This window comes from Triticum urartu, chromosome 6A, assembly GCF_056163025.1.
Source record: "Triticum urartu cultivar PI428250 chromosome 6A, HENAU_Tu73, whole genome shotgun sequence".
Lineage (NCBI taxonomy): Eukaryota > Viridiplantae > Streptophyta > Magnoliopsida > Poales > Poaceae > Triticum > Triticum urartu.
In genome coordinates, this window is record NC_141878.1 from 221,822,806 (window position 1) to 221,966,984 (window position 144,179).

General features: G+C 45.8%; 1 protein-coding gene across 1 annotated transcript; it reads left to right on the forward strand.

Annotated features, from left to right (window-relative positions):
* The first annotated feature begins 85,885 nt into the window (after positions 1-85,885).
* LOC147964836 (dehydration-responsive element-binding protein 1H-like) lies at positions 85,886-87,214 on the forward strand. The gene has a single exon (XM_087527629.1). The coding sequence runs from the start codon at positions 85,953-85,955 to the stop codon at positions 86,685-86,687; it is 735 nt and encodes a 244-aa protein (XP_087383755.1). The 5' UTR covers positions 85,886-85,952; the 3' UTR covers positions 86,688-87,214.
* Positions 87,215-144,179: the final 56,965 nt, after the last annotated feature.

Here is a 144,179-nt window from a genome sequence, read left to right on the forward strand (position 1 = left end):
TCAACTTTGCATCTTTTGGCATCAATATTATGAATATGTGTATCACTACGATCGAGATTCAATAAACCATTTGAAGGAAATATGCCATAGAGGCAATAATAAAGTTATTATTTATTTCCTTATTTCCTGATAAATGTTTATTATTCATGCTAGAATTGTATTAACCGAAAACTTAGTACATGTGTGGATACATAGACAAACAGAGTGTCACTAGTATGCCTCTACTTGACTAGCCTGTTGAATCAAAGATGGTTAAGTTTCCTAGCCATAGACATGATTTGTCATTTGATTAATGGGATCACATCATTAGAGAATGATGTGATTGACTTGACCCATTCCGTTAGCTTAGCACTTGATCGTTTAATATATTGCTATTGCTTTCTTCATGACTTATACATGTTCCTATGACTATGAGATTATGCAACTCTCGGATACCGGAGGAACACTTTGTGTGCTATCAAATGTCACAACGTAACTAGGTTATTATAAAGGTGCTCTACAGGTGTCTCCGATGGTACTTGTTGAGTTGGCATAGATCGAGATTAGGATTTGTCACTCTGATTGTCGGAGAGGTATCTCTGGGCCCTCTCGCTAATGCACATCACTATAAGCCTTGCAAGCAATGTGACAAATGAGTTAGTTGCAGGATGATGCATTAGGGAACGAGTAAAGAGACTTGCTGGCAACGAGATTGAACTAGGTATTGAGATACCGACGATCGAATCTCGGGCAAGTAACATACTGATGACAAAGGGAACAACGTATGTTCTTATGCGGTTTGACCGATAAAGATCTTCGTAGAATATGCGGGAGTCATGTCTCGGTCATTGACCGGAGACATGTCTCGGTCATGTCTACATAGTTCTTGAACCAGTAGGGTCCGCATGCTTAACGTTTAGTGATGATCGGTATTATGAGTTTATGTGTTTTGATATACCGAAGGTAGTTCGGAGTCCCGTATTTCATCATGGACATGACGAGGAGTTTCGAAATGGTCGAGACGTAAAGATCAATATATTGGAAGCCTATGTTTGGACATCGGAATGGTTCCGGATGAGTTCTGGCATTTTTCGGAGTACTGGGAGGTTAACGGAACCCCCCGGGGAGTATGTGGGCCTTATTGGGCTTTAGGGAAAAGAGAGAGGGGCTGCCTAGGGCAAGCCGCGTGCCCCCAAGGCCTAGTCCGAATTGGACTAAGGGGGAGGGGCGGCACCCCCTCCTTCCTTCTCTTCTCTCTTTCCCTTCCTTCTCTCCTACTCCTACTTGGAAAGGGGGGAATCCTACTCCCGGTGGGAGTAGGACTCCCTAGGGCGTGCCATAGTAGAGGGCCGGCCCTCCCCCTCCTCCACTCCTTTATATACGGGGGAGGGGGGACCCCATAGACACACAAGTTGATCATTGATCTCTTAGCTGTGTGCGATGCCCCCTCCACCATAATCTACCTCGGTCATCTCGTAGCGGTGCTTAGGCGAACCCTGTTCCGGTAGCATCATCATCACTGTCATCACGCCATCGTGATGATGAAGCTCTCCCTCGACACTCTACCGGATCGTGAGTTCGTGGGACGTCACCAAGCCGAACGTGTGCAGATCGCGGAGGTGCCGTACTTTCGGTACTAGGATCGGTTGATCGTGAAGACGTACGACTACATAAACCGCGTTGTCATAACGCTTCCACTTACGGTCTACGAGGGTACGTAGACAACACTCTCCCCTCTCATTTCTATGCATCACCATGATCTTGCGTGTGCGTAGGAATTTTTTTAAATTACTGCATTCTCCAATAGTGGCATCCGAGCCAGGTCTATGCGTAGATGTTATATGCACGAGTAGAACACAAAGGAGTTGTGGGTGTGGGTATATACATATTGCTTGCCGTCACTAGTTGATTCTTGATTCGGCGGTATTGTTGGATGAAGCGGCCCAGACCGACATTACGCGTACGCTTACGCGAGACTGGTTCTACCGACGTGCTTCGCACACAGGTGGCTGGTGGGTGTCAGTTTCTCCAACTTTAGTTGAATTGGATTCAATGAACAGGGTTCTTTCTGATGATCAAAAAGCAATCACTATACCGCGTTGTGGTTTTTGATGCGTAGGTAAGAACGGTTCTTGCTCAGCCCGTAGCAGCCACGTAAAACTTGTAACAACAAAGTAGAGGACGCCTAACTTGTTTTTGTAGGGCATGTTGTGATGTGATATGGTCAAAACATGATGAGATATAAATTGTTGTATGAGATGATCATGTTTTGTTAAAGTTATCGGCAACTGGCAGGAGCCTTATGGTTGTCTCTTCATTGCATAAGATGCAAGCGCCATATAATTGCTTTACTTTATCGCTATGCGATAGCAATAGTTGAAAAAGCAATAGTTGGTGAGACGACCATGTGACGACACATTGGTAGAGATCAAGATGATGGAGATCATGGTGTCATGCTGGTGACGATAGAGATCATGACAGTGTTTTGTAGATGGAGATCAAAGGCACAGGATGATGATGGCCATATCATGTCACATATTTTGATTGCATGTGATGTTTATCCTTTATGTATCTTATTTTGCTTAGTTTGGCAGTAGCATTATAAGATAATCTCTTACTAAATTTCAAGGTATGAGTGTTCTCCCTGAGTATGCACCATTACGACAGTTCGTCATGCCGAGACACCACGTGATGATCGGGTGCAAGCCAGTTTTGCACACGCGGAATACTCGAGTTAAACTTGACGAGCCTAGCATATGCATATATGGCCTCGGAACACTGGAGACCAAAAGGTCGAGCGTGAATCATATAGTAGATATGATCAACATAGTGATGTTCACCATTGAAAACTAATCCATCTCACGTGATGATCAGACATGGTTTAGTTGATTTGGATCACGTGATCATTTAGATGACTAGAGGGATGTCTATCTAAGTGGGAGTTCTTAAGTAATATGATTAATTGAACTTTAATTTATCATGAACTTAGTCTTGATAGTATTCGCATAACTATGTTGTAGATCAATAGCTCGCGATGTAGCTCCCCGTTTATTTTGATATGTTCCTAAAGAAAAACTATTTTGAAAGATGATAGTAGCAATGATGCGCACTAGGTCCGTGATCTGAGGATTATCCTCATTGTTGCACAGAAGAATTATGTCCTTAATGCACCGCTAGGTGACAGACCTATTGCAGGAGCAGATGCAGACGTTATGAATGTTTGACAAGCTCGGTATGATGACTACTCGATACTTTAGTGCACCATGCTTTACGGCTTAGAACCGGGACTTAAAAAATGTTTTGAATGCCACGGAGCATATAAGATGTTCCAAGAGTTAAAATTGGTATCTCATACTCATGCCCGTGTCAAGAGGTATGAGACCTCTGACAGTACTTTGCCTACAAGATGGAGGAGAATAGCTCAATGAGTGAGCATGTGCTCAGAATTAACGTCTGAGTACTACAATCACTTGAAACAACTGGGAGTTAATCTTCCCAATAAGATAGTGATTGACAGAGTTCTCTAGTCACTATCACCAAGTTACTAGAACTTCGTGATGAACTATAATATGCAAGGGATAACGAAAACTATTCCCAAAGCTCTTCGCGATGCTGAAATCGGCGAATGTTGAAATCAAGAAAAAAGCATCAAGTGTTGATGGTTGACAAGACCACTAGTTTCAAGTAAAAGGGCAAGGGAAAGAAAGGGAACTTCAAGAAGAACGACAAGCAAGTTGCTACTCAAGTGAAAAAGCCCAAGTCTGGTCCTAAGCCTGAGACTAAGTGCTTCTACTGCAAAGGGACTGGTCGCTAGAAGTGGAACTGCCCTAGATATCTGGCGGATAAGAAGGATGGCAAAGTGAAAAAAGGTATATTTGATATACATGTTATTGATGTGTACTTCACTAGTGTTTATAGCAAACCCCTCGGTATTTTATACTAGTTTAGTTGCTAAGAGTAGTAACTCGAAACGGGAGTTGCAAAATAAACAAAGACTAGTTGAGGACGAGGTGACGATGTGTGTTGGAAATGATTCCAAGGTTGATAAGATCACCATCGCACACTCCCTTTACCTTCGGGATTAGTGTTGAACCTGAAATAAATGTTATTTGGTGTTTGCGTTGAGAATAATATGATTGGATCATGTTTATTGCAATACGGTTATTCATTTAAGTCAAAGAATAATTGTTATTCTGTTTACATGAATAAAACCTTCTGTGGTCATACACCCAAGGTGAATGGTTGATTGAATCTTGATCGTAGTGATACACATATTCATAATATTGAAACCAAAAGATGCAAAGTTAATAATGATAGTGCAACCTATTTGTGGCACTACCGTTTAGGTCATATTGGTGTAAAGCGCATGAAGAAACTCCATCCTGATGGACTTTTGGAATCACTTGATTATGAATCACTTGATGCTTGCGAACGATGCCTCATGGGAAAGATGACTAAGACTTCGTTCTCCAGAACAATGGAGCAAGCAACTGACTTATTGGAAATAATACATATTGTTGTATGTGATCCGATAAGTGTTGAGGCTTGCGGTGGGTATCGTTATTTTCTGACCTTCACAGATGATTTGAGCAGATATGGGTATATCTACTTAATGAAACATAAGTCTGAAACATTTGCAAAGTTCAAAGAATTTCAGAGTGAAGTGGAAAATCATCGTAACAAGAAAATAAAGTTTCTACAATCTGATCACGGAGGCGAATATTTGAGTTACGAGTTTGGTCTTCATTTGAAACAATGTGGAATAGTTTTGCAACTCACGCCACCTGGAACACCACATCATAATGGTGTGTCCGAACATTGTAATCGTACTTTATTGGATATGGTGCGATCTATGATGTCTCTTACTAATTTACCACTATCGTTTTGGGGTTATGCATTAGAGACAGTTGCATTCATGTTAAATAGGGCACCATCTAAATCCGTTGAGATGACACCGTATGAACTATGTTTTGGCAAGAAACCAAAGTTGTCATTTCTTAAAGTTTGGGGTTGCGATGCTTATGTAAAAAAGTTTCATCCTGATAAGCTCAAACTCAAATCAGAGAAATGTGTCTTCATAGGATACCCAAAGGAGACAGTTGGGTACACCTTCTATCACAGATCCGGAGGCAAGACATTCGTTGTTAAGAATGGATCCTTTCTAGAGAAGGAGTTTCTCTCGAAAGAAGTGAGTGGGAGGAAAGTAGAACTTGATGAGGTAACTATACCTGCTCCCTTATTGGAAAGTAGTTCATCACAGAAATCTGTTCCTATGACTCCTACACCAATTAGTGAGGAAGCTAATGATGATGATCATGTAACTTCAGATCAGTACAAAAAAAGACACATCCGTGACATTTTGGGCCGAACGAAAAAAATTTCTGTCATACATATGACACTTCTATGACGATAATTGTGACAAAACCCGGTATCATCATAGATGTGGTGGGCTCCTACTTCTATGACAAAAAATCATGACAGAAAATGGGCTTTTCGTCCTGGGCGGGTCGGAGACACAGCTGCATGACATTCTTTGGGCCGTCCATGACGGAAAAAACCATGGTAGAAGCGAGGGGGAGGAAAATTTCAGGGAGTTCCCGGTTACGGTGGGAGGTCGGGGGCCGAGCGATGCGCGTTTCTCTCGTACACGTACGCGTGTGTGTGCGAGGCGTTGGCTCTAACTGAACCCGAGCGAGGCGTTGGGCTCTAACTGAACCCGAGCGATTGCACTGCAGGCTACGCGTTACTGAACCCGAGCGATCGATCGATGGCTGTTAACTGAACCCGATCGAGCGATTCCTTCGCTACTGCTGCTAACTGAAGCCAATCGATGTGATGAACAGTGAGCGTTGCGGGGGGGGGGGGGGTTGGATGAACAGTGAGCGGTGGCGTTGCCTCTGGATGAACAGGACCCCGTGGTGTGGTGGAGGGCTGGATGAACAGTAGACGGTGGAGGGGTGGATGAACAGGACCCCATGGTGTGGAGGGCTGGATGAACAGTAGACGGTGGAGGGGTGGTTGAACAGGACCCCGTGGTGTGGAGGGCTGGATGAATAGTAGACGGTGGAGGGGTGCCCGTGGAGGGGTGGTTGAACAGGACCCCGTGGTGTGGAGGGCTTGATGAACAGTAGACGGTGGAGGGGTGGTTGAACACTAGCCGGTGGAGTAGCGCGCGGTGGAGGCTGGATGAACAGGAGCCCGTGGAAGCTGGATGAACAGGAGCCCGTGGAGGCTGGAGGAGGTCGACGGTGGAGATGAACAGTATCCCCTGGAGTCCCGTTTTGCGGTATGCCACACCCCTCTCGATGAACAGGACCCCCGTTTCGACTGTAGCGCTCCAACACAAGTCCGTTTCCTCCGTTTTGCGGTACGCCAGACCCCTCCCGATGAACAAGATCCCGTTTCGAACGTGGCTGGTCGAACACAAGGCTGTTTCCTCCATTCTGTGGCACGCCAGGCCTCGTTTCCATCGCCTGTTCCGTCCAAGCCCTCCCTATGAACACGACGCATTCCGTTGCCTCCCCATGAACACGACGCATTCCGTTGCCTCCCCATGAACACGACGGCGACAATGTTTCTCCGTTCCGACCCAGCCATGTACACGAGCCCTCGCCGTACGTATGTGCAAGTAGGCGTTCGAGACCCCGCCCGTATGTACACATACATGGCCGTATTTTCTTTCTTGCACCCTGGCCGCCGTGTGCTATGTGCGCGCCTCTACTATGACACGTGCACGCCTCTACTACGACACGTGCGCGCCTCTACATCGACCAGTATGTACGTACACGTTCGCGACCAGAATGACAACGCTACGTACGCTTCGACCAGGTGGGTCCTGACTGTCAGGCACTTCCTTGCCTGCGAAGATGTAGCTGGTGGGTCCCAGCAGTCATGGGATGAATTGTTTCTTTTTCCCGGACGCACTTCCTTGCGTGCGAAGATGTAGCTGGTGGGTCCCAGCAGTCAGGGGGAAACATTTTTTTCGCGAAATACAGTGGCCTGTCTGGTGGGTCCTGCTATCAGGTGGAGGAATAATTATTTTGCACGTAATAAGGAGGCACCTCCTTGCTGCGGCCGTGGACCCAGCTGTCGGTGTCAAAACCGGCAGATCTCGGGTAGGGGGTCCCGAACTGTGCATCTAGGCGGATGGTAACAGGAGGCAGGGGACACGATGTTTTACCCAGGTCCGGGTCCTCTTGATGGAGGTAAAACCCTACGTCCTGCTTGATTAATATTGATGATACGAGTAGTACAAGAGTAGATCTACCACGAGATCAGAGAGGCTAAACCCTAGAAGCCAGCCTATGGTATGATTGGTGTTCGTCCTACGGACTAAAACCCTCCGGTTTATATAGACACCGTAGAGGGCTAGGGTTACACAGAGTCGGTTACAATGGTAGGAGATCTACATATCCGTATCGCCAAGCTTGCCTTCCACGCCAAGGAAAGTCCCTTCCGGACACGGGACGAAGTCTTCGATCTTGTATCTTCATAGTCCAGGAGTCCGGTCGAAGGTATAGTCCAGCTATCCGGACACCCCCTAGCGCTCCTTGGCTTCTACGCCCAATAATGGCCGTCTTCCACGTGTCAAACGAATATGAAAAGTCAGGGTGTTTTTTTAGATTTACACCCCTAGTCGCGTGAATGAGCCGCCTATTTAATGGGACGAGGATTTAGATCCAAACCACACCTTCTCCCCTCCGCGAGTATTCATCAGAGCGTATCCGACAGAGGTCCATTCTATCATGGTCGGCCGCCGCAGCTCCTCCTCTCGCCCTTCTAGCCCTCAGCCTGGAGATTGGAAGAGGTTCTCCATCCCGCACAGCGAGCTAGCGACGCTCCAGACCAAGGGATTTCTCCCCCCGGCCTATATGGTCCCGGTTCGAGCCGGACTTGCCACCTATAATGGCGGAGAGCAAGCAGAGAGCGCCCCCAATCCCTCCAAAGGAGAGCGGGTATGCCTTGTCCCTTACTTAATAAGAGGGCTCGGATTTCTGATTCATCCGTTTCTCCGGGGGCTCCTGGAGTTCTATGGCCTCCAGCTGCACAACCTCACGCCTGCCTCCATATTGCATATCGCGGGTTTCGTAGCCCTTTGCGAGCTGTTTTTGGGCTGCGAGGTTCATTCCGCGCTGTGGAAAAGGCTATTCTGCCTTGTGCCCCGTTCTAAGAAGGGGTTAATATATCAAGTGGGCAGAGCCGAAGTGTGGCGCATCGCCGGGACCGGATATCTATCCGGAACCCCAAAGAAGGCGTCCGAAGACTGGCCTTCGGAATGGTTTTATATAGAGGACGTCCCGCTGCCGGATCCTGTCTGGATCGGCCTCCCTGAGTTCTATAGTGCTCCCCTAAAGAAGCGCCTCAGCTGGCGTCCACGGAGCCCTCAGAGGGAAAGCGACAAGGACGTTCTTTACCTGATGGGCCGAATAAGATTGTTAGCTCATTCCGGACTTACCATGATTGGGGTCTTGGCCGCATGCATCATGCGAGGGGTGCAGCCGGTTCAGTATAGAGGCCGCCCCATGTGGGACTTTAATGGGGAGGACGATGCCACCCGCCACGGCCGTAAGGGGCTGGATTCGGCTGCCGCTCAAATAAAGATCTTGTCCACTTTGTACAAGGGAGAAGAGGAGGAATTTCTCCGCGTCAACCCTCAGGGTCGATTTTCTATGTACAATCCCCCAAGTTGGGTAAGTGGACACTTTTACTTGCCCATCCGTTTTATATTCCCATTGTTAAATATTCAGTCTAATGACTTCAACGCAGGAACTACGCCAGGCTGTTAAAGAAATAAACAGCCCTCCTCCACAACCCGAGGATCCGGGACGGTTCCTCGACCCGGCCTCTCAAGAGGATCCGGACTTGTCTGTGGAGCTGATTGATGGGTTGTTTCATCAATTGAGCAAGGACAACACCTTGGTGGCCATTACGGCCGATTACCCAGGGCTACTCCCAGCCTCACAGGTAACTGAGACCGAAGTCCCAGCACTTTGAAAAGAGATCTATCCTCGTGTGTTTTCGATTACCGTATGACAACCGTGTTTTGCAGGGGAGGTCCTTGAGATGGGAGGCCGAGCCTGCGGCGACTAGCCAACGAGGGGCGGCAAGGCCCCGCGGGCTGAAAAGAAGCGCGGTCCGGACTGAGACACCGGCGCAAAGGTATAGCGCGCCATCTTATTCCCAGGTGTTATTCCTTCAAGGCATACTAACGCTCGTGCTCTCTTCAGGACGAAGAGGCCTCGACGGACTATATCCGGAGAGGTTGCCAATCGCGCCTCCACCAGCCAGGCTCCAAAGCCTGGTCCGGACGCGGAGGCGAACACGAGGCGCGCACCGGACGCTCCTCCAACAGAGGATGTGGACAGGCTGTCTGCCACCAATTCCGAGGTGGAGAGTGCCATGAACCACAGGTGTCGCCGGATAGTTCTTCGCGACGCTTGTTTCTCCCAAGAGGCATTGGATGCCTTCAATTCGGGAGATGCGTACCTCCGTGCCGCTCAAAATGGTCTAGCCAGAGCCATGGAGCAATATGTAAAAGACATACGGGTAAGAAAATTTTGGTAATTATATATATACCAGTAGCCCCCGAGACTTGAAATAGTTAGAATAACTGATTTAAGGATCATTTGTTATGCAGGTTCTTACAGAAAAGAATACCCTACTGTCCCAGGAGCTGGAAGAGTGCAAAGCCCAACTTGAGGCCGCACTAGCCGCGGCAGGGGAGCCCAAGGAGACCCCCTCTAGTAATATACGCTTCGAAAGATAAGTATTTTGCGAAGTGCGGCATGGGTGCAAATCTGACAAATGAAATTGCAGATGGCGCCGGATTAAATCCGGAAGAGCAACAACTCTGATGCCAGCTAAAGGCTGGTGAAAGCGTGCTGACAAAGGTGAGGCGGGAGAAGAATGATCTCCAAGATGCCAACACCAAGCTGGGCGTTGAACTGAAGGATGTTCGTGCCTAGCTGTTGGACTCCGTGAAGGAGAATCAACGGCTTCGACGCGGCATATATAGTAAGTGCTTAAACGAACTTTGAAAAAAGAGTTCGGCGAGGAAGTCGACTAACAGAGTAATGTCTGTAGGTATGCTAACAGGTCGTCCTGCGGAGGTAATGCCCGGTTCTACGGGTGACCTTCTTCCCGAGCTCTCACAATTGCACGAGCGAGTTCGGCAGGTGATGCAAAGCGTCGCCCAGGCCTTGTGGCCATCCGTCTCCATGCCCGAAGGCCTTGGAGAGCTTGTAGAGAAGCTGAAGGGAGCGCGGCAGCGCTCCTGATTGTGGAACATGTCTGCCTGCCGTCAAGGCGCCAGGGAGGCCTGGGCCATGGTGAAGACGCGGTACACGAAGGCTGACCCAAACCACATGGCCGAGGTTGGACCCGTGGGGCCCGATGGGAAGGAGATCCCTGTGAGCTTAGTATACGGCCAACTAGAATTGGCCGCAAAGTATTCCCAACAGGACTGTAAACTAGACAGCCTGTTAGATGGTATTGAAGAGGAATACAATCAGTCAGATTGACTATGTAATTATAATTGACATGTGTAATGCCTTCTAGCCGGATTGTAGATCGTTTGTCATGGCCGACCTTTTCGCTTCAACCTCGGGACCTGACGGTCCGGAGTGTGTCCGAATACCCTCGCGGTTATATAAGAACCAGGGTATGCATGGAGACTAGGCGTAGGGGTCATTAGTGCTTGAACAGACAAGTGCCCAACTAGTTATGTTATATTACATGGTTAGTAAGAAACATCTTCCAGGGAGAATAGTTCTGTTAGGGGTTCCTTTCCCTGGGAGTCATGCCCTAAAGTGCATGTCCATTCTGCGGAAAGAGACGCAGGAAAAACATCTGGGGGCGTATAGATAAATAAGTGAAAAAAGGATCATCTTTTAGTTCACCGACCGAATATTCCCTTAAGAATGCTAGCTTTCGGCTTCACCCAGCCTGAGGTACACATCCGGCTGACCCGGCAGTAACAATCGCAGAGGTGCTCCCTTTACCACCTAGCCGAACAATCGGGAACGTAGGGGTAAGCACAGGAGCCAGGCAACCCAGCTTGGCCAAAACTTAAGTCATATCGATGCATATAATGGTGAATAAAAGGTACATGCGGAAGTGTGACACATGTGTTGGGCATGAAGCCCGTATAAATAAGCTTCTGTTTAAGGAAGCCCCCAGGTTTAATGAGCGCGGATAGCGCATCACTGTATGAGCCTTTAAAGGCTATAAGAGAGAGAGATGAGAAGGAGAGAAATGTAAGACAGAAAGTATACAAAAAATGGACAGAGGAAGGAGACGAACACAGAGTCCGGCGCTAGGCGTAGAATCTTCGGAGACGGGCTGCGTTCCATGGGTTCGGCTCGAGTCGGTTATCCGATGCATCTCACAGGTGGTACGCTCCACCAGTCAGGACTTGGTCAATTATGAAGGGACCTTCCCACTTGGGCTTGAGTTTGTCCTTTTTCTTATCCGGCAGGCGTAGAACTAATTCGCCAACGTTGTAATTTTTGGCCCGTACTTCTCTGCTTTGGTATCTTCAAGCCTGCTGTTGATAAAATGCGGAACGGGCTTTTGCCACGTCACACTCTTCCTCCAAGGCGTCCAAACTGTCCTGCCGATCGAGCTCGGCTTCTCTTTCTTCGTACATGCGCACTCGAGGTGAGTCATGAATTATGTCGCAGGGCAAAACTGCCTCTGCGCCGTACACCATAAAGAATGGTGTGTATCCGGTGGTGCGATTCGGCGTGGTCCGCAGCCCCCAGAGTACGGAGTCGAGCTCCTCTACCCAGTGCATATTAGATTCCTTAAGGGACCGTACTAATCTGGGTTTGATGCCGCTCATGATAAGACCATTTGCACGTTCGACCTGACCGTTAGTTTGTGGGTGATAGACGGAAGCATAATCGAGCTTGATGCCCATGTTTTTGCACCAGAGTTTTACCTCGTCGACCGTAAAGTTCGTGACGTTATCAGTGATGATGCTGTGGGGGACGCCATAACGGTGTACAACCCCGGATATAAAGTCTATCACCGGTCCGGATTCGGCCGTCTTAACAGGCTTGGCTTCTATCCATTTGGTGAACTTATCCACCATGATCAGTAAGTATTTTTTCTTGTGGGTTCCGCCTTTAAGGGGTCCAACCATGTCAAGCCCCCAGACCACAAAGGGCCAAGTGATGGGGATAGTTTGGAGGGCGGTGGGTGGCATATGGCTTTGGTTTGCAAAAAGCTGGCAACCGACGCATCGTTGGACTAAGTCCTGGGCATCTGCCCGGGCCGTTGGCCAATAAAAGCCTGTACGAAAGGCCTTGCTTACAAGGGACCGAGCTGCAGCGTGATGACCATCGAGTCCGGCATGAATTTCAGCCAGGAGGTTCCGCCCTTCCTCTTCGGAGATGCACCTTTGAAGGACTCCGGTAGCGCTTTTCTTATAAAGCTCTCCCTCATGGACTTTATAGGCTTTAGATCGCCGCACTATGCAGCATGCCTCATTTTGGTCCTCGGGGAGTTCCTGCCTAGTAAGGTAGGCGAGGAATGGTTCTGTCCACGGGGCGATGACGGCCATTATTACGTGGGCTGAAGGTGTTATTTCATTGGCAGAGCCTCCAATTATGTCAGAGTGTTCGGTGTCGGGCAGTGCGGTTGGGTCCGGGCTGTTATTGCCGGATTCCCCTTCCCATACTACGGATGGCTTGAACAGCCTTTCCAAGAAGTTGTTTGGGGGGGACTACATCGCGTTTTGCGCCGATGCGTGCCAGGACGTCTGCCGCCTGATTATTTTCCCGGGCTATATGGTGAAATTCGAGCCCTTCAAACCGAGCTAACATTTTTAGGACGGCGTTGCGATAAGCTGCCATTTTTGGATCCTTGGCATCAAAGTCTCCATTTATTTGGGATATTGCGAGGTTCAAGTCCCTGCGCACCTCTAGGCGTTGAATGCCCATGGATGTTGCCATCCGGAGACCATGTAAAAGGGCCTCATATTCGGCTGCATTGTTGGAGTCTGTGTACATTATCTGCAGTATGTATTGAACTGTGTCTCCTGTGGGGGACGTCAAAACGATGCCAGCCCCTAGACCGGCCAACATTTTGGAGCCGTCGAAGTGCATGACCCAGTTTGAATATGTGCTGTACTCTTTAGGGAGTTCGGCCTCCGCCCATTCTGCTACGAAGTCGGCCAAAACTTGCGACTTGATAGCTCGCCGTGGCTTGTAAGTTATGTCGAACGGGAGGACCTCAATGGCCCATTTTATAATCCGGCCCGTCGCGTCGCGGTTGTTTATAATATCGTTAAGTGGCACTTCCGAGGCTATTGTTATTGAACACTCTTGAAAGTAGTGTCGCAGCTTCCGGGATGCCATAAATACCGCGTACGCAATCTTTTGATAATGCGGGTACCGTGACTTGCACGGAGTAAGGACAGTGGACACATAGTAGACCGGCTTTTGAAGGGGGAATTTGTATCCGTCCGTTTCTCGTTCAACGACGAGCACTGCGCTTACGACCTGATGGGTTGCTGCGATGTATAATAGCATTGGTTCGCCAATGTTTGGCGCGGCCAGGACTGGGTTAGTTGCCAAGATGGATTTTCTTTCGGCGAGTCCGTCCGTGGCTGCATCCGTCCACTCGAAGTGTTCGGTGCACCGAAGGAGGCGGAAAAGGGGTAGGGCCTTTTCTCCCAAGCGGGAGATAAAGCGGCTTATAGCCGCCACGCATCCGGTTAATTTTTGTATTTGTTTGAGGTCCTCCAGGATATCCAATTGTGACAGAGCTCGGATCTTGGCTGGATTTGCTTCAATTCCTCTATCGGATACAATGAAGCCCAAGAGCTTTCCGGCTGGAACGCCGAAAACGCATCTTTCCGGGTTGAGCTTGATGTCGTATGTTCGGAGGTTACCGAATGTTAGCCTCAAGTCGTTTACTAGAGATTTGACATGTCTTGTTTTAACGACCACATCATCTACGTATGCCTCCACTGTTTTGCCGATCTGGTTTGCCAGACATGTCTGAATCATGCGCTGATATGTTGCGCCGGCGTTTTTGAGCCCGAAGGGCATTGTGTTGAAGCAGAATGGGCCGTATGGTGTGATGAATGCCGTTGCGGCTTGGTCTGACTCTGTCATCTTTATTTGATGGTAGCCGGAGTATGCGTCGAGGAAACACAATGAATCGTGTCCTACGGTGGCGTCGATAATTTGATCGATGCGGGGGAGAGGGAAGGGATCCTTTGGGCAAGCCTTGTTAAGGTCTTTAAAATCAACGCACAGGCGCCAGGATTTGTCCTTCTTTGCTACCATCACCAGGTTTGCTAGCCAGTCCGGGTGTTTTATATCTTTGATGAATCCGGCCTCCAGTAGCTTGGCTAGTTCCTCTCCCATGGCCTGTCTCTTAGGTTCGGAAAAACGTCGAAGAGCCTGTTTGACTGGCTTGAATCCTTTTAGGATATTTAAGCTATGTTTGGCCAGCCTGCGTGGGATTCCTGGCATGTCTGAAGGGTGCTAGGCGAAAATGTCCCAGTTCTCTCGTAGGAACTCTCGCAGTGCGGCGTCTACATCAGGGTTTAACTGTGCTCCAATGGAAGCTATTTTATTGGGGTCCGTTGGATGGACCTGGAATTTGACTATTTCGTCCGCCGGTTTAAAGGAGGTGGACTTGGATCTTTTGTCGAGTATCACATCATCCCTATTCACCGTGGAGCGCAGCGCAGTCAGTTCCTCAGCCGCTAGGGCTTCGGATAGCGCCTCGAGGGCCAGTGCGGCTGTCTTGTTTTCGGCGCGGAGTGCTATGTCCGGATCACTAGCGAGAGTGATGATTCCATTAAGCCCGGGCATCTTGAGCTTCATTTACCCGTAATGGGGTATTGCTTGTAAGATTGTAAACGCTTCCCGCCCTAGCAGAGCGTGATATCCGCTACTGAACGGGGCACTTGGAACGTGACCTCTTCAAACCTATAATTATCCGGCATGCCGAACACCACATATAGTGTGATTTTTCCTGTACAGCGCGCTTCCCGACTGGGGATTATTCCTCTAAAGGTTGTGTTGCTTCGCTCAATGCGGTTCCAGTCTATTTCCATTTTTTTAAGGGTTTCCTCATAAATGAGGTTCAATCCGCTGCCGCCATCCATGAGTACCTTGGTAAGACGAAAGCCGTCCACTATTGGACTGAGGACCAATGCGGCTGGTGCTCGGGCAGTTTGGAATTTAGGTTCATCACTGGCGTTAATAGTGATAGCTGTGTCACTCCATGGGTTTATTGTTGCTACTTGGTAGACTTTGGCAAGGCTACGGAGTGTTCTTTTTCGCATATTATTTGATGCGAAAGTCTCGAAGACTGTTGATATCATACTGGTGTCTCTGGGGTGGCTTTCTGTGGCTTCTGGAATTAGAAGATCTTCGCCAATTTTTGCCACCTGCCGGAGTATCCAACATGCTCTAAGGCTATGAGTTGGTGTGGCGCCCTCTGCACTGTGAATTTTACAGGGTCCATTAAGCCATCCTTCCAGCACGGTTCCGTGCCCTGTAGAGGGCTTTTGCTTTTTGGTATTGAACCCGGGTGTCTGGCGATGATGCACCCTTTTATTTCGGACTAGGTTTGTATTCAAGGCCGGATTGTCCCAAAATTTTATTTCGGTTTTCCAGGCGCTTTCCATCGCACAGTACTTTCGTACTATGGAAGCCAAGTCAGCGAAGCGTGTAATATCACGGCGACTTATGGCGTTGAGGATTCCCTTGTCCGTGCAATTATTGCAGAAGAATGAAATTGCGTCTTCCTCGCGGCAATCCTTTATCCTGTTCATAACCAGGAGGAATCTAGCCCAGTAATGATGTACTGTTTCTTCGGGCTCTTGCCTAATTTGAGATAGATCACTTATGTATGGGTGGGTGGGTGGAATCAAATCCGAAACCTCACCCAATCTGAGACCCAGGGGCCAAGGAGTTTCCGAACTCGGAAGTTTGGATTCTTGGATGCTGTCCAATGAATCTAGCCCATCGCCCGACTTTAAGTTCAGGCCTTGAGTGATGTCCTCCCCTTCACAGGTATCCGGCTTGGAGGGATCGGGAATCCGGACATAGCTAGTCCTTAGGATAGATGAAGGGTCGCCACACCGTCCCTCTACCACGGCGACGTGATGGGTGACCTGGGGAGAGTTAATCTCTCTCAGATCAGGTTTAGGCCCAATCTGGTCATAATCCATAGCGACTCCCAGGGCGGCAAAGCAATCCAAGAGCTCGTTTAGGGAAGAGAGCTCCATTGGATCTAGCTGCTCGGCGAATTCCGAGCTGACCTAAAGATTGCTTTCGATGACCCAAGAGGTCATCGTCGGTGCAGCAGCCGAACAGGACGGTCATAAGGAAACCACCTAGCTTGAGAGTCTGGCCAACAGCCAAAGCTCCCTTAGCAATGGTGTCGTCTTTAAAGACGGGATGAGGCATCCTTCCTGATGGCGACAGCACAGAGGAACTCTCAAGGAAAGCACCAATGTCGGTGTCAAAACCGGCGGATCTCGGGTAGGGGGTCCCAAACTGTGCGTCTAGGCGGATGGTAACAGGAGGCAGGGGACACGATGTTTTACCCAGGTTCGGGCCCTCTTGATCGAGGTTAAACCCTACGTCCTGATTGATTAATATTGATGATATGGGTAGTACAAGAGTAGATCTACCACGAGATCAGAGAGGCTAAACCCTAGAAGCTAGCCTATGGTATGATTGTTGTTCGTCCTACGGACTAAAACCCTCTAGTTTATATAGACACCGGAGAGGGCTAGGGTTACACAGAGTCGGTTACAATGGTAGGAGATCTACATATCCGTATCGCCAAGCTTGCCTTCCACGCCAAGGAAAGTCCCTTCCGGACACGGGACGAAGTCTTCGATCTTGTATCTTCATAGTCCAGGAGTCCGGCCGAAGGTATAGTCTGGCTATCCGGACACCCCCTAATCCAGGACTCCCTCACTAGTTGTCAGCCTCTCCACATACAGTCCACGTTTGATGGAAGCCGTTCCTTGACCACGTTGACCATGCCGCGCCGAGAGCACCAGGGCGGTGGACGACGGCGAGGCCTAGGAAGGGGACGACACGGAGCCGGGGAACACGCGGCAGTGGATGCCCACACGTAGAGGAGTACGAGGGTTCACTGGTTCGCTGCGGTGTGAGGCTCCTGTCGCCGTAGAATAACAGGGGGTGTGGGTGAGTAGAGGGATTGCCTGGCCAGCGGTGGGAGTAGTAGGGGGCGGTGAGGCCTCCGGCGCATCGCAGCCGGCCACGGGAGGCAGGAGCACGAGGCACGACCGGCGCTGGTTTGGGCGGCTGGAGCAAGAAGACCAGAGGTTGAAGAAGCACTACGGCCGTTGGATGGACATCGTACGGTCACTGGAGCTAGAATCGTGCATATTGACTAAGTTGACAAAGCCCTCCGTCCCCGTCAACTTAGTAGGCCCACAAGTCAGCCTCCCACCAAGGTGGGTCCCAGCTAGCAGGGGGTATTCATTTTTTTAGCGTAATAAGGAGGCACTTTCTTGCGTGCGAAGATATAGCTGGTGGGTCCGAGCTGTCAGCGGTGGTAATGTTTTTTTTGTGAAATACAGAGGCCCTTTCGGTGGGTCCCTGATGTCAGGTGGAGGAATCATTATTTTGCGTGTAATGAGGAGGCATTTCCTTGCGTGCGGCCGTGGACCCAGCTGTCGGCCTCTCCACGTATAGTCCACTTCAGATGCATGTCGGTCGTTAACCATGTTGACCAGGCCACGCCGAGAGCACCACGGCGGTGGACGACGGCGAGGCCTAGGAAGGGAACGACACGGAGGCAGGGAAGACACGGTAGTTGTTTCCCACGGGGAGGGGAGTACGACTGTACGAGGGTTTACTGGTTCGTCTGCCATCGCCGGAGAATAACAATAGGTGTGGGTGAGTAGAGGGATGGCTAGGCCAGCGATGGGAGTACGGTGGGGCGGTGAGGCCTGCGCGGAAGCAGAGCCGGCTACGGGGAGGAGGGAGCAGGCAGTCCCGTCGGCGCCTGTTTGAGCGGCTGGAGCAGGAAGAGCAGAGATTGAAGAAGCACGACGGCCGTTGGATGCCATCCAACAGTCACTGCTTGTGCGTCAACCTTTTTTTAGGAAAGCCTCAAATTTTTGGAAAACAGCATACAGCCCATCTGCCATTATTTCTAATAATTTACAGCCCATTTGCTAATTGTTAAGGTTTTTTTGGAGCCCATATTCTTTTTGTTAGCATTACAGCCCATATTGTGGCCACGGTTAAAAAATTATACGAAATTTTGCATATTTCGGTGCGGTCCGAACTGTTTTTAATCCCGAAATTTCGACTCACATTCAAACTGATTTTAAAAATAAATGTATATCAATATAAAATCCAAAAAATTCTCCACGCATAAAAATTAATGTAATTTCAAATCTCGAAATGAAGAAAAGATATTTGAAACTAATTGCCGGTTTGATGTATTATTAAAATGTACATCCCATTTCTCATTACTGATGGGCCATTTTCTAGGCCAGCCGAACGAAAGCTCTCCTCGTCTTGAAAGATTTGCAGCCCAACAGGCCTGACAAAGCGACTTACTTGGCAAATCACAAAAAAACTGGGCTGTGGCCGTGGACCCAGCTGTCAGCCTCTCCATGTACAGTACTCTTCCGATGGAATGTCGTTGACCACGCCGCGCCGAGAGTACCAAGGCGATGGACGACGGCGAGGCCTAGGAAGGGGACGACGCGGAGCCGGGGAAGACGCAGCAGTGGATGCCCACGCGAAGAGGAGTATGAGGGTTCACTGGTTCGGCTGCGGTGTGAGGCTGCTATCGCCACAGAATAACAGGAGGTGTGGGTGAGTAGAGGGATGGCCATACCAGCGGTGGGAGCAGGAAGATCAGAGATTGAAGAAGCACGTCGGCCGTTGGATGGACATCCAACACTAACTGCTGCTAGAATCGTGTGTTCACTGACAAAGCCTTGCGTAAACAAGTCAGCCTCGAAATCTGTGGCGTGTACAGCCCATTTGCTATTATTTTTATAATTTTTACTCATTTTCTAATTCATATGGAATTTATTGCAGCCCGTTTTCCATTTTTAGAATTGCTGGCCATTTTCTGGTCAGTTCCAGGGTCAAAAAATTAACTAAATATGTGGGAAATTTTGAAAATTCGCAAATTTTTGCTGGGGAACGAAATATTCTTAATCCGAAAATTAATAGCCATACTAAAACAAATTTAAAAATAAATTAGTACTATGTCATGTTAAATCCAATGAAATATGTATAAGATATCAGTGAAGAACAAAAACAAAAAAAGAAACTTATATCCCAGTTGCTATAATTTTTTTTGGAATTTTCAACCCCTTTCGATATTACTTTTAACAGACATTGACCATACTCTTAAGCCAGGCCGGAATGCATCCCTCCTCATCTTGAAAGATTTGCAGCCCAGTAATTCGGAGAAAACAAATAGGCCTAGCTTGGGTATTCTTCAAAAAGAAATACTGGGCTACCTATTTTCCCAAAGAACTGGTGCATGAGCATTTAGCTTTATTTATTTATTTATTTATTTACTTATTTATGTTTAGGGGACCATGAGCATGTACCTGGGCCAGATTCATGTGAGAGCCTCCCTTCTAGTTAATTATGGGCTTCTCTATTATGCCTTCATCAGTGGGCTGCATGTTATCAACAAGTGGAAAATGTGTTCCGAGTTTCAAAAAAAATGTGTTCCGTACGATAAATAGTATGCGCTACGTACGGTACAGGGCACTAAAGGATCGAACCATGCAACGACTTCCAAAACATTGTGTTTGTCGTTCTAACAACACATTTATTCAACCAACAGACGAAATATACTACCGATTGTACATTGAAAACAGGAGCAGCAGCAACCAGGGCTGGGGGTGCAACAGAAGCAGTAAGCATCCCAGAAGAGTGAAGATGCAGCTCTCTCTTCCAAACCAAACATCAGCCATCATTACAAAAGGGCTACCAAAAAAGAACAAGTGTATGCATCAAACTAAATAAAGATCCTACTACACCAAGTGTACGCATCTAACTAACTGGCTCAGTTAGACGTTACTATTTATTAAGCTGTGGAGATTGGCTGACGGCTTGAACCAGATGGGTGCCTGACGGGGGAAACTCCAGCCAGCAGGTCAAAGTCTGATACTTGCGACCCTCTCTCCTACTTTGTGCTACAGAGCGTGGCGGCACATATCAGGGTATGGTGCATGCAGAGATGCATGGTACGCTGTGTACACACAGTTTTGCCTGATGAAGAAACTGCGCTGCCATCATGATCCTTGTCGTCGGTTATCTCCTGGTTAATCGGATAATTCAGTCCGACAAACAGAGAGCGTGTGCCAAGGCTACTTACCAGCCTCCAGTCAAAAATTCCTGAAGGCCCAGAGAAGCTAGGATCCTGCTCAAAGACCTTGCAGTGACTGTGATTGTATTCCGCGAAAAAACACGTCCGGTGCGTGCGAACGATCATCAATCTTTCGCCGTCGTCTGATTGAGCCAGGAACCACCTGCAACTGACATGCCGCTTTTCTTTGAAAGGTTCTGGGATTAGGAAGGGTAGGGACACTAGGCGGCCTACAACATCATATCAAGTTGGAGTCAAATAAAAAAGGGCTCTTCGTTTAGTCAATCTTAAGAACAGCATGTTATGAGCATGAATATTTTTTCAGCAAATGTTGACAGTAATATAAGCAAGCCATCATGATATCATAGGAAAGTAACATACTGCTGTAACAGCCGTTTGTAGCGATGACTAGAGTAGGCCAGCAATACGTCCAGCCATAGAAGGAGTCGACAGCGTAAATGAAGCCCTTGTGTTCAATGGCATCAAAGAACCATGGAGGATGTATGATCCTGCGATGGACGTGCAGATTTATCCACTTACCGTAGTGACCTGTCAGATAGGCGAGACCGCGGTTGAAGAACCCAATTAGCCTGAAGTCTTTATAATTCACAGATCTTGTGGGCACTTGGTAGATTACAACCTTGAGCAAATCAAACTTGGTATCATGTTCGCTACTGTAAGATTTCGAGTATTCTGGGCTGCGGTGCCAAAGCAGTGCAGTGTTAATCGAAGGAAGGGGATCAATCGCCGGGTGTAGACCTCCACGAGCATCCAGCTGCCGTGACCGTCAACGAGCACCATCCAAGACGTGTTCATGCCGACCCAGTACATACCGTTAATGTAGTTGAGGCTTACGGGGATCGGATCGCAGTCAAGGGGGTTGATGCTCGCCACCCTACGATCGTTATGCTACGTGACACGCCGTTTCTGAAGATCAGGCGGCATCAGCAAGCAAGGAGCTGGCTTAAAAAGCTCTAGCCTAAGGGCTTTGAGTAAAAGGTACAGCCCCGACGAGCACGCGGCGAGCGGCATGGTACTGAGATTGTCCACACGTGAAACAATGAGCTTGATTACCTCTGTGGGGAGCGAATTCCAGCCACTCTTTCGGAAGACGCTGCTCGGTTCTGCCATTGTTAGTGCTTGGGTTTTGGACGAGGGGGAGGCGCCTTAGCGGGGATGGAAGATTGGACAAGATTATGTGCGGACAAAGATGGAGAAGTGAATATGTGCTGCGGGAAGTGGACAGGTGATGATGACTACAACATGCCGCTTGACTTACGAGACACATACCAGCAGCGTAGGGTCATGTCGATGCCAGACAACTTGCTTGAGCGATCACAGTACTGGTACTCCCTACAATGCTATGCCCTAACTTGCTTGAGTAGAGTAGTAGAGTAGGACTCTGCTCTACTACTAGCACCGGAGGAGTAGTATATTCTAATCAAAAATAGTTACAAACTTCAATGCCCGAGCGTGGAACGACTATGAACCATGCTCAAAGACTGTGTCTACGTGGTGTTTGTACATGGGCGACAACCTCAAGGCCAACAGTGCAGCTCCCGTTGCACCGTATGTGTTTCTGTCCTTCCTGTTCGAAATCGTGGTAAAATTCATGTTTCTACTCTGTATCCTACTACTATGCTAGTCCACATGATTAGTTGCGAATGACGACTTCTTCCCCGACCTCGGCAACCTCATCCTCGACGACATGGGCGACAACGTCAACGCCGGCAACCAGTGAGATACAGGGTGTAGGAAGCGGTTTGGGAATTTGCATGCCTTTCCAACTAGTGAGATACTCCGTACAAAGTACGACAGAGAAATAACCACAGAGAAGGAAGCTAAAAGTAAACAATCAAACGAGCATTTTTGCATTTGTTTTGCATTGAATCGTTTCACAAGCTTGACTAGTGTTGTTTTTCTACTTTTACAAAAACCGCATCGTAATGTTAAAAGGTGCATTTGCACGTACATAAGTAATAGTAGTACTCCCTCCGTCTAGGTGTATAAGTCTTCCCTCCTTCTTGGTCACGGTGCACAACCGAAGATGACTTATTGACCTGGACGGAGGGAGTAGCACAGTCTGCAAGCATATATCGAGAGAGACGTGTAGTGCGATAGTGGAAAAAAATTACTCGTATATGAGACCAGGTCTCACGGTTAGCAGGGGAGACTCGTCCTGATGGATGACACGTGGCTTTTAAGTGGGGGTGGGGGATGCTTTGTGATTTGTGAATGCCACGTGTCATCCATCAGGATGGGTCTCGCATGAGACCTGGTCTCATAGAATTCTTTTCCTGCGATAGTATATAGTAAAGTTTGTGCTATATGCACGTACTTGCAAAATGCGTACGAATACACAAGGTTTCCAAACTTTCGCTTTCACATACTTAATTAAGGACGCTAAAAATTCCTGAATGTTCGGGATTTATCATTTGCGTCCCAAAACTAATGAGATCGCCTTACGAAACAAAAATTATACTCCTCCTAAAAGTCACGGCGCTCGCAGGAGCGCTTGCGGCGCGCCATGAGTGCCCTGGTGCGCGGCCGTTTCCCAATGCGCCGACACAACGCCTCTTCCTCAGCCTCACAATTCGCGAGGTGCTGATTGGCGGCTTGCTGGCGGGCAAGCGCGATCTCACCGGTGTGGTGATCCGGCGCCAACAGGTACTCCTCCTCGCTGGAAGCGTGCACCCGGTCCACGTACAGCCAAGCGTAGATGAGGCGCTTGGGCCCGACTGCACTCAGGGCGTCGGCACGGGCGTCCTCCGCCACCCTCACGGCCCTCGCACGAGCCTTCTACCAAAGAGCCAATTGCCTGACTCTCTCGGACGCGACATAGGCCTCCCAGGCAGCTTGTTCCGCGGTGCGCTTCTCTTCCTCGGCCTTCTTCTTTGGCGGGGAGCCGATGCGTCCTCTGGCGCGCGTGCTGGCGAGATTGGGAACACCGACGTGTCCACCTCGACGCGTCGCGGCGAGGAGCGGAACACCGACACGTCCTCCTCAACTAGTGGCAGCGAGGAACGGAACGGCTACGCGTCGCGTAGCGATGAGGAGCGGAACACCGACGCGTCCTCCTCGACTAGTGGCGGCGAGGAACGGAACGGCGATGCATGACCGTCCGCGCGATGCAGTGAGGGGCTCCTAGGGCTTGGGAGGGGCGATGCCATGGTGGTCGACGTGAGAGGGAGGGGGAGGAGATAGCGATGTCGTGGGAGGCGCAGTATTTATAGCGAGCAATGGCACACCTACGTAAGATATGGACTAAGCTGCACTGACTTAACTGCCGGTCCAGTTGCGTTACTGACATGTGGGCCAGACCCCTATTGGGCCCATATGTCAGTGACCGAATGCACCTGCAGTTAAGTAATAGCTACGTGGGCATATTTGTTGGAGTAAATTACGGGGGAGCGAAGGGGTGGAAATATTGCTGGTCACAACGGATTGGACGAGCGTGGGGGGAGGAGAGTCATGCATGCAGATTTTTTCACACGGGGTGGAGTGGTGGGACCGGCGGAGGGAGAAGGAGAGTTTGGCAGGCATATTGTTTCCACACATGGAGAGGAAAAAATTGGAGACGAACGGGCTTCCTGCAGGTATGGGGAACGGTGCATAATAAGTCATCTTGCATGCCGGGCTAGGTATAGTCTCAAGTCATTAAAAACAAACACGCCCCACGCATGTTCATATTTCAAGGTGCACTAAATTATTGCATGCGATGATTAAGGCTGGCCATAATGGTGGTATCTTAGCTGGTATCATGCACACGGGAATAGCAAACATGCTGATGTGGCAAAGAATTAAAGAAGAGAGGGGGTTAGAGTAACTAGAGTTCATGCATGCATTGGTAAACACATTTTTTTGTGGAGAACGACAGCACTAGTTGAGTACTTTTGCAGACTTCAAAAACTATTCCACAATGTGTCAACATTCACAATGTGAAATCAATATTTTTACACTCATTATAAAACGTAGTTCTTATACTAGTACTAGTTGAGTACTCATTATAATCAGTACTCCCTCCGTCTAGGTGAGCAAGTCATCTTAGATTGTGCACTGTGACCAAGGAGGAGGGGGAAATGAGAGATCTTAATGTTTATAATCAGTACTCCCTCCGTCTAGGTGAGCAAGTCGTCTTAGATTGTGCACTGTGACCAAGGAGGAGGGGAAAATGAGAGATATTAATGTTTATTTGCTAATTAAAAGCATTGCATGCAATGAACTAACCACTGCATGTCGTGTTTGGTAGTCTCATGTCATTAAAAGCATGCACACCCACATCTCCTATTGGTTGATATGTCAAGAAACAAGAAACGAGGTAGAAGTTAATGCATCGCACCTAAGGCTGCTTGTAATGGGTAGTATCATAAGTTAGTATCATACATATGATAGTAGTGTGTGATACTACCTCCCTAATGCATAGTATCATGTACTAGTATCATAGATGACTTTATTTATTGCCATGCATGACACATAGTAGCATTGCATTTATTATAATACGGTATCATGACATGATACTCAACCATCTCTTTTTTCATTTAATGATATGCCACATCATCAAAATTGCCTACTTGGCATGCATGCTACTAGTTATGATACTCCCATTATGACCAGCCTAAGTGTTTTGGGAGTATTGTAGATATTGATATTTTTAGTATAAATTTGGTCGTGGGATTTCATTGATGCATGTCAAAGTGTTGACAGGTATGCTATGCGTGACCTGAAGATGAAAGCATTGAGCATCTTGAAGTTGATCAACATTCTTCAATTGTCAAAGATTAGCCGTTCGGCCAATAAGGTGGCACACTTAATCGCTAAGTATAACTTTGACAATAGATTAGATGGTATTCTTATAAATAACGTACCTCCCTGTGTGGTGAATATTGTATCGAATGAGTGTACTGGTGTGGCTGGTTAATTAATATAAGGTGGTGTTCAAAAAAAAGTATAAATTTGGTCAAACACTTTGCAAACGGTTGACGGGAGTAAAAAAGGACCAGAGGGAGTATCATGCATGCGGAGTAGGCAAAAAAATTGCTTGTCTAAAAACAGGCAAAAAAATTGCTCATTTATAGCCGGTCGAAGTCTCAAAGGGCGCGACCACGCGAGGGAGGCGAAGGTCGTGGGAGGCACGACGTTTGACGGAATTAATTGAAGTTACATCCACACGCCGGCATGGCGTGCAAACAGGCAGAAGCTATACCGTCAGGCCTACGATATGGGTCTAGTACACATGACATCTAGTGGGTCCCGCATAGTTCTCGAGAACTCTTTGGGGGCTTGTAGCCGTTTATCCACCGGGCAAGCCAGCAACCCCACGCCGTTCGCACGCCCTACTCGTCCTCGTCTTCTACCTTACAACAGTTCGCTCCCAGTCGTCCCGTCCTTTCACATTAGTTCGCTCCTAGTTTTTTTTGCGGGGTACAACAGTTCAACTTCTCCTAACCCTCCTCCAAAATCCATGGCCTCCCAAATCTCCATTGTCGCCGCTGAGTACCAGGTTAGAGCCATCACCGGCGATCAGTTCATCGTCATCTACACACATGGATCCGAGACGGTGAAAGCATGGCTTGCTCGCTGCCTACGCATGTTCAACAGTTCAACGGATGAGTGGCTCGCTGGGCTAGATGTTGAGTACACCACAGTCGTGGGACAAGAGAAGGATCTAAAGGACGAAGAGAGGAAGAAGCCCGCCATGATCCAGGTTTGCGTACATAATGTTTGCTTGGTCTACCACATATGCCATGCCGACGTTGAGTGCCAGGATTTTAAGAACTTCCTCAAGGACAAAAGAGTGAAATTCGTTACTGTAGGCTTTAAGAACGACAGTGACGTCCTGCGTCAGATAGGTCTCGTTGTAGGCCAGCCCTTCGATCTCCAGAAGGCAAGCCTGGTGTCCTCCTCTCAACCTTCAATGCTGACCCTGGCAGCAGCCATGATTGATCCTTCGTACGCTAAACTGAAGAAACCTCATCACGAGTTTCATCATGCATGGGAGTCGAAGACATTAGTTGAAGATCACATCCTGTACGCAGCAATGGATGCCTACCTTTGTTTAAATATCTACAAGGGTTGGATGAAGAAGCAGAGTCCAGTGTCCGGTTCAAGCAAAGAAGCGTCGGCGAAGAGGAAGAGGAAGAGGGACGAGGACGAAGTCGAGGACGTGGACTCAGACTCCAAGTAGGTGGCAGTGTCGTCACTCATGCTGGTTCTACTGCAGTGTCGAGCGTACTAGTTGCTTATTAGTTTATTTTCAAGGGTGTGTTGTGTTGAGGCCCCAGCAGAACTATGGGGCTGTTTGGATTGTGACTATCTTTGCCATATGTTGCCACATGATTTTTGCCACATTTGTCACACTTGCCTTACTTGAGTTGCTCAAATTGTTAGCCATACTTTGGCTTGCCTAAGGGAATCTTGCCACACTTTTTGTGTGTATGACCTGTGGGGTTCACTTCTCATAAAAAATTCCTTGTCTCAAGTGTGGCTAGAACCAAACACCTACCTAACTTGGTCAAACTTGCCTAAGGTTAGGTGTGGCAAAGTGTGGCAATGTGTGGCTAGGAACCAAACAGCCCCTATGTTTATGTTCTTTCTCGTTATTTGAACTCTTTAGTACGTACAATAGTACTAGTACTATGTCTTACTACTGTTCTTCTTGCAGTTGGTACTACTGCTCGTATCTTCGTGTTCCTACTGTACTTAATACGTTCGTACTAGTAGTATAATTTGGGTCAGTTGATTTGTGAAAGAAGTTCGACGGAGCGAAGGAAGAAGACGACAGAAGAGGTGGAAGAAGCCCTTCTAGCCATCCATGTTGCATCAAACGGCTCACATGAGTCGACTGACCCAAATTGCTCCTTCAGATTGCAGGATCCACGTGGCATTCAAGGTCTTGAAGGTAGATTCCGCGTCCGCACCCGGTTTGCGGGCTCGACGCGCGCGCGACCGACTTCCGCCGTGACAGCCACCATGCGCGCCTCCTTCGTGCGGGCGGAGACCACAATGACACGCTAGTTCCTCCTCGCCGGCGTGCTGGAGCACGTGCTCGTCCTCCTCTTCGTATGCTGCGTGCATAGACGCGGCTCCACCAGCTTCTCGCGTGCTTGGCAGCGCGGCGGCATCGCGAGGAGGGACTGCAGACGACGTGAGCAGGCGAGCCTTCGGCTTCATGGCACAGGGATGGCGGCGACACGGCGGTGATGGGCGAGAAATTGTTGGCCGGAGCAGGCGGGCGCCGGCAATGCGCAACGGCGGCGGCATATTGATGAGTGCGCGTGTCGGAGCTTACTTTAGTTTTATATATAAGGTTGGTCAAACTTAAAAGAAAACCGTGCTAGTACACGTAAACATTAGACTTAGGCAGCGCTTTTATTAGTTACTAGCTTATGTTCTTGCCCATTGTGACCAGCCTTAGTACCACGGCCACGATATGGAATCCTGTGCAAGAGCGTGAACCGCGGCCGCGCGGTCGATCGAACGGTGCGTCACCGTGTCGCGCTCGAAGGACATCCACCGAACCTTTTTGTGTGTGTGAAAACAATCCTCGAATATTACTCAACTTTTTTTCCTGTGAAAGTTCTTGACACTGCAATATTTCCATATATTTGAATTTAGCTCCAGTTCGTGTTTATTTGGATTTGGACGTTTTAGGTGCGCCCTAGTTTTTTTAATACTGATTTTGTGTATGTGACTAAGAGAGAACGTGTGTATGTGTCCATATGTGTGTTGTGGCGGAAGGGCAATGTGGAGACGGTGTGCGTGTGATACAGACATAGAGAGGTGTGAATGTGCAAATGATCGTGCATGAGTGAGACATAGACAGATACCGATATGTTGTGTATACATGAGAGAACGGTCTTCTAGTTTACTTGTGTGTGTGTGTGTGTGAGAGAGAGAGAGAGAGAGAGGGAGAGAGAGACAGAGAGAGGAGCATCCGTAACACAACAACCATCTCTCTCGATTTGTCCGTCCCTCGCACGGTCGCATGCAACACATGCATCAACGTGCACATTTTGACACCCTCACCCGGCCCCTGCCCACCTCAAGGCCCGCACAATCTCTTCGTGAATACCCATTTCTCTCCTTAGGTTTGTTTTCTCTCAATATCTGACACACACACACACGCGCGCGCACACACACACACAGAGAGAGACACAACACAACACACACACACACACACACACACTTCCCCGAGCACACAATTCATCCCCATCCAAGGTTATACTGCAACCACTCTCGCTTGTGCTTCTTTGCACCCCAACATGCACAACACCTCAATCTTCAAAGAGGGCAACGAGCAGATCGAAGACGGCAACCACACCGCGCTAGAGAATGCGGGGTCATTTGGAAGCAGGGTGATGTGACGACGGCTGACTGACTCCTCCCCCACCCTCTCTCTCTCTCTTGCACAAAATTACCAATCCCTCTCTCCCCCGCACAAAATTGCCAATCCCTCAACCCACGAGATCCTTCCCCTCTCGTCCATGTTTTTCCTGCTCTCTCATCAAACATGTTGTCTCTTCTCCTTCCACATATACAGAATCCAGATGCACACGCATCTCATGTATATTACATGTATGCATCTTTCTCATAGACCTAACTTCTTCCTCTCTCTTTCTCTCTCTATCTCTCTCTCTCTGTCTCTTAGGTTTGTCTCCTACTCTCTCTTCCACATACATACAATCTTTCCCTCCCTATCTGCTCCATCTTCAAAAGCTCTCTCTGCACGTTTCATTCACACATTGGCATATGTCCAAATGTTGCTTCTATAATGGCTGATGTAGAGTTATGGTTGTTCTTGTTGCATCCTACAAAGTAATAACTATGAAATGCATTTAGATTCTCATTTGACTGGGATTATGTGAGTTTGAGCATGTTGTGAAGTACTATAGACCTTGTATACATCTTGGGATTCGACAATGATTGTAACTATTGAATTGTATAGACCATTACATTCGAAGTCAATAGCCTAATATATTTATTTCACAATTTCAACAAATGATTAGTTCACTACAAACTAAGAAAACAAATGTGTACTCCCTCCGTTTTTATTTAAGTCTGCGTATTAGCATTGGTCAAAGTCAAGTTTTGTAAACTCTCAGAAAGCTTATAACAAAAAATATTAACATATACAATAACAAATAAATACCATTAGATTCATTATTGAATGTACTTTCACATCATACATATTTGTTATGGTAAATTTTTATATTTTTCTATAAACTTGGTCAAACTTTAGGAAGTTTGACTTCGGTCAAACCTAATATGTAGAGTTTACTACTACTACTCACTAGTTGCTTAGCCGAATCACTCAACACGCCACACGGGGAGTCCAGTGTCACAAAATTTTGAGGTCGGCGGGAAAATCTCCCGCGACCCTGATTCGAGCAGTGGGAAGTTACCATCATAGCCTTCGGAACAGGCCTACGGATGACGCTTGGTAGGGGGCTGTTTTCGTAACTTTAGGTTCACCCTACCCAGCCAACTCCACCCCGGCACCCAGAGTAGTATACCTGAATACTCCCCAATTTCTATCCCCACCGCAAAATAGACTTCTCCACGGCACCGCAGCCTTCGTGCTCCTCCCTTTACATCGGCGCACTCATCCACCGCAGCACATCTGCCTAATCGACGACCTCGTACGCCGCACTGGAGCCGGTCCACCGTCGTCGTCGTACACGGAGCCTCTTCCCCGGCATCGTCTTCCACGGTCTCGTATCTGCTTCCCAGAAGCCGACGCCAAGCGTAGAAGTACCACCGTCGTGGACAATGAACTGACTCCTGTTGCCGACCATGACTCATAGAGGCCGCCACGACCATCGTTCTCCTCCTCGATTGGTAATGTGTGTATTGAATCACTTAGCAGTACATGTGCAGTTCCAATTTTGTTCATACCTACCCTTCAAATTTCCTGGGTGCTATTGTTCCCGTAAAAGTAATTGGTTATAGCCTCCATTGTCCAACAGAATATCAGCTTGTAATTGTGCGTCGCTCCTGTATCGCGCTCTGCTTGGGTAGTTTTTTCATTCGCAACCAGTAGTGTGGCAAATGATGGAAAGGTTTTTAGAACTAGCAAAATGCCCATGCGTTGCACGCATCAAGATGCATTTGTATGAGTAGTTTATCTTGTTGGAGATGCTCTAACATGGCAGACGAGTGCTTTAATGTTACCCACAAGATGCGCGAGTATTACTAGTAGTATATTTTTCTTGCCATGTTGAGATTTTAAAACCACGAGTGTGAACATGCAGAGGAGCAATGAAGATCAAACACGGGATATTCGGGACATCTTCAAGGAGCGTGGCAAGTTAAAGAGGAGCTGCACCGAACCTGTAAAACGAGCTTTGGTAAGTAACACCCTTTCAATTACTTCCATGTAGCCTCATGTTCTTCGATGTGTATATGTTGTAGTTTCTGTTTCTCTTAAGCGTGGTGTTCTTCGATGTGTAATAAGAAGAGTCTTAATCATCCTAATGCTTTTGTTTTTAGCTTGATGTAGGAAGTGGGTGTTCTCACCTTGTAGTCTGTTTTTATTTATTTATTCCTTTTGAATTCACTTCTCCGAGTTCTGTTTATCTGGCTTCTACTAAATGGATCTAGGTTGCTCTGAGAATTGATCTAAAAAAGAAGTAACTTCATGTCAGGATGTAGTTCCTGCGAGGAGGGAAGTATGGTCAACCTCGAGATCATGTTTCCAAATGAGGCTGGATTACACACAAGGTGCCAGTTCCCTAATGATGCTGGATTAGACACAAGGTGCAAATTCCCAGATGATGTTGGATTACACACAAGCCAGGTGGAGCCGTCAGTTGTTCGTGTCCTCGTGGCATTAGTAAAGGCTGAAAGAAAGCATGCAGCAGCCCTTGAGAATGTAGCTGAGTTCCTGAAGAAGCGAAAAGAGCAATCAGATGCTCTCTTCACCCAAGCCAAAGAAGAGATGGAAGAAGCCAGAAATAAGCTAGCAGAGGCAGAGCAGGCTAGGCGTCTCCTGCTATCTAAAACTGTTGTCAATACAAAATTTCCTTCATAATAGCTAGGTTCAAATGTTTATCCAGTCAGCATGCCTGTTGTGATGTCCATGCATCTAGTGATGTGGCACAAAATGTGTTTTTTCAGGTCATGTAATAACAGCAATTATTTTCCAAACAATAACAGACGAAGCATTGGACATGGTATAGTTCACGCGCAAGCCCGACATTCCAAGTTCAACTTCCACATCAAAATCATGTTCATAGATATCTGCACATTCATACATAATGTCCACAACAATGATTCACTTCAAAGCCAAAAAAATGTGAGGAGAATTATAAATAAAGAAAATCCTCTACTAGTTCCTGCTACCAGTGCGAGCACAACAAGTCAAGACCATGCGTAAATTAACTATATTGTAGTAATTTTTCGTGTTCTAAAATGCCCGCCGGCTCGTGGAAGGACGTGTTGCCGCCACACGCGCGGATTCAATGAAGGAAGGCGGGGCAGCCTTAAGCTGGTTGCACGCGGCGAGGAGGCGTGCTCAGCCGGGCCTGCAGCGAGTGCGGCTGTAGCGACCAGACCTCAAACGGTCCAATCTATGTGCTCAGGTGTCATCCATGGATCAGTAATGCTGACACCACACAGTACTTGAAGGATTTATAACAGAGTAGCAATCACACACTTATTACATTGAAAGTCTCAAGAGAGAACTTATTACAATAAATATGGCTTAAGGCCCTCTAATGACGATAACAGCGGAAGGCTTTGAAGATAAGTGAGTCCATCGACTCCAACGGCATCACTGAGTATAGAACCACGACCTAAAACTCCTTAATCATCGTCTGAAAAGTCTGCAACATTAACGTTGTAGCCGGAAACGGGTCAGCACATGGAATATGCTGGCAAAGTAACACATAGAGAGTAATGGAATGAAATAGGCTATTCTATATGCATATTTGGCTGGTGGAAAGCTCTATGGCTATAGTTCTGCGTAAAACCAATTTTTCCCTACTGCAAAGGAATAAATTTTGTTTAACTATCATGGTAGTTGTTAAACATTGAGAATGGTTGACAACATTCTCAATCCCAATCAAGCATCATCATTAAACGAAACCCATCAAAATTAATTTTAGAGTAACATGTTGAGATTCACATGATAATCCAGGTACTAGATACTCAAGATGTCCATAACCGGGGACATGGCTAATCATGATTAGTTTATACACTCTGCAGAGGTTTGTGCACTTTTCCCCACAAGACTCGATCGCCTCCGTTTGGTTTCTCGCACTGCATGGTGTTTGAGAAGACGGATGACCGTGACATAGTCTTTCAGAAGCGCTAGCACCTTACGATCAGGTAGACCGTTACACCTACTTTCCCCTATATCTGCTAGTCTACCACTGTAAGAGTTCGCACAACTTAATCAACTATGCTAGAGCCCATAATAGCTTGTGGCTGCACACGGAAGTTTCTAGCATGAATAATCTCATGATCCCTTTGAGCCTGGGTGGCGGTCCATAAAAAAACAGGCAATCCTGGAATACGCAGGTGCCTCAATCCACCCAGATGTGTGTTTAAGTTGCCACCTTAAGTAAACCATTAATTATCAATCTCACATCTGTCATGGATACTCTCAACCCCAATCCACGTCTACGAGCATAGCATGGCAATAATAAGCACACGTAGAAGTAACTCCCAGGGGTTTGATAATAACAGGTAATAGGTGCTACCTCATCTACTTCCCAAACCCACAATTTAATTCGATCCTAATCATGCAATGTGTGAGGATTGATCTGATGCAATAAAACTGAGTAGAGGGAAAACATGATCAAAGTGCTACTTGCCTTGCTGATGATCCGGGAAACCTAGCGATTCGAAGTAGCAAGCGGCGCACTCCGGGTACTCTATCGCAAACAAAAAAGTATACAATAAGTACTCAACTAATGCACAGGTAAAACTCAAATAAGAGATCTAACCAGAAAGTTCAACTTAAGAACTCCGGTTGGCAAAAAGAATCAAATCGAACGAAGCAACGAAAGACAAACGGCAAAAGAAAAAGGCTTCGTTTACTATTCTGGATCTAGCGCAATTTTTATAGTGGCAAAAACTTATTTGAGTTGGTTAAACGGAAAGAGGGTTTCGAGACGAAACTCCACGCGCTTGAATCGCCTGATTCCGATAAACGAGCGAAAAGTTACACAAAAACGAAAATCGAATTAGAAATCGTGAGCTGAAAAATCGCGGATCTAATCCGAGAAAAAGAAAAACGACGAACGTTCATTAAAATGAACGAACGGACGAACGTTCACTAATTAAATAAACCGGAAAAACCGATCTATTTTAAAAAACCGAAACTAAAAAAAGAACAAAACCGTTGAAAAAACCAAACGGTTTTTCGGGAAAAACCGGCGGCGGCGAGGTCTACCTCCGGCGACGGATCCGGCGGGCGGCGGCGCTCCGGCGGCGGCGGCGGTCGGCGGCGCGGGCGGCGGGGTGGCGACGGCGGCTGCGGCGGGCTAGGCGGCTAGGGTTTGAAGGGGGGTCCGGCTGGGCCTCCCCGGCTTATAAAGCCGGACGGGCCTAGTGTCCGGGTCGGACACGGCCCGTTAGGTCGGTTGCGTTTTTTTATGTAAATAGTTACGCTCAGAAAAAAAAATCAAAAGGAATACTAAACGGACTCCAAAAATCCCGAAATAAATTTTCCCCAGTTCTTAAATCAAGCCGCACAGGATGAACATTTATTTGGGGCCTATATGCAATTTTGAAAAACATGCATTTTTCCTAAATTCAAATAAAATAGCAAATAAAACCAAAATAAAATCTTGTTTGATTTTACTATTAAATCCCCAATATTTCTTTATTTTGGGAAATTCATTTTATTCCCTCTCTCACATTTTTATAACGGAAAAAATTGAAGATAAAATAAATAAAATCAAATGATCCTATTTTCAAAATTTGAGAAAACTCAAATATGAAAATAACGAAATCTCCAACTCTCTCCGAGGGTCCTCGAGTTGCGTGAAATTTCTAGGATCAACGAAAATGCAATAAATATTTTATGCGATGATGATCTAATGTATAACATTCCAAATTGAAAATTTAGGATGTTACAAACCTACCCCCCTTAAGATGAATCTTGCCCTCGAGATTCGGGTTGGCTAGAAAATAGGTGAGGGTGGTCCTTCAGCAAATCTTCCTCTCGTTCTAGGTGGCTTCATCCTCCGTGTGATGGCTCCACTGAACCTTGCAAAACTTGATAACCTTACTGTGGGTGACTCGACTGGCATACTCTAGAATCTTAACTGGTTTCTCCTCATAGGTCAAATCACTGTCCAACTGAATAGCTTCGAGCGGTACCGTATCTCCCAGCGGTATATCAGCCATCTCTGCGTGGCACTTCTTCAACTGGGATACATGGAACACGTCGTGAACTCCTGACAATCCTTTGGGCAATTCCAACTTATAGGCAACTTCTCCCATACGCTCCAAAACCTTGTATGGGCCTACAAAACGTGGCACTAACTTTCCCTTAACTCCAAAGCACTTAACTCCTCGAAGTGGAGATACTCGAAGATAAACTCGGTCTCCGACTTCGTAAACTGTCTCCTTGCGTTTAGAATCTGCATAGCTCTTCTGCCTGGATTGAGCTACCTTAAGCCTATCGCGAATCAATTTCACTTTCTGTTCAGAGTCCTTTATCAGATCCGGTCCAAACAACTGGCGGTCTCCAACTTCGTCCCAAGACAATGGGGTCCTGCACCTCCTTCCGTACAAGGCTTCGAAAGGTGCCATCTTCAAACTGGATTGATAGATGTTGTTGTAAGAGAACTCTGCATATGGCAAATTCTCATCCCAGCTAGATCCGTAATCTAGTGCACAAGATCTTAGCATATCCTCCAAAATCCGATTGACTCTCTCAGTCTGTCCATCTGTCTGCGGGTGGAAAGTTGTGCTAAACTCCAGTCTGGTACCCAAAGTCTCATGCAACTGATTCCAGAACTTTGAGGTAAATTGGGTTCCTCTATCTGATACTATACTCCTTGGAACTCCATGCAGACAAACGATTCTAGTCATGTATATCTTTGCCAACTTTGCACTGGTATAGGTAGTCTTCACTGGAATGAAATGAGCTACCTTTGTCAAACGATCGACTACAACCCATATCGAGTCATAGCCTAAACGTGTTCTGGGCAATCCTGTAATAAAATCCATGCCTAGCTTATCCCACTTCCATTCGGGTATCGGCAATGGCTGTAGCAATCCGGCTGGCTTCTGATGCTCTGCCTTTACTCTCTGATATACATCACAAACTGCTACATATTCCGCAATATCCTTCTTCATTCCGGCCCACCAGAAAATATCTTTCAAATCCAAATACATCTTGGTATTTCCTGGGTGAATCGAATACGGTGAATCATGGGCCTCTTGTAAAATTAGCTTTCTAATCTCCGAATCATTTGGTACATAGACACGGTCTTCAAACCATAAGGTATCGTGCTCATCCTCACGAAATCCCTTAGCCTTTCCCTTGCTCATTTTCTCCTTTATGGAGGCAATCTCCTTGTCAGTCTTCTGGGCTTCTCTGATCTTATCCATCAAAGTAGACTGAATCTCCAATGCTGCTACATAGCCTCTTGGAACTATTTCCAAACATAGCTCTCGAAGATTTTCAGCTAACTCCCTTGGTAAATCTCCCGTCATTAGGGTGTTGACATGGCTGTTACGGCTCAACGCGTCAGCTACTACGTTAGCCTTTCCGGGGTGATAATGCAATTTCATATCATAATCCTTGATGAGCTCCAACCATCTTCTTTGTCTGAGGTTCAACTCCTTCTATGTGAAAATATACTTCAAACTCTTGTGATCCGTGTACACCTCGCAATGGTTTCCAATCAGAAAATGTCTCCAAGTCTTCAACGCATGCACTACGGCTGCTAACTCCAAATCATGCGTAGCATAATTCAACTCATGGGGCTTAACCTGTCATGAGGCATATGAAACAACTCTTCCTTCCTGCATAAGCACTGCTCCAAGTCCTCGACGTGAAGCGTCGCAATACACCTCATAATCCTTGGTCTCGTCTGGCAAAATCAACACTGGTGATGTAACCAAACGTTTCTTCAACTCCTGGAAACTAGCCTCACATTCCTCAGTCCATATGAACTTGGTATCCTTCTTCAACAACTCTGTCATAGGCTTCGCAATTTTTGAGAAATTCTCAATAAACCTCCGGTAGTATCCTGCGAGTCCAAGAAAACTCCGGATCTCTCCAACTGTTGTTGGCACTTCCCACTTGGTCACGGTATCAACTTTAGTGGGATCTACTGCTATACCTTCTCCGGATATAACGTGTCCGAGAAATCCAACTTCCTTCAACCAAAACTCACATTTGCTGAACTTGGCATATAGTTGATGTTCTCTGAGCTTTCCAAGAACCAAACGCAAATGCTCCTTATGCTCCTCTTCATTCTTCGAGTAAACCAGGATATCATCAATGAACACTACGACGAACTTATCCAAGAACTCCATAAACACTTTGTTCATCATATTCATAAAATATGCAGGTGCGTTAGTCAGACCAAATGACATAACGGTATACTCATACAGCCCATACCTGGTGGTAAAAGCTGTCTTAGGTATATCCTGTTCTCGAATCTTCAACTGGTGATATCCTGATCGCAGATCGATCTTGGAAAATACCTTAGCTCCTTGCAATCGATCAAACAGATCATTGATCATCGGTAGTGGGTACTTGTTCTTGATGGTTACTTCATTCAAACCTCGATAATCAACAACCATCCTTAACGATCCATCCTTCTTCTCCACCAGAAGTACTGGCGATCCCCAAGGCGATGAACTTGGGCGAATGTATCCTTTATCCAGCAACTCCTTAATTTGCTTCTTAATCTCCACCAAATCCTTTGCAGACATCCTATATGGTCTCTTTGATATTGGCCCTGTGCCTGGCAAAAGCTCAATCAAAAACTCAATATCTCTATCCGGTGGCATGCCTGGCAACTCTTTCGGAAATACATCGGGGAAATCCTTTACTACTGGTACTTCCTCCTGCACAACTCCTGTTAAACAATTTACTTGAGTCCTCTTCGGCACATGCCGGGATACATACTTGATCCTTCTTCCTTCTCGGGTGGTAAGCAAGATCGACTTACTAGCGCAATCGATGTTTCCTCCATACATCGACAACCAATCCATACCCGGAATTACATCCAAACCTTGTGATTCCAATATTATCAAATCTGAGGGGAACACATGCCTACCTATACTTAATGGCACTTGAAAACATCCTTGGCTAGCCATATACTCCGCTCCTGGTGAGCTTACTAACATAGGTGTTCTAAGTACTTTGGTGGGCAGGTTATACTTATCCACAAATCCCCTTGATATGTATGAATGCGATGCACCAGTATCAAAAAGAACGAGTGCAGTAAATGACTTAACCAAAAACTTACCGATTACTGCATCCGGATGCTCTTCAACCTCCTCCACGTTAACGTGGTTCACTTGTCCCCTGTTGAAAGGGTTTGGCTTCTTCCCAGAGCTTCCATTGCCATTTCCATTCTGTGATTCAGGACATTCATTGGCATAATGTCCGGTCTTCTGGCACTTAAAAGAAGTGACTTGGCTCAGGTCTCTCTTGGCTGGGGTCGATGGGTTGGTGCGGTTCTGGCCGTTGCTTCCTCCATTCCCATTACCATTCTTGGTGCCATTGTGATTGTGCGAGCTACCTCCTCCATGGGTATGCTGAAAATGTCCTCCCGGTCTAGGGGTAAAACGTGGCTTCTGCTGAGCTCCTGAAGTGTGCTTCCCTTGTCCATACTTCCTCTTGTGATTCTCAATCTGCTGCTGCTTCCCTTCAATCATGAGAGCACGATCTACCAACTCCTGGTAGCTGTTGAAGGTGGCTACCATCAACTGCATGCTTAACTCATCATTCAGTCCTTCCAGAAACTTCTCCTGCTTAGCTGCATCCGTAGCAACGTCATCTGGGGCATAACGTGCTAGTTTACTAAAGTCCTCCACATACTGGCCAACTATCCGTCCTCCTTGGCGCAAGTTGCGAAACTCTCGCTTCTTCATGGCCATAGCTCCTGCTGAAACATGGGCAGTCCGAAACGCCTACTGAAACTGGTCCCACGTAACAGTGTCGACAGGAAAAGTGGCTGTGAAATTCTCCCACCATGATGTTGCGGGTCCTTCAAGCTGATGTGCGGCAAACTTCACCTTTTCTGCATTCGTGCATCCTGTTGTGGTCAACTCTCTAGCTGTCTTGCGGAGCCAATCATCTGCCACTATCGGCTTAGTGCTACTGGAAAACACCGGCGGATTCAGCCTAAGAAAACGGGCTAAGTGATCAACAGGTGGTGGTGGTGGTGGTGGGTTGTTGTTGTTGTTGTTCCCCTGATTCTGATTCTGGACTAGCAACTGCATCAATGTGTTCTACTGTTGGATCAACCGGGTGAGCTCCGGTGGAAAGGTAAATCCGGGGTAACGTCTCGGAGGCATCTGAGGGTTTAGAAAAGATGAGATTTAAGAATAGAGGGGGTCTAAAGAGAAAACACTACCCATATGCACATGAGGCAAAAGCAAACAATTCACTTCATTCAATCAATCAAACAAGGGCATACAAACGATCTAACTATCGCAAAAGTGACCGGACTACTATATTTACATGGTGGACTACTACTACTACTGATGAGGTGGTCTACTAGAAATATTCTTCGGTTGCAGACTCCATTATATCTGCTCCAGCTTCATCAACATAGTCATCATCGCTATCATCTGGATCCGAGTCGGTGTCGTCGATGATGATGTAGTCTTTCGGGCGAATCTCCTTGGGTTCTTCGTCTTCTTCTACTGGAGTAGGATCTCCCATAAATATTCCGATCTTCTTGATCAGATCATCATTCTTCTCCACTAATACTTTGATTTCCTCTTTGTAATCTTCACGTGTAGCCTTGAGTTCTTCCTCCAGTTCCTTGATTGTTGTCTTTGCCTTCTTCAGATCTATCATGTCGGCGCACATCTGGTTCTCCTGATGTCGAATGTGCTGGTTTAACTCTTGGATAAAAGCTGCGACTGATCTATCCTTCCTGGTGCAGATCATCTCCCAGTGCTCATCTCGGCGCCCACAAATCTGGTAGATAGTATCCTTGAGATCATTGCGGTAGACTTCTCCAATACGTCCCATGGCGATGTGAGCTGCCATGCTCTTTCGTAGACTCCAAGTTGGTGCATCAAAAGAAAACTCTATGGGCTCGGTGACTCGCATGAATGTCCTTCCTGGAACTTTAACTTGAATCATCCAGCGCTCTTCTTCAGGTAGAGTGGCGTTCTAGGTTCCGGTGAAGCTTGGTACTCCTATGTTCAGATATCTAGTGACTTCCTTCAAGTGACGTCCAAAGGGTGTATCTTCATCCGGTTGCGTGAACTTCTTCCTTGCACCCACCATCCTAAAAGAGTACAAAAGATGAGAAGTCAAAAAGAGAAGAGAGAGTGAGTAGTGATCTAGGTCTTTAGCTTAGTGGTCGTGTCCTACAGTCAACCTGGCTCTGATACCATCTTGTAGCGACCAGACCTCAAAGGGTCCAATCTCTATGCTCAGGTGTCATCCCTGGATCAGTAATACTGACACCACACAGTACTTGAAGGATTTATAACAGAGTAGCAATCACACACTTATTACATCGAAAGTCTCAAGAGAGAAATTATTACAATAAGTATGGCTTAAGGTCATCTAATAACGATAACAGTGGAAGGCTTGGAAGATAAGTGAGTCCATCAACTCCAACGGCATCACTGAGTATAGAACCATGACCTAAAACTCCTTAATCGTCATCTGAAAAGTCTGCAACATTAACGTTGCAGCCCGAAACGGGTCAGCACATGGAATATGCTCGCAAAGTAACACATAGAGAGTAATGGAATGAAATAGGCTATTCTATATGCATATTTGGCTGGTGGAAAGCTCTATGGTTACAGTTTTGCGTAAAGCCAATTTTTCCCTACTACAAAGGAATAAATTTTGTTTAACTATCATGGTAGTTGTTAAACATTGAGAATGGTTGACAGCATTCTCAATTCCAATTAAGCATCATCATTAAACAAAACCCATCAATATTAATTTTAGAGTAACATGTTGAGATTCACATGATAATCCAGGTACTAGATACTCAAGATGTCCATAACCGGGGACAGGCTAATCATGATTAGTTTATACACTCTGCAGAGGTTTGCGCACTTTTCCCCACAAGACTCGATCGCCTCCATTTGGTTTCTCGCACTGCATGGTGTTTGATGAAACGGATGACTGAGACATAGTCTTTCAGAAGCGCTAGCACCTTACGATCGGGTAGACCATTACACCTACTTTCCCCTACATCTGCTAGTCTACCACTGTAAGAGTTCGCACAACTTAATCAACTATGCTAGAGCCCATAATAGCTTGTGGCTGCACATGGAAGTTTCTAGCATGAATAATCTCATGATCCCTTTGAGCCTGGGTGGCGGTCCATAAAAAAACAGGCAATCCTGGAATACGCAGGTGCCTCAATCCACCCAGATGTGTGTTTAAGTTGCCACCTTAAGTAAACCATTAATTATCAATCTCACATCTGTCATGGATACTCCCAAACCCAATCCACGTCTACGAGCATAGCATGGCAATAATAAGCACACGTAGAAGTAACTCCCAGGGGTTTGATAATAACAGGTAATAGGTTCTACCTCATCTAATTCCCAAACCCACAATTTAATTAGATCCTAATCATGCAATGTGTGAGGATTGATCTAATGCAATAAAACTAGGTAGAGGGAAAACATGATCAAAGTGTTACTTGCCTTGCTGATGATCCGAGAAACCTAGCGATTCGAAGTAGCAAGCGGCGCACTCCGGGTACTCTATCGCAAACAAACAAGCATACAATAAGTACTCAACTAATTCACAGGTAAAACTCAAATAAGAGATCTAACCAGAAAGTTCAACTTAAGAACTCTGGTTGGCAAAAAGAATCAAATCGAACGAAGCAACGAAAGACAAACAGCAAAAGAAAAAGGCTTCGTTTACTATTCTGGATCTAGGGCAATTTTTACAGTGGCAAAAACTTATTTGAGTTGGTTAAACGGAAAGAGGGTTTCGAGACGAAACTCCAGGTGCTTGAATCGCCTGATTCCGATAAACGAGCGAAAAGTTAGACTAAACCTAAAATCGGATCAGAAACCGCGATCTGAAAAATCGCGGATTTAATCCGAGAAAAAGAAAAACGACGAACGTTCGTTAAAACGAATGTACGGACGAACATTCGCTAATTAAATAAACCAGAAAAACCAATCTATTTTAAAAAAAACCAAAACTAAAAAAACGAACAAAACCATCGGAAAAACTGAACGGTTTTTTGGGAAAAACCGGCGGCGGCGAGGTCTACCTCCGGCAACGGATCCGGCGGGCGGCGGCGGCGAAGGCAGCGGCGGCGGGCTAGGCGGCTAGGGTTTGAGGGGGGTCCGGCTGGGCCTCCCCGGCTTATAAAGCCGGACGGGCCTAGTGTCCGGGTCGGACACGGCCCGTTAGGTCGGTTCCATTTTTTATATATAAATAGTTACACTCAGATAAAAAATCAAAAGGAATACTAAACGGACTCCAAAAATCCCGAAATAAATTTTCCCCGGTTCTTAAATCAAGCCGCACAGGATGAACATTTATTTGGGGCCTAAATGCAATTTTGAAAAACGCGCATTTTTCCTAAATTCAAATAAAACCAAAATAAAATCTTGTTTGATTTTACTATTAAATCCCCAATGTTTCTTTATTTTGGGAAAGTCATTTTATTCCCTCTCTCACATTTTTATAACAGAAATAATTGAAGATAAAATAAATAAAATCAAATGATCCTATTTTCAAAATTTGAGAAAACTCAAATATGAAAATAACGAAATCCCCAACTCTCTCCGAGGGTCTTGCGTGAAATTTCTAGGATCAACCAAAATGCAATAAATATGATATGCAATGATGATCTAGTGTATAACATTCCAAATTGAAAATTTGGGATGTTACAGCGGCCCTCTTGGCCGGCGCGCCAGTTCAATGCCTGCGCTATGAGAGGTCGCGTCCGTGTCAGAGCAATCACTCCCTCCAGTCCTTTTTGTTTGGCTATAACAAAATCTCGTTTTCCATTCACATTTTAGTGGTAGGAGTTGTGCGTGTGTGTCTGTGAGAGAGAGAGAGAGAGGAGACGGTAGTCGGGGTTTTCTGATCGGTAAACAAATGAATAATGTCAGTCTGGGATGGAGACGAAAAGGAGACCGCAACAAATGTTGTGTCTACAGGAGAGATAGAGAGAGTAATATTAGTGGTATGATTCATATGTAGAGACATATAGGGTGTGTGAGAGAATCCCATAGAGAGAAAGACAAAGTGAAAGACGAGTGGAGACTGTGTGTTTAGCGGTGAAAAAGAAAGCTTAGGTACCGAGCGATACCAGAGAACAGTAGAGACGTGAGAGATAATGAAAACCGTGTAATTTATAATGATAGGGAGAGTGTGACACTTCTCAAGGGAGACGTCGAGAGACCATGTTTGCGAGGATAGGAGCAACATGAAGTGAGCGTGCGGGTGAGCTGGAGAAAAGAGAGTGATAGCTACCTGAAGGAGCATGCATGCGAGAGAGATGGGCGTGAAAGGAGTGAACAAAAAAGGGATTCAAATATTTGAATTCGAGATGATGATACATGTAATCCATACTCGAACCAAAATTGATCTATCAAACATGCATACTCATATGAATTCACGCACATCTATGTTATTTAATATGTAGATATTACTGATCCATACATTTTAGTAGAACAAAATTTAGTTAAATTTTTTGGAATTCAACCTTAAGATTTCGAGATCGTTGTATTTTTAGATTATATTATACATATAAAGGAGAAGAATTCTTTGTTGTGCTTTTGAAAGTATATATATAAAAAAATGATGTATATAGAATGTAATTCCAATTGAAAATGGGTCCCGCCCGAAAAAAATTAGAATACAAACGGGATTCGAATTGAGTTGGCACGGTAAATGTGCACTCTGCAAAATTTGAACGAAGCAGGGAAAGTTGAAGTAACCGCCCGAAACCAAAATCCGTGAGATGGAAATCACTACTGCCTATCCCTGCCACGCAAAGCCTATAGGCTGGATTTCTATAGGTTTCGATAGGGGTAGGTTTGTAATTTCACCCAAACGTGACGTAACCGCCTCTCACCCGGATTCATACACGGTGGGCGCCAAAACACAGTGTGTCCTCGGCCGAAATCGACTCCCTCCCCGATTCATATTCATACACGGTGGGCGCCAAAAACAAACTCTCGTCGGCAAATATTCGGTGTATGCGAGATTACCGTCCTATCCCCAACCGACTAGTGTTGCTGTGATGTAGTAGAAGTTTGTAAATTTCCTCGCATTTGAGACAAGCGCGCCCTGAATACATGGTTCCCCCCTTCCTCTCTACCTCCCTTTTCCCCATTCGTACTCCGTGGGCGCCAAAACACCCTCTCCACCCCACCCTCCTCCATCCGCCGCCGTCCGCCACCCCATCCACCGCCGTCCTCCTCCACCATGCCGGAGCTGATACCCCGACGCCGCCGTCCATTACAAGAGATCGACCTCTCTCATCCACGGCTTCGGACCGGGATCCTTGCATCCCGTCCTCTCGCTTCATCCCCGCCGTCGTCCACCTTGCCGGCGCCGCTCCTACGACCGTCTCATCCACCGCGCCCCGCCGCCACCGTCTACCCTCCTAGATCTGCTTCCACGCCGCCGACAGCCATCGCTACCGCAGCACCGTCAAATTCTCAGCAGATGCGTACACTGCGCCGCACCAAAGGCGGTACTCTTTCGTATCTGCTCAACTTATTTATCGCAGCAAGAAAATAGATCGCCACTGCTTTACTCTGATTTCTTGTCTTGGTTGCGAAGTTGCCTTTGTCTGGTTTGCACCTTCAGATCCGCCATGGCACGCTCAACACCATACTCGCAATGCTTATGGTTTTCCCCGTTTATATTCCACACTAGTTAAATCACAGTAGACTAAATTTCCAAATTGGGTCACTCGACTTTTCAGAGCTCGCCGGAGTTCACCGGTGCGATCAAAGGGGCTCGGGTGGTTGTGGGGCCTCGCCGAACGAAGAAAAATCGACGCGGGTGGGGGTGGGGGTGGGGGTGGCGGAGGAACACAGGTGGTGGGGGCCAGTGGTCCTGCCGGCGGCCCGTGCGGTGTTTTGTATGGGAAGAATCGGAGACGAGGAAGAAGAAGGGTTAGGAGATGTAGGATCTTCATCCAACCGCCTGAAATGGTTGAGAGACAGCTAGGAGTTGCATTCTTAATGCGCTCTGGTTCATCATGTGTGGGCACTGCGCAACCAACATTTTATTATCCAAAATCTGCTTGCTCTTCTTTACCATGTTCCTCTTCCGTTCTTCTTTAATATGTACTCTCTCCGTTCCTAAATACAAGTCTTTGTATAGATTCCACCATGGACTACATATGGAGCAAAATGAGTGAATCTACACTCTAAAATGTACCTGGATACATCTGTATGTGATCCATAGTGGAAATCTCTACCAAGACTTATATTGTGGAACAGAGGGAGTATGATAGTAGTACAGTATGTTCCTTGTACTAAAGATGAGCAGGGACATTTGCAGTGTAGAGGTCTATACGGTCGGTTGTGATGGACACTTTGAGCATCTTTGATTCGTAGGATCTTGTAAACATAGGAATAGGATTTTTAGTGGCCTGCCCACTTGAATCCTATAAGAATAGCAAGGAAATGCGGGGAGCTGTGTCGCCTTTGAGAGTTACATTGATATTAACAGTACCGCACCTTCACTTGAAGAGAGCTGGTATCCGAAGCCTTTCTAGCCGTACCGGCAATACTAGCACATATATTCCAGCAAGTTCCACTTTGCTGATTTTACTCTGATGCTTAAGGTTTTCCCGTTATATCTACACTATGATCTGTGTAGCTGCTTTGTGTCGCACTAGCAGCAGTCCACTCTTGAAGCTAAACACTGCAATGACTTACAAAATTGGCGCCAAGGCATTGAGTGCCATTCTGGATGCAATGAAACTCATACGCTCCCCACCTGTTGATTCTTGTTCAGAATATCATCCTAATGACTATTCTAACCTTGGGGAGTCAAAGGCAGATGGCCTGTCTTGTTCACCCATCAAGGTGCATGTTCTAATTTGGCAATGTTTTATTGATTGCGGGTATCTTGCATATGTTGTCTTGCATTTCTTCTACTTTGTTGCACCACCATCTGCTTAGTTTACTCATCATATATGTCGAGATGCCATGCCCATCCATTATCAATACATATTCCATCTGTCATCATACCATGTTTTTTCACTCAAATGATGTTCTTGTGCATCAGACATCAAAAAGGAAGAGGGTGCTTGCCGAACCTGAAGGAGCACCAACAAAGTCCTTAAAAAACATGGTGGTGCCGGAGAAATCAGACAGCACCCCACTTATATTGGCTGTACAACCAGTGACACAAAACGTAGGACCAACACCAGCAGTCTGTACCCATACTTCACTGGCCACACCACTAGCCCCACCACACAGGACCTGCACTCCAGCAAAAGGTATACCGATTTCATTTGCCATAGCACCAGCTGTACCACAGAAAAATCCCACTCCAGCAAAAAGTACAGCAAGTCCACCGGCCGAAGACCTATCCCAACTGTAGAGACGGCCAATTCCTGTAGATTGGAACCCCATTCCATTTATTCCCAGTTTAAAAGACAATGCTTTCAATGTTGTTAGGGACTACGTGCATATATTCCCATCATGGGAAGATTATTGTGAAGACAAACACCATTTTCACATCTTCCTGTCCAACTTACGTGTAAGTGATATTATTCATGGCTATTATTTTCCTGTTTTCTGCTGATTGAACACATCAATGATTTACATTACATTGTTGTAACTAGGCGAGGGTCAATCTGGATAGTCATGACGAGCAAAGCTTGCTTGTGCTTTTCAAGGAAGCATTGCAGCAGTATCGGTGTTACCTGAGGAAATCACACTTTGATGGACAGTCTATAAACGAATTTCTGGTGAAGTCTCCTGTGCTAAATTTAGAAGACATTGAATGGAAAAACCTTGTTATGCACTGGTCTCGTTCCCAGGATGAGGTACTGTCTATGAAATCACATGACAATTTGAACTTCTACTTTTCTGCATGTGCCTTACGGATCTTTTTGCAGGAAATCTGCTCGAAGAAGAATTCCGGTTTGACAAGAATGACAGGATATCTCAAATATGTTGTCTGCTGCTTTGCTCTTGTTAGTACATGTTGTCATGTATCATTGTACTTGCATACATACCTGGTTCATTATGTGACAGCAGTATGCATGATAGCTTGCTTATCAATTGTTTGCTCCAAATTATCTGATCTGTATGAATGGTTACATTAGTGTAGAATATATCCAATGCCAATGTTTTTTTAGCTCTGCATTGTTCTTGTAAGTACATGCTATCCTTTATCAGTGTACTTATAATGACAGGTAGTTGTTCACGTACCATCACTCTGCAGCTTATTTTCCTTTGCCCTCCATTTTCTACACATCAGATCTATATTTACTCTTACCATAAGGTTGGTACTGAAGAAGTTTAGCTGTGCATTGCTCTTGGCTGTACCTTTTGCCTGTATCGCCGCACTTACATTTATAGCTACTTGGTTATGTAGCATCACTCTTCATCCTATCTTAAATATTCTCCATTTTTTTGTATATTATCACATCTATATTTACTCTTAACAAAATGTAGAATAAAGGCAATGCTTTTGAAGAAGATTATGTGGTAAACTTCCTGAATTGCCCCCCCCCCATCAGCATGGACAAGGCCTTTATAGAGCCCGCCTTCACCAATAATGTAAGTTGGTCCATCTCAAGCCTTCAAACTTTGTTGTATATATTTGGTTAGGCATGACTGCAACAGCTGTTTATTTTTGGTGTTTGCATCAAATTGCTTGTCTAAAGTTTATTATATGTAGTTCATAAACAAAAGTTCGTCCTTTCTCAATTTAAGTTTTCAGTTGTACAACCAAGTTCCTTCTTCATACCATGTAAATTAAACTATACAGAGCAAGTGATCTTCTTTTGCACTACATGTATGCTTCTGTTCTTCATCTATAATCAAGTGGTGTGGTGAACCTACCCACTACAGCACAATGTCATATTCTGCAATGTCTTAACTATGAAAAATGTCATATCATTCTACTATTATTTAAACCGTCTATTTATTTGCCAATCTGAAATGGTATAAATTGACAGCACACTAACCATTGATACTTATGAGTTCTTGATCTATAGTCCAGTGGTGTCATGAAGCTACCAACTCCTTCACAATGTCATTTCCTGCCATGTCTTGACCTGAACAATACCATATTGTGTTAATGCAAATTTAAACGGTATCACTTTATTCGTAAGTAAGAAATGTGATGAATTGTCAGCACTGATACTTTTATGTGCAAAACTTGTCATATGTCTGCTTGTTTATCTTTCAGAGTGAGGAAGATATAAGTGTTGAACAAGCGCAGTCTCATCATCTTGCTCAGCTGCTTGCGCTGCAGCTCCCCAGTAGGGCTAACCTTTCTTGAACTCTATTGAAGTGCTATCGGTTTTGTATATTATTTTGTCGGCGTGTTTATTTGCACTGGTGGCGATCTTTAATGCCCAGTGTATGTAATCTGCTGTCTGCTTGTGCTTTATTATCATGGCAAACTTTGATGCCCAGTGGATGTAATATGTCGTAATTTCTTTATTGTATAGTATAGGTTTTTTCTTATTCACGATGCTGCAGTTATTTTATTATATATATATATCCTGTCTTCGCAGTAAACCGGCCAAACCGTAAAATTGCGGTACATAATCGGGCCGTCATGCAATCACGATGTAGGTTGGGCCTGAAACGTGCCGATCAGCTCACGGGCCGGCAGCAGCCCGAAATGAATCCCGGCCCATGATTGTGCGAATCAAATCACAGGCTTTTAACAGGCCGAAAAATTTTCTCGGCCCTTGTTTGGCCCAATTAGATATCGGCTATGAGCAGGACGGATGCAAACCGGGTCGTAGTTAGGCCCAACTATATGACGGGCTTTTAACAGGCTGAAATTAATATAGGGCCGAAATGTTAAAAGGGCCCTTAACAGGCCAAAAGTAATATTAGGCCGAATTACTAAGTGGGCCTTTAGCAAGTGGGTCCAAAAGCATAGTGTCCAGTTGACGGGCCGAATCTGATATGGGCCATAATTAGGCCCAAAACCTCTTAAAGGGTCGGACCTGGTCAGGGACGTAATTTGGCCCAGAATGTGGTAGGCTTTTAACGGGCCGGATCTCATATGGGCCACTATTAGGCCCGGAGTGTGGCAGGCCATTAATAGACCGTATCAAATATGGGCCGGCATTTGGCCCAAAACATGGCAGCCAGTTAACGGGCCAGCCTACTAGGGTCCTCAAAATCTTGTGGGCCTACAGCTGGGCCGGCACATTAATGTTGGCGAAATCTCGTGGGCCTTTAGCTGGGCCAGCCCATTATGACCCGCAAGAATTTTGTGGGCCTTTACCTGGGCCGGCCTATTATGGCACACAAAAATCTTGTGGGCCTGTACCTGGGCCGGCCCATTATGGCCCGTGAAATCTTGTGGGCCTTTAGCCGGACCAGCCCATTATGGTCCGCAAAATCTCATGGGCCTTTAGCTGGGCCGGCCCATTATGGTCCGCAAAATCTTGTGGGCCTTTAGTTGGGCCGGCCCATTTAAACTTGTTGGGTCATGTCACATATCGACGTATATAGGCGCCTTCTGTCCAGTGAGTGGATGACATCTGTCCCGACGATGAGCCGACACGTGTTTCCTCTAGCCAATGATGATTTTACACGTGGAAAATCCCCATTGGTTGGGGCTGTTAATGGGTTATCGAATCCAAAACCCGACCCGATAGCTTAACGGCGTTCCGTTACGGTGGATGCCACGTGTCGGTCACCCTTGACGAAAGCTGTGACGCGCGATTTATCGTCATGGAAGTGGACACTTCCATGATGATAATTTTGGTAATGTCATGGAACACTTCTACGACAACACAGGTATGACTATCTTGATTCTGTCATAAATTTGTCATGGATGTACATGCATGACAAAAAAAGCGACCTACTGTGAGAAACACGTATCATCACGGAAGTGTTTTTTTTGTAGTGGATCAAGTTACTACCGAACCTCGTAGATCAACCAGAGTGAGATCCGCACCAAAGTGGTATGGTAATCCTGTTCTGGAGGTCATGTTACTTGACCATGACGAACCTACGAACTATGAGGAAGCGATGATGAGCCCAGATTCCGCAAAATGGCTTGAGGCCATGAAATCTGAGATGGGATCCATGTATGAGAACAAAGTGTGGACTTTGGTTGACTTGCCCGATGATCGGCAAGCCATAGAAAATAAATGGATCTTCAAGAGGAAGACGGACGCTGATAGTAGTGTTACTATATACAAAGCTCGAATTGTCAGCAAAAATGTTTTTGACAAGTTCAAGGTGTTGACTACGATGAGATTTTCTCACTCGTATTGATGCTTAAAAGACTGTCTGAATCATGTTAGTAGTTGCCGCATTTTATAAAATCTGGCAAATGGATGTAAAACTGCATTCCTTAATGGATTTCTTAAAGAAGAGTTGTATATGATGCAACCAGAAGGTTTTCTCGATCCTAAAGGTGCTAACAAAGTGAGCAAGCTCCAGCGATCCATCTATGGACTAGTGCAAGCATCTCGGAGTTGGAATATATGCTTTGATAAAGTGATCAAAGCATATGGTTTTATACAGACTTGCGGTGAAGCCTGTATTTACAAGAAAGTGAGTGGGAGAACTACATCATTTCTGATAAGTATATGTGAATGGCATATTGTTGATCGGAAATAATGTAGAATTTTCTAGAAAGCATAAATGAGTGTTTGAAAGGAGTTTTCCAAGAAAAGACCTCGGCGAAGCTGCTTACACATTGAGCATCAAGAACTATAGAGATAGATCAAGACGCTTGATAAGATTTTTCAATGAGTACATACCTTGACAAGATTTTGAAGTAGTTCAAAATGGAACAGTCAAAGAAGGAGTTCTTGCCTGTGTTGCAAGGTGTGAAGTTGAGTAAAGACTCAAAACCCGACCACAGCAGAAAATAGAAAGAGAATTTAAAGTCATTACCTATGCCTCAGTCATAGGTTCTATAAAGTATGCTATGTTGTGTATTAGTCCTATTGTATACCTTAGCATGATTCTGGCAAGGGAGTACAATAATGATCTAGGAGTAGATCACTGGACAACGGTCAAAATTATCCTTAGAGGACAAAGGAAATATTTCTCGGTTATGGAGGTGATAAAAGAGTTCGTCATAAAGAGTTATGTTGATGCAAGCTTTTTACATCGATCTAGATGACTCTAAGTCTCAATCTGGATACATATTGAAAGTGTGAGCAATTAGCTAGAGTAGCTCCATGCAGAGTATTGTAGACATAGAAATTTGCGAAATACATACGGATCTGAATGTTGCAGACGCGTAGACTAAACTTCTCTCATAAGCAAAACATGATCACTCTTTGGGTATTAATCACATAGTGTTCTGAACTAGATTATTGACTCTAGTAAACCCTTTGGGTATTAGTCACATGAAGATGTGAACTAATCACATAAAGATGTGAACTATTGGTGTGAAATCACATGACGATGTGAACTAGATTATTGACTCTAGTGCAAGTGGGATACTAAAGGAAATATGCCCTAGAGGCAATAATAAAGTTATTATTTATTTCCTTATTTCATGATAAATGTTTATTATTCATGCTAGAATTGTATTAACTGGAAATTTAGTACATGTGTGGATATATAGACAAACAGAGTGTCACTAGTATGCCTCTACTTGACTAGCTCGTTGAATCAAAGATGGTTAAGTTTCCTAGCCATAGACATGAGTTGTCATTTGATTAACGGGATCAAATCATTAGAGAATGATGTGATTGACTTGACCCATTCCGTTAGCTTAGCACTTGATCGTTTAGTATATTGCTATTGCTTTCTTCATGACTTATACATGTTCCTATGACTATGAGATTATGCAACTCCCGGATACCGGGGGAACACTTTGTGTGCTACCAAACGTCACAACGTAACTTGGTGATTATAAAGGTGCTGTACAGGTGTCTCCGATGGTACTTGTTGAGTTGGCATAGATCGAGATTAGGATTTGTCACTCCGATTGTCGGAGAGGTATCTCCGGGCCCTCTCGGTAATGCACATCACTATTAGCCTTGCAAGCAATGTGACTAATGAGTTAGTTGCGGGATGATGCATTATGCAACGAGTAAAGAGACTTGTCGGCAACGAGATTAAACTAGGTATTGAGATACCGACGATCGAATCTCAGGCAAGTAATATACCGATGACAAAGGGAACAACGTATATCATTATGCGGTTTGACCGATAAAGATCTTCATAGAATATGTGGGAGCCAATATGAACATCTAGGTTCTGCTATTGGTTATTGACCAAAGACATGTCTCGGTCATGTCTACATAGTTCTCGAACCCGTAGGGTCCGCATGCTTAACGTTCGGTGATGATCGGTATTATGAGTTTATGTGTTTTGATGTACCTAAAGTAGTTTGGAGTCCCGGATTTGATCACGGACATGATGAGGAGTCTCAAAATGGTCGAGACGTAAAGATTAATATATTGGAAGCCTATGTTTGGACATGGGAATGGTTTCGGATGAGTTCTGGCATTTTCCGGAGTACCAGGAGGTTACCGGAACCCCCCAGGGAGTATATGGGCCTTATTGGGATTTAGGGAAAAGAGAGAGGAGCTGCCTAGGGTAGGCGATGCCCCCCCCCCCCAGGCCTAGTCCGAATTGGACTAAGTGGGAGGGGCGATACCCCCTCCTTCCTTCTCTTCTCTCTTTCCCTTCCTTTTCTCCTACTCCTACTTGGAAAGGGGGGAATCCTACTCCCGGTGGGAGTAGGACTCCCTAGGGAGCGCCATAGTAGAGGGCCGGCCCTCCCCCTCCTCCACTCCTTTATATATGGGGGAGGAGGGCACCCCATAGACACACAAGTTGATCATTGATCTCTTAGCCATGTGCGGTGCCCCCCTCCACCATAATCCACCTCGGTCATATCGTAGCGGTGCTTAGGCGAAGCCCTGTTCCGGTAGCATCATCATCACCGTCATCACGCCATCGTGCTGACGAAGATCTCCCTCGACACTGATGACCCACAAGTATAGGGGATCTATCGTAGTCCTTTCGATAAGTAAGAGTGTCGAACCCAACGAGGAGCAGAAGGAAATGATAAACGGTTTTCAGCAAGGTATTCTCTGCAAGCACTGAAATAATAGGTAACAGATAGTTTTGCGATAGGATAATTTAAAACGAGTAACAAGTAACAAAAGTAAATAAAGTGCAGCAAGGTGGCCCAATCCTTTTTGTAGCAAAGTACAAGCCTGGACAGACTCTTATATGATTAAAGCGCTCCCGAGGACACATGGGAATTATCGTCAAGCTATTTTTCATCACGTTCATATGATTCACGTTCGGTACCTTGATAATTTGGTATGTGGGTCGACCAGTGCTTGGGTGCTGCCCTTACTTGGACAAGCATCCCACTTATGATTAACCTCTATTGCAAGCACCCGCAACTACAACAAAGTATTAAGGTAATCCTAACCATAGCATGAAACATATGGATCCAAATCAGCCCCTTACGAAGCAACGCATAAACTGGGGTTTAAGCTTCTGTCACTCTAGCAAACCATCATCTACTTATTACTTCCCAATGCCCTCCTCTAGGCCCAAATAATGGTGAAGTGTCATGTAGTCGATGTTCACATAACACCACTAGAGGAGAGACAACATACACCTCATCAAAATATCGAACGAATACCAAATTCACATGACTACTAATAGCAAGACTTCTCCCATGTCCTCGGGAACAATCGTAACTACTCACAAAGCATATTCATGTTCATAATCAGAGGGGTATTAATATGCATAAAGGATCTGAACATATGATCTTCCACCAAATAAACCAACTAGCATCAACTACAAGGAGTAACTAACACTACTAGCAACCCACAGGTACCAATCCCGGACTTAGAGACAAGAATTAGATACAAGAGATGAACTAGGGTTTTTGAGAGGAGATGGTGCTGGTGAAGATGTTAATGGAGATTGCCCACTCCCGATGAGAGGTGCGTTGGTGATGATGGTGGCGATGATTTCCCCCTCCCGGAGGGAAGTTTCCCCGGCAGAACAGCTCCGCCAGAGCCCTAGATTGGTTCCGCCAAGGTTCCGCCTCGTGGCGGCGGAGTCTCGTCCGAAAAGATGGCTTATGATTATTTCCTCATCGAAAGACTCCATATAGCAGAAGATGGCCATCGGAGGGCCACCAGGGGGCCCATGAGGTAGGGGGCGCGCCCCCCACCCTCGTGGGCAGGGTGTGGCCCCCTTGGTGAACTTCTTGCGCTCAGTATTTTTTATATATTCTGAAAACGTCTTCCGTGAAGTTTCAGGACTTTTGGAGCTGTGCAGAATAGGTCTCTAATATTTGCTCCTTTTCCAGCCCTGAATCCCAGCTGCCGGCATTCTCCCTCTTTATGTAAACCTTGTAAAATAAGAGAGAATAGGCATAAGTATTGTGACATAATGTGTAATAACAGCCCATAATGCAATAAATATCGATATAAAAGCGTGATGAAAAATGGACGTATCAACTCCCCCAAGCTTAGACCTCGCTTGTCCTCAAGCAAAAGCCGAAATCGAAAAATATGTCCACATGTTTAGAGATAGAGGTGTCGATAAAAATAAAATACAGACATGAGGGCATCATGATCATTCTTAGAACAACAACTTATATAATTCTTGTCATATGATCTCTTATGCTAGAGTAATAATTCAATCACAATTTCAAGTATGAATCATAAACTTCATTGAAAACTAACAAACTATAATCTCAGTCATTGGAGCAACTGCAATTTATCATAATATAGGAAAGAGTCAATATAAGAGCTTTTCAGCAAGTCCACATACTCAACTATCATTTAGTCTTTCACAATTGCTAACACTCACGCAATACTTATGGGTATGGAGTTTCAATCGGACACAGAGAAAGATAGGGGCTTATAGTTTTGCCTCCCAACGTTTTACCTCAAGGGTAATGTCAACAATAATAGTTCATGAAAACTTACATCCAATTAGCCATATATACCAGGATCTTTCCAACATGTTGTGCTTGCCAAAAGATAAAATGTAAAAAGGAAGGGTGAAGATCACCATGACTCTTATGTAAGGTAGGAGATAAAGGTAAAAGATAGGCCCTTCGCAGAGGGAAGCAGAGGTTGTCATGTGCTTTTATGGTTGGATGCACAAAATCTCAATGTGAAAGAACGTCACTTTATATTGCCACATGTGATATGGACCTTTATTATGCAGTTTGTCGCTTTTACTTCTTCCATATCACACGATCGTATAAAGCTTATTTCCTCCACACCAATCAATCATACATATTTAGAGAGCAATTTTTATTGCTTTCACCGATGACAACTTACTTGAAGGATCTTACTCAATCCATAAGTAGATATGGTGGACTCTCATGGCAAAACTGGTTTAAGGGTGTTTGGAAGCACAAGTAGTATCTCTACTTGGTGCAAAGGATTTGGCTAGCATGAGGGGGAAAGGCAAGCTCAATCATGTTGGATGATCCAAGACAATATAATTTATCTCAGATGTAAGAAAACATAACCCATCACGTTGTCTTCCTTGTCCAACGTCAACTCTTTTAGCATGTCATATTTTAATGAGTGCTCACAATCATAAAAGATGTCCAAGATAGTATATTTATATGTGAAGACCTCTCTTTTTTTATTACTTCCTATTAATTTCAACGATGACCAAAACTATGTTTGTCAACTCTCAGCAACTTTTATTCATCATACTCTTTCTATGTGAGTTCATTACTCTCCAGAAGATCCATATGATCTCTTTGTTTCTTTTTATTTCTTTCTCTTTTCTTTTATTCACTTAAGATCATGGAAAAATAATCAAGCCCTTGACTCAACACTAATCTTTATTATATATAGCTCACGGACTCGATTACATAGAAGGATCATAAAGCAAAACTCACAAGTAGATCATACTAAAACTTTTATTCTACTAGATCAAGATATTATCAAAAGGATCGAACTAAGAAAAGCGGTAAGGATAAAAGTGATGGTGATACGATATCGGGGCACTCCCCCAAGCTTGGCAGTTGCCAAGGGGAGTGCCCATACCCATGTGATTACACTAGTAGAAAACGGAGCTTTAGCGCCGGTTCGTAAGGGCCTTTAGTGCCGGTTCCATAACTGGCACTAAAGGGTGGGCACTAAAGCCCCCCCCTTTAGTACCGGTTCGGCACGAACCGGCGCTAAAGTTGCACCACGTGTTACCAACCGGTACTAAAGGTTTTTTTTGAAAATTTTGGAAAAAAATTGATTTTTTGATTTTTAATTTTTCTGAATTATTTGATGATTTAGTCTCTAATCACCTCTCTTAACTGCTCAAGTGTGGATCACTCATTCCAAATCGCCTGACTTCCCGGCCGGTCACCCATCCTCTCACTCCCCCAGCCTGAGCACGCTTAACTTCGGAGTTCTATTCCCCCTACATTCCAAGTCTGCACTTGTTGTTTTCCTGACAAATGTAAGCTGTCAATCCTATTAACCCTCAGCAGTTTAGCTTGAGCATTACGTCACACATTTCACCGTTTGAGTTTGAAACTATTATTCTAAAAAATAGTAATTATTTAGTAACACTAATATTTCTTGAATAAGTTTGACCATAGTTTGACCATAGTTTGACCACAGTTTGACCATAGTTTGACCAGATTTGACCAAAATTTAAAAAATTGAAACAATTATTTAGTAACATAATATTCTTGAATAATTATGTAGTAACATTAATACTTCTTTAATAAGTAGTTTGACCAGATTTAACCAATTTTTTTAAAAAAACTGAAATTTGACCATATCTTTTTTTCATTTTGGAATTTGAGGATTCTAAAAAATTGCAAACAGGTCGTAGTGCAAAAGTTATATTATACGTTTTTTCCGACATCGTATGCAAAATTTATAGCCGTTTTACATTTTCCCTACACTTTTTGCAAAACATGTCCAAATTTAAGTTTTCAAATTTTCCTAACTAGTAGATGTAGTAATATAACTACCTCTCGAAGGATTTTATTTTTTGAAGTTTTTATCATTTTCTTTTGATTTTTTCAGAACTGAAATGGCGACACACGGGGGGGGGGGGGGTAGAGTTTGAAAATTGGCCTATAGTGCCGGTTTGTGTCACAAACCGGTACTATAGGTCAGACCCCTTTAGTACCGGCTCGTGGCACAAACCGGTACTAAAGGTTAGCCCTTTAGTACCGGTTTGTGACACGAACCGGTACTAAAGGTGATCGTGGGGCCCCGGCCTGACGCCAGCCTGCCATCACCCCTTCAGTACCGGTTCGTGGCACGAACCGGTACTAAAGGTTCAACACGAACCGGCATTAATGCATAGCCGTTCGAACCGGCACTAATGGTACCATTAGTACCGGGCTAAAATCAAACCGGCACTAATGTGTCTCACATTAGTTCCTTTTTCTACTAGTGTTGTCTCCTTTATTGGTGAAGAAGGTGGAGTTGTTGGTGATGGATAGTCGCACATCGAGCGTAGGAGGTCTTCTAACTTGCGGATAATGCCTTTGAGTGCGATGATACGCTCCTTCAACAAAATATTTTCACGTGTGAGATACTTATTTTGTATACGAGCTAACTCGATCATCTTGAAAGCTTCGATCTCAGTTGGGGTAAGAAGGTTTTGATCAAGTTGAAGGATGTCTTCTGTCGCCGGAACTTGGTCCTCCGTGGTCTTCTTGATCCCTTCATCCTTGTTGATCTCCATGGGTTCTTCTCTCTTCAGCTCTATCTTCATTGGCCAAGCATCGTTGCCCTCATGGTCGGAGGAGGAGGGAGACGACATAATGCCTCGCCTTGATAACCCTGACAGAAAACAGCTCAAAACAAAGACAAGAGATATTTGCGTGATACGGGGGTTAAAACCTTCGGGAGAATATATATAATGAATTTTTACCGACCAAAATACGTGTCATGTACGAAAACGGAGTCCAGAGAGCACACGAGGTGCCCACGAGGTAGGGGGCGCGCCCAGGGGGTGGGGCGCGCCCTCCACCCTCGTGGAGGCCTCGTGTCCTTCCCGGACTGCTTCTTATTTTTCTATTTTTCTAAATATTCCAAAACGGAAGAAAATTGCCATTAGAACAGTTTTGGAGTCGTTTTACTAACCGTACCACATACCTATTCGTTTTCGGAGTCCGAAATGTTCCAGAAAGTGTCCCTTATGTATTCCTCCGGGGTTACAGTTTCAATAACGTTGGTTTCAAAATTTATAGGATTACCTAAGGTATAATGTTTAATTCTTTGACTGTTCACCACCTTCGTATTTGTGCCTTCGAAGTTGTTGATTTTTATGGCACCAAAATGATAGACCTCCTCGATAATGTAAGGACCTTCCCATTTAGAGAGAAGTTTTCCTGCAAAAAATCTTAAACGAGAGTTCTATAGCAATACATAATCACCTATATTAAACTCACGCTTTTGTATCCTTTTGTCATGCCATCTTTTAACTTTTTCTTTAAATAATTTGGCATTCTCATAGGCTTGGGTTCTCCATTCATCAAGTGAGCTAATTTCAAATAGCCTCTTCTCACCGGCAAGTTTGAAATCATAATTGAGTTCTTTAATAGCCCAATAAGCCTTATGTTCTAGTTCGAGAGGTAAGTGACATGCATTTCCATAAACCATTTTATACGGAGACATACCCATAGGATTTTTATATGCAGTTCTATAGGCCCATAATGCATCATCAAGTTTCTTGGACCAATTCTTTCTAGATCTATTAACAGTCTTTTGCAAAATTAATTTGAGTTCTCTATTACTCAATTCTACTTGACCACTAGACTGCGGGTGATAAGGAGATGCAATTCTATGATTAACATCATACTTAGCAAGCTTTTTACGGAAAGCACCATGAATAAAATGTGAACCACCATCAGTCATTAAATATCTAGGACTCCAAACCTTGGAAAAATAACTTCTTTAAGCATCTTAATAGAGGTGTTATGATCAGCACTACTAGTTGGAATAGCTTCTACCCACTTAGTAACGTAATCAATAGCAACTAAAATATGTGTATATCCATTAGAGGAAGGAAAAGGTCCCATATAATCAAAGCCCCAAACATCAAATGGTTCAATAACAAGTGAATAATTCATAGGCATTTCTTGACGTCTACTAATATTATCAATTCTTTGACATTCATCACAAGACAAGACAAACTTACGGGCATCCTTGAAGAGAGTAGGCCAATAAAAACCAGATTGTAATACCTTATGTGCAGTTCTATCTCCAGCGTGGTGTCCTCCATAAGCCTCGGAGTGACACTTGCATAGGATATGTTCCTGTTCATGCTCAGGTACATAACGTCTAATAATACCATCTACTCCTTCTTTATAAAGGTGTGGGTCATCCCAAAAGTAATGTCTCAAATCATAGAAGAACTTTTTCTTTTGCTGGTATGTGAAACTAGGTGGTATAAATTTAGCAGCAATGTAATTAGCATAATCAGCATACCATGGAGCAGTATGAGAAGCATTTATGCCATTTAATTGTTCATCAGGAAAGCTATCACCAATAGGTAGTGGGTCATCAAGAACATTTTCTAACCTAGACAAGTTGTCTGCAATGGGGTTCTCAGCTCCCTTTCTATCAATGATATGCAAATCAAATTCTTGTAGCAAGAGAACCCATCTGATAAGTCTAGGTTTAGCATCTTTCTTTTCCATAAGATATTTAATAGCAGCATGATCAGTGTGAATAGTTACTTTAGAATCAACAATATAAGGTCTAAACTTATCACAAGAAAATACAACTGCTAGGAATTCCTTTTTAGTAGTAGCATAATTTATCTGGGCATTGTCTAGAGTTTTACTAGCATATTGAATAACATTTAATTTCTTATCAACTCTTTGCTCTAGAATAGCACCTACAGCATAATCACTAGCATCACACATAATTTGAAAGGGTAAATTCCAATCAGGTGGCTAAACAATCGGTGCAGAGATCAATGCTTTCTTAAGTATTTCAAATGCTTCTACGCAATCATCATCAAAAACAAATGGTATATCTTTTCGTAATAAATTAGTTAGAGGGCGAGAAATTTTTGAGAAGTCCTTAATGAACCTCCTATAAAAACCGGCATGACCAAGGAAACTTCTTATACCTTTGATGTCCTTGGGACATGGCATCTTTTCAATAGCATCAACTTTAGCTTTATCAACTTCAATACCTCTTTCAGAAACTTTATGCCCCAAGACAATACCTTCATTAACCATGAAGTGGTACTTCTCCCAATTCAAGACAAGGTTAGTTTCTTCACATCTCTACAAAACTCGATCAAGGTTTCTTAAGCAATCATCAAAAGAGGATCCATAGACGGAGAAATCGTCCATGAAAACCTCACAAATCTTTTCACAAAAGTCAGAGAATATAGCCATCATGCATCTTTGAACGGTAGCAGGTGCATTACATAAACCAAAAGGCATACTTCTATAAGCAAAAGTACCAAAAGGGAAAGTATAAGTAGTCTTTGATTGATCATTGGCTGACACAGGTATTTGAGAGAAACCAGAATAACCATCAAGAAAGCAAAACTGTGTATGTTTGGATAATCTTTCTAGCATTTGATCGATAAAAGGTAAGGGGTAATGATCTTTTTAGTAGCTTTATTTAATTTGCAAAAATCAATTACCATCCTATAACCTGTAATAATTCTTTGCAGGATCAACTCATCTTTATCATTAGGAACGACAGTAACAACTCCCTTCTTAGGGACACAATGGACAGGACTTACCCACTGACTATCATCATTGGGATAAATTATACCTGCCTCAAGAAGCTTTAGTATTTCATTTCTTACCACTTCCTTCATCTTAGGATTTAGCCGTCGTTGATGATCACAATCTGGTTTGGCATCTTCCTCTAAATTTATTTTGTGTTGACACAGAGTGGGACTAATGCCCTTAAGGTCATCAAGAGTATATCCAATAGCAGCACGGTTCTTCTTCAGAGTTTTCAATAATGTCTCTTCTTCATGCTTGTAACACCCCGGTTGTAACTTTCCCAATTTGTACTCCAACTCTTGCCGTTTCCGGCGTTAAGTTATTTTATTTTCTCGGGTTCGGGTTTTTGTCTCCGTGTGTTGTATCATTGTCATGCATCTCATATCTTGTCATCATGTGCATTGCATTTGCATACGGGTTCGTCTCATGCATTCGAGCTTTTTCCCCGTTGTCCTTTTGCATTCTGGCGCTTCGTTCTCCTCCGGTGGTCATTTCTACCTTTCTTTCGTGTGTGAGGATTAAACATTTCCGGATTGGACCGAGACTTGTCAAGCGGCCTTGGTTTACTACCGGTAGACCACCTGTCAAGTTTCGTATCATTTGGACTTCGTTTGATACTCCAACGGTTAACCGAGGGACCGAAAAGGCCTCGTGTGTGTTGCAGCCCAACACCCCTCCAATTTGGCCCAAAACCCACCTAAGCCTTCTCCATCATCTAGAGCGTTCGATCACGATCGCGTGGCCGAAAACCGCACCTCATTTGAACTCTCCTAGCTCCCTCTATGCCTATATATAGATCCCCCTCCGAAATTCGCGGGCAAAACCCTAACTCTCTTCCTCTCCTCGCGACCGGACAAAATCCCACCGATGGACATTGTCCGCTTCCCCCGCCAGCCACTCCGGGCGTGCCACGTGGCGTCCCGGCGCCCCACTTCACCGCCTCCTCCGCCGACCCGCCGCGGCCCGTCGTGGGCCCCCACGGGCACAGTCACCGCCACTCGCACCCGGCTCGCCGCGCCGCCCCACGCGTCGCCCCGCCGCCGTCTTCCTCGAGCCCAGCCGCGTCGCCGTCCACCGGCCGCCGCGCCACCGCGGGTCCCCGTCGTGCAAGCCGCCGCAGCGCGCCGCCCCCGCCGGCGCCTCCCTCCTCCGGCCAGATCCGGTCGAGGAGCGACCAGATCCGGCGACTACGACCTCGCCGGCCGCCGTCTTCGTCATCTTCGGCGAGCAGCGCCACCGCCTCGTTTTGCGTGCCGGGTCAAACCCTAGATCCGGAGATCGAAATTCTACAAAGTCCCCGTGTTTTTTTTAGTTTCAAGTGCCCATGTTCATCGTGCCGTAACTTTGCATCCGTAACTCCATTTTTGGCATGTAGCATATCAAAATGTTCATCTCAGAGAATACATCATTTCATTCCATTGCATCATTTTCATTTGAGTTCATCTTGATGCCCGAAATGCTGTTAGAAGAGGGCTACTTGATTTAATTGTCAGATCTGCTGCTCCATTTAGATATTTGTCATTTTTGCCATGATTAATGTGTGCATGATATGCCCATGAGCTCTACACGTGTTTTGTTAAGGGTTTTGTCATCTTTCCAGAGGTGCAACCCATGTATTTTTGTGATGTGTGTGGTGACTAGCACAAGCTTGCAAAGTGAGGCACTTGGTAATTCTGATTTCAGGGACTTAGCATTTCCACTAAGTCCTTGAGCTGTTTATCTCATATGGCCATATGTTCATGTTGTTTCCTAGTGATCCGTGCCTCTTTTGAGGATGATCAGTAAGGATGTTTTGTTAATCTTGTAGTGATCTATCCATCCATGTCTTTTTTTCAATTATGGAACACCCTAGCTTGAGTCAATCGAGCTCTACTTTTGCTACTTTGTGAATCTGGGCAGATTGTCAACTTGTTTGCAATTTTGCCGATGATGTTGTAGTTGATCCGTGCATGCTATGCTATTGTTCTTGCCATGTCTAGCTTGCATTTTGTGTATTCTTGATGGATGTATGCTTAGACTTTCATGACTTGCTCTGTATTGAGTGCATCGAGCTCGTAAACATGCCTACTTGAGTTATGTTTCATCATGTGCCAGTTTTCACTAAGTCTGAAAACTTATTATGTTTTTGCTATGTTCACATGCTTGCAATTGTATTTTCCGATCCCTTTTGGCTCAAGCTCACTAAGGGACTTTTGTTAAGCTCTTTGAGTAGCTCCATGCCATGCTTTACTTTGCCATGTTCAGGTCCTGTAGCATGTAGCTTTGTTGCTCCGAAGAGTGCTATCTGATCTGAAATTCTAGACAAGTGTTAATTTCACTAAGTCTGAAATCTGTTTGCCATATGCATTTTTGCCATGCTTGTTTGAACCTGTTAATGGATGAATTGGCCGTAGCTCAGTGCTAGACTTTTGTTAAGCATCATGAATGCATCCCTTCCATGTATTTTTATGCCATGTTTGGGTGCTGTAGCATGTTCATCTCATTGCATTTAGATGGCTACTTGCTGTAAATCGCAGACCGGTGTCATATTTGAATCGCTTGCCATTTCCAAACCGTAACTCCGATTCCGGCGTTCTTTATATCGTTTTCAAGTGATTTCATCTCATATTTCCAGTGGCACACTTGGATTCCCAAGTTGAGTCCAGGTTCATGCATTCCTTGTCAAATCTTGCATATGCATCCCGCATCGCATCCCGCATAGCATACCATCTTTGCATCATGTTGTTTGAGTTGCACGTGGTTGATTGTGTCCTTGTTGCTTGTTTGTCTTGTTTGGGTAGAGCCGGGAGACGAGTTCGCTAACGAGGAGCCCGTTGAGTTTGCTTTCGAGGATCCAGTCAACTCTGACAACTTTGCAGGCAAGATGATCATACCCTCGAAATCACTACTATCTTTGCTATGCTAGATTGCTCGCTCTTTTGCTATGCCAATGCTACGATGCCTACCACTTGCTTTCAAGCCTCCCAAATTGCCATGTAAAAACCTCTAACCCACCATTTCCTAGCAAACCGTTGATTGGCTATGTTACGGCTTTGCTCAGCCCCTCTTATAGCGTGGCTAGTTGCAGGTGAAGATTGAAGGCTGTTCCTTGTTGGAACATTTATTTACTTGTTGGGATATCATTATATTATCTTGTTATCTTAATGCATCTATATACTTGGTAAAGGGTGGAAGGCTTGGCCTCTCGCCTAGTGTTTTGTTCCACTTTTGCCGCCCTAGTTTCCGTCATATCGGTGTTATGTTCCCGGATTTTTGCGTTCCTTACGCGGTTGGGTTATAATGGGAACCCCTTGATAGTTCGCCTTGATTAAAGCTTTTCCAGCAATGCCCAACCTTGGTTTTACCATTTGCCACCTAGCCTCTTTTCCCTTGGGTTTCCGGAGCCCGAGGGTCATCTTATTTTAACCCCCCCGGGCCAGTGCTCCTCTGAGTGTTGGTCCGACCGAGTAGACTGCGGGGCCACCTCGGGGCAACTTGAGGGTTGGTTTTACTCGTAGGATGTCTCATCTGAGTGTGCCCTGAGAACGAGATATGTGCAGCTCCTATCGGGATTTGTCGGCACATTCGGGCGGTGTTGCTGGTCTTGTTTTAACCTGTCGAAGTGTCTTGAAGAACCGAGATACTGAGTCTGATCGGAACGTCTTGGGAGGAGGTCTATTCCTTCGTTGACCGTGAGAGCTTGTCATGGGCTAAGTTGGGACTCCCCTGCAGGGATTTGAACTTTCGAAAGCCGTGCCCGCGGTTATGGGCAGATGGCAATTTGTTAATGTCCGGTTGTAGATAACTTGAACCTTAACTTAACTAAAATGAATCAACTGAGTGTGTTACCATGATGGCCTCTTCTCGGCGGAGTCCGGGAAGCGGACACGGTGTTGGAGTAATGCTTGCGCAGGTTGTCCTCTAGTTTCTCGCTCGCGCTTTGCCTCCTCTTCTCGCTCTCTTTTGCGAATAAGTTAGCCACCATATTTTGCTAGTCGCTTGCTGCAGCTCCACATATATTTGTACCTTGCCTTACCTATAAGCTTAAATAGTCTTGATCGCGAGGGTGCGAGATTGCTGAGTTCTTGTGGCTCACAGATTACTATTACATCAGATGCAGGGCCTGATGATTCCGCTCCAGGAGACGCGTTTGAGCTCAAGTGGGAGTTCGACGAAGACTCTCAACGTTACTATGTTTCCTTTCCTGATGATCAGTAGTGGTGCCCAGTTGGGGGTGATCGGGACCGTGTCGCATGTTGGGTTATCTTTTATTTCGGCGCCGTAGTCGGGCCTTGAGTGTTTGGATGATGTAATGTTATTTATGTACTTGATTGACGTGGCGAGTGTAAGCCAACTATGTTATCTCCCTTTTTATTATCTATATTACATGGGATGTTGTGAAGATTGCCTAACTTGCGACATATGCCTTCAATGCGATTATGCCTCTAAGTCGTGCCTCGACACGTGGGAGATATAGTCGCATCGAGGGTGTTACAATGCTCTGAAAGGTTAGCACTAATAATAACATGATATATCTTTTTCTCATCAAGATAACCATATTTAAGAGTATCGGGTAACGGTTTAAGCTCAAACACGGGATCACCCTTGGGTGGAGGAGGATCCCCTAGGATTTCAACAAGCAAATTGTGTTTCAGGATGGGTTCCCGTTTAAAGAATACTTCATCTATTTCCCTTCTTTCATTCATAAACATATCATTTCCGTGGTCTAGCAAATATTGTTCTAAAGGATCACTAGGAGGTACGGCAATAGAAGCAAGACCAATAATTTCATCTTTACTAGGTAATTCCTCTTCACGATGTTGTCTACAAAATTTAGAGAAATTAAATTCATAAGACATATCACCTAAACCAATAGTAACAACATCCTTTTGCAAACTATCTTAGCATTAACAGTGTTCAAGAAGGGTCTACCAAATATAATGGGACAAAAGCTATCTTGTGGGGAACCAAGAATAAGAAAATCAGAAGGATATTTAGTTTTCCCACACAAGACTTCAACATCTCTAACAATTCCCATTGGTGAAATAGTATCCCTATTGGCAAGTTTAATTGTGACATCAATATCTTCTATCTCAGCAGGTGCAATATCATGCATAATTTCTTTGTATAAGTCAAAAGAAATTGCACTAGCACTAGCACCCATATCACATAAGCCATGATAGCAATTATCTCCTATTTTAACAGAAATAACAGGCATGCCTACCAAAGATCTAGGTTTATCTTTAGCACAAGGTTTAGCAATTCTAGCAGTCTCATCACGGAAATGAATAACATGCCCATCAATATTATCAGACAAGAGATCTTTAACAATAGCAATATTAGGTTCAACTTTAATTTGCTCAGCAGGTGTATAAGTTCTAATATTGCTTTTCTGAACCACAGTTGAAGCTTTAGCATGATCCTTTATCCTAACAGGAAAAGGTGGTTTCTCAACATAAGAAGTAGGAACAATAGGATCATTATAAGTGATAGTCTTTTCTTCAACTTTAATAGGTGCAGCTACTTTTACTTCTATGGGAGGACGATATTTAAACCACTTCTCCTTAGGGAGATCAACATAAGTAGCAAAAGATTCACAGAAAGAAGCTACTATCTCAGAGTCAAGGCCATATTTAGTGCTAAACTTACGGAAAATATCGATGTCCATAAAATATTTAACACAATCAAACTTAGGTGTCATACCTGACTCCTTACCTTCGTCGAGGTCCCAATCTTCAGAGTTGCGTTTAATTCTTTCCAATAAATCCCATTTGAATTCAATAGTCTCCGTCATAAAATAGCCAGCACAAGAAGTATCGAGCATGGTGCGATTGTTATCAGAAAGTCGAGCATATAAATTTTGAATAATCATTTCTCTTGAGAGCTCATGATTGGGGCATGAATATAAGATTGATTTAAGCCTCCCCCCAAGCTTGAGCGATGCTTTATCCTTCGCGAGGCCAGAAATTATATATATAATTGCGATCACGATGAACAAGATGCATAGGATAAAACTTCTGATGAAATTCCAATTTCAATCGTTTGTAGTTCCATGACCCCGTATCATCACATAGCCTATACCATGTCAATGCATCTTCCTTCAAAGATAAAGGGAAGACCTTCTTCTTAATAACATCTCCGGGTACACCTGCAAGCTTAAATAATCCACAAACTTCATCCACATATATTAGGTGCTCATCAGGATGCACTATTCTGTCTCTTGCAAAAGGATTAGCTAGCAGTTTTTCTATCATACCCGGAGGAATTTCAAAGTAGACATTTTCATTTTCAGTAGGTTCAGTAGGTTGAGGAGCAACTCTTTGCTCTACTGGTCGGGGTGAAGATACCCCGAACAAGCTGCACAGAGGATTACTTTCCATAGTAACAAGTGACAGTAAATTTCAACACACTATATAAATTTTTCCTTACCAAATTCCACCTACCAAAGGCGCTTCACTCCCCAGCAACGGCGCCAGAAAAGAGTCTTGATGACCCACAAGTATAGGGGATCTATCGTAGTCCTTTCGATAAGTAAGAGTGTTGAACCCAACGAGGAGCAGAAGGAAATGATAAGCGGTTTTCAGCAAGGTATTCTCTGCAAACACTGAAATAATAGGTAACAGATAGTTTTGTGATAGGATAATTTGTAACGAGTAACAAGTAACAAAAGTAAATAAAGTGCAGCAAGGTGACCCAATCCTTTTTGTAGCAAAGGACAAGCCTGGACAAACTCCTATATGATGTAAAGCGCTCCCGAGGACGCATGGGAATTATCGTCAAGCTAGTTTTCATCACGTTCATATGATTCACGTTCGGTACCTTGATAATTTGGTATGTGGGTGGACCGGTGCTTGGGTGCTGCCCTTACTTGGACAAGCATCCCACTTATGATTAACCTCTATTGCAAGCACCGCAACTACAACAAAAGTATTAAGGTAAACCTAACCATAGCATGAAACATATGGATCCAAATCAGCCCCTTACGAAGCAACGCATAAACTAGGGTTTATGCTTCTGTCACTCTAGCAACCCATCATCTACTTATTACTTCCCAATGCCTTCCTCTAGGCCCAAATAATGGTGAAGTGTCCTGTAGTCGACGTTCACATAACACCACTAGAGGAGAGACAACATACATCTCATCAAAATATCGAACGAATACCAAATTCACATGACTACTAATAGCAAGACTTCTCCCATGTCCTCAGGAACAAACGTAACTACTCACAAAGCATATTCATGTTCATAATCAGAGCGGTATTAATATGCATAAAGGATCTGAACATATGATCTTCCACCAAATAAACCAACTAGCATCAACTACAAGGAGTAATTAACACTACTAGCAACCCACAGGTACCAATCCCAGACTTAGAGACAAGAATTGGATACAAGAGATGAACTAGGGTTTTGAGAGGAGATGGTGCTGGTGAAGATGTTAATGGAGATTGCCCTCTCCCGATGAGAGGAGCGTTGGTGATGACGATGGCGATGATTTCCCCCTCCCGGAGGGAAGTTTCCCCGACAAAACAGCTCCGCCAGAGCCCTAGATTGGTTCTGCCAAGGTTCCGCCTCGTGGCGGTGGAGTCTCGTCCGGAAAGATGGCTTATGATTATTTCCTCATCGACAGACTCCATATAGCAGAAGATGGCCATCGGAGGGCCACCAGGGGGCCCACGAGGTAGGGGTGCGCCCCCCACCCTCGTGGGCAGGGTGTGGCCCCCTTGGTGAACTTCTTACGCTCAGTATTTTTTATATATTCTGAAAACGTCTTCCGTGAAGTTTCAGGACTTTTGGAGCTGTGCAGAATAGGTCTCTAATATTTGCTCCTTTTCCAGCCCTGAATCCCAGCTGCCGACATTCTCCCTCTTTATGTAAACCTTGTAAAATAAGAGAGAATAGGCATAAGTATTGTGACATAATGTGTAATAACAGCCCATAATGCAATAAATATCGATATAAAAGCATGATGCAAAATGGACGTATCAGACACTGTGCTGGATCGTGAGTTCGTGGGACGTCACCGAGCCGAATGTGTGAAGATCGCGGAGGTATCGTACTTTCACTTACGGTTGATCGTCAAGACGTATGACTACATCAATTGCGTTGTCATAATGTTTTCGCTTACGGTCTACGAGGGTACGTAGACAACACTCTCCCCTCTCGTTGCTATGCATCAGCATGATCTTGCGTGTGCGTAGGAAAATTTCTGAAATTACTGCGTTCCCCAACACCATTTATATTAAGTGTATGACCATAGAAGGTTTTATTCACGTAAACAGAACAACAATTATTCTTTGACTTAAATGAATAACCGTATTGCAATAAACATGATCCAATCATATTCATGCTCAACGCAAACACCAAATAACATTTATTTTAGGTTCAACACTAATCCCGAAGGTAAAAGGAGTGTGCGATGGTGATCTTATCAACCTTGGAATCATTTCCAACACACATCGTCACCTTGCGCTTAACTAGTCTGTGTTCATTTTGTAACTCTTGTTTCGAGTTAATAATCTTAGCAACTTAACTGGTATGAAATACCCTGGGGTTACTATGAACACTAGTAAAGTACACATCGATAACATGTATATCAAATATACTTTTGTTCACTTTTCCATCCTTCTTATCCGCCAAGTATTTGGGGTAGTTCCGCTTTCAGTGACCATTTCCTTTGCAGTAGAAGCACTCAGTTTCTGGCTTAGGTCTAGCTTTGGGCTTCTTCAGGAAGTGGCAACTTTCTTGCCATTCTTCTTGAAGTTCCCTTTCTTTCCCTTGTCCTTTTACTAGAAACTAGTGGTCTTTTCAACCATCAACACTTGATGCTTTTTCTTGATTTCTACCTTCACCAATTTAAGCATCGCGAAGAGCTTGGGAATCGTTTCCGTTATCCCTTGCATATTATAGTTCATCATGAAGTTCTAGTAACTTGGTGATAGTGACTAGAGAACTCTGTCAATCACTATATTATCTGGAAGAATAACTCCCACTTGATTCAACTGATTGTAGTACTCAGACATTCTGAGCACATGCTCACTAGCTGAGCTATTCTCCTCCATCTTGTAGGCAAAGTAGAGGTCTCATACCTCTTGACTCGGGCATGAGTCTGAAATACCAATTTCAGCTCTTGGAACATCTTATATGCTCCGCGGCGTTCGAAACGTTTTTGAAGTGCCAGTCCTAAGCCGTAAAGCATGGCGCACTAAACTATCAAGTAGTCATCATACCGAGCTTTGCCAAACATTCATAACGTTTGCATCTGCTCCTGCAATAAGTCTGTCACCTAGCAGTGCATCAAGGACATAATTCTTTTGTGCAGCAATGAGGATAATCCTTAGATCATGGAGCCAGTCTGCATCATTGCCACTAACATCTTTCAACATAGTTTTCTCTAGGAACATATCAAAAATAAAACAAGGGAGCTATACGCGAGCTATTGATCTACAACATAGATATGCAAAAACTATCAGGACTAAGTTCATGATAAATTAAAGTTCAATTAATCATATTACTTAAAAACTCCCACTTAGATAGACATCCCTCTAATCATCTAAGTGATCACGTGATCCATATCAACTAAACCATGTCCGATCATCACGTGAGATGGAGTAGTTTTCAATGGTGAACATCACTATGTTGATCATATCTACTATATGATTCATGCTCAACCTTTCGGTCTCAGTGTTCCGAGGCCATATCTGCATATGCTAGGCTTCGACAAGTTTAACCCGAGTATTCTACGTGTGCAAAACTGGCTTGCACCCGTTGTATGTGAACGTAGAGCTTATCACACCCGATCATCACGTGGTGTCTCGGCACGACGAACTATAGCAACGGTGCATACTCAGGGAGAACACTTATACCTTGAAATTTAGTGAGAGATCATCTTATAATGCTACCGCCGTACTAACCAAAATAAGATGCATAAAGGATAAACATCACATGCAATCAATATAAGTGATATGATATGGCCATCATCATCTTGTGCCTTTGATCTCTAACTCCAAAGCACCGTCATGATCACCATCGTCACCGGCTTGACACCTTGATCTCCATCAAAGCATCGTTGTCATCTCGCCAATTGCTTCTACGACTATCGCTACCGCTTAGTGATAAAGTAAAGCAATTACACATTTCATACAATAAAGCGATAACCATATGGCTCCTGCTTGTTGCCGCTAATTGTGTTAGAAAATATGATCATCTCATACAACAATTTATATAATCACGTCTTGACCATATCACATCATAATATGCCCTGCAAAAACAAGTTAGACGTCCTCTACTTTGTTGTTGCAAGTTTTACGTGGCTTCTACGGGCTTCTAGCAAGAATCGTTCTTACCTACGCATCAAAACCACAACGTAGTATAGCGATTGCTTTTTGTTCTTAAAAAAGAACCATGTTCATTGAAACCGATTCAACTAAAGTTGGAGAAACAGACACCCACTAGCCACCTGTGTGCGAAGCACGTCGGTAGAACCAGTCTTGCGTAAGCGTACGCGTAATGTCGGTCTAAGCCGCTTCATCCAACAATACCGCCGAATCCTGAATCAACTAGTGATGGCAAGCAATATGTATATACCCACGCCCACGAATCCTTTGTGTTCTACTCGTGCATATAACATCTACGCATAGACCTGGCTCGGATGCCACTGTTGGGGAACGCAGTATTTCAAAAAAATTCCTACGATCATGCAAGATCTATCTAGGAGATGCATAGCAACGAGAGGGGAGAGTGTGTCTACGTACCCTCGTAGACCGAAAGCGGAAGCGTTGAGTAACGCGGTTGATGTAGTCGAACGTCTTCACGATCCAACCGATCAAGTACCGAACGCACGGCACCTCTGTGATCTGCACACGTTCAGCTCGGTGACGTCCCTCGTACTCTTGATCCTGCTAAGGCCGAGGGAGAGTTTCATCAGCACGACGGCATGGTGACGGTGATGATGAAGTTACCAACGCAGGGCTTCGCCTAAGCACTACAACGATATGACCGAGGTGGAAATCTATGGAGGAGGGCACCGCACACGGCTAAGACAACTGTCAACTTGTGTGTCTATGGGGTTCCCCCTCCCCCGTATATAAAGGAGTGGAGGAGGGGAGGGCCGGCCCTTTCTATGGCGCGCCCCAAGGGGGATTCCTACTCCTAGTAGGAGTAGGTTTCCCCCCTTCCCTAGTTGGAGTAGGAGAAGAAGAAAGAGGGAGAAGGAGAGCAGGAAAGGGGGGCAGGCCCCCTCTCCAATTCGTATTGGGCTGGGGGGAGGGCGCCCCCCACTTGGTCGCCTCCTTCTCTTTCCCACCATGGCCCATTAAGGCCCATTGACTCCCCGGGGGGTTCCGGTAACCCCCGGTACTCCGGTAATTGCCCGAACTTATACGAAACCATTCCGGTGTCCAAACATAGCCTTCAAATATATCAATCTTTATGTCTCGACCATTTCGAGACTCCTCGTCATGTCCGTGATCACATCCGGGACTCCAAACAACCTGTTTGTCTATGCAAGGGACACTCTGTTTGTCTATGTATACACACATGTACTAAGTTTTCGGTTAATACTGTTCTAGCATGAATAATAAACATTTATCATGATACAAGGAAATATAAATAACAACTTTATTATTGCCTCTAGGACATATTTCCTTCACGAGGCACATCGCCCGACCTGCATTGCAGCTGGCTAACCTTCGAGCTCTCCGAGCCGAGCTCAAAGGAGGAGGAGACAGGTAGGGATGAACAAAGCAGGGGGAGGAGATGGAGGTTGACCGCGCCGTTGGGTTTTTGGTGGCGGACGCTATGGTGGACAGGGGCGATGACATCCACCTCCTTCACTAACTTGCCAAAGCCGAGGAGGCGGAGCACCTCACAGTGGATAAGCGAACCGAGTCTGAGCGTGCGATCCCTCCCACATTTGCCGAGCTCGTCACGGACTCCACCATTGTGGCCAAGAACCGTGCCATCCTTGAGTAGCTCAAGTCCGAGGGGGTGGTGGTGGGGAACTACCGCAAAATCCACCTCTGCGATGTGAAGCGGGAGTGTATCTTCGCCGACGAGGAGGAGGACGAGGCACCCTTGATTCACCCCGCTACCAACGACCGTGAGACCGGCGAAAGGGGCCATCAAGCTTTCCTTTGGCGAGGAGTAGGAGTAAGGTAGTATCTACTTTGCAATTTCTATTCAAATGTAGCTTGTTTTTATCTATCTATCTATATACAAACTACGTATGAAAGCATTGTTGCATGGATTTGTATGGATTGACAAATGCGAGCCGGCCAGTTCTTATCCACGTCTTCACGCGTTCGTGGACATATGAAGGCACCTACACCGGGCGTTAGGCGTGAATGTTAGGATTAATATCCTGCTTGATTGGCAGTTAGACTAACAAATCCTAGCGTCTACCTGTGCCAAACATGGAGGCAGACGCTTCGCTTCTCTTTTGCCTACAGTACTTAGAGCTGTGCATGTAGTGAATCAGTTTTTTTTTACTGATTTTACGATTAATTAGCAGCCATTGTTAGTGGTAAAGAAAGTATTTCAACAAAAACACTAAAGTTGATTTTTTTAATATATTTTATGATACCCCTTCCGACCTATACTAATTGTCACTGATTTAGTACAGTTGTATTAAATCAACACAATCAATATTGATCGCTTGTAAATCGATGATAATTAATATGAAGCGGAGGGAGTTTTTTTTCTTGGTAAGCGTTTGTGCAAGCGCCCTGCAATGAAGATCCTCTAAAGAATCACATTAAGGTATATCTAGCAGGATGCCGCAAAAAAAAGGTATATCTGGCAGGAGATGCTCTTATATTCCATTTCTACCATTGGCACTGAGATATCAATCTGCGAAGCCTTTGCCATCACTGTGCGAGTCGCTAGCCTCACGAGTCAGGCGTAGCACGTGACCTGACCTTCTCACTCACTTAGCGAACAAGCAAACGCCAGGCAGGAAAGCGCCGCCTTCCCACTTGGCAGCATAACGCGGTGCAGAAAAGAGCCACCAAGCCGCGTAGCGTCAACTCAGCTGGCGCCTTATCCACACGTGATCTCAGCTAGCGGCTAGGAGCATGAAAGCTACCCCAAGCCGCGTCTTATCCGCTCGAGCGGCACACAAAGCTCCGTAAGATGCGTTTCCAAAGCGCGTCTTCGCGCCTGACGAGTAGACGCGACGCAGGAAAGCGCCGGACCGTAGGACGCGGCTAAGAAAACGGCTGTCATCTTATGTTGCCAGAGCTGCCGCACCCGGTTTGTAGCACGTGTGCCATGTGTGTGTGTGTGTGTGTGTGATCCGTTATCAGTTACAGTAGTACTTTGAAACTGAATTACGTTGGTTTGTTTGGAAAAGTTGTGGATTCAATAGAGCACAATGTTTACGAAAATTGCTAGGCGTGGACGAGCTCGCGCGATCCCGGCATCGTCACGCGTTTGTTCGCCTAGAGATGCGGGACTGCCGTGGTATTTCAGATGGTAGACAAGGTGTCAATTAATGCGTGTACGCAACAGCAAGGGACACAGTGAGAGCTGATGTTGGCGACAGACGTCAAAGGGCGGTGACGGTGTTTTCTGCCGTCTCGTTAGTTCCCTGGTTTCGCCCCACTGGATCCCTCGCATGCAGCACGGAGGCGTGCATTGACTATTCCAATGCTCAGAGCCACCACTCGAACGGCTAATGTCGTGCTTAATGTGCTTCCGGTCTGACAACATCTTTCCGTAATTTGTTTTTATTTTATATCAGCACAGGTGGCCTCGCGAGGGAGTGTTTGGGTGAAGTGCAAATACTGGGCTGAACTACTGCTGGTGAATTAGCTGCCATGTTTTATCATTTACCCCAGCAAAATTGTTTTTAGCAACTTCAGTATGCCTTCACACCCAAAAATAAATAAATTAGGAGGCTTGCAATTGTTTTTGTAGTAGTGAAAAATTCACGGTATTATGCACCGTGCGAACATTTTAATTACAGTCTTTTTGGCACCAAGGGCGGAAAGGCAAGCCTAAATAGTGGGAAAATGTAGCATATACAAAAAAAACACGTCACTTGTTGTAAATGCTAGTGTTAGTGGAAAGAGCGTACATGAAATTTTCAAAGAGAAATGGAGCAGGCGTATATTGCTGGTGAAAAAACAAATTAGGAGATATTTTTTCCTGGTAACAGTTGGTGTTTGAATTCATTTTACTTTTTCGCATGTGGAAATGTCACATATTTTTTCGTCCTGAATGTTTGTATGTAGCAGTTGGATGTGCCAAACAACGCAAAGCTTTTTTTTTTTTGCCATTATTTTCAACACTGAAAAAAACACCAAGGAAAAATCAGCAAATGTACATACAGGGATGGTTTATTATGTGCGTGTTTGATGTGTTTATGGGACTTGTTAGTGTTGTTATGACAAAAAATACAAGGTTGTCCAGGCAAACAAGGTCCATAATTTAATGAACAGCCATATGCTTTTATCATGAACAATTCAACTTAAAATCCGAGCAAGGCGGAACCTAAATTTATTTTCCATACAAACCTACCAGTATACCACTCTTAGCACAAGCATTTCTATCCTAATGCACGTAAAACGGAACCTGTTTTTATTATTATTTCAAACAAACCTACTAGCGCACTTATCTTCAGCTTATCAACTCTAATCACCGACCATAGATTTTTTATGCATGAAGCCTTGCCTGCTTAGCTGGGTTGGTGTGGATCCATGGGTGACTTTCGTGGTTGACTCGCAGCAGTTGCCCGTCCGAGTGCAGTCATCATCGTCGGCAAACCTATGATCTTCGGGATCATATGTAGCCCCCTCTTCCACAACTGAGAGACGGGATTGAACTTCAGGTTCTTCTTCGAGATCTCCATCCGCCATTGACACGCCATCAACCCTACTGTGAACTAAAGCTTGCATGCGGAGTCAACATTTTGAGATCTGCATTTTCACTACTAGAAGATGACAAGGGGGGAGAACACCAGTCCAAAGATGATATGTACGTACCGCGATCAAAGAACCTCTATGGGAGAAACTTTCATGCTCTGGATTACTGCTCGTGTGGTGCTCCTGCTGATTGGCGCCTCCAGGGGCATCCGAAGCAGAGCTGGAAGAGACATGCCTGGTAGACCGGTCGAAGGAGGTGCAGACATCTCTGAACTCGTACGCACACACACCTCTGCTCTCTCCTTTCATTGTGTCCTATGGTCGCGATCTCCATAGCCATGAGCTTCTCGCCTTAGACGGCGCCCCAAGAAAGACAATAGATTTGTTTTTACTTATCAGCGTCGGTCGGGTGACCATGGTCCCATAATCTGGTACACACGTATCCATTCCGCACACGGCGTCTGCCTTACAGATGCACAAGGCGGACGTTGTTACAGTGCCAACATATACCTGTACCAATGGAATATCATAATCCTAGTCCGGCATTACCCGTTATTTTACACAGTTCCGTCTTCGCACGTTACTACTGGACGTATGCAGTCGGCCTGTCTCCGTACGCTCGCATTGAATACAGTACGCGAGCGTTATTGATTCGTTCGTCCAGCTAGTAGGAGCGCGAGAGCCCGTCCATGCCATCGCCACTCTCACAGTGTTTAGGCATATCCTATATGATATACTAGGCGAAGTGGATAGTGCTCGGGGTGCAGATGCAGAGTCGATATGATAGTATAGGGAACGGCGTGGACATAAACTGGATACCGACATAAGTAGGTGCATCGGCAGTACATACAAAAATGTAGATTTATGCAAAATCAAAAGCGTGAACCCTGCAGTAAAGTGCACTACCCTCATTCCGAAACATGGTGTGCGTGTGTATGTTAAGTTCCCCGAATTTCCATCAAGTCTAACTATACATATCCCACGGCAAGAGGGATGAGCGATCCACAAATCTTGTTATATATGATTTCAGATGTGTAGCAGTCAAGTCAAGGATCATAAGGTCATAAAAGTACGCTATATGCCAAAAATACATAGGAGCTCTTAGGTGCTCCAGACCCCTATATGAATATTAAATATAAAAATTACTATTTTTCTTTAAAAAGTCTGAAATTTGAGGATATCAAATCTGGGTTTCCAATCCAGTGTAAAGTTTCGTGAAAAAAATACCAGAAAACGTATCTGTGGCGAAGAAAATACTGTCCGAACAAAAATCTATCCAAACAGTTTTTCTTCTTCCTCTATATTAGGATTTTTTTTGCCACGAATACGTTTACTGGTATTTTTTCACGAAATTTCGCAATGAAGTAGATCGAACACCTAAGTATGGTATCCCAAAATCCCAGTTTTTTTTCTTCAAATTTCTCGTAGTTTTTCAAACTTAATGTTCACATAGGAGGTGGAGCACCCAGGTGCTACAAATCCTCTTTCGCTATATGCTCGCTACTCTTTCCTATAAAAGAACACAAATAATAAGTGTCACACATTAGGTGCGTGACACTCCGGTCCTGACATTTTTTGATGGCAATTTCAGTCACGCAAGGATGGCAAATTCCAGTGGCACATGACAAGTTTCTATCAAAAACAAACTAAAATGCGAAAGTTGTCATCCTCGTGTAACTAAACTTGTCATCGAAAACGTTCAGAGTTGCTTCTTCAACACTTATCAGGGTTCAAATACTAAAGGTAAGAAAATAGAGAGTAACCATTACTAGTACAAGATAGTATTTTTCACAAATAAAACATAATTGTAGGTGGCTACACTCGCACATGCACACATAAGCATCTCATATACTCCCAAAAATAACAGTTCCATATTTACCAAGGAAGTAACATAAATTTGTTTGTTTGCAATGTATAATCTAGCTAGAAAAATTATAACCCCTCTGTTACTTTTATAAGATGTTTTTGGAGTCCATGATAGTGTAAAAAAACGTCTTATATTAAGTTACAGAGGAAGTATATTTGTAGATAACAACAATGTCACACCCTATGCCTGGGGTTCAAAATCATAATTGATACCGACGAAATAGAAAACACTCTTATCAAGAGTACAATTGAATTATCTACTCCATCCTATCCATATTAATAGTTCTACATATATTAAAAAAAGCTATGGCTTGATAATTGATAATTTCTCCTTTTCAGTTTATAAGGCATATGCATATTCTAGACTATCAAAATTTTAAGGTAATGCTCCTCATATAGTAAAGTATATACAAGCCACGTAGACGACTTTAGCCCAAAAGACACCCATCCAAGAAGAGTAATTAAAATCAAAACCGAAGAATCTCCTAAGCTTGATGCCAACAGTTGTCACCTGCCTTCAACACCACCGTAGCGGCCACCGCTAATCTCCAACTTTTCAAGCCTCCAAAGTAGCTTGCCAAGGTCAAACCTGTTTGCCGACAACGTAGATCATCATTGGCATCGGTCTTGGACAACCTCTCATGCTTCTTGCTAATCCAGAGCCAACATCAACGCAACGATGAAGCCCAAGGACACAAGTCCGCCGCAAGGAGGCCGCCGCCCACTAGTGCAGAACCGGGCAATAGCACCGGTTCGTAAAGCCCTTTAGTGCCGGTTCCATAACCGGCACTAAAGTGTGGTCACTAAAGGTCCCCCCCTTTAGTACCGGTTCAGCACGAACCGGTGCTAAAGGGCAACCACGTGGCACGAGCCAGCTCCGGGGGCCGGGAGCCCTTTAGTACCGGTTGGTAACACCAACCGGTACTAAAATGTTTGGGGGGTTTTGGTTTTATGATTTCTTTTTCATTTAATTTTGTGTTTTCCATTTTAATTTTTTTTCGTTTGCTGGTATTTTACGATACTACACATTGTACACGTTATGCATATATATATATAAATAGAATTTCTAGTAGAACCAATCATATATATATCATCAATGTCTCACAAACCACCATATTAATTCACACATACACACATGTATAGCTATATACAATTTCTCCTACATATGCATGTTGCCTTCGGAGCCAGTGGCATTAGCCTAATTGGTGCCTTCGGAGCACGATGACAATTGGAAATGGTTCATGACCTGGTCGATGGGGACGGTAGCGGGTAATAGTATTCTCCCTTCGGATTTATGACCTGGTCGAGCAAAAATCCCGCTATTTCCTCTTGAAGTGCTTCTACACGCTCCGTTTCTAGGAGCTTGTCCCGCACCTCTTTGAACTGTTAAGAAGGAGATCAATATGCATGTGTATTAGTTGTGTGACTAGATATCGATAATGGTGTAAAAATTATGAATAGTGTTTTGACAAGCGTACCCATTCCTGTCTTTGAGATCTGCTCCTTTCGGACGCCATCATGCGAATGTTCTCACAAACGCAGAATGCACACAGATCAATCCCCTGCGCCTGCTTCAGGGCCTTTATTACGAGAATGGAATTTAATTTGATCAGATAATAATTAATCAAGCATGATAATTAAAGATATGGCAGCTAGCTAGCTAGCTAGTACTACTTAATTACTTACCTTGGGTCAAAACCATTTCAGCTGTCGTTTCCATTCGCCTTCCGTGACGCTGATGAACCTTGCCCAAGCCCTGTCCGCCGACAAAGAAAATGAATAAAGGGGTTATTAAATAGTTCATATCATGAAATGACGAACTAAATAGGACGAGATATATAGTTAATAATGATTGAAATTACCTGTTGACTATCCCAAACAAGATGTTATAGTCACTATTTGCTTTGAGTAGTGAGTCCAGTATTTGAACTGTTCCGGCGTCAACTTTAATGATACACAAGATCCAGTGAAATCTGCATGCACACACGTTTGCATGTCTTAATTAAGCGGGCATATGTAAGCAAAAATATGTAGCTAGCTAGTAGGCAAAAACAGAGAATTTGTAGTACAAGAAAGTGTGACTCACTGGAAGTTGTAAGGAAGTAGTATATCTTCATTGTATTTGAGGCGCTTCAAGAACTCTAGCATACTGTCCTCTACCTGCTTTTCATAATGCTTGTTTATTTTCCATGTGTATTCATTAACGGTGTTTGGGTCAATGAACCCAATGCCATAGCGTCCACCTTTTCTCATTTCATACATCTTCATCTTGCATAATACCACAGAAAAGAATATAGTGAGGATAATTACAGGTAATGATTGATCAAAAGGATCACTACAGCTAGCTTGAGACTTAAATTACAGAAAGAAATCACTTACAGACAATAGCAACTGACAATAGATTTGTCGAGTGCGTCTTGATTGTATAACTGAAACAGTTCAGAATACTCAACGGTCACAGGATTCTCATGGTAGTAATGATCCTTCTTGACTTGCACCATGAGGGACTCTCGATCGGATCTCTTGGTAATGTCCATGTACCATTGATGCAATTCATACATTCTCATTGGGAGCTTCTTGACCTCTTCTGGCTTGACCAAAGGTTGGCCCCGGGCATATTTCCGTTTTATTTCCTCCTCTGTAAGCACATGCATGTCCTCGATCTTGAGGAGTTGTCCAACAGTGATGTTGAGAGTTTCAGCCTGCATTATATGCTCCTGGGTTATTACCACATCGCCCACCTCAGGAACGTAAACTGTTTACCCACAATAATATTGGGCGCGCGTACTGTCACGTGTTGTTCGCGGCACAACAAGCGAGGGGGGGGGGTCGATTGCGCCGCCTGTTCTCCCAGCTGGGCAACGGTTTTCCCGCATTTTTTGACAGCTGCTTGTTGTTTGCTCGAGCTCGAGCTCGCCTTCTTCTGTAGACGTTGTCGATGTAACTTCCTGATGTGGCGCTCATAGTCTGTGTCAATAGGCTTAGGAGCTGGTGGTTGAGCCATACGAATGAAGTGGTCAACTACTTCCACAGGCACTTTCTCCCTTGGCGACGGTAGCGGTTTTGGTCCAAAATGGGCGTCGACTTCTGCCCGCACTATGGCATTGGTTTGCTCCTCGGTCCTGTTGTAAGCCCTCTCAGGAAGAGGAGTAGTGAGGTTTGGACCATATTTATATCGCTTGCCTCCGCCTGTACTTCCTGTACTATGACCTCGACTCGTACCGCTACGCACCATAGCTGCGGGGTGTCTCTTCTGCGATTGCTGAGGCGGCGGAGACGGCTGATGGGGCTGAGTTGGACGAGGAGGAGTGGCCTGAAGCTGTGCCGGACTTGAAGTGGCCTGAGGTTGTGCCGGACTTGGAGGAGGAGTGGATGTCTGACGCTGTGTCGGACTTGAAGGAGGAGTGGCCTGACACTTTGCCGGACTTGGAGGAGGAGTGGCCTCACACGTTGGTGGACTTGGAGGAGCGGGAGTCTGCTGACTCGGTGGCAAACTTCGACGAGGAGTCGGGTGACGCGGTGTCGGTGGCCTTCGAAAGATGATGCAATCCTTTCTCCATAGGATGATACGATGTTTGGCATCTCCGAGTGTGTGCTCCTCGTCACCTCCAGGAATGTCAAGCTCTAGCCCCGAATATTGGTCCACCACCTCATCAACCACGACACGAGCATAGCCTGCTGGAATCGGGTTGCAATGAAAGGTTGCATCGGGGGAATTTGTATAAGCAACGCCGTCCGCCACCTTCAAGGATATGTTCTTAATTTTGAAGTGTAGCTCGCAGTTAGTGTTCTCCGCAATGACATCCACGGGGTATCTATCCAGCATTGCGTCAAACGGGACGGAACCCACGCTGCTTCTCGGCATGGATGGGGCGGTGGTATCCAATGCTGGATCATCCGCTAGCTGCTGCAGCTGCTGAGACCCCATTTGCTGGCTAAGTGAGTCGATCTGCTCCTGCTGCCGCTGGAATTTGATTGCCAAGTCCGCGTGCGCTGATTCTAGGCCTTGAAGGCGTTCATAGTCGAGCTTCCTCTGCTCCTCCTCCATCTTCCTCTCCTTCTCCTCCGCAATCTTCTTTCTCGCACGGGTTCTGTAGTCGGCGTTCCAGTCCGAAAACCCCTCATACCACGGAATGACGCACATGCCTCGTCTTCTTCCCGGGTGTTCAGGATTTTCTAGGGCACGCATAAGCTCGTCATTCTCTCTGTTGGGCTCGAACAACCCGGATCGAGCCTCTTCTATTGCAACAAGTAGCTTATCTTCGGCTCCGTCCAGACATGCCTTCTTGGAAACTTTGCCTGTCTCCGGGTCCAACTCCCCCCCATGCGCATAGAACCAAGTCCTGCACCAGGGGGGCCATCTCAATGTTTCTGGAGTGACACTTGCATCCAACATCTCTTTCTCAGACTTATCCCACTTAGGCATTCCCACCGCATAGCCACCTGGCACCAGCTTATGGAACTTATCCTTTTTTGCGGCATTGGCCTTATTTATTCTTGACCGTTCCTTACATAATTCTGAATCCTTAAATTTCACGAAATCATCCCAATGAACACTTTGATTCTCTAGTGTTCCCTCGAATACTGGAGTCTTCCTTCCTCCCTTGACGTACTTGTCCCATTCACGATTCTTGTGGTTCTTGAATGCAACCGCCATCTTCCTAAGAGCAGTGTCCTTGACTTTCTGCACATCTGCTTCTGTGAAATGATCTGGTAGGATGAAATGTTCCATGAGAGTATCCCAAAGCAGACTTTTTTGTCTGTCGTTGACAAAAGTGAGATCTGGACGTGGCTTTGCTGGCTCTCTCCATTCTTGAAGGGAGATCGGGAGTTGGTCCTTCACAAGAACTCCGCACTGACGAACGAACTTGTCCGCAATCTTCTTAGGCGCTAATGGTTCGCCATTAGGTTTGATTGCCTCGATATTATACTTTACGCCCTCCTTCAACTTTTTGTTCGGGCCTCGTTTCGTCCTGTTTCCTGAAGATTTGCTCGATCCGGATGGCTGAAAGAAGAAAGATCGATTCGTTAATATATCTTCAACTCATTTAAAACATGTGATGATCACCAGATGCCTGCTTATATAAATATATATACCTCTCCGGTGTTGTCATAATCGTAGTTCATGACTTCATCAATTCGGTCGTCGCGATCGAATGTCATATCACCCTCTCCGGTGTTGTTTAGAAATTCGGAGCCGTCATAATCTTCTTCATTTTGATCATCATCTGGCCCGCGTATTATATCGAATATGGTCTGTTCTCCCTCTCTGTCGGTATTGTCCGCCATAGCTTTTATTTAACTATGCCAAAAGAAATATAAAACAATTTAGTATTCAAATTACATCGTCTCGAATAATAGATATAATCTCGAATACATCGTCTTGAATAATAGATATAATCTCGAATACATCGTCTCGAATAATAGATATAATCTCGAATACATCGTCTCAAATAATAGATATAATCTCGAATACATCGTCTCGAATAATATATAATCTCGAATACATTGTCTTGAATATTATATATCGAGTACATCACTGGCTAGGTAGCTAATAAAGATCGAATACTATAGAAGAATCTAGGACTCATCGTATTCAGGGAACCCATGGCCAGGATAGCTGTCGTCGTCCTCTTCTTTTCATTGTCTTCCATCATAACCCTTCTTTCTCCGTGCTTGGTCCAAACATTATAGTGGGGCATGAAACCGGACTTAAACAGGTGGACGTGAATGGTTCTTGACGTAGAGTAATTGTGACCATTCTTACAGCGAGCACATGGACAAGGCATAAAACCATCCGCCCGCTTGTTTGCCTTAGCCGCAAGCAGAAAAGTATGCACGCCCTCAACGAACTGGGGAGAGCATCGGTCATCGTACATCCATTGCCGGCTCATCTTCATTACACAACACCGAATAGACCAAATTAATACAAGTTCATACATAAAGTTCATACAACACTTAAATGCAACAAACAAATAACTCTCTAGCTAAAGCATTTAAATGCAACAACAAATACGATCAAGATCGCAACTAAGGTAACAATGGATCCAACAGCATAATGATACCAAGCCTCACTATCGATGGCATATTTTCTAATCTTTCTAATCTTCAAGCGCATTTTCTCCATCTTGATCTTGTGATCATCGACGACATCGGCAACACGCAACTCCAATTCCATCTTCTCCCCCTCAATTCTTTTCAATTTTTCTTTCAAGTACTCGTTTTCTCTTTCAACTAAATTTAACCTCTCGACAATAGGGTCGGTTGGAATTTCCGGTTCACATACCTCCTAAAAAAATTTCTATGTCAACTTGATGGGTATAATTTGTCATAAACACGAAATGCAACTAGTTTTAGAAGAGAATATATATACCACATCTGAATCATAACAAGGACGAGGGCTGACGGGGACGGATATCAAAACCATGGCACTATATGTATAACAAACAACGTACGGGTAAGATAATTATACGAGTAACTATATATCCAAATCACACAAACATCAATTTTTATATAAAATTTCATGAACAAGAGGCTCACCACAAGGTGGTGCCGGCGACGGGACGGTGCGGGCAATCGACGGTGGTTACGGCGGAGATTTAGAAGGCACTAAGTAAACCACACCTACATATGCAAACTAAGTGTTATTTTTGACCTCAAATTGCATATAAATCAAATACTAGCACATATATATATATATATATCCTCCCAAATTACTAAACTCACAAATTAATCACTATATAAAGCATTGCAAAAGCTAATCTAGCAATGAGAGATGAAAGGACAAAGTTGCTAACCGTTGTGATCATTTGAATGGATGGGGGCTTCAAATCTTGACAAATTTTGGGCAAAATGTGTGATGAGTTCGAGAGAAAGAGGGGAAAAACAGAAAGGAGAGGGGAAAGGGGAAGAACAGAGCGAGCTCGGGTGGACGAAGGGTTTATGTAGGACGACCTTTAGTACCGGTTCATGCCAAGAACCGGTACTAAAGGGGCTGGAGGGGCCCCAGTCTGACAACATCCTGCCACCACTCTCATTAGTACCGGTTTGTGGCACGAACCGATGCTAAAGGTTCGCCACGAACCGGTACTAATGAAAGCGGCCCGGCTAGCCGTTGGAACCGGCACTAATGTATACATTAGTGCCGGCTCAAATACGAACCGGCACTAATATGCTTCACGTTTGACCCTTTTTCTACTAGTGGCCGCCACAACATCCCCGCTTGAACGAACTAGCACTTAGATCGATCACCAACCACATAGCATAACACCGCGCATCAGGGAAGCACTCGGAGCTCCCTTATTCACCGTTTTGTCGCCCTCGGACTAATGAAATACGAATTATATGCCAAGTATAGATTTAGAATTAAAAATGTCATTATTGTCGCAAGCATATGACTCATCACGAAATAAAGAAATAGAAAATTTGTGTGTTTGATCTTTTCAAACAATAGAACGAGTAACAATTCATATTTAATATATAAATAAAACATTAGTATAGAATACAAAATACAAATCAATCATCTAATTTCAGGTAGATATTACGTATAGAGGGTATTCATATACTATAATATGAATCAAATGAGGTATGGATAAAAAAGACTACTTCTTTTGGACCCTAAAAATAAAGAAGTGAATATTCAATTTTTTAATTTTTAAGTAAGGAATAAATCATGCATACATCTAAACAACCTTTTATTAAATCAAAGCAACCCTTTAGTAAGTCCAAGCAAACTTTAATAAATCCAAGCATCCCTTTCGTAAATCCAAGCAAACTTTTCGTAAATCTAAACAACATTTTCCTAGGTGCCCTCGAATTAGCCCGGGAGATCGTATTGATTACAGAAACATGAGTTTATTTAATAGACTAGTGAAAAAGGAAAAATATTATCAAGACGAATAAATAGAGTAACCTTGAAACGATAACGATTAATTACTCTTGCTATAAAACAAGCTCATATTTTATCTTTCTTACCGTTTGTAACAATGAGAATGCGAACTCAATGGTAAAAAAAATTTATTAATGAAATAGCACATACATTTTTCGTCTGGCAAATTACCATGGGAAAAGAGAACCAACTAGTGATTGGATGATTAGGAAGAGAGTGATATCCTCAGCCCAACAGGGATCAAATCTTAGGTTTACATTTTGTGTCTCATATAGCAGAATATTCTTTGAGTGGAAGTCAACATTTTCGTCTATAGAGAGGTGCCTATGTTTTTTTTTCCATACGATCAATGAAAATGGATAAGGTTTCACTATAGATAACGGAACAAAGACCAGAAAACGTCCATAGCGCAAAGAAAGGAAAAATAAGTGAAAGACAAGCTAGGCGTCTATGTGATTTTATCAATCTCAAGATCCATCGGCCGAGTCTTTTGAGGACGCTTATAGGGGTACTTGCATACTCATAAGGGATCAATGTATCTACATGTTTGTGAGAGTCTGTATTTGTAGTGTGTTTCTAAAAGAAAATTATGTGAAAATTAACCACGTTCGGCACTTGGCCTGCTTGCTTGGGCATTAGAGCAGAAGATTTATCTCTTGTGCTAAGAAAAAGAGAGCACGTGGAAGCAGTTGACCCAACCAAGCAGTCATTATCGTTAATTGTTTAAGCAGAAAGGAAGCTCCCTCTTGAGGAAAGCTCCCGCGGGCCACGGGAACGCAGAGAGTGACACGTCGCCTTAAAGAATAACCGCTTGTGGCGAAGCCAGTACGTACTCCGCCCGTCCGCCGTCGACATGCTCCGCAGCTGCAGCCCGCGTGGGTTCCAACGCATACCTATAAATAAGCACACGCACGAGCACGACACTAAGTAACACTCTCACTCTCTCACTCCAGCGCAATCCTCAAGCTAGACACTAGCTATCGACCGGCAGCCAGCAGCTATGGACATGAGCCTCGAGCACTCGAGCTCTCCCTCCTCCTCATCCACTACCGAGCGCGCCGGGACGGCGTGGCCGTGGCCGCCGAAGCGCCCCGCGGGCCGCACCAAGTTCCGGGAGACGCGGCACCCCGTGTTCCGCGGCGTGCGCCGCCGTGGCAGCGCCGGCCGGTGGGTCTGCGAGGTGCGCGTGCCCGGGGAGCGCGGCACGCGCCTCTGGCTCGGGACGTACATCACGGCCGAGGCGGCCGCGCGAGCGCACGACGCCGCCATGCTCATGCTCCGGGGCCGCTCCGCCGCGTGCCTCAACTTCCGGGACTCCGCGTGGCTGCTCGCGGTGCCGCCCGCATTCACCAACCTCTCTGACGTCCGGCGCGCGGCCGTCCAGGCCGTCGCGGACTTCCTGCGCCGTCCGGAGGCCACCAGTGCCGCTGCCGCGGTGCAGGAGGTCACCTCCAGTGTGTCCGCCCCGTCGTCGGCGGTGTGCAGTGTGCCCTCGTCAGAGACGGCGCAGGCTTCCCCTGATGCCGCTTTTGAGGCGCCGGCCGCACTGGACATGGACGTGTTTGACCTCGACTGCTTGTTTGGGGAAACGGACTCCGACGCGTACTACTACGCGAACCTTGCGCAGGGGCTGCTCATGGAGCCACCGCCGACTGTGGCCACCGGGTCGTACTGGGACAATGGAGACTGCGCCGACGGCGGAGCCGGAGCTGATGTCGCGCTCTGGAGTTACTAGTACTAATATCAACAATCTCCAGCATATATTCGAGTTGAAGCCGCTTCGATTATGATCCACGTCCCGAGACAGTCCATCGATGGCGCGCGGCATCGAATTGGATGGAATGGATGATGTTCCTGCATATTTCTTCTCAGGTTCTGCGTGTCTCCTCATTCCTCTCATGGCAAAAAGACGTACAAGCAGTTTTTCTGGTGGGCCCACCTGCTACCGGCCCGGAGGGAGACAATGACACGCGGTTATAGTGTCTCTTGACTCTTCTTCGTACCGAGTGTCGACTTCCTTCCTTGTCGACCGGCCCCTTTGGTATATCCTACTTGCTACTACTATAGAACCAAGTGGGAATGTGGTTCCATACGAAGCATCCCCTTATTTTTTTATTCAATTAATTGTTAGAAGAAATAGTGCTAGCAAGATTACCAGGGTTCTCCCTACAATTTTCTGGAGAAAAAACTCAGTCAGTAGGAGTATGTAATAATCGTTGGATTAATGAGCATTTTTTTTGATTATTTTAAGCTAAAATAATATCATCACATCTGTGCTCCTGAAAGTAGCTTTCGTATGCATACCAGAAATGGAACAGATCAACTGATAAACACTTGAACGTATATCTTGTTAGCGTATGAAGCAATCACAAGTACGGATGACAAGAGGAAAATGATCCGAGGATACGTATTTGTCGGGACGACCACAACGTTCGCTTGTTCGCATGCTCACGGCCATGGTGACGAAGGCATTGTACTCTATAAGTAACCATACGTTGTTGTCTTGAAATTAATCAATCACATAGAAACAGACACATCGACAGTCAAGACGCTCCAAAAAAACTTTATTGTTGCCTACCCTGTGCAATTGCAAGAAGTGTAGTTTCGATGTGTGCTCTCCCGTGCGGCCGTGCATATGGTCCTCCGGACAAGGAAGCCAAAGGCAGCACGGCAAAAGTAATGACATCGCAAGGAAGCAAAACGAAGATGCAATATACTATTCTCTCTGTTTGGAATTATTTGTCTTGGAAATGGATGTATCTAGAACTAAAATACATCTAGATACATCCATTTTCAAGACAAGTAATTCCGAACGAAGGGAGTAGTAGGGAAAAGCATGCTTTACTATGCCCGCTCTATTGTAACCGGCAAGTAATGAAGGTTTTGTCGATAAAGAAGTCAAAAACATATTCATCAATAAGGCTTGGTCACACATACCATTTTATGTCACCGAATGAATACTTTGTAAGGTGTTAGGAAAGTGATATAGACAAAACCTCGATGGTGATATCCGGTCTATTGTTGAGGCCCGATCTTTCACGACACTCCACCTTCAGTAGCAATAACCTCTCGCTTGCGCATGCGATGTACGTAAAGTAGAGGGACTAGGCATTACGGTTCAGCACGAGATAACTATAAGATTGTAAGTAGGTCTAGAGGGGGGGGGTGGATTAGACTACTTGGCAAATAAAATACTAGCATTTTCCCAATTTAATTCTTGGCAGATTTTAACAATTCTAGCAAGTCTACTAGCACTCTACAGATGCAAGTGTAAGATAGTAGCAACGGAAAGTAAAGACTTTGCATATGAAAGTAGAGAAAGGGTTTGGAGATACTCAAACGCAACGAAGACACAATGATTTTTCTCGTGGTCCTGATAGATAGTGCTATCGTACATCCGCGTTGATGAAGATTTTAATCCACAGATGGTAGCGACCGAGCGAGTCGATGAAGTGTCCACAAACAAGCAATCTGGTCTATGCCATCATAGTTTACGCCCACAAAGGACTAACCTCACTCGGGGTAGATCTGCATGAAGTACGCGATCTCCTTACCCTTATAAACTCCTTGGTTGAACTTCACAAACTTGGAGGCTCCCAAGTGACACCTAACCAATTTAGAAGACACCACTCTGCCAAAGGTAATAGATGTTGTTGTTGATGATGAACTCCTTGCTCTTGTGCTTCAAAAGATAGTCTCCTCAATACTCAAATACTCTCATAGATTTTAGCTATGTGGTAGGAGCGAGATTAGAGTGGAAAGAAACTTTGGGAGGCTAGAGATCAAGGATCAAATGTTGGAGTGGAATCCGCTTGATCCCAACACAAGTGTAGGTGGTTCTCTCTCATAAAATGGATACCGAAGTAGTTGAACTGGTTGCTCTATGAGAGTTGGTGGAATGGGTGGGGTTATATATAGGTAGCACCAAAAATCCAACCGTTACATACCTTTATGCACTACTCGGTGGGACTAGTGAAAACACTCAGTGAGACCGACTAGTATGAAAGATCTAAACTATATGCCTTTCAGTGGGACCGGATGGAACAACTCGGTGGGACTGAATGGTGATGACCTAATCACTTCCGGTGTCACTGACTGAGTTCATTCTGAAATTTTGAAGTGAATGCAATTGGTTACAGAAGGTTGGAAAGTGCTCTTTGGTGGAAACCTATGGTCATCTTGGTGAGACCGAGTTGCTAGGGGTTAGTCAGTGGCTATGTCAAGTGTATCTCTGTGAGTCCGGGTGAATGTGTATCGTTGGGACCCAGAATGACTTTCGGGTTTTGGACATAGATGGATGTGATAGCGTGACTGAGGGTTTTGGAGCAATATCTCTAAGCACTTGAGCAGTTAGGCCATGATCAAAACATCATCCCCTTATAATAGTATTAACTTTCCTATGGACTCAATGTGATGATGAATCACCTAACCAAAAATGTAGAACCTTGAAGCTTTGCCAATCATGTCCTTTGCATTTTGAGGGTTCCACATTCACATCCCATTGACATACCTAAATTGAACTTCCCTAAAATATTCCTAGGCATTAGTTCAATGATGTATATGTTGTTATGAATTACCAAAACCACTCGGGAATTAGCTTCACTTTCAAAAACCAATCACGATGATGGTACGCGCACGACAATTTCTACTCATAAATCGCAACACGGAGGTTTTCTAAAGCTTCCTCCAAAACTTAGGAAATTCTAGACAACTTCCCCAAAACTCGATACGGGTATTTCCCTAAAAGTTTGTTAGGCTCTTGTAAATGTATGAACCTGAAACCATGAGAGCCCCCAAGGCGATTAGGGCTTTGCGGATACTGACGGCTAATGAGATCGGTGGGGTGAAAGGGAGATCGCAGGCTGGAGATGGCAACAACTTCCCGAGATCGGCGACAGGAAGGCAACGAAAGCCCTGGCTCCTAAGTCCGCCAAAGCACGTCTCGATAAACAACTAAGGAAACTAGATACTTGTAACTCCCGGATAATTACGGTACAGTGAACCTATGCTAATGATGCCACGTTACCTCCGTTACTGTTTCTAATCTCGCTTTAGTTCAAAAACCGGTTCAAAAATCAAATTCAAAATATGGCAAACGATAAAAGTTTTCAAACATCAAAACTAAAATGTTTGGAGTGTGCCTAATAATGCCTAGGTATTTAAGGTGAAGGAAACACACTTTTACAGAATGCGTAAATATTTTAAATTGAAATAAAAAAGAAAAGGAAATAAATAAAAGAAAGGAATAAAAACAGAAAACAAACAAATACAAAAAAGGGCAACAAACCCCCCACTGGACCAGGCGGCCCAGCTCACAGGCCAGGTGAAAGTGCTAGTGATCGACTAGAGGGGGGTGAATAGGCGATTTTTATGAAAGTCTTCAAAACATGGAAGTTTCGAAGACAAACGATAGAAATAAACCTATTACCATGCAGCGGAAGGTAGACTACACTAAGCAAACCATAGTCAAGTATTCAATGGAGTGAAAGCACAATGACTAATAGCAGCTAGGCAGTAAAGATCAGGTAGGAAGATATTGTGAAGCCAATCAGAACAAGCAATCACTCAATGAAGACAAAAGATAAAGAAATCATACCATGACTTCACAAGGACAAACACTAAGTAAAGGGAAGGGAAGGATGAAACCAGTGACTCGTTGAAGACAATGATTTGTTGGACCAGTTCCAGTTGCTGTGGCAACTGTACGTCTGGTTAGGGAGGCTGAGATTCAACTCAGAAGACCTCGTCTTCACCTTATTCCCCTTGAGCTAAGGACACCCAGTCCTCGCCCAATCACTCTGGTAAGTCTCAAGGTATACTTCCAAACCTTCACAGACTTCGTTCACCGGCGATCCACAATGACTCTTGGATGCTCAGAACGCGACGCCTAACCGGCTGGAGGATTCACATTCCTCAAGTGTAATAAGTCTTCAGATCACAGAGACACGAAGACTTAAGTGATGCCTAACACTCTTTGGCTCTGGGTGTTTAGGGCTTTATCCTCGCAAGGAATTCTCTCTCAAAGGCTTCGAGGTGGGTTGCTCTCAAACGACAAAAGCCGTGTACTAACTCTGAGCAGCCAACCGTTTATGGTTGTAGGGGGTGGCCTATTTATAGCCACAAGGAAACCCGACCTAATTTGTCCGAAATGACCCTGGGTCACTAAGGAACTGACACGTGTTCCAACGGTCAGATTTCAAACACACACGGCAACTTTACTTGAGCTACAAGCAAAGCTGACTTATCCAACTCTGGACAAGATTTGCTCTCATAGTATTCACTCGAAGACATAGGATTTTGTTAAGCATCAGTTCAGTCATTCTGGTTGGTTCACTTGGACCCCACTTAACAGTACGGTGGTTCCTATGACTCAACAAGGAAGAAAAAGAACGGCGAAATAACTAAGTCTTCACACTCCATAGTCTTCATGCGATGTCTTCTCTTGTCATAGTCTTCAATGTGAATGTCTTCACATACCACCTTTGACTTCAATGTCTTCATTCATTTTTAGGGGCCATCTCTGGTAGGAAAACCGAATCAATGAGGGACTTCTACCTGCATTATCCTGCAATTCTTACAAACACATTAGTCCCTCAACCAGGTTTGTCGTCAATACTCCAAAACCAACTAGGGGTTGCACTAGATGCACTTACAATCTCCCCCTTTTTGGTGATTAATGACAAACTGGTTGAAGTTTTCAACGGGGAATAAAGTATGTGAAATTGTAAAGGATAGGGTATTGTCTTCATAAGTTGCAAGAGCTCCCCCTGAAGATGTGCATATAAGTAATTTGCTTTTGGAATGCAAATGCACATGGCAGGTTGTACTTGTGGAGATCCTCTTCAACTTATGATGACAAGTCATTATGCAAGATATGATGTAACGAAGATAATGACATGCATAATGAAAAATTGGACGTCTGCAACATGATCTAAGTGCGGAATTTATCGTCGCACATGCGGAATTTATCATCGCATCACAGAATAGCAAATAGGTAGCAGACGACCATCGAGTTTAAGTGTTACAACTCAAAGAACCAAATGTATCGAAAACGAGAGTTGTAAGCACTTGGCAAAAGTAGCAAAAGGTAAATTAACCACCCATATGGACCCGCTTGAAGACTATAAACTCATATGCTTCTCCCCCTTTTGTCAGTGAGGACCAAAAAGGTTTGAAGACATAGAGTGCCTACTCGTTCCCATGAGGTGCAGGCGAGGCAGCAGGGTCGTCGTTGAGATCCGGTGGTGCAGAAGAACTTGGTGCAGTGTCGTCACACGCTGAAGTTGGAGGAGGTGAGGTTGCATCATCTTGGTCATCGATGACTCTGGCATTTACGGTCGCAGCTGATGACGAGTATTCAGAGTCTTCAAGTGAGGGAGTCCGACGCAAGTGAGCATTTCTGGGAGGAGTTGAGTCAAACTTGAAGCGTTCGGTGAAGCCATCGTCATGCAGACCAGCTTCAGCACTGAGTAGGGTCAAACTCTTCCACGACCTCCGACAGGTTTCATGAGTGACAAAGGCATTCTTGGTGGCAAGATTGCGAATGCGGTTGACATCCACCAAGAGGCTTTGCATCTGACGCTTAAGCCAGTCGTGATGTTTGTCATGTTTCTGATGCAACGCGACTAGAAGCTCTCGGTCATTGAGGACACGAGATCGTCTTTGAGGCCTTTGCGCAATGGTGCTACCAGTGGCATCAGTTTGAGCACGAGGGGCACGTGTGTTTCCAGCAAGGGGATAAACATGAGACACTGCTGGAATTCCTTCAATGGGCTGGGTGAAGCTTTGGTGATCAGCATTGTGAAGATAAATGGGATCCTTAGAAGGCTCTGGGTAAATGGCTTCAACTGACAGATCAACCTCGGGCAAGAATATAAGATGATTGCGCGCAGACGGCTGATAGTTGAAGGCTGAGTGACGCTTGATCAGACGCATGACCCATGGAGCATAGAATTACAACCCAAAGATGTCGGAGCCAGACGCAGCCAACTGCCTGATGAAGAAGTCTTGAGCATTGAAGCTGATTCCATTGAAGATATAGAAAACCAAAGTATTCATTGCTCCTTCAAGCTTCGCTGCAGATGAGTGTCCTTTGACAGGCCATAGTCTTCCTGATGATGTGGTAAATGGTGCGAGGCAGGTACTCTAGGTCTTCAACAAAGAACTTAGATGGGTATTCAGCGTCATGAGGCAGAGGCTTCATCATGCTCAGCATTTGACTCATGTTGGGTTCTAGCTTCTGAAAGATGCTTTCCAAGAAATTTTGATGTTGTTGACAACCTGGTTCATAGTATTCACCAGGAGTGTGCAGGCCTGTGAGCTCAATGATATCAAGAGCTTTAGCTTCATGATGGACATTGCCTGTCATCCACTCAAGGACCCAAGTCTTCGGATCCCTGTTGTAGCCTCGAATATGAAGAGTGGCATAGAATTGATGCAGTAATTCTTCGTTCCAGTGCTCTTTGTCAGTGACAAACTGCAACAGACCAGCATCTCTGAAACAATTCAATGCTTCTTCAAGGCAGGGCAGACCAGCTATAGCTTCAGAGTCGAGGCGCATATGTGGAAATATGCGCCCTTGATTGTATAGGACACAGGAATAGTAGCTGCGCTGCTGATAGCTCCAGAACCGATCTGAGGAAATGCGCGGTCTTGTATAGGGGTTCTTGGAGCTGTTGAAGAAGGTATTATGTGCCACGAAGCCATTCGCATTGAAGACCCCAGGTGAAGTGGCAGTGCCTGGGAATCGTGGAAGTCTTGGCTTGGTCTTTTGGACTTGAGGCCTGTGCTCAACGTGGTACTCAAATTGTGGACCAGCAGCAGGCGGAGGAGTCAGAATGGGCCATCGAACCATAACTGGCTGACGATGATCAAATGCCAGCTCCATTGTGTGAGGTCTTGGAGGGGGAACCGGGGCATTGGCATTGTCTTCATGGGCTTCAGGGGCCACATATGCTTCAGGTGCTTGGACTTCAGGTGCTGCATTGACTTCTGGTGCCACATTGGCTTCTGGCGCCGTACTGGCTTCAGCCATGACAATGTCATTGGCGGTAGCGGCAATATTGGTGGCCGCCTCAGAGTTGTTGACCTCCACTTCAGAAGCTGGAGGGTCGGTCACGTTCTCCTCGAGAACAACATCTTGGTGAGATGGGGTGTAGCAACTCTTGAAACTCTTGGGGCTTCTTTGTAACGCCCCGAGACCGATGCTCGAGAAGACCTCCATATATTCCGGGTTTCGCCGTGTGTTTCATTTGTGCCTCCCCCCCTTTTTTTGGCATTGCATCATGTCATCATGCCATCATCTCATAAATATTTTGCAACTCAACTAAATAAATTGCATGGATTTTCGGTCCATTTAAATCGAGGGAATTCACATGGTGATTCTCTTTAAAACATATCCTCCCGATAGTAGGGAGATATATATTCAATATTTCTTTAATTTTAAATTCACTATAACACACTTGCAATTCCTAATGGCTTTGTTATCACAACCCTTGGCCTCGAACTTAGTCCGTAAATTCTTTCGTCATTTTCCGGAGCTCCACCAAAAATCCGAACATTTTTGGACCTTCCTTTTACCAAGTCCCAGTTCAAACCCTTTCGAAGTAAATTCAAATGAGTTTGAATTTGTATCTTTCAATCTTGCCGTTTCTATTTTTTCTTGGGTCAAACTCATTTTTGTGAGTCCGGGAAAATTATCCGCGTGTCCAACTTCTTCCCCTAACCCCTTTTTCTTTTTCTTTCTCTTTAATTGTTTTCTGCTAAAGGAAATAAGAGAAGGGAGGAGAGAGGAGCAGCCCAGCAGGCCTCCGGCCACTTCCCTCCCCACGCTGGTCGACCTCCTAGGCCCAGCCACAGTCAGGCTTACCCACCTTGGGCCAAGGCCCATCTAATCCTAACCCTAACGCCAGGTGAGGCCTCCCACTCGATCCCCTGGCCCGATCTCTCACGAATCCCTCTCCCTCCGCCGCCAGACCCATCTCCTCGTTCCCCATCTTCCATCTCTCCCTCCTCTCGCTCTCCTCGCATCGCACCAGAGGAGGAGACCCGCAGCCCGATCCCCATCCCTTGACCTCACCACTCGGCGGCGACCAAAGCCAGGGCGCCACCCACCTCCCTCCGCCGTCAAGCTCCAGCACCACGTCGACACTCCGCCTCCTGCCGACTGGCCCCGGCCACCAGTGCGCCACGGCAAGCCCCGCCGCCATTTCCGGTCGCTGACGGCGACCACGACCAGCGCCTGCGCCTCCCTGCTGCCGAAGCCTCGTCGCCAAGTCCCGCCTGTGCCCTCGGGACTCGCCGGACCCCTTCCTCTGCTCCAAGTCCGCCGTGCCTCCTCTCCTCTACATCGTCTCCCCATCACCATGGCCTGTTTCACCTCGCCGCTGCTGCTCTGCTTCGCTCCGCCTCCCTGCATACAAGCACCCAGCGCCGCCACTCGTCGACCTCCTCTGCTCCAGTCGTGGACAGCCCCCGCCTGACCTGCGCTGCTGCAGCTTCGCGCTTGCTACCGTGCCCTGCTGCTGCTTCGTCCGACCGTGGACGACCTCCGTCGAGCTCGCCCGGCCACCTTCGACCTCGGCGTGGCCCTGCCTTCACTAGCATCCGCCTCCTGCCAGCCGTTTTCATGAGTTCGGGGAGCCCCAAGTCATGTTCGTGGCCTCGTTGGCTGTTGATGCTACGTTGTTGACCTTCTCCATCGTCTACCGGGGCTCGTCAAACCCTGTACCCGGAGCCCAAGTCAGAAGAATCCGTGGACGTGCTTCTCACTTGTGCCAGTTTGGATCATCAAGAACCTTTCGGGATTCGCCAAGTACCATTACGCCCAGAGGCCACGGATCCGTGAAGTTCCACTACCGTCGACCCTCGAAGAACCCGCGGACGACAAGTTCCTCGGTGTGACCCCGAACACCTACGGAGTGTGTACAACTACGAAACGAGAACAACTACTTCCTCTACTTTGCACCGAACGGGAATCGTCCCGTTTGCACGCTTCGAAGGTATAACCCCGAGACGACGCTCGTGAACGAACGCATGCATGTTGTATGAGATGCACCCTTGTTTTGCCTCGAGTCTTAACTATTGGTGCACGTTGCCCCTCTTTTGCCTTGCCACCGACATGTGGGAACCCGGTTACTGGGATCAGCCCACCATCTTTTGCACGCTCTCGTCACTTCCTTTTGCACTGGTATCCCCGTGGGCTACCGGATAACCGATATGTTGCCATGGCATCATTTTCGTATTCGTTGTTGTGGCACCCCTTTCATTTCCGCCACGGTGACAAATGCTTCATAATATGCTCATGTCAACTCTTAATAAAAATTGCATAAAACTTGCTCATGTCATTCGCATCATGATAATAACATTTAAATGTTTAAAATTGTTGTTGCACCAAATTGATAAATGCATATGGGGATTTACCGGATTTGTTGTTTGTTATATCCGGCCCCATTTAAATTGTTTAGATGGTATAGTTTTGTTATGTATCACCTCTTGCCATGTTTAAACAACCTTTAATATTGTTGAGTACCTAACCGGGAGAGAACTAAATACTTGAATGTGGTGTTTCGTCAATATGCAACGGAGTTGCATATTGAGCTCCACTTAATCTATGGGATTGTTTGTGCACTTTGCCATGCCATCCCATGTATCTTTAAACTGGACATGCATCATACTTGTTTGCACATCGTGCCATGTCCATGTGTTGTTTATTTACTATGTTGTGTGCTTCTTTCCGGTGTTGCTTCTTCGGGTTGGTTCCGTTAACGTCGCGTTTGTGAGGAACCGTTCGACTACGTCCGTTTGTCTTCTTCATGGACTCGTTCTTCTTCCTTGCGGGATTTCAGGCAAGATGACCATACCCTCGAAATCACTTCTATCTTTGCTTGCTAGTTGCTCGCTCTTTTGCTATGCCTATGCTGCGATACCTACCACTTGCTTATCATGCCTCCTATATTGTTGAACCAAGCCTCTAACCCACCTTGTCCTAGCAAACCGTTGTTTGGCTATGTTACCGCTTTGCTCAGCCCCTCTTATAGCGTTGTTAGTTGCAGGTGAAGATTGAAGTTTGTTCCTTGTTGGAACATGGAGATGTTGTTCCTTGTTGGAACATGTTTACTTGTTGGGATATCACTATATATCTTATTTAATTAATTCATCTATATACTTGGTAAAGGGTGGAAGGCTCGGCCTTATGCCTGGTGTTTTGTTCCACTCTTGCCGCCCTAGTTTCTGTCATATCGGTGTTATGTTCCCGGATTTTGCGTTCCTCACGCGGTTGGGTTATAATGGGAACCCCTTGACAGTTCGCTTTGAATAAAACTCCTCCAGCAAGGCCCAACCTTGGTTTTACCATTCGCCACCTAGCCTTTTTCCCTTGGGAGTCGCGCATCCCGAGGGTCATCTTTATTTTAACCCCCCCGGGCCAGTGCTTGTCTAAGTGTTGGTCCAAACTAGAGCCACTTGCGGCGCCACCTCGGGGAAACTTGAGGGCTGGTTTGAGCTGTACGTAGTGTTCATCCGGTGTTGCCCTGAGAACGAGATATGTGCAGCTCCTATCAGGATGTCGGCGCATCGGGCGGTCTTGCTGGTCTTGTTTTACCATTGTCGAGGATGTCTTGTTGTACCGGGATACCGAGTCTGATCAGAATGTCTCGGGAGGAGGTCTATTCCTTCGTTGACCGTGAGAGCTTGTCATGGGCTAAGTTGGGACACCCCTGCAGGGATTTGAACTTTTGAAAGCCGTGCCCGCGGTTATGGGCAGATGGGAATTTGTTAACGTTCGGTTGTAGAAAACCTGAAGTTAACCTTAATTTAAAATATATCAACAGCGTGTGTAACCGTGATGGTCTCTTTCCGGCGGAGTCCGGGAAGTGAACACGGTGTTGGAGTTATGCTTGACGTAGGTTGTTCTAGGATCACTTCTTGATCATAGTTTCTCGACCGTGCTTTGCCTTCTCTTCTCGCTCTCATTTGCGAATATATTAGCCACCATATATGCTAGTCGCTTGCTGTAGCTCCACCTCATACCTTTTACCTTACCCATAAGCTTAAATAGTCTTGATCGCGAGGGTGCGAGATTGCTGAGTCCCCGTGACTCACAGATACTTCCAAAACCAGCTTGCAGGTGCCGATGAGTCCGTGCAGATGACGCAACCAAGCTCAAGAGGAGCTCGGTGAAGATCTTGTCCTTTATGTTGATTTCGTTCTAGTTGATCAGTAGTGGAGCCCAGTTGGGGTCGATCGGGGACCGTGTCGCATTTGGGGTTCTTCTTTTATTTTGGTTCCGTAGTCGGACCTTGATTGTATCTGGATGATGTAATGCTTTATTCATGTAATTGTGTGAAGTGGCGATTGTAAGCCAACTATGTATCTCTGTCCTTTATATATTACATGGGTTGTGTGAAGATTACCTCACTTGCGACATTGCTTTCAATGCGGTTATGCCTCTAAGTCGTGCTCCGACACGTGGGAGATATAGCCGCATCGAGGGCGTTACATTCTTCTTCATCTTCTGCTTCATCGGCTGATGCAGCCGGAACATCTTCAGCCATTTTGGCTTCGGATTCAGACACGTGTATTGTGGGAGTGACTTGGGGCCTTGGTCCTTTGCGAAGCCTGCGTAATGCGGGCGACGCTTGTGGAGATGGAGTGTGCTGGGCCACAAAGTCATCATCATGTTGCATTGTTGGGGTAGCTTGCGGTTGGGGAGAGCTTGGAGTGTCTTGTCTCTGTGGGTGATCAGTCCACGATGCATCCTGAGCAGTTGGCGTCAGAGGACGACCAATGCTGATGAGTTCGCTGTGCATAAGCACAGGAGATGATACCAATTAGTGCTCGATCTGAGGAAGGACTTCATCATCTTCAACATTGTTATGGTGACCAATGTCTTCAGTAGCGGTGGGGTCAACTGCTGGAATGTCTTCAGGTTCAGGAGCCTCTGTGGAAGCAGGCTCATGAATTACCATCCGTCGTTCATGAAGCGAAGAGGCAGGACGAGCAACCGAGATGGGCTCAATAATAAGGGGCTCTGTGGGAGCAGCCCGATCTTTCTTGGTTTTGCGCTTCTTCTTGGAGGGAGCGACATCAGAAGCTTTAGGATGTTTCCTCTTTCTGGCTTCAGCCTCGGCAACCCTTGTCTTCTTTAATTCTGAAGCCACTGTGGGGACCTTAGGCTTCGAGCCTGTCATACTGGCTAGGAAGACAATGGGATGTGCTTCCTGCCTTGTTCCTTCGAGTTCGGCCACAGCTGGCTTCTTCTTCTTCTTCTTCTTCTTCTTCTTCTTCTTTACAACCATCTTGGGATCGATGCCAGGACGCCCAAGAGCCTTGCGCTTTTCAGCTTCATTGTAGACTTGCACGCACTTGTCAGCCAGACTCTTCATGCGCTCACGAGAACCTTTAGCTTCTTCCCGTTTCTTGAGAAAGGCTTCCTTGAGCTCGTGCAGCATAGTCTTGAAGTTCTTGACATCTTGCACGCTGAGCTTTGCCATGTGTTGCTTGAACTGAGCTTTCTCATAGTCGATCTTTTTCTTCAGTTCAATGATGCGCTGAGCTAGAGCTAGCTCAGAAGCAATGGCGCCAGTGAAAGCGACGCTGAGGCCAATTGGAAGTTGCAGATCATCAAAGCTGAGATTGGGGGTTTCAAACCACTCATCAATGAAGTTGTGGATGATTGCCATGTCAAAGAGAGGCAAATCATTGAAGATTTCTGCTTCTTCCTTGCTCTTAATCAGTTGCTCAAGAGTGTCATCTGCAAGATCTTCATCGCTGGACAGATCAATGGCGTCGTTGCGCAGAATAGCAGCAGCAGTCAGTTCTTGGCTGGTGGGTTGCAAGGGCATCTTTACTCTCGAGGGCTTGGAGATGCGTGACAAATCTTCAGACTACACACTGTGTTCAGGAGGTGCAGTGGCCAGAGGTTTTGCCTGTAAGACCTTTGGTGCAGGAGCAGGCTTTGAAGCTTTAGGCTTCTTCAGTTGCTTTGGCTTCGGCGGTGCAGGCGCTTCATCAGATTCAGCATCATCTGCAGGCTCATCCACGGCTGTCCCTTGAACCATGATATGAGTGATGAGACCTTCCAGGTTGTAGAAGGGCCCAACAAGATTGGGTTCAGCTTCGCGTGTGCCATCAGCACGAGGAGCAGAGGGGCCTGGATTGAAGTCTAAGCCTCGTGACTTCTTGTTCTCTTTGGCCGAGTTCCTAGCAAAATGAAGGTTGCGCTTGAACAAATTATCATCGCGGCACCATAGTAATGAAGATGGGTCTGCATCCGCAGGCTGCGGTCCACGGACCATGCAAGGATAGAAGCCTTGTTCAATGGCTTCAGCCCTAGACTTGGGTTGAAGATTTCTGTATAGAATGTCTCCCCATGGTCGTTTGATGGCATTCTTCTGAGCATACTCCTGGGTCACGAACTTGTACTTGAACCACTGTTCTGCCCAATATCTTCGAATCCATTGGATCCGAGTTTTTCACTGATTGTAGTCCTCCTCTGGATCTGTCTTGTACAACTCATAGAGGTCAGGAGGCAAATCTCTTGAGGTGTTGCCACGACGCTGTCTGCCACCCTTTCTTGTAGGTTTCTCTGGTGCCATGAAGCTTAAACTGAAGGGCTTCAACACGTTTAAAGGCTTCAAAGGCTTCCGCTTTCTGGTCAAACAGGAACTGGCTTCGGGAGAGTTAATGTCATGCTGTAAGAATTCTGCAAACGAATGCAGACTATGAGAACCAAGGGATTCTCCCACGGACATGTACCTATGACAGCATTAAGGTGCGAGGGAAGGGGAAGAGGTCATATGCATTCTCAGAAGATTTTGAAGATAAATCAGTTTAAAAGACATTGACCTCATAGTGCAAAGACATTCACTCATAGATAGAGAGTTGGTTCCAGATTTGTACGAATCCATGAATAAGTACAAGTGAGGAATCTAACTACTTTGTGAAGCATAAGTGAACATACTAGGCATATTATGAGATGCAATATGAAATAGATCCAACTTGTGTGAACAGAAACTGCTTGTGGTAGAAAGTGATGAATCTATAGGATCAAAGGGGCCGTAAAAAGGAAGTTTTATTTACCACACGAAGAACTGCTAGACGGAGTGGGAGAGGAGGCCGAGCAGTTCGATCGTCCGTGCCCTAACTTGGTGACGGAGGACACCTACGGCGACGGCGGAGAAGACGATGTCCGCGGCTGGCGTGAAGACGGCATCGGTGAGGTCGCGACAGCTAAGCGCTTCGTCGCCGGCATCGTCGAGGGCTAGCGGTGGCGCTAGGGTTTGTGCGAGAGTGGAAGAAAGGATAATGACTGTGGTGAGGCGTGTATTTATAGGGATAGGGACGGCTCAGTGTTATTACACAAGTGCCCCTGGCGATTCACATCTGAGGGACACGTGGCCATCATGCAACATATCGGAGGTTGTTCCACGTTCCCACGCACACCTGGATTGTCGGGTGGTCGTTCCCACTTCTTTGGGTTTCAGGTGAAGGAATTAGCATTGAAAACGGACTTAATGTTTGTCTCTGTATCTTCTGCTGACTAGGACGCAGAGAAGACATTCGATAGTTTCAATAGAATGCGTATGATTTGGACAGATAGAATTTGAGATAGAAAGCATAGAGAGATTAGGGTCCGATCACATTCACTTAGTTCAAAAGATTCAACAAGGAAGACGTAGCTATAAGTGAATGCTGTAGAGGACGGAACACTAGTATGTATATATCAGAAGACAATCAAGTCAACATAGTGAAGATAATCATGAAGACAAGTTGAAAATGAAGACACACAAAATGGGAAGACATAGCACATGTAACGCCATGGGTAAAACACTTCAAACAGAAGAATTTGGTGGTGGCGTTACCCACCGTATAGGAAGTATTAGACCCAAACACGGCGCACAATTATTGTGGCGCTCCGAAGTCAAATTCCACGTTAATGTATTCAAACTCAGAATGTAAGTCTTCATTGATTGAAGATATACTTTACTTCGTGCGTTGCACATCTAAGTCATCAACATGCATAAGTGTTAGGATGTGTGCCTAATCACAGGACATTCGAGGATTCCAAGATATTTAGCTCACACCGTAACTTGCAAAACCTCTTCTCATCCAAGGGCTTGGTGAAGATATATGCCAATTGCTCTTTAGTGTTGACGTGTATGATATCAATATCTTCCTTCACAACATGATCTCTGAGAAAGTGATGACGAATTTCAATGTGCTTTGTCTTCGAGTGCTGAACTGGGTTGTTGGCAATCTTGATGGCGCTTTCGTTGTCGCAGTAGAGTGGTACTTGCTTCAGGTGAATGCCATAGTCTTTAAGTGTTTGCTTCATCCATAGAACCTGAGCGCAGCAAGATCCAGCAGCAATGTATTCAGATTCAGCAGTGGAGAGAGATACACAGTTCTGCTTCTTTGAAGACCAACATACAAGTGATCGTCCCAGAAAATGACATGTGCCTGATGTAGACTTGCGATCCACCTTGTCACCAGCATAATCAGCATTCGAGAATCCAACTAGATCAAACTCTGAGCCCTTTGGATACCATAATCCTAGTGTTGGGGTGTGAGCCAAATATCTGAGAATTCGCTTCACAGCTAAGTGATGCGATTCCTTTGGTGCCGCTTGGAACCGGGCACAGATGCATACACTAAGCATGATATCTGGCCTAGATGCACATAAATAAAGTAAGGAACCAATCATGGAGCGGTATACCTTTTGATCGAACTCTTTACCATTGTCATCGGGACCCAGATGATGTTTGGCTGGCATTGGCGTCGTGTAGCCTTTGCAATCTTGCATTCCAAATTTCTTCAAGCAATCTTTGAGGTATTTCTCTTGAGATATAAAGATGTCGTTGCGTTGCTGACGTATTTGAAGACCAAGGAAGAACTTCAGCTCACCCATCATGGACATCTGATATTGCTCTTGCATCATATATCCAAACTCGTCAGTGTATTTCTGATTGGTGCAGCCGAAGATAATCTCATCCACATATATTTGGCACACAAACAGTTCACCATCATATGTCTTCGTGAAGAGAGTGGGGTCGAGGGAACCAGGTTTGAAGCCTTTGCTCTTCAGGAAGTCTTTGAGTGTGTCATACCAAGCCTTAGGGGCTTGTTTGAGGCCATACAATGCCTTGTTGAGCTTGTACACAATATCAGGATGTTTTGGATCTTCAACGCCAGGCGGTTGTGCAACATACACTTCTTCGTCAATCTTTCCATTGAGAAAAGCGCTCTTCACATCCATTTGATGTAGAAGAATGTTATGATGATTTGCATAGGCCAGCAGTATGCGTATGGCTTCAAGTCTAGCCACAGGAGCAAATGTCTCATCGAAGTCAATCCCTTCAACTTGAGTATATCCTTGAGCAACGAGACGAGCTTTGTTTCTGACAACTTGACCATGCTCATCTTGCTTGTTGCGATATATCCATTTGGTGCCTATTATATTGTGCTTGCGAGGATCAGGACGCTTAACCAGTTCCCATACATTATTCAGCTCAAACTGTTGAAGCTCTTCTTGCATAGCTTGAATCCATTCAGGTTCCATGAAAGCTTCATCAACTTTCTTGGGTTCAGATATTGAGACAAATGCGAAGTGTCCACAGAAATTTGCTAGCTGTGTTGCCCTTGAACGAGTGAGTGGACCTGGTGCATTGATGCTATCAATTATTCTCTCAAGCTGCACTTCATTTGCAACACGAGGATGTACAGGACGAAGATTTTGCTCTTGCTGATCATTTTCATCTTAGAAGGATTGTCTTCAGGCTGAGCATTGTCTTCAGGTTGATCAGGTGCGGAGATGATAAGTTTCTCTTCAGGCTGAGCTTCAGATGGTATGATTTCTCGAGTTCCCATAAGTTTGATTGATTCACCAGATGGAACTTCATCTAGCACATTTGGCAGGTGCTCTCTTTGCGAGCCGTTAGTCTCATCGAACCGCACATCCACAGTTTCAACCACTTTATAGTGAAAGAGGTTGAAGACTCTGTAGGAGTGCGAATCCTTTCCATATCCAAGCATAAAACCTTCATGTGCTTTTGGTGCAAATTTTGAAGTGTGATGTGGATCCTTGATCCAGCACCTGGCACCAAATACTCTGAAGTAACTGACATTTGGCTTCTTGCCAGTAAGGAGCTCATAGGAAGTCTTGTTCAGAAGCTTGTGAAGATAAACACGGTTGATGATATGGCATGCAGTATCAATGGCTTCAGGCCAGAATTTTCTTGGAGTCTTGTATTCATCAAGCATCGTCCGAGCCATCTCAATAAGTGTTCCGTTCTTGCGTTCGACGACGCCATTCTGCTGTGGCGTGTACGGAGCTGAGAATTCATGTGTGATGCCCAAAGTATCAATATATGTATCTAGCCCAGTGTTCTTGAATTCAGTGCCATTGTCACTTCTGATGTGCTTTATCTTGACGCCATAGTTGTTCATGGCTCGATTGGCGAAGCATCTGAAGACATCCTGCACTTCAGTCTTGTAGAGGATTATATGCACCCAAGTATATCTTGAATAATCATCAACAATGACAAAGCCATAGAGACAAGCAGTAGTAGTAAGAGTTGAGTAATGAGTGGGACCGAAAAGATCCATGTGGAGCAGCTCGAAGGGTTGAGTCGTTGTCATGATTGTCTTCGAGGGATGCTTGGCCCTCGTCATCTTTCCTGCTTCACAGGCACCGCATAAGTGATCCTTCTTGAACTTGACGCCCTCGATGCCTATGACATGCTTCTTTCTTGCAAGAGTGTGCAAGTTCCTCATGCCAGCATGCCCTAGCCTCTGATGCCAGAGCCAGCATTCTGAAGCTTTTTCTAGAAGACATACGACAAGATGTGGTCCTACTGAGAAATCTACCATGTACAGATCATCTTTCTGATACCCGTCAAACACTAGAGACTTGTCAGATTCCATTAGAACAAGGCAACGATATTTTCCAAACATCACAATCATGTTTAAATCGCAAAGCATTGAGACAGACATTAAGTTGAAACCAAGGGATTCAACAAGCATGACTTTATCCATGTGTTGATCCTTTGAGATTGCAACTCTACCTAGACCCAATACCTTACTTTTACTAGTGTCAGCAAATGTGATGTGACTTTTGTCAGATGGACGTAAGGTTGAGTCCATAAGAAGGCTTCACTTGCCAGTCATGTGATTGGTACACCCACTATCAATAATCCATTCTGAAGCAGCTAGTGTCGTACCCTACAGTGCAGTTAGGGGGATAGGCTTCACGAAGAGAATTGTGAAGCAAAAACATTTGACGAGACAGTGGATTATGAAAGCTTAGATCGATATTAGGACTGATAGGGCAAGTAGCAAGCGACTCAGGAACAAAGTACATAATAAGACAATTTGGGCATTTGATCTTGCGCCCTACAAGATGTTTAAGGTCCCCAGCAATAGCGTCAGACGATTTTGGTTTTCGGCTGGAGACCTTTCCCTGCAAAACAGAGTTAAGCTTTCTTAGCCACCCACATCTTCAAGGGTGGCTTCGAAGCAATGAGTCTAAGTGCAGCATCTGAGAACTTTGGCTTTGGAGCCCTAGCAAAAAGTCTTGCAGGTGGACAATAGTACTCATAAGAATAAGCAGAATAGTTCTTGGTCTTATGAACATGGCGGTTTGATGAGCCGCGCTCATATTCATAGGCTTGAGTATGGCTTCCCTGCAAAACATTTGCATTAGTGCGACTCAGGTGAGTCCTCTGTCTATATGAAGCCTTTGGGCCGTATGAAGCCTGTGGTCTGGGGTTTGTCTTCTTCACTTGTGGTGTCATGACGACATTCACAGGAAGATTCTCCAAACACCTTTTCGGCACCCAGACCTTCTTCATAGGTGGCCCATTCCTGCAGTTAGTACCAATATACCTGGCAAACACTTCACCATTCTGATTCTTAAACAGTTTATAGTTTGCATCAAAGGATTCATCAATAACAATGGGATTAGCACAAGTGAAGCCAGATAGGGTGGATGGATCCACTAAAGGTCCCTTTGCAGCAACCCATGTGGTTTTGGGGTACTGCTCAGGTTTCCAGTAAGAGCCATCAACATTCATTTTCCTTTCGAACCCAACACCCTCTTTCCTAGGGTTTCGGTTCAGGATCTGCTTTTTGAGGACATCACATAGTGTCTGATGCCCTTTGAGACTTTTGAACATCCCTGTTTCAAGCAATGTCTTCAACCTAGCATTCTCATCAGCAATAGCAGTGGCATCCTCAGCAGAGGGGTTAGTTGGCACATCAGCAGTTGAAGATATTGCAATGGTAGCAGCAGTAGAACAACCAGCAACAGAAGTAGCGTTGTCACGCTCAATACATTTAAGACGTGGTGGTTCAAATCCTTCCTGAGCGGTATTGATCTGTTTGGCGTGAAGTGACTCGTTTTCCTTTTGAAGATCTTCATGAGCCGCTCTCAATTTCTCAAGATCTTGCTTTCTTTGAAGATAATCATAGGAAAGCTTTTCATGAGTTGTTGAGAGCGTTTCATGACGACTTTAAAGTTCCTCATACTTAACGTGAAGATTTTTTATGTCTTCAATTAAGGACTGAGATCGAGTCATTTCAGCGACTGACATGTCATCGCTTTTGTCTAACAGCTTTTGAATATGTTCCATAGTTTTCTATTGTTCAGTTGCAATTTTAGCAACTGTTTTGTAGCTGGGTTTGGAACCACAATCAGGGTCATCTTCACTGGAAGTTTGATAGTGAGTAGTGCGTGTGTTTACCTTGGCACCGCGTGCCATGAAGCAGTAGGTAGGAGCGGAGTAGTCCTTGTCATTTGCATCGGTGTCGGTGATGGAGTCATTGTCTTCAGTGTTGAAGATGGACTTGGCAACGTATGCTGTAGCCAGACTTGCCACACCAGAATCGGACTCCTCCTCAGACTCCACCTCTGCCTCCTCAGAAGTGGATTCCTCCTCCGAATCCATTTCCTTGCCAACAAACGCACGAATCTTGCCAGATGAGCTCTTCTTGTGTGATGAAGACTTTGAGGAAGACTTGGAAGAAGACTTTGAGTATTTCTTCTTCTTCTTCTTGTCGTCAGAATCATACTCCTTACTCTTCTTTTTCTTCTTGTTCTCATTGTCCCACTGCGGACACTCAGAGATGTAGTGACCAGGTTTCTTGCACTTGTGGCATGTTCTCTTCTTGTAGTCATGAGCAGAAGCTTCATCATTCCTTGAGCTTGATCTCGAGGACTTTCCGAAGCCTTTCTTCTTGGTGAATTTTTGGAACTTCTTCACAAGCATAGCAAGCTCCTTTCCAATGTCTTCAGGATCATCAGAACTACTGTCAGATTCTTCTTCAGATGAGGAGACAGCTTTTGCCTTCAAGGCACGAGTTCGCCCATAGTTGGGACCGTAGATATCTCTTTTCTCAGAAAGCTGAAACTCATGTGTGTTGAGCCTCTCAAGTATGTCAGACGGACCGAGTGTCTTGAAGTTAGGACATTCTATAATCATCAGGGCTAGGGTGTCAAACGAGCTGTCAAGTGATCTCAGGAGTGTCTTGACGACTTCATGCTTGGTGATCTCAGTAGCGCCGAGGGCTTGAAGCTCATTTGTGATGTCAGTGAGTCGATCAAACGTGAGCTCGACATTCTCATTGTCATTTCTCTTGAAGCGGTTGAAGAGGTTGCGAAGGACACTGATTATCTGATCTTTCTGGGTTGAGACGCCTTCGTTGACCCTGAAGAGCCAGTCCCAGACTAGCTTAGATGTTTCCAAAGCACTCACGCGGCCATACTGTCCTTTGGTCAGATGACCACAGATGGTGTTCTTGGCAGTGGAGTCCAGTTGAACGAACTTCTTGACATCAGCAGCGGTGACACCTTCACCAGCCTTGGGAACGCCATTCTTGATGACATACCATAGGTCGACATCAATGGCTTCAAGATGCATGTGCATCTTATTCTTCCAGTAGGGATATTCAGTTCCATCGAAGACGGGCACGCAGCGGAGACTTTAATTATCCCTGCAGTCGACATAGCTAAAACTCCAGGTGGTTAAACTGAATCACACAGAACAAGGGAGTACCTTGCTCTGATACCAATTGAAAGTGCTAGTGATCGACTAGAGGGGGGGGGGTGAATAGGCGATTTTTATGAAAGTCTTCAAAACATGGAAGTTTCGAAGACAAATGATAGAAATAAACCTATTACCATGCAGCGAAAGGTAGACTACACTAGGCAAACCATAGTCAAGTATTCAATGGAGTGAAAGCACAATGACTAATAGCAGTTAGGCAGTAAAGATCAGGTAGGAAGATATTGTGAAGCCAATCATAACAAGCAGTCACTCAGTGAAGACAAAAGATAAAGCAATCATACCATGACTTCACAAGGACAAACAGTAAGTAAAGGGAAGGGAAGGATGAAACCAGTGACTCGTTGAAGACAATGATTTGTTGGACCAGTTCCAGTTGCTGTGACAACTGTACGTCTGGTTAGGGAGGCTGAGATTCAACTCAGAAGACCTCGTCTTCACCTTATTCCCCTTGAGCTAAGGACACCCAGTCCTCGCCCAATCACTCTGGTAAGTCTTCAAGGTAGACTTCCAAACCTTCACAGACTTCGTTCACCGGCGATCCACAATGACTCTTGGATGCTCAGAATGCGACGCCTAACCGGCTGGAGGATTCACAGTCCTCAAGTTTAATAAGTCTTCAGATCACAGAGACAGGAAGACTTAAGTGATGCCTAACACTCTTTGGCTCTGGGTGTTTAGGGCTTTATCCTCGCAAGGAATTCTCTCTCAAAGGCTTCGAGGTGGGTTGCTCTCAAACGACAAAAGCCTTGTACTAACTCTGAGCAGCCAACCGTTTATGGTTGTAGGGGGTGGGCTATTTATAGCCACTAGGCAACCCGACCTGATTTGTCCGAAATGACCCTGGGTCACTAAGGAACTGACACGTGTTCCAACGGTCAGATTTCAAACACACACGGCAACTTTACTTGAGCTACAAGCAAAGCTGACTTATCCAACTCTGGACAAGATTTGCTCTCATAGTCTTCACTCGAAGACATAGGATTTTGTTAAGCATCACTTCAGTCATTCTGACTGGTTCACTTGGACCCCACTTAACAGTACGGTGGCTCCTATGACTCAACAAGGAAGAAAAAGAACGACGAAACAACTAAGTCTTCGCGCTCCATAGTCTTCATGCGATGTCTTCTCTTGTCATAGTCTTCAATGTGAACGTCTTCACATACCACCTTTGACTTCAATGTCTTCATTCATTTTTAGGGGTCATCTCTGGTAGGAAAACCGAATCAATGAGGGACTTCTACCTGTGTTATCCTGCAATTCTCACAAACACATTAGTCCCTCAACCAGGTTTGTCGTCAATACTCCAAAACCAACTAGGGGTGGCACTAGATGCACTTACACCAGGCCAGCCCACCTGGCCCATCCAGCCGGCCCGGCCCCCCTGCCGTCCCCCTTCCCTGTTCTCCCGACCAGGGTTGGAACAGGCGTGCTCCCGCCCGACCACCTTGCCGGCACCGACACCGGAAGGGGATAAGGCCGCCCCGAACCCACCTCCTCGGTACCTTCTCCCACTCACCGCCGCTCTCCCTCTCGGCCTCTCCCTCTCCCCTCAGATCCACCTCGTCGCTTCCTCCTTCCCCACCGCATCCGATCGCCGCCATGGACTCACCGCCGTAAAACGCACGGCCACAGCCATCGCCTCGCCTCGCCAACGTGTCCGTCGTCTTCGCCATCGTCTTCCTCGTCAACCGGTGGCCGTAGCTGGAGCTCGGAGGCGCTGCTGCACCGGTTCCCCTTCTTCCACATCTCCGGTCGCCGCCGCTCATCCCCGGCTCTAACGACATTTCTGCAGCTCCTAACCACCACGGGCCATCGTGTGAGCCACTCGGTGAGCCTCTCTTCCTCCCTCATCTCTCTGACCGTCCTCGCACGCGCGCTAGCTGCTTCTCCCAGCGCATGTCGCCGGCGTGACTCCGACGACCAATTGGTCGCAGGCTGGAGTCCAACATGCTCGTTGTGTTGCGTAGCACCTCCCGCGTCTGTTAGTTCACGCTTTAGCGCACTGCTGCTCCGTTGCATCGAGCGCCCAAACCCCACCGCCGCCTCCAATCGTCGCCAACGCAGTTCCGGCCAGCCGTGAGCCCAACCGACCACCCCACGCGACACAACATTGAGCCCTCGTTCGAACGCAAGCAAAACCGCGTGAAACGGTGCCCCGTAGCGATTTTCCGAGCGTCTCCGGCGAGCTCGCCGCCACGGGAGGCCACCGGAGCAACTCCGGCGCCAGCCATCTGCGTGGCTCGGCGGGCCCCACCCCCTGGGTCACTGCCAGTGGGCCATGGGGGGCCCCGTTGACTGGGTTGAACCAGTCAACTGCTGATTGGGCAGCCCAGTGGCACTGACATGCGGGCCCCACCACGTATTTAAATTAATTAAAACGTTTTTATAAATAAAACTAATTAATTAACCTAATTAGTCACTGACATGTGGGGACCTACTGCTAGTTAACTCTGTCTAATTAAAATAAACCTCTGTTAGCCCCACTATCTATGATGAGTGGGCCCCACTGGTCATTTTGACCAGTCAACTAGTGTGTTGACTGCTGACGTCATCCCCACGCAATGCTGATGTCATAATTCCTTTTTTGTTAATTTAAATGAAAAAATTTTCTACATGAAAGTTGCTTAGAACGACGAGACGAATCCGAATACGCAGCCCGTTCGTCCGCCACACATCCCTAGCATAGCGAACACACAACTTTTCCCCTCCGGTTCATCTGTCCGAAAACGCGAAACACCGGGGATACTTTCCCGGATGTTTCCCGCCTTCACCGGTATCACCTCCTACTACGTTAGGGCACACCTAGCACCGTTACTTGTCATATCATGCATCGATATGCATGTGTTTGCATTGTATTCATTGTTTCTTCCCCCTCTTCTCTCCAGTAGACTACGAGATTGACGCCACTGCTGGTGCCCCGGTCGACTACGTTGTTGATGACCCCTACTTGCTAGAGAAACCAGACAAGCCCCCCCTTGATCACCAGATATCACCTATTCTTCTCTCTACTGCTTACATTAGAGTAGTGTAGCATGTTACTGCTTTCCGTTAATCCTATACTGATGCATATCCTATCCTTGCTACTACTGTTGTTATCTTTACCTGCAATCCTAAATGCTTAGTATAGGATGCTAGTATTCCATCAGTGGCCCTACATTCTTGTCCGTCTGCCATGCTATACTATCGGGACATGATCACTCGGGAGGTGATCACGGGAATATACTTATATACCAAATACATAATATATGATACCTGTGGCGACTAAAGTTGGGTCGGCTCGTAGAGTACCCGCGAGTGATTCCGGTGTGGGGGCTGAAAGGACAGGTGGTTCCATCCCGGTAGTGGTGGGCCTGGGTTCCTAATGGCCCCGACTATTACTTTGTGGTGGAGCGACAGGGCAGGTTGAGACCACCCAGGAGAGAGGTGGGCCTGGCCCCGGTCAGCGTCCGCGGTTACATCAATTAACACGCTTAATGAGATCTAGGTATTTGATCTGAGTCTGGCCACACACCTATATGCACTAACCAACTACGCGGGAACAGTTATGGGCACTCGACGTCGTGGTATCAGCCGAAGCCTTCGTGACATCAGTGACTGAGCGGCGCGCGCCAGATTGGACCGTAAGCCTGCGCTTGTATTAAGGGGGCTAGGTCCGCTTCCGGCCACATACCCAACGTGCAGGTGTGCAATGGGCGATGGGCCCAGACCCCTGCGTGCATAAGATTTAAACCGGCATGCTGACCTCTCTATTGTGCCTAGGTAGGGCTGCGATGTGTTGATCTTCCGAGGCCGGGCATGACCCAAGAAAGTGTGTCCGGCCAAAGGGGATCGAGTGTGTTGGGAAATGTGGTGCACCCCTGCAGTGAAGTTTATCTATTTGAATAGCCGTGTCCCTCGGTAAAAGGACGACCCGGAGTTGTACCTGACCTTATGACAACTAGAACCAGATACTTAATAAAATACACCCTTCCAAGTGCCAGATACAACCCGGTGATCGCTCTCTCACAGGGTGACGAGGGGAGGATCGCCAGGTAGGATTATGCTATGCGATGATACTTGGTTAACTTACCATCTACTCTTTTCTCCTGCTTCAAGATGAAGGCTGCCAGAAGCGTAGTCTTCGATTGGACTAGCTATCCCCCTCTTATTCTGGCATTCTACAGTTCAGTCCACATATACTACCCCTTTCATTGATACCAATGCATATGTAGTGTAGCTCCTTGCTTGCGAGTACTTTGGATGAGTACTCACGGTTGCTTTGCTCCCCCTTTTCCCCTTTCTATACCGGTTGATGCGACCAGACGTTGGAGTCCAGGAGCCAGACGCCACCATCGATGATGACTCCTACTACACTGAGGTGCCTACTACTATGTGTAGGCCGCTGACGACGACCAGGAGTAGTTTAGGAGGATCCCAGGCAGGAGGCCTGCGCCTCTTTCGATATGTATCCCAGTTTGTGCTAGCCATCTTATGGCAACTTGTTTATTTATGTCTATACTCGGATATTGTTGCTTTCACTGACTCGTCTATGATCGAGCTCTTGTATTTGAGCCCTCGAGGCCCCTGGCTTGTAATATGATGCTTGTATGACTTATTTTATTTGTAGAGTTGTGTTGTGATATCTTCGTGAGTCCCTGATCTTGATCATACACGTCTGCGTGTATGATTAGTGTACGATTGAATCGGGGGCATCACAAGTTGGTATCAGAGCTGACTGCCTGTAGGAATCCCCCTTGGCCGAAGTCGAAGTGTAGACATTACAAAACTTTTACTAACATGGCCGTGTGTCTTACGGGCCCGTGTCACCATTTTGGTGGTATTAGGATCTTTTACTCCTTGATCTTTACTCTGGGACTATGAACTCTCTTCTACTTGGGTTAAACGAATTTACTAACTCTAACATTAGGATCCCATGACCACATTCACCCCAAAGTTGGATAAGCCCTAGTTATTCCTTAGAGTAGTATATTGAACAATATTCACACTGTCATTTGACTCCTTTGAAACATCTTTGTTTTCAGATGGAACCCATGAGGCAGGTCGTGCGCCACACGACGGCCATTGGTGTCTCAGGATCACCTTCTGTGTTAGCTGAGATGATGACCTATCTGGGTTATCGCTGGCACCCTGAGTACACCGTATGAGCAGTACCAGGACTTTAACCAGGAGCAACACCGTGCCATTGTCCACCTCGACTCTCGGGAGTATGACTCCACTACCGTGCTACACACTGCTCATGGTGTTGGGTGACTATCGATATGGCAGTACAAGATGTTGCTTATGCTGCTCTGACACGTCTTTGTGGAGAGTATCGAGAGTTGGACATCTCCCCTTTCAGGCACATTACTATCGCATCCGATGTTGGTGCGGAGGGGTACTACACTGCTGCCTACTCCACTGTCACCCGAGAGCCCTTCTACCATCAGAACCTGGTTCTGCATGCTGATGGGCTGGATAGAGCTAACCGAGCTCCTCGCCACGAGTTGTACACCACCCGTCAGCACCTTTACCATGCTCTGACGCTGTTGCACCCTCTTGTCTGATCTGGTGATCTGTCGTGATCTGTGATCTACCCAACCAGGACCGTGATGCCCCAGGGTGTCAGCTGGCCAGATGTGGGAGGCTACTCTCCTGCACTTTATCCTCTTCTGCCACCTGAGCGTCGGGTTCTGCACCAGAGTATCCGCGGACCCCAGGCTACTGACGTGGAGGACTTCCCGTCGCGTCACTACCAGCTGTCAGGCTACACCTACCTCCATAGTTCCTCCTGGTACTGATGTATTCTTGCCTATTAGTATTAGATGCATTCGTCACGAGCCTGTGTGCCGCCTATGATGTCTTTAGCCTATGTACTGAACTCTGTGTACCGAACTCTATGCATGATCCCTTTTGTAAGATATGCCGACTACTATGTAGTATCTATCATGCTCCTTTTCATTATGCATGTTTCATCGTGAATGATTCTTGTCTTTGTAAATTTCCCAATGCTGAACTACCCCTATTATATATTAGCAGGATGGTTAGACCAGGTGGTCGTGGTCGTGGTGGCAATCCCCCCCCCCCACCGCCTGAGTACATGGCTGGTATGATGCAACAGTTTGAGCTGAATCGCTAGTTCATGGAGAAAATTATGGCTCAGTTTCCTCGCCCCAATATGAACCAACAGCCAGCCCAGGTGGCTTTGCAAGATTTCATGCGCCTCAACCCAACTGTGTACCGCAGCTCAACTCAGCCTCTAGATGCTGATGAGTGGCTCCGTGACATCACCTATGAGATGGAGTCTGCTGATGTAGCCCCTGTCAGCTATGTCACCTTTGCTTCATTCTTCCTGAAAGGACCCACAGCTCAATGGTGGGACAGCCACATGCGTACTCTGCCGGTTGAAACAATCATCACCTAGCCAGACTTCCAAGCTGCTTTTCGTGCCCGCTTCATTCCTCAGGGAGTCATGGACCGGAAGAAGCACGAGTTCCGCAACCTCACCCAAGGCAACAAAACTGTGGAAGCTTATCAGCAGGAGTTTCTGTACTTGTCCCTCTATGATGAAGAAGACATTGCAACTGATGCACGCAGATAGGATAAGTTCCGTGATGGCCTTCAAGTTGACATCAAGCTCGCAATTCTAGTGCATGACTTTGCTGATTTCGCCACCTTGGTGAACAAGTCCATCAATGTCGAAACTGGTCTGCAGGAACACCAGAGCTCTCATAGGCGCAACCGTGACACGGGCTCATCTTCGGGCCTGTCCTCGCAGAAGCATAGGATATGGATTCCCAACAGCATGTACCAGCCAACTCCACCTGCTCCAAGGCACTCCTATGCTGCACCTCGTCTGCCTCCTCCGCCACCTAGGCAGCCAAGGCTTCCAGCTCCACCACCCCGGGCTCCTGTTCCCACTCCCAACAATGATCTGTGCTACAAGTGTGGTCAACCAGGTCACCGTGCGAGGGACTGCTACCAGAATCAGAACCAACTAGCCCTTCCCGCAGCTGGCCGTGGAAGCAACCATCCCCGCAACACCAATGCCAAGTCTTATGGTTGTGTTCATGCTAACCACGTTGATCTCAATGAAGCTCAAGACCAGCCTGCTACTGTGATGGGTACACTCCTCGTTAATTCAGTACCTGCATCTTTTTTATTCGATTCAGGAGCATCGCATTCATTCATGTCAAAAGATTTTGCATACAAGAACGACGTTAAATGTGAGGAGATGAACACTTCAGTAGTGGTAAAAACCCCTGTGGGACAATGTCAAACCTCCATGGTTGGCATCGACGTCCCCGTGGAAATCGAAGGGCTGGAATTCTATGCCTCTCCCATTATCCTGAAGTCATCTAACATCGACCTCATTTTGGGGATGGATTGGTTGAAAGCGCATACTGCTTCTATAGTTTGCGCCACTAAGACCGTCCATCTGCTACACCCTTCTAAGGAAATAGTTACTTACCAGGCTCATCTGGTGCAAAATGCCGAGGCACGTCTTTATTCCTTGAATGCATTGAACGCTGAACCACTCGAGGGCATTGAAAACATTCCCATCATTTGCGAATTCCAAGACGTCTTTCCAGAAGAACTTCTAGGGATCCCCCCTGCTAGAGCTGTCGAATTCATCATCGACTTGAAACCAGGCACCACTCCTATAGCCAAACGACCCTACAAGATGCTGCCGCATGAACTCATTGAGCTTAAGGAGGAAATTGACAAATCTCTTCGCAAAGGTTTCATTTGCCCTAGTTGCTCTCCTTAGGGAGCACCTTCTCTCTTTGTTAAGAAGAAGGATGGGACAAACCGATTAGTCCAAGACCACCGTCCTATTAACCAAGCCACTATCCAGAACAAATATCCCCTCCCTCAGATCAATGATCTGTATGATCAACTGGTTGGTTCATCAGTGTTCTCCAAACTCGACTTGAGGTTGGGTTACCACCAGATCCGTGTTCGTGAAGAGGATATCCCAAAGACCGCCTTCGTGACTCGATATGGATCATATGAGTACACTGTCATGTCTTTCGGCTTAACCAATGCTCCAGCCACCTTCTCTCGTTTGATGAACTATATATTCATGGATTACCTCGACAAGTTCGTCGTAATTTATCTGGATGATATCCTTGTATTGTCCAAGAACAAAGAAGAACATGCTGAACATCTTCGTCTTGTACTGGAAAAGCTTCGAGAACATCAACTCTACGCTAAGTATTCCAAGTGTGAATTCTGGCTTCCCGAAGTAACCTATCTCGGGCATGTCATCTCCAAGGATGGTATTTCTGTCAACCCTGAATGAGTCCAGGCTATTCTTGATTGGACTCCTCCGAAGAATGTCAAGCAAGTCAGAAGTTTTCTCGGTCTTGACAGCTATTGCCGTCAATTCTTTGAGAACTTCTCCAAGATTGCCAGGCCTCTATCTAACTTGTTGCATAAGGGCGTCAAGTTTCAATGGACAGGCAAGTGTCAGGAAAGTTTCCAGGCACTCAAAGACAAGTTGACTTCTGCCCAGTGCTTGCTCCACCTGATACTAAGAAGGACTTCGTCATTTACTGCGATGCTTCCCATCAAGGATTAGGCTGTGTCCTAATGCAAGATCACAAAGTGATTGCTTATGCCTCTCGTCAATTGCGCCCTCATGAAGAAAACCACGTAGTTCATGACCTCGAGCATGTTGCTGTCATTCATGCTCTGAAGCAGTGGCGACATTACCTTCTCAGTAATCGTTGTGAGATCTTCACCGACCACCAAAGTCTGAAGTATCTGTTTACTCAGCTAGACCTGAACCTCCTTCAGCAGAGATGGATGGAGACTGTTGCAGACTTTGATGTGGGTATATCCTATACCCCAGGCAAGGCTAATGTAATGGCTGATGCCTTAAGCCGCAAGTCTTACTACAACCACCTCCAGGTTCGAAAAGTTCAGCCCTCGCTTGTCGAAGAATTTAGAAAGCTGAACCTTCATATTGTCCCTCCTGGTGCACTCGCCCCCTCCCCCAGAGTTCCAAAAGATGAATCTTCATGTTGTTACTAAGGGTTCTCTAAATACCCTGGCTGTCGTACCAGATCTCGTAGACGGTATCAAGACTATTCAATTTTATGACTCTGAAGTCGAGAAGATTAAACGCTATCTCGCAGAAGGAAAGCCCTCATTCTTCACTATCGCCAATGATGGCGCCTTGTACTTCAAAGGCCGCCTAGTGGTACCATGTTCGAGGAAAAACCTGGATCAGACTAGATGGGTTATGAAACAAGCTCATGATACGCCTTTGTCTATTCAACCCGGTAGTACAAAGATGTACCAAGACATTCATCAGAGATTCTGGTGGTCTAATATGAAGCAAGACATTGCTCGATATGTTGCTGAGTGTGATGTTTGCCGTCGTATTAAAGCAGAGCATCAAAGGCCTGCTGGAACTCTGCAACCTATCTCTATTCCTGAATGGAAATGGGACCATGTTGAAATGGACTTGGTCACTGGATTTCCCATATCGCAGAAAGGTAATGATGCTATTCTTGTCATCATTGACCGGCTTTCTAAAGTTGCACATTTTTGGCGGTCAAAGAAACAATCACTGCTAGTCAGCTTGCAAGTCTCTACATGTCTAGAATTGTTTCACTTCACGGTATTCCACTGGTTATCAGTTCAGACCGTGGCAGTTCAGACCGTGGCAGCTTGTTCACTTCAAGATTCTGGGCAAGTGAGGGAGTCCTGGATTAGGGGGTCTCCGGATAGCCGGACAATATCCTTTGGCCGGACTGTCGGACTATGAAGATACAAGATTGAAGACTTCGTCCCGTTTCCGGATGGGACTCTCCTTGGCGTGGAAGGCAAGCTAGGCAATACGGATATGTAGATCTCCTCCCTTGTAACCAACTCTGTGTAATCCTAGCCCCCTCCGGTGTCTATATAAACTGGAGGGTTTAGTCCGTAGGACAACATACAATCATACCATAGGCTAGCTTCTATGGTTTAGCCTCTACATCTCGTGGTAGATCAACTCTTGTAATACTCATATCATCAAGAACAATCAAGAAGGACGTAGGGTTTTACCTCCATCAAGAGGGCCCGAACCTGGGTAAACATCATGTCCCCTGCCTCCTGTTACCATCCGCCTTAGACGCACAGTTCGGGACCCCCTACCCGAGATCCGCCGGTTTTGACACCGACATTGGTGCTTTCATTGAGAGTTCCACTATGTCATCACCATAAGGCTTGATGGCTCTTTCAATCATCGGTAGCGATGAGGTCCAGGGTGAGGTTTTCCTCCCCGGACAAATCTTTGTATTCGGCGGCTTCGCACTGCGGGCCAATTCGCTTGGCCATGTGGAGCAGATCGAGAGCTACGCCCCTGGCCATCAGGTCAGATTCAGAAACTTAAACTACACCGCCGATATCCGCGAAGACTTGATCTTCGACGGATTCGAGCCTGTGTCAGGTGCGCCGCACAGTTACGACGAGCACGACGTAACTCCGGCGTCGGAAAGTGTTCGGGAGATCGCATCTGCAACTACTCTGGCTTTCAATCCGGATTAAATTGCGCCATCCAAGGATGGAGGGACAGACCCCGCCATGGAGGCCGCACTCTCAGTGGCGATGGAGCCGGATACTGATTTCACCCCTTACGAGAGCCGTGTCACCGAACCATTGGATTCGTCCCCGGCCACGAACTCCGAGCCGCCTGCATCCGCGCCTATCGAATCCGACTGGGCGCCTATCATGGAGTTCCCCTCCGCGGATATCTTTCAGCACTCGCCTTTCGGCGATGTGCTAAATTCATTAAGGTCTCTCTCCTTCACAGGAGAACCTTGGCCGAACTATGTCAGGCTAGAATGGGATGCGGACGACGAAGAAATTCGCTGCCCACCCACCACCCACTTAGTAGCCATTGTCGATGATTTAACCGACATGCTCAACTTCGACTCCGAAGACATCGACGGCATGGACGAAGACGCAGGAGACGAACAGGAACCAGCGCCCACAGGGCGCCGGACAACCATATCATCACATGACATATACATGGTGGATACACCCAAAGAAGGCAATGGCGAAGAGACAGCGGAGGATGGCTCCTCCAAGAAGCAACCCAAGCGCCGATGTCAGCGGCGCTGCTCTAAGTCCCGCCATAGCAAAAATAGCGATAACAGCGCAAGAGAAAATAACACTCCAGTCGACTCTAGAGGAAACAACGACCACATTGCCCCGGTGGCAGAGCACGATGAAGCTGCAAGCGGTGAACATAGTACGGATCCGACGTCCGAATACGGCGACGCCGAGGATAAACCTCATCAAACCCCCTCTCGGGAGGAAAAAAGTCCGGACGAAGATGCACACATCATACTGGAAACGCACTTGGAGCAAGAGAACCTCTGCAGAAGGCTTATTGCCACAGCGAGGAGTCTGAAGAAGCAGAAGCATAGGCTTAAGGCTGCACAAAATACGCTCAACAGCAGGTGGAACAAAGTGCTCGACAACGAAGCAAGGTATGGTGGAAGTTACCACACAAAGAGCTATCCAAAGCGCAAGCTACTACCTGAATTCGATGATGAGGCCTTAGAGCCCACACAGCCAAAAAATGAAATGGCCAACCGGCCGGATCCACCACCTTGTGACCGTGACAGAGTGGCTAACAAAGTCGCACATAAGTCAACACACGATCTACGTGAGGACTTGCGACAAAAGTCCGATACGACCAGATCCATCTATGGATCTAGGAAGCGTGCTCCGGCACAAAATCAAAACCGAATACTACAACCGTCCGAACGCCATGGCACATCCCAATACAGGGGTGCTGCACACCCCCTATGTTTCACCGATGAGGTGCTGGACCACGAATTCCCAGAAGGATTCAAACTAGTGTACATAGAGGCGTACGACGGGACCACAGACCCTGGGGTCTGGATAGAGGACTTTATCCTACATATCCATATGGCTCGCGGAGACGATCTCCATGCCATCAAATACTTGCCCCTCAAGCTTAAAGGACCAGCTCGACACTGGCTGAAAAGCCTCCCCGAAAACTCAATTGGAAGTTGGGAGGAGCTCGAGGACGCTTTTCGGGCTAATTTTCAAGGGACCTATGTCCGACCTCCGGATGCAGACGATTTAAGCCATATAATTCAACAGCCTGGAGAGTCCTCCCGAAAGCTTTGGAATAGGTTTCTCACTAAGAAGAACCAAATCGTCGATTGTCCGGACGCTGAAGCCTTAGCAGCTTTCAAACACAGCGTCCGAGACGAATGGCTTGCCAGACACCTCGGCCAAGAAAAACCGAGAACAATGGCAGCCCTAACAAGCCTCATGACCCGCTTTTGCGCGGGCGAAGATAGTTGGTTAGCCCGCAGTAGCACCAGCGACCCAAGCACATCCGAAGTCAGGGATGGCAATGGAAAACCACGATGCAATAAAAACAAGCGTCGAAATAAAGAAGATAGCCCAGATAATACGGCGGTCAACGCCGGATTCAGGGGCTCTCGACCAGGTCAGCGGAAAAAGCCTTTCAAAGGCAGCAGAGACGGACCGTCTGGCCTAAACAAGATTCTTGACAAATTATGTCAGATTCATGGCACCCCCGATAAACCTGCAAATCACACCTACGGAGAGTGCTGGGTCTTCAAGCAGGCCAGTAAGCTAAACGCCGAACACAAGGGGGGGGACACCAAGCGACGACGAGGACGAACCTCGCTAGCAAAGCACCGGAGGACAGAAAAAATTCCCACCAGAGGTCAAAACAGTAAACATGATCCATGTGACAAAGAGGAGAAGCAAATATGCACTCCGAGACACACGCGCCATAGAGCCCGTCACCAATAGGTTCAACCCCTGGTTGGCCTGCCCGGTCACTTTTGATCGCAGGGATCACGCGACAAGCATCCGGCACGAAGGATTGGCTGCCTTGGTGTTAGACCCAATAATAAACGGATCCCATCTCACACGAGTCCTCATGGACGGCGGCAGTGGTCTAAATCTGATATATCAAGACACAGTCTGCAAAATGGGGATAGACCCGACACAAATAAGCCACAGTAATACTACCTTTAATGGAGTAATACCAGGCCAAGAGGCCCGCTGTACGGGCTCTCTATTGCTAGAGGTTGTATTCGGTTCTCCCGATAACTTCCGAAGCGAAAGGTTAACTTTCCACGTCGCTCCATTCCGAAGTGGCTATCAAGCACTACTCAGAAGAACGACTTTCGCTCGTTTTAATGCAATACTGCATTACGCTTCTCTCAAGCTTAAGATGCCCGGTCCACGTGGCTCCATCAAAGTTAGCAGAAATACTGAGCGTTTTCTACGCACGGAAGAGTGTGCGGCAGCTTTAACAGCCGAGCACTAGACAACCTCACCAACCAGAAAAAATGAGAGGTCATCAAGACCACGGGCACGGTTAGATGAGTCTGGTGCACCATTACATATACATGAGATTGGTTTGATGATCAAACCCTCCCAGACGGTACCAGGGGCTGCCCGCGTGTAATCAGGGCTAGTCTGGCTCAACTTGACTTATCCTGAATTTTAATAGTTTATTGACAATAACCAATTTTTTGGCACGATAACTTTCACCTAAGTTCTTCTCTTTTACACATGACAATTGTGCTACACCCATCCAGGACACGGCACAACGGAGACACATGCGCAGACGCGCAGTAGGGACCCGCTCAAAGGTTTCTTTTCAGATTAAGACCCTGCGTAGACCTTTTTTACCGTCTCTTGTTGTTCACATCCTCTGGATACTCAATACAACCAAGGATGCTGACGTTATTGGCATGTGGCCACGTCAGGATATTGCACGTACCTGGACACTCGGGGTTTATTATTAAGGGCATCGTTCAGCCCGACATATGTTATAAAGACCGAATACCTTAGGGAGTGTTCGGCGTCACGAGTTTGGCCTTATATGCATCAGCTCCGAATCATGTCTTTGGTCAAATGTTGGGTTTTCCCGGCTCCCACGTTTTGGTACCTTACGTTCCGCTATATCGGCTAAGGTAGCATTGGGAGAACTACTGCGATTGTGCCCTGGTTCATCCGGATGAGCACCTTAGTAGAGAAAGCCGAAAACTGACTGTCATGATAAAGCGCGAGACTAGTCAGCCACTCGATGACTCAACGGAATCTTCGGGATTCCTCCGCATTAACAAAGGGTCATGTACATATGCGCCTCATATTCGGCCGAGCGCATAAGTACCAGGGGCTACATAGTAGCCCCATCGTCAAACTCCTATGGCTAAGTGAAAGTGTTAAAGCAATACAGTCCGATTGCCTCGTTCGCTGCGCTACCACCTCCTTAATGGACCAAGACGTTGGATCAAGTGTGAATACACATTTTCTGCGAACACCCCCGCATTATATGCGTGGGGGCGGAAGCCGACGACTGCAAACTTTCAGGTTATATACATATCTACATAAAACGGCCGCACAGGAGGCATCATAATACTTTCAGGCAAAAGTATAAACATAGCCTTGATAACTCAATAAAACATTGTTTTTACAATGGGAGTACATGTCACTAGAACATAATATTCTTCGAGCACTGAGCCTCTATCGAATGAGCGCCTTCAAGAACTTCTTCAAAGTAGTGCTTGGCAGCCACTCGGCCCACGGCCGAACCCTGTGTTGCAATAGCGGTGGCCTCAATATCTGCCCAGTATGTCTTGACACGGGCAAGTGCCATCCACGCACTCTCTATGCATGCCGACCTCTTCATAGCGTCGATATGCGGCACATCGCCAAGGAATTGTTGCACTAAACTAAAGTAACTATTCGGCCTTGGCCCTCCCAGCCATAGATGATCCACAACAGACCTCATGGCAAGTCCGGACAACCTATGGAGCTCAGCCCACTCGGCCATTTACTCATTCAACAGCAGCAGACGCACTGGAGCATGGAACTGTGACCAGAACAACTTTTCCACTTCACGATCTTTTTGATCCTTGAAGTACTCGGCTGCATCAACAGCACTTGCTTCCAAATCCACGTATGAGTCTGCAGAACTCCATAGTTGATCAAGAGGTGCATACTTCGGATCTCCGAACTTAGTCCGCAACAAAAAGGGCTTCCCAGCTGCGATATCTCCAGCTTGATGCAACTCCTCCTTCGTCGCTTGTATTTTGGAGCGGGCTTCCTTGGCTGCTACTATGGCCTTCTCCAGGTCCGTCGCCTTCACACGGTTTTCTTCTTCAAGAAGCTGGTAACGGTCGGTGGCATCTTTCAACTCAATGGCCATCTTGGCCATTCTTTCATTGCTCTGGTAGTGTGCGGCCTGTTCGGCCCTCAGCTCTTCGTCCGCCTTTAGAGCGGCCGCATCGCTATTTCTGGCTTGCTCCTTGGCTCGGGCAAGTTCTGCCCGAAGGGTCTCCACAGTGGTAGCTCCATCTGCAGTCACAACATATTAAAGATACTGGCATCATGCTCCTATTACTATGTGTTGATCACCGGAGAAATCACTCACCCCGTGCCTCGTCAAGCCGCTTGTTGACAAGCACGATGTCGGCATCTGCCGCATCAGGTTGCCGCTTTAGCTCAGCAAACCCATCAGTTCGGCTAGCCACCGGAGCTTCAGCCACCTACACATAAAGGCAGTCTGGTTATTACCTGGGACTATGGCCCTCTGTTTGCCGCCGTTTTCGACAACAACCAGAGTCTCTGGGGATACTATCTGCATAGGGCACACCTAACGCATGCGGTACTGTCAAAAACATACACTATTTCATGTACCTCAAAGCCTTTCAGCAGACTCATAAAAGCTTCATGCAATCCACTTTCAGCAGGTGAAATCCTTTCAATTACCGTACCCATTAGCGTACAATGCGCTTCTGAGATGGCCGCTTGCTCCAGAAGATCCTTCAGTGCGTCCGACCACACACTGTACGGTTTCGGACTCTTTCTGTTTCTCTCTTTAGGATCCGAATACTGAGGACTCCGGGAAGCCAAAGGATTACCCTCTAGCCTTGGCGGATCAGGAGAGACCCTCCGCGACGACACTTCAGGGTCGCCCGCCTCATGAGGCGGGGTGGCAAGGGGAGGTGTTTCGCTCTCCATCATCTCCGGAAGAAGATCCCCCGAAGACGAACTCTGTTGAGAAGGGCTACGATCCGAACTACAAGATATAAGCTTCGGTTATTGTCTTCAGAAGTAAGGTAGGACACTTTCACTATTAAAGTACTTTTTGATTACTTACAACTCGGTAGCGGGCTGATCCCCTTGCGGACATTGTGCGGCAAGAACACCCTCCGAAGCAGGACCCTCTGGCGAGGATTTCTTCCCCCGTTTGGAAGCCTTTGTTTCCGGATCTTCAGAGGTGGTTCTCTTCCTTCCTCGAGGAGAGGGAATATCAGATTCTTCTCCCTAGTTATCCTCCTTCGCGGAGGTGCTAATTCCCCCGCTTGCGGCCTCTTTATTCCCCCTTCATCTTCCTTTGAGGGCACCTGATAAGGCGCCGGCTCGAGCATTCTGTCCAGTACTGGATTGGCCAAGCCTTCGGGAAGGGGGGCCGAACACCTGATCATCTTTGCCTTTGTTATCCAGTCCTGGTCAAAGAGCGACTTTTCAAAATGATGTCATGATAAAAAAAGGGACAATGTGTTCGGCCATGGGATTACTTACTTGGGTAGCAGGGCGGTTGCAGCTCAGACCTGCATCCTCGGTGGTATCTGGACACTCTATTTGGGGTTCGAAGAACAATTTGTACATCTCCTCGAGCGTCATGCCGAGGAAGTGCTGGATGGTTCGCGGTCCTTCCGGGTTGAATTCCCACATACGGAGGGGTCGACGTTTGCAAGGCTGGACTTGACGAACTAGCATAACTTGCATTACCATAACCAGGCTGAAATCTCTCTCGAAGAGATCTCGGATACGGCTCTGCAATATCAGCACATCCTTTGCTGGACCCCAGCTCAGCCTCTGCTGATCCATGACGTCAGTTGTGGTGGGGGGCCTGAGGGAAAGGCATGGGCGGCTACCCACTTGGCACTTCAGGGAGATGTGATATAAAACCACTCCCGCTACCACAAACTGGACACCTGTGGGAAGGAACCCTCTGGCCATGGAGCATTAGCACTTTTGCTTATTACGGCACCTCCGCACTCTGCGTGTTGCCCCTCGATCATCTTCGGCTTCACATTGAAGGTCTTGAGCCACATGCCGAAGTGAGGGGTAATGCGGAGGAAGGCCTCACATACGACGATGAACGACGAGATGTGAAGGAGGGAATCCGAGGCCAGATCATGGAAATCCAGCCCATAATAGAACATGAGCCCCCTAACAAAGGGATCCAGAGTGAGGCCTAGTCCTCAGAGGAAGTGAGAGATGAACACAACACTCCTGTTGGGTTCGGGAGTGGGGATGACCTGCCCTCGGGCGGGGAGCATGTGCAAAATTTCGGCGGTCAGATATCTGGCCTCTCTCAGCTTCTTGATATCTTCTCTGTAACAGAGGAAGGCATCCACCGACCTTGGAGGTTGGATCCGGACATGGTTGAAGGTCCGTAGCGCCTGACCTGAGCCTGGGGTGTTGGAACTCGAGGCGGGGGAAGGATTCGATTGAGCACGAGAGGAAAAAAGGATAGGTCTTGGCCTCTTTATAAAGAGGGTGAATGTCAAGCGTCCTCCTCACGGCCGTTTTGGACTCGCCTAAAATCGAGGAGCCATAATAACGGGCACGAGTGGGTTACCCACGTCTGTATTGATGAGAATCCCGTAATAAGGGGGACACGATCTCTTCTTTGACAAGACGTGTCAAGAAAACCGCATCGCAATATGTGCAGGGCTGGCTGGGAAAAACGGTTCGGATAAGGACCGGGTCATGACATGACGTCGTGCTGTCAAAACACATCAGCAGATTAGATTTGTGGAAATATTATTCTCTCTACGGTGGTATGTGGAACTTGTTTTGCAGAGCCGGACACTATCCTTGTGTTCAAAATCTTCCATGAAGTATTCGGAGGAGGACCCGCCTTGCAATGTCAACGACAAAACTGCGCGCCGGACTCATCGTCATTGAAGCCTGGTTTAGGGGATACTGAGGGAGTCCTAGATTAGGGGGTCCCCGGACAGCCGGACTATATCCTTTGGCCAGACTGTCGGACTATGAAGATACAAGATTGAAGACTTCGTCCCATGTCCGGATGGGACTCTCCTTGGCGTGGAAGGAAAGCTAGGCAATACGGATATGTAGATCTCCTCCCTTGTAACCAACTCTGTGTAACCCTATCCCCCTCCGGTGTCTATATAAACTGGAGGGTTTAGTCCATAGGACAACATACAATCATACCATAGGCTAGATTCTAGGGTTTAGCCTCTACAATCTCGTGGTAGATCAACTCTTGTAATACTCATATCATCAAGAACAAATCAAGCAGGACGTAGGGTTTTACCTCCATCAAGAGGGCCCGAACCTGGGTAAACATCGTGTCCCCTGCCTCCTGTTACCATTCGCCTTAGACGCACAGTTCGGGACCCCCTACCCGAGATCCGTCGGTTTTGACACCGACAGCAAGTTTCTAAGAAGCTATGGGGACTCATCTGTCGTTCAGTACTGCGTTTCATCCTTAGTCGCAAGGGAAAGTTGAACATGTCAACCAAGTTCTCGAAGACATGCTTCGAGCTTGTGTAATTTCCTTTGTCAAGAAATGGGAGGAATCTCTCCCGTATGCTAAGTTCTCTTATAATAATATCTATCAGGCTAGTCTGAAGATGGCCCCCTTCGAAGTGTTATATGGACGAAAGTGTCGAACCCCTCTGAACTGGTCAGAAACTGGGGAACGTCCACTCTTCGGTCCGGATATTATCCAACATGCCGAAGAACGAGTCCGCATTATTCGCGAGAATCTCAAGACTGCTCAGTCACGTCAGAAAAGTCAGTATGACCGTCATAACAAAGACATGGTCTATCAACCTGGCGAAAAGGCTTATCTTCGAGTTACACCAATGAAGGGTGCTTCGGGATCAAGGGCAAGCTAGCTCCTCGGTATATCGGTCCCTTCACTATTCTCGAAATGCGTGGAAAAGGGGCATATCAATTGGAGCTTCCGCCGAACCTTTCTCAGGTTCACGATGTGTTCCACGTGTCACAGCTCCGCCGCTGCTCCAAGGACCCAGTCCGAGCAGTGGATCATGAAGTGCTCGAATTGCAACAGGACCTCTCCTATAAAGAGCATCCGATCTGCATTCTCGACCAAGCTGAACGCCGCACACGTCAGAAGGCGATCAAGTTCCTCAAGGTCCAGTGGTCACATCACTCTGAAGATCAAGCCACTTGGGAGCGCGAGGACCGCCTGCGTGATGAATACCCGCACTGTTTCCTTCTACCTCCTAAATCTCGGGATGAGATTTCTTGTAGTGGAGGAGTTTTGTAACTCTCGGATAATTAAGCTACAGTGAACCTATGCTAATGATGCCACATCACCTTCATTACTATTTCTAATCTCGCATTAGTTCAAAAACCGGTTCAAAAATCAAATTCAAAATATGGAAAACGACAAAAGTTTTCAAACATCAAAACTAAAATGTTTGGAATGTGCCTAATAATGCCGAGGTATTTAAGGTGAAGGAAACACACTTTTACAGAATGCCTAAATATTTTAAAATGAAAAAAACAGAAAAGGAAATAAATAAATAAAAGGAATAAAAATAGAAAACAAACAAATACAAAAAGAAAAAAAGAAGAAGGGCAACAACCCCCCCACTGGACCAGGCGGACCAGCTCACAGGCCATGCTGGCCCACCTGGCCCATCCACCCGGCCCGGCCCCCTGCCGCCCCCTTCCCCGTTCCCCCGACCAGGGTCAGAACAGAGGCGCGCTCCTGCCCGACCACCTCGCCGGCACCGACGCCGGAAGGGGATAAGGCCGCCCCGCCCTCGCCTCCTCGGTATCTTCTCCCACTCACTGCCGCTCTCCCTCTCGGCCTCTCCCTCTCCCCTCAGATCCACCTCGCCGCTTCCTCCTTCCCCACCGCATCCGGGCGCCGCCATCGACTCGCCACCGTAAAACGCGCGGCCACAGCCATCGCCTCACCTCGCCAAGATGTATGTTGTCTCCGCCATCGTCTTCCTCGTCGACCGGTGGCCGTAGCTGGAGCTCGGAGGCGCTGCTGCACCGGTTCCCCTTCTTCCACATCTCCGGTCGCCGCCGCTCATCCCTGGCTCCGACGACGTCTTTGCAGCTCCTAAACCACCATGGGCCATCGTCTGAGCCACTCGGTGAGCCTCTCTTCCTCCCTCATCTCTCTGGCCGTCCTCGCACGCGCGCTAGCTACTTCTCCCACGTCGCCCGAACACACCGCAGCCCGCACACGTCGCCCACGTGACTCCGACGACCAATTGGTCGCAGGCTGGAGTCCAACGTGCTTGTTGCATTGCGTAGCACCTCTCGCGCCCGTTAGTTCATGCTTTAGGGCGCTGCTACTCCGTTGCGTCGAGCGCCCGAACCCCACCGCCGCCTCCACTCGTCGCCGGCGCAGTTCCGTCCAGCCGCGAGCCCAACCGACCATCCCACGCGATGCAGCGTTGAGCCCTCGTTCGAACGTAAGCAAAGCTGCGTGAAACGGTGCCCCGTAGCAATTTTCCGAGCGTCTCCGACGAGCTCGCCGCCGCGGGGAGGCCACCAGAGCAATGCCGGCACTAGCCATCTGCATGGCTCGGCGGGCCCCACCCCTGGGTCACTGCCAGTGGGGCATGGGGGGCCTCGTTGACTGGGTTGACCCAGTCAACTGCTGATTGGGCAGCCCAGTTGCACTGACATGCTGGCCCCACCGCGTATTTAAACTAATTAAAACATTTTTATAAATAAAACTAATTAATTAACCTAATCAGTCACTGACATGTGGGGCCCTACTGCTAATTAACTATGTATAATTAAGATAAACCTCTGTTAGCCCCACTGTCTATGACGAGTGGGCCCTACTGGTCATTTTGACCAGTCAACCAGTGTATTGACTGCTGACGTCATCCCCATGCAATGCTGATGTCATAATTCCTTTTCTGTTAATTTAGATAAATTCAGAAAATGATTAAAACTTTAGAAAAACATAGAAAATAAACCGTAGCTCAAATGAAAATATTTTCTACGTGAAATTTGCTCAGAATGACGAGAAATCCGAATACGCAGCCCATTCGGCCGCCACACATCCCTAGAATAGGGAACACACAACTTTTCCCCTCCGGTTCATCTGTCCGAAAACGCGAAACACCGGGGATACTTTCCCGGATGTTTCCCCCCTTCGCCGGTATCACCTCCTACCGCGTTAGGGCACACCTAGCACCATTACATGTCATGTCATGCATCGATATGCATCTGTTTGCATTGTATTCATTGTTTCTCCCCCCTCTTCTCTTTGGTAGACTACGAGACTAACGCCGCTGCTGGTGCCCCGGTCGACTATGATGTTGACGACCCCTACTTGCCAGAGCAACCAGGCAAGCCCCCCCTTGATCACCAGATATCACCTATTCTTCTCATTACTACTTGCATTAGAGTAGTGTAGCATGTTATTGCTTTTCGTTAATCCTATACTGATGCATAGCCTGTCCTTGCTACTACTGTTGTTACCTTTCCCTGCAATCCTAAATGCTTAGTATAGGATGCTAGTATTCCATCAGTGGTCCTACATTCTTGTCCGTCTGCCATGCTATAATATCGGGCCGTGATCACTCGGGAGGTGATCACGGGAATATACTAAAGGAAATATGCCCTAGAGGCAATAATAAAGTTGTTATTTATATTTCCTTATATCATGATAAATGTTTATTATTCATGCTAGAATTGTATTAACCGGAAACTTAGTACATGTGTGAATACATAGACAAACAGAGTGTCACTAATTTGCCTCTACTTAACTAGCTCGTTGAATCAATGACGGTTATGTTTCCTAACCATAGACATGAGTTGTCATTTGATTAACGGGATCACATCATTAGAGAATGATGTGATTGACTTGACCCATCCGTTAGCTTAACACGATGATCGTTTAGTTTGTTGCTATTGCTTTCTCCATAACTTATACATGTTCCTATGACTATGAGATCATGCAACTCCCGAATACCGGAGGAACACTTTGTGTGCTAGCAAACGTCATAGCGTAACTGGGTGATTATAAAGGTGCTCTATAGGTGTCTCCGATGGTGTTTATTGAGTTGGCATAGATCAAGATTAGGATTTGTCACTCCGATTGTCGGAGACGTATCTCTGGGCCCTCTCGGTAATACACATTACTATAAGCCTTGCAAGCAATGCAACTAGTTGCAGGATGATGTATTACGGAACGAGTAAAGAGACTTGCAGGTAATGAGTTTGAACCAGTGTAACACCCACAATGCAGATATACCTCCCACGTGTCAGGGCACGACTTAGAGGCATAGCCGCATGGTAGGCATGTCGCAAGAGGGGTAATCTTTACACATCCCATGTATTGAATAAGAAAGAGATAAAGAGTCGGCTTACAATCACCACTTCACACAATACATAAATAATCATACATCATCCAGAGTACAATCAAGATCCGACTACAAAACCAAAATAAAGAAAGACCACCCAAAATGCTAGATCCCCGATCGTTCCAACTGGGCTCCTCTACTGATCATCCAGAAAAGAAACATAGTAACGACCCGAATCCTCATCGAACTCCCACTTGAGTTCGGTAGCGTCCCCTGCACTGGTATCATCAGCACCTGCATCTGTTTGGAAGTATCTGTGAGTCACAGGGACTCAGCAATCTCACACCCTCGCGATCAAGACTATTTAAGCTTAAGGGTAGGAAAAGGGTAATGAGGTGGAGCTGCAGCAAAGCACTAAGCATATATGGTGGCTAGCTTACGGAAATGAGAGTGAGAAGATAATCAAAGCACGGTCGAGAAGCTAAAAGTGATCAAGAAGTGATCCTGAAGCTACTTACGTTCAAGCATAACAAGAGACCGTGTTCTCTCCCCGGACTCCGCCGAAAAGAGACCATCACGACTACACACGTGGTTGATTCAATTTAATTAAGTTAAGTGTCAAGTTTTCTACAACCGGACATTAACAAATTCCCATCTGCCCATAACCACGGGCACGGCTTTCAAAAGTTCAAAACCCTACAGGGATGTCCCAACTTAGCCCATCACAAGCTCTCACGGTCAACGAAGGATATTCCTTCTCCCAGGAAGACCCGATCAGTCTCGAAATCCCGGTTACAAGACTTTTCGACAATGGTAAAACAAGACCAGCAAGACCGCCCGAATGTGCCGACAAATCCTGATAGGAGCTGCACATATCTCGTTCTCAGGGCACACCGGATAAGCTAAGCGTACAAGTACCAACATAACCCAAGTTGCCAAGGGACGGTCCCGCACGGTGCTCTAGTTTGGACCAACACTCAGAGGAGCACTGGCCCGGGGGTTTAAAATGAAGATGACCCTTGAGTCTGGAGAACCCAAGGGAAAAGTCTTAGGTGGCAAATGTTAAAACCAAGGTTGGGCCTTGCTGGAGGAGTTTTATTCAAAGCAAACTGTCAAGGGGTTCCCATAACAACCAATCGCGTGAGGAACGCAAAATCCGGGAACATAACACCGATATGACGGAAACTAGGGCGGCAAGAGTGGAACAAAACACCAGGCATAAGGCCGAGCCTTCCACCCTTTACCAAGTATATAGATGAATTAATTAAATAAGATATATAGTGATATCCCAACAAGTAAACATGTTCCAACATGGAACAATCTTCAACTTCACCTGCAACTAGCAACGCTATAAGAGGGGCTGAGCAAAAGCGGTAACATAGCCAAACAACGGTTTGCTAGGAAAGGTGGGTTAGAGGCTTGACATGGCAATATGGGAGGCATAATATAACAAGTGGTAGGTAGCACGACATAGCAACAGAGCGAGCAACTAGCAAGCAAAGATAGAAGTGATTTCGAGGGTATGGTCATCTTGCCTGAGATCCCGCAAGGAAGAAGAATGAGTCCTTGAAGAAGACGAACAGACGTAGTCGAACAGATCCTGACAACTCTGGAACGAAACCGAAGCTAACGAGAGAAGCCACCTGGAAAGAAGCAGGCAACATAGTAAACACACAAGCATAAACATAGCATGATGCACAACCAAGGATGATGCATGTCCGGTTTAAATATTCATGGCATGGCAAAGTGCACAAACAACACTACAAGTTAAGTGGAGCTCAATATGCATCGGGATGCATATTGACAAAACACCACATTCCATTATTTAGTTCACTCCCGATTAGGTACTCAACAAAATTAAATGTTGGTTAACATGGCAAGAGGTGAAACATGAGTAAAATACACAACTAGGCATTTTAAATGAGGCTGGAAACATCAAACAACAATTCCGGTAAATCCTCATGTGCATTAGCAATTTAATGCAACAACAATTATAACCATCTTTAAATGTTGTTATCATGATGCGGATGACATATGCAAGTTTATGCAAGTTTTATGAAAATGTTGATAAGAGCATTTTATGAAGCATTTGTCATCGTGGCGGAAACGAAAGGGGTGCCACGACAACGACAACGGAAATGGTGCCATGACAACATTCCAGTTCCGGTAACTCGATTGAGATGCCGGTGCAAAAGAAAGTGTGACGGGAGCGTGTCATGCGATGAACAGTGGGGTGCTCCCAGTTACCGGGTTCCCACATGTCGATGGCTCAGAAATGGGTAACACGCAAAGATACACCGTACGCGGCGAGCAACAGTTACATGAAACCATCTCATACACACATCACATGCATACGGTCCACGGGCGTTGTTCCGGCGGTTATACCTTCGAAGCATGCGTTTCCGGGGCGGAACGAGTTTGACAGGATGTAGTTCTTCTCGCGACGATAGTCGTTCACGTTCATAGTGGAAGTATTCGTTCACGTTCGTAGTGGAAGTAGTCGTTCACGTTCGTTCAGAGAGGTACTTGATGACTCCAAGCCCTTCGCGGTCGACGGTAGTCGTGCACGGGTCTTCGGTGATAGTAGGCGTACACATGTTGTAGTCGAACTTGATGTTGCGTAACACGTGTCTTCGCCGATGTTAGTGGTACACTAGTCGGTGGTAGTGGAACTTGACGGGTCCGAGGTCTCCGGCCGTAGTGGTACTTGCTGTTACCGGTAGTCGAACTTGAGGTGCTCCTGGCGTCTGACTTGCGGCGTTGGACAGAACCATGGCGAGGTTCAGCACGAGAGGAGGGACGCGGGTAGCAAGGCAGCAGCAGAGCAGCCATGGATGGTAGCAGCGCCATGGGAGGCAGCCGAAGGGAGCAACTCGGGCGTCAGGGTGCAGGACGGAGCAGAAGCAAGGCAGGCTTGCAGAGCAACAGCAGTGAGGCGAACCAGGCCGGCGGAGGCGCTGGAGGCTGGTGACGAAGCAACAGAGGCGTGGGCGTCAGACCATGGACATCTCTGGCCGAAGCCAAAGCCATGACGGGGCGACCTGGGATGAGGCAGAGGAGCAGTCGCGCGGGTCGAGCGAAGGGGCGCCGACTGGCGTTGGACTTGGTGGCATGCAGGTCTGGAAGAGATGTCGACCTTGATGCAGGGGAGAGGAGGAGGCGCAGGTGATGTGGACGAACGCAACGCCTACCCCTGACGCTGGCTGCGCAGGCACCAGGCGGAGGAAGAGAAGGGGGCGCCGGGTGAGGCTCGGTTGTCGCTGGCGGCGCTGGGGGATCGGGCGCGGGGGCTCCTCCCCTAGCTCGAGGTGGAAGAGCGGAGGAGAGGGAGACGAGGGGAGGAAGAGCGATGGTTGCGAGGGAGAGATGGGGATCGGGCTGAAGGAGTCTGGCGGCGCTGGGAGATCAAAGAGAGGGAGAGGGTTCGAGCGGGATGACTGCGCCTGTGTCTAGGGTTAGGAAGGGCGCCGACAGGGCCTAGGGGCAAACGGGCCGGCTGCGGGAATGGATGGCCTCGGGTGGGCCGGCGTGAGAGGTTGGGAGGCCCAGGAGGCCGGCGGAGCAAGCTCTCTCTCCCTCCCTTATAATCTTCTATTTATTGCATAAACAAAAATAGAGAGAAAAGTAGAGAGGGTTAGGTGTTGAAGTAGGGATGGAGGAACATATTTCTGGAAAACATGAAATATGCCCGGTTTAATCAAATTAGTTTGGGAATTTTTACAGACTATAAATTTAAACATGTTCAAATTTAATTCAAACTTGCATGAATTTATAACCTAACCAAACTGAAGCCAAATGGGCTTAAATTTTATAGGATGACCCTACATAATAAATATGATTTATGGGCAAAAGATGAACATTTATTTGAGCAATTCTATTTGCAACTCAAATAAATAGAGAAAAGGGAAAGAAGGAAGTGGCATAGGGATTTGAAACTTGGGTGAAACCAAGTTGGAAGTGAGCGTGGGGTTGATGGAAGGATCAAGTGAAGAAAAGAAGTTCCAATGCACATGAGCAACTAAATTAAACAAACACAACAATGGCATGGAGAAGATGCATGATGCAAAATAAAATAAAACAAACATCACAAGCGAGCAAGCACGCATGAACATGATGGATGCAAATGCACATGGCAATATACATGAAGATGGAATGCCAAGGTGAGAATAAAAGATAACACAAGCATGATGATGCAACAATTTATAACAAAACACGGCGACAAGGAGAAACATGGACGGCGTTTGGAGCGTCGGTCTCGGGGTGTGACAACACTCCAGCACTACAAAGGATCTTGTCCCGAGATCTAGGATGGCACCAGAGAGAAAACGAAAGATGAAGAGGTAAAACAAAGTTGCTTATTTGACAAACGAGTGAAACCAAAGAACCTTGAGAGGTTGAACAAATTGAAAGAAGGAATACACGAAGACGAACAAAGTTTAATATACTCCGTTAGAAAAGAGGAACACGGAACATTATGAGAACCTTGTGGGTTGAAAGACATAAGAAAAGGTTACAATGGACAAGAAGTGGATGCAAGCACTCCGATTGAAACAAGATGCAAGACTTGATAAGACAAAAAGAACTTGAGCATATGACACAACACTCCGGTTAAAAGAAGATAGAGAAGGCATAAGAATGATATAATTTGGACAACACTCCGGTAGAAAAGAGAAGAAAGCTTGATAAGATGAAAAGAAATTGAAGGGATGACACAACACTTCGGTTGAATGGATAAGCAAAGGAAAGAACATGGTCTTCACAACTCAAAATTATCAACAACGAAAGGATAAGCTTGTTGTGGGCTTATGGAAAACATCTCAAAACTGAGGTGAAATTCTACCACTAACGAAAACAATAGATTGGATTGATATCAACAAGGAGACGAGAAGCTTATTTCATTGGGAGGATAGATGAAGAACTTGGGTCATTTATTAGCACCATAAATAGCAACAATCCTTAGGGAAAGCTTTAGGTGAAATATGACCCAAGATAATTTCAAGGAAGAAAATGATGGGTTTAAATATCTCATTCTTAACAACTTGCGAATCATGAAACACGAAGGGAAATTGTCAAGAATGACATAACACCACCTTAAAAGATGAGATATGAAAGAATTGCACTTCGCAATACAAGATGAAGAATGCTTGAACTCCTCAAAACAAGACATGTGTTGAACACCATGTTTATTTTAGAGTATAGCTTGGCGGATCTGAACTTTGAAAGAGATCTTGAAGAACAATTAAAGAATGAAAAGAATCCTTGATGAACCACCATGTAGGAAACTCTTGAATAACTCCGGATGGATAAAAAGAAGGTTGCAAGGAAAGGAGGCTTGAAAAAGAATAAGATGAATCCTTGCATTGATTAGATGGAGCTTCAGAACGAGATAATGCGGAAAACCATGGAACTCCGGAAAAAAGATGAAGCATCCCGAATCGAGAAATGTGACATGATGAAGAACTCTGGAAAGGGAAAACTAGATCACTTGGATGAAACAATAATAAGAACTACGTTATGCGTATCCTTCACCAATTTAAATTGATGAAAAGCAACGGATTTGGCATACTACTCATACTCGTAAAAGGATTAAGATAGATATAGCGCAAACTTAGGAAGGTCTTCAACTCACCGTTAGGATTTAAAAAAAAACCCGAATGAATTGATATGATAACCAAGGAATAGAACTCTTGAATGAACCACCGTTAGAATTTGAAAAAAAATGAATGAATTGATATGATAACCAAGGAATAGAACTCTTGAATGAACCACCGTAAGAATTGAAAATGAAAGTAGCAAAGGCACAAATCACCGGGAAGAATTAGAAAAATGAAAGAAGATACTTGAGGGGATTTGATACGTGAGAACGAAGAGATCATGAATTGATTAGAGGATATTTGAGCGATGCACCGGCCGGTAGAATTAGAGAATGAGAACTGAAAGCTAGAATGAATACTTCTGAGATGATGGGCTCCGGGGAATCAAACTGAAAAGACTCCTAAATTTCTCCGGATGGGTGAAAAGAATTCTCACAATCGAAAACAATTATGAGAGGATGGCAACAAGCTAGAACCATGAATCTTGAAGAGAATGGAGCAAGATTGAGAGAAAAATCTTCTTCGGTCTTCAAATGTAGAGAATGACAATGAGAAACACCACCACAAATTGTTGAGATACTCTAGGATGACGAATAGAAAGGTTGAGCCAACAATGAAAAGAATTTGACAGATCTTGGAGAAATACAAATGACTGATGATAATTCATTCTTATGTCAAACTTTGAAATGAATTTGAGAATAACTCCGGGAAAATTAGAAGAGTCGGTAAGATCCTGGGAAAAGACCTGTGGGTTAGGGCCCACTCAAAAGAAACTCCATTGAATGATTGCATGAAAAGAGAGATTGCACCGGTTGAATTAAAATGGCTTGAATGAGATAACAACCTCGAGATAGCTTAAGCGAATTAGCAATGGAAACGCGAATCTCCTGAGATATCTTAAGCACTCCGAAATAATTGAATAGCGAGAAGTGGATGATTAAGAGGTGCACTGGCATGAGAAAACATTTGAAATGAGGAAAAGATATGATCGACAAAGCTTGACTTGAATCCACCGGAGAAGAAAACGAATGACGAATGACAAACTTGAGGCTTCCTTAGTATCTTCCTGAGAATCACCGGATAAGAACATTGATTGAAAGGAATGAAGAGACTTCTCACAAATAAAAGGATACATGATTAAGAAATCTGAATCCTTGAAGAAAAAGGGTGGGTGGGTGGGAAAACAAAGTCAACTTGGCAGATGGAATGAACACCATTGAGAAAACTTAGAGTTGATCTTGCGGATGTTGAAAATGACCAGATCCACTTGAAGAGAAGCACACCGGTTGGAAAGAATTGAAAAGACAACCTTGATGATCAAGAAGTATTAGCATCCACATAGAAATATGAGAACACCACTTGGAAAAGGTATGGAATCAACACTTGACTTCGAAGCAACTCGAATACCACAACTGAAAACAAAACAAAAGATTTGGCTTGCAAAAAAAAACCGGAAACAAACATATGATAGACACCAAATCGTATCATGTGTCTGTTGGAAAGATATTCTAGGAACTACTTGAATTCCCACTTATAAACTCCCAAAACTTCCTGGTTATGCAATCAGGTGTTGGGGATACATGGGAAGCATAATATCTCACCCAAACTAACAATTCCTACATCCAGCTGTATCCATCCTTCAACACATAACCAAGAAACCTTCGGAAATCATTTACCTCAACCTCTGAAAAGCATCCGTTATACGAGTTATGGCAATACTCCCGAACTCCCGCCCCAGTACTCGGTGGCGTCGAGGTTATCTCACCAACAACTGCATAAAAGAGATTTTCGATGTCGGCGAACTGAGATATTCCAGAACTGCAACGATAAAATTGTGACGACAACACCTCGGAGCTCAACTCCTGGGGACACTGCCACAACCCCTAAATGTCAGGAGGCACCAAGAACAATGTTCTCATCACAAAACCATGGGAACGATTCCAAGATACCCGCGTGATCCTAAAAAAATCGTGAAATTTGAGGAGAGAAGAGTCAAAACGTCTACGTCAGGAGGCCTCACCAGAGCGACGAAGGACTGAGGAGTAAAAAGAATCCTACTCTCTGATATATATAATCCTAAGACCCACAACATTTTCTTCTAGACTCAACAACGTCATTGATTCGATCAAGCAGGGGGCTCCTAAGTCGGGGAAGGCTGTGATTACCAACTAGTAACACCCACAATGCGGCTATATCTCCCACATGTCGGGGTACGACTTAGAGGCATAGCCGCATGGTAGGCATGTCGTAAGAGGTGTAATCTGTACACATCCCATGTATTGAATAAGAAAGGGATAAAGAGTCGGCTTGCAATCGCCACTTCACACAATACATAAATAATCATACATCATCCAGAATACAATCAAGGTCCAAATACGGAACACAAAATAAACAAAGACCACCCCAAATGCTAGATCCCCGATCGTCCCAACTGGGCTCCTCTACTGATCATCCAGAAAAGAAACATAGTAATGGCCCGAATCCTCATCGAACTCCCACTTGACTTCAGTAGCGTCCCCTGCACTGGCATCATCGGCACCTGCATCGATTTGGAAGTATCTGTGAGTCACGGGGACTCAGCAATCTCACACCCTCGCGATCAAGACTATTTAAGCTTAAGGGTAGGAAAAGGGTAGTGAGGTGGAGCTGCAGCAAAGCACTAAGCATATATGGTGGCTAACTTACGCAAATGAGAGTGAGAAGAGAAGCAAAGCACAGTCGAGAAGCTAAAAGTGATCAAGAAGTGATCCTAAAGCTACTTACGTTCAAGCATAACACGAGACCGTGTTCTCTTCCCAGACTCCGCCGAAAAGAGACCATCGCGGCTACACACGTGGGTTGATTCATTTTAATTAAGTTAAGTGTCAAGTTTTCTACAACCGGATATTAACAAATTCCCATCTGCCCATAACCGCGGGCACGGCTTTCGAAAGTCCAAAACCCTATAGGGGTGTCCCAACTTAGCCCATCACAAGCTCTCACGGTCAACGAAGGATATTCCTTCTCCCAGGAAGACCCGATCAGTCTCGGAATCCCGGTTACAAGACTTCTCGACAATGGTAAAACAAGACCAGCAAGACCGCCCGAATGTGCCAACAAATCCCGATAGGAGCTGCACATATCTCGTTCTCAGGGCACACTGGATAAGCTAAGCGTACAGGTACCAACAAAACCCAAGTTGCCAAGGGATGGTCCCGCACTGTGCTCTATTTTGGACCAACACTCAGAGGAGCATTGGCCCGGGGGTTTAAAATAAAGATGACCCTTGAGTCTGCAGAACCCAAGGGAAAAGGCTTAGGTGGCAAATGTTAAAAGCAAGGTTGGCCCTTGCTGGAGGAGTTTTATTCAAAGCGAACTATCAAGGGGTTCCCATAACACCCAACCGCGTAAGGAATGCAAAATCAAGGAACATAACTGAAGGAAATATGCCCTAGAGGCAATAATAAAGTTATTATTTATTTCCTTATATCATGATAAATGTTTATTATTCATGCTAGAATTGTATTAACCGGAAACATAATACATGTGTGAATACATAGACAAACAGAGTGTCACTAGTATGCCTCTACTTGACTAGCTCGTTAATCAAAGATGGTTATGTTTCCTAACCATGAACAAAGAGTTGTTATTTGATTAACGGGATCACATCATTGGTTGAATGATCTGATTGACATGACCCATTCCATTAGCTTAGCACCCGATCGTTTAGTATGTTGCTATTGCTTTCTTCATGACTTATACATGTTCCTATGACTATGAGATTATGCAACTCCCGTTTACCGGAGGAACACTTTGGGTACTACCAAACGTCACAACGTAACTGGGTGATTATAAAGGAGTACTACAGGTGTCTGCAAAGGTACATGTTGGGTTGGCGTATTTCGAGATTAGGTTTTGTCACTCCGATTGTCGGAGAGGTATCTTTGGGCCCTCTCGGTAATGCACATCACATAAGCCTTGCAAGCATTGCAACTAATGAGTTAGTTGCGGGATGATGTATTACAGAACGAGTAAAGAGACTTGCCGGTAACGAGATTGAACTAGGTATTGGATACCGACGATCGAATCTCGGGCAAGTAACATACCGATGACAAAGGGAACAACGTATGTTGTTATGCGGTCTGACCGACAAAGATCTTCGTAGAATATGTAGGAGCCAATATGGGCATCCAGGTCCCGCTATTGGTTATTGACCGGAGACGTGTCTCGGTCATGTCTACATTGTTCTCGAACCCGTAGGGTCCGCACGCTTAAGGTTACGATGACAGTTATATTATGAGTTTATGCATTTTGATGTACCGAAGGTTGTTCGGAGTCCCGGATGTGATAACGGACATGACGAGGAGTCTCGAAATGGTCGAGACATAAATATTGATATATTGGAAGCCTATATTTGGACATCGGAACTGTTCCGGGTGAAATCGGGATTTTACCGGAGTACCGGGAGGTTACCGGAACCCCCCCGGGAGCTATATGGGCCTTAGTGGGCTTTAGTGGAAAGGAGAAAGGGGCAGCCCAAGGTGGCTGTGCGCCTCCCCCCTTCCCCTAGTCCTATTAGGACTAGGAGAGGTGGCCGGCCCCCTCTCTCTCTTTCCCCCCTCAAGGAGTCCTATTCCAACTAGGATTGGGGGGGGGATCCTACTCCCAGAGGGAGTAGGACTCTCCTAGCGCGCCACACTTGGCCGGCCAGCCTCCCCCCTCTAGTCCTTTATATACGGAGGCAGGTGCACCCCAGAAACACACAAGTTGATCCACGTGATCTATTCCTTAGCCGTGTGCGGTGCTCCCAGCCACCATATTCCTCGATAATACTGTAGCGGAGTTTAGGCGAAGCCCTGCTGCTGTAGTGCGTCAAGATCGTCACCACGCCGTCGTGCTGACGGAACTCTTCCCTAACACTTTGCTGGATCGGAGTCCGGGGATCGTCATCGAGCTGAACGTGTGCTCGAACTCGGAGGTGCCGTAGTTCGGTGCTTGATCGGTTGGATCGTGAAGACGTATGACTACTTCCTCTACGTTGTGTCAACGCTTCCGCAGTCGGTCTGCGAGGGTACGTAGACAACACTCTCCCCTCTCGTTGCTTTGCATCACCATGATCTTGCGTGTGCGTAGGAAATTTTTGAAATTACTACGAAACCCAACAATGGCATCCGAGCCTAGGTTTTATGGTTTGATGTTATTTGCACGAGTAGAACACAAGTGAGTTGTGGGCGATATAAGTCATACTGCCTACCAGCATGTCATACTTGGTTCGGCGGTATTGTTGGACGAGACGAGCCGGACCAACATTACGCGTACGCTTACGCGAGACCGGTTCCCCCGACGTGCTTTGCACACAGGTGGCTTGCGGGCGACTGTCTCTCCAACTTTAGTTGAACCAAGTGTGGCTACGCCCGGTCCTTGCGAAGGTTAAAACGGAGTCTATTTGACAAACTATCATTGTGGTTTTGATGCGTAGGTGAGATTGGTTCTTGCTTAAGCCCGTAGCAGCCACGTAAAACTTGCAACAACAAAGTAGAGGACGTCTAACTTGTTTTTGCAGGGCATGTTGTGATGTGATATGGTCAATGCATGATGCTGAATTTTATTGTATGAGATGATCATGTTTTGTAACCGAGTTATCGGCAACTGGTAGGAGCCATATGGTTGTCGCTTTATTGTATGCAATGCAATCGCGATGTAATGCTTTACTTTATTACTAAACGGTAGTGATAGTCGTGGAAGCATAAGATTGGCGAGACGGCAACGATGCTACGATGGAGATCAAGGTGTCGCGCCGGTGACGATGGTGATCATAACGGTGCTTCGGAGATGGAGATCACAAGCATAAGATGATGATGGCCATATCATATCACTTATATTGATTGCATGTGATGTTTATCCTTTTATGCATCTTATCTTGCTTTGATTGACGGTAGCATTATAAGATGATCTCTCACTAAATTATCAAGAAGTGTTCTCCCTGAGTATGCACCGTTGCCAAAGTTCGTCATGCCTAGACACCACGTGATGATCGGGTGTGATAAGCTCTACGTCCATCTACAACGGGTGCAAGCCAGTTTTTGCACACACAGAATACTCAGGTTAAACTTGACGAGCCTAGCATATGCAGATATGGCCTCGGAACACGGAGACCGAAAGGTCGAGCGTGAATCATATAGTAGATATGATCAACATAGTGATGTTCACCAATGAAACTACTCCATCTCACGTGATGATCGGTTATGGTTTAGTTGATTTGGATCACGTGATCACTTAGAGGATTAGAGGGATGTCTTTCTAAGTGGGAGTTCTTAAGTAATATGATTAATTGAACTTAAATTTATCATGAACTTAGTCCTGATAGTATTTTGCAAATTATGTTGTAGATCAATAGCTCGCGTTGCTGCTTCCCTGTGTTTATTTTGATATGTTCCTAGAGAAAATTGTGTTGAAAGATGTTAGTAGCAATGATGCGGATTGGATCCGTGATCTGAGGTTTATCCTCATTGCTGCACAGAAGAATTATGTCCTTGATGCACCGCTAGGTGACAGACCTATTGTAGGAGCAAATGCAGATGTTATGAACGTTTGGCTAGCTCAATATGATGACTACTTGATAGTTTAGTGCACCATGCTTAATGGCTTAGAATCGGGACTTCAAACACGTTTTTAACGTCATGGACCATATGGGATGTTCCAGGAGTTGAAGTTAATATTTCAAGCAAATACCCGAGTTGAGAGATATGAAGTCTCCAACAAGTTCTATAGCTAAAAGATGGAGGAGAATCGCTCAACTAGTGAGCATGTGCTCAGATTGTCTGGGTACTACAATCGCTTGAATCAAGTGGGAGTTAATCTTCCAGATAAGATAGTGATTGACAGAATTATCTAGTCACCATCACCAAGTTAGTAGAACTTCATGATGAACTATAATATGCAAGGGATAACGGAAACAACTCCCAAGATCTTCGTGATGCTGAAATCAACGAAGGTAGAAATCAAGAAAAACATCAAGTGTTGATGGTTGACAAGACCACTAGTTTCAAGAAAAGGGCAAAGGGAAGAAGGGGAACTTCAAGAAGAACGGCAAGCAAGTTGCTGCTCAAGTGAAGAAGCCCAAGTCTGATGCTAAGCCTGAGACTAAGTGCTTCTACTGCAAAGGGACTGGTCACTGGAAGCGGAACTACCCCAAGTGATTGGCGGATAAGAAGGATGGCAAAGTGAACATAAGTATATTTGATATACATGTTATTGATGTGTACTTTACTCGTGTTTATAGCAACCCCTCAGTATTTGATGCTAGTTCAGTTGCTAAGAGTAGTAACTCGAAATGGGAGTTGCAGAATGAACAGAGACTAGTTAAGGGTGAAGTGACGATATGTGTTGGAAGTGGTTCCAAGATTGATATGATCATCATCGCACACTCCCTATACTTTCGGGATTAGTGTTGAACCTGAATAAGTGTTATTTGGTGTTTGCGTTGAGCATGAATATGATTCGATCATGTTTATTGTAATACGGTTATTCATTTAAGTAAGAGAATAAATTGTTGTTCTGTTTACATGAATAAAACCTTATATGGTTACACACCCAATGAAAATAGTTCGTTGGATCTCGATCGTAGTGATACACATAATCATAATATTGAAACCAAAAGATGCAAAGTTAATAATGATAGTGCAACTTATTTGTGGCACTGCCGTTTAGGTCATATTGGTGTGAAGCGCATGAAGAAACTCCATGCTGATGGGATTTTGGAATCACTTGATTATGAATCACTTGATGATTGCGAACCATGCCTCATGGGCAAGATGACTAATACTCCGTTCTCCGGAGCGAGCAACTGACTTATTGGAAATAATACGTACTGATGTATGCGGTCCGATGAGTGTTAAGGCTCACGGAAAGTATCGTTATTTTCCAAACTTCACAGATGATTTGAGCAGATATGGGTATATCTACTTGATGAAACAAAGGTCTGAAACATTTGAAAAGTTCAAAGAATTTCAGAGTGAAGTGGAGAATCATCGTAAAAAAAATGAAAGTTTCTACGATATGATCACAGAAGTAAAATATTTGAGTTACGAAGTTTGGTCTTCAATTAAAACAATGTGGAATAGTTTCACAAACTCATGCCACCTGGAAGACCACAGCATAATGGTGTGTCCGAATGTCATAACCGTACTTTATTAGATATGATGCGATCTATGATGTCTCTTACCGATCTACCACTATC

Excerpts from the sequence above, each read along its gene's own strand:
- LOC147964836 (XM_087527629.1), top strand. The coding sequence starts at position 85,953 with ATGGACATGAGCCTCGAGCACTCGAGCTCTCCCTCCTCCTCATCCACT.